Here is a 144,179-nt window from a genome sequence, read left to right as displayed (position 1 = left end):
CTGAATCCCTCACCTGAGGGAATCTACCAATTATTGATTATGTGGAATTGGGCAGGTTTCTGTTCCAAGCCCAGGCTTAGATCCACCAGGCTAAAAATGGGGAAAAGCAGTGAACTTTACATTTTCTGTGAAGATTATTTAAAGTAGTGGATGAAAATTACTGGCATCATTGCTCACCCAGTTTGCGTTCTGCAAACATAGATGTTTATTATTGTTGTTACTAATCTCAGTTTACTGCAGCTGATGAATAAAGGTGATTAGTAGACTGAGAGTTACAAAGAATATTGAGTACAATCCAGTTTAGCCCAACTCTATGCAAAGGAAATTTATACCCATGGAAGAAATGTGGTGAAAGGAATCTTTTGGAAGTTTAACAAGATTTAGAACACTACAAAAATCCTAGTCCTGGTAGACTGATTTATAATTGAATCACTTGGACATCTCAGTGAATGGAGGAAAGAAAGGCATGGGGATTTCTTGGAGACAGAGGGAGGGTCATGCTTTCTTTGCATCCTGAAACTGCAAAAAATCTCTGGGTGATGCATCCTAGGGTGGGAGTCATTTTTGAGTATGGCAGATCCTTAGGATAGAAAGATAGGTAGATAGATAGATTCTGAATTTTGTAGGGAAAAGTGTTGGTATTTGTGAACAGTGCTTAATATGAGAAAAACAGAATTTTATTTTGTGGCTAATGGCATCACTTTAGTCAGAATTTTTTTTGAACTTTCTTAATTTTGAGGAAATAGCATTATTTACATATACTTGTAACGGTTTATGGAATAGGATTATGGTTCAGCTGCCAGTTGAGTTCAATTCAGTCACTCATTCATGCATGACTCTTTGCGACCCCATGGACTGCAGTGTGTTAGGCCTCCCTGTCCATCACCAACTCCTAGAGTTTACTCAAACTCAGGTCTATTGAGCCAGTGATGCCGTCCAACCATCTCATCCTCTGTCATTCCCTTCTCCTCCAGCCTTCAATCTTTCCCAGCATCAGAGTCTTTTCAAATGAGTCATTTCTTTGCATCAGGTGGCCAAAGTATTGGAATTTCAGCTTCAGCATAAGTCCTTCCAATGAATATGCAGCACTGATTTCCTTTAGGATGGACTGGTTCGATCTCCTCTTCTCTAACACCACGGTTGAAAAGCATCAATTCTTCATCATTCAGCTTTCTTTATAGTCCAGCTCTCACATTCATACATGACTACTGGAAAAACCAAAGCTTTGACTAGATGGACCTTTGTTGACAAAGTAATGTCTCTGCTTTTTAATTTGCTGTCCAGATTGGTCATAACTTTTCTTCCAGGAAGCAAGTGTCTTTTAATTTCATGGCTAAAGTCACCATCTGCAGTGATTTTGGCTGTGCTGTCTTCATTGCTTCACTTGGGTTTTCTTTAATATCACCTAGCAGGGGCTACTCTTCATTGCAGTGCACAGGATTTTCACTGTGTTAGCCTCTCTTATTTCAGAACATAGGCTCTAGGTGCACAGGCTTTAGTAGCTGCAGGATGTGAGCTCAGTAGTTGTGGCACACTGGTTCAGTTGCTCTGCAGCAGGTGGAATCTTCCCAGACCAGGGATTGAACCATGTCCCCTGCACTGGCAGATGGATTCCCATCCACTGCACCACCAGGGAAGTCCCTAGTTAGTTCTTTACTGATTAACAGATTTAACACTTTGATTTTCTTCTCAGTGTAGTTCTCAACATTTTGATTTGTCCTTTGGATTATATCATTTTTAACCATCTTAACCAAGCAGATTCTCCTTTTGATTAAGACAGCTTACTGTTTGGAGCTTTATTTCTTGACATTTAAGATATGTAGTTTGTGCAACGGCATTTATTTTAGGGGTATGCCCTTCATCTTTCCCAGCTCAGTTAACTGTGGGAATTGATGAAAGTTGAGTTGCTCCTATTCAGTAGTTTTAGGGTCCTAAGAAAGTGTCTATAAGTTTCCATCAAAACGATTAGGGTCAATCTTCAGGCTAAGGGTACCCACTTCCCAGTTCATCAAAATAAAGCAAAGCAGTGAATGTAAATGAATGGGCAAGTGGTTGGGCTTCTTCCTCTTTGGTACTTAAGAGATGTTTACTCTGGTTCCCATAGAGGTAGCATTATGGGTTTGTGCCCATAGAGATTAGAGTACAATTCTGGTAAACTGGAAGTCCTCTGGGCTTCCTTGGTGGCTCAGATGGTAAAGAATCTGCCTGTAATGCTGGAGACCAGGGCTTGGGTTTTCCAGCCCTGTGGGAGGAGTGAATATAGCTATGAGTTGGCTCCTCTGAAGAGTGGGGAGACCGATGAAGGGGTGTTCATGTTTGCCTGAGAGATACGCCTTGTTCCCTGCAAGTTTCCACAGCATTCTTTTGGAGCAGAGTCAGGATGAGTGCCTGAAATCCACCCAGACTCCTGGACCTAGCAGCAATAAGCCTGCTGAGGGACAAGGCCTTGGCCATCACTGCTCTGGAGTTTCTGCCCATCGAGCTCTTCCCCCAACTCTTCATGGAAGCCTTCTATGGGAGTTGCAATGAGACACTGATAGCCATGGTGCAAGTATGGCCCTTTGTCCACCTGGCTCTGGAGGGACTGATGGAGATCCCTCATCTGTGAACCTTACAAGCAGTGCTGGATGGACCTGACGTCCTGCTTGTTCAGAAGGATCACCCCAGGTGAGTCTGATTCAGGTAGAGTGGTAGAGTTAGGGGAGTCTTTCAAGAGCCAGCCAGGGTCAGAGGCTTCTGATGATGCCAGTGAGGAAGTACAGAGACTTGGTCATTGCTGAGCTCCCTTTGGGGAAAGTTTTGAGGAAGTGTATGAATGCCTAATGTGCAAGAGAACCTGAAAGTACACTCTCTGCCTCCTTCTAGTGATGCTTATGGAAGATATTAGAAATGGAGAACAGGGAAGGATGGAAGGGGAAAAGGAGATGTAGGAAACTGAGGCAGAGAGGGATGAAGAGGGAAATGTTAAGAATGTGAATTAAAAGCCCAGGTGGGATGTCTCAGTGTTGCCTAAATTCTGAGGCTGTGGTTCATTTTAGTGGGTATTCAAATCATTGCTGCCAATCTGCTATTTCCCCACAGGAGGTGCAAACTGTGTGTGCTGGATTTAAGAAATACTGGCCAGGACTTCTGGAGAATGTGGTCTGGATCCAGTGTCCAGGTGTCCTCAAGCTCATTCATGGAAACAGTGGCTAAGAAGAGGCCAAGGATACAGTGGACCTTGGCTCCCTTGGAGGTGTTCATGGAACTTCACAGCAATGGAAGGACCATGGATGGTTTCCTCGCCTACCTCATGAGATGGGTGGAGAAGAAAAAAGCTTCCATACACCTGTGCTGTAAGAAACTAAAGATAGAGTCAATGCCCAGAGACAATATTATGAAGATCCTGTGTATTGTGCAACTGGACTGTGTTGAGGAGGTGCAAGTAAATTGTACCTGGCGGCTGTCCAGCCTGGCTGTGTTTGCTCCTCTCCTGGGCCAGATGAGCAATGTGCAGAGACTCCTTCTCTCTCACACGGACATGTCTGCACTTGAAGATCAGGAGGAGCAGCATGTTGTCCAAATTACTTCTCAGTTCCTCAGGCTGCACTACCTCCAGGATGTCTTTCTGGTATCTACCTTCTTCTTGGAAGGATGCCTGGACCAGATGCTCAGGTGACTGTGCACCACTGGCGAGGTAACAGTGAACACAACTCACCACCCTCCACCCCTCCAGGCATAGAACTTGGTTTCACTGGTATCTGAGTTGGGGAAGCTTGCCCTCTTAGAGCCTAGGGGCCAGGGCAGGGACAACAGAGGATGGGGTATGAAAGGAGAATTCCTCTAGAATTTTCATGTTGTTCAGTGAGTCATGTCCAACTCTTTGCAACCCCATGGACTGCAGCACTCCAGGCTTCCCAGTCCTTCACTATCTCCTGGAGTTTGCTCAAACTCATGTCTATTAGGTTGATGATGCCATTCAACCATCTCATCCTCTGTCATCCCTTTCTCCTCAGAATTTTTGTAGCCCTCCAAATTAGAGGTAGGCTATAACATACAAATGCACAGTATTTATCTACATCAGGAGAAAGGCTGGGGTAGGGGGACTTGCAAAGGTTGAGGCACAGTAGCTGGCAAAGTTGAGAAGCAAAAAGTGGAAGCTCCAGCTTGACATTTTGTGCCTAGCCTCTGGGGAAAGAGTTCAGACACCCAGGAAAGGGACAGTCAAACCCCTGTCACAGGAGCCTCAGATGAGCTAACTTGGGGAAGGTGCTGAAGGGTCCAGAACCCAGGCCATACCCAGATTATTAAAACAAACAAACAAACAAACAAACAACCCCCCCCCCCAAAAAAAAAAACCCAACCTTTTTTTGTTGGTAAAAAAAAACAAAACAGAAAACAAAACAAAAAAAAAAAAAAAACCCTCTAGAATGTCAATCAAACTGTCTGCTTTGTTGCTCTATCCTTAACTGTGGTATCACATAATCTCCCAAATCAAGGCAGGGGTCCAAACTGGATAGAGGCTCTGGAAAGGGACATCTTGTAGGTTGCTACAGACTAAGGGTTAGGGCCTAGTGGGGTGGGTATATGATTTCTTCTTTAGGAAGAAATATCGTAGTTTAGATGACTTGAAAATAAATGAGGGAAGGGGGAAATTGAAGATGGAAAACTCTATGTCTGAGCATTTCTAAACCAAAGCTCTGTGCTCAACACTTTTGTGACCATAATGAGTCTGTCTCAAATTCCCTGTCAGTAAAAGGCTTTTTGCTGCAGATAAGATAATTGATATACGGGAAATGCATGATTCTGGAGGTGATGGTAATAGAACAGGGGCAACGGGACCATAAAAACTAGTAGATGGTTTGCAGATAATGTAGAGATGTAAGTGAGCTCCTGCAAACTGCCATCTTCGAGGGATGTTGTGGGTACATGCCCAGGTTGGTCCTCTATGCATGTCACCCAGAAGCCTCACCTGGCTTTTGGGCATGAATGCCTGGGGTCCAAACATGGATGGAAGGAAGTCTGAGTAGGAAGCATTTTAAGTATGTCTCTTACTATTAACATTTGTGATGCCCATTGTTGACTGAGACAAGATGTCAGGCTCTGCTGTGAGCTTGTTCTAGTCCATTCTATTATCTTATTCATCCCCATAATGAAGTGGAATGTGTTTTACTCTGCCACATAGATGAAGAAAGAGAGATTTCCAGGTTCTGTGAACTTGACCTAGTCATACTGTGAAGGTTAGAGGACTCAGGCTTAAATGAGACTAGGAATTCTGGATAATGATCATTATCAGATTGTCAGACAAAACTTGGCCTTCAGCAAATCTCTTGTCTCTAATCTTTAGGTCACCTTTCACACCAGTTTCTAAGAGATAATAACTCTATTTTTCCCCAGGTTTCTGACAAACCCCTTGGACACCCTTGGAATTACTCTCTGCCTCTTACAATTTCAGACTTGACTCATCTTTCCCAGTGTCCTAATAGTCAGGTAAAAGGCCTGAATCTGAGTGGATTCACCCTGACCTATTCCATTCCTGAGCTCCTTCCAGGTCTACTGGAGAAAGTTGTAGCTACCCTCCAGAAACTGTACTTGGATCAGTGTGGATCATGGATTCACAACTCGAGGCCATCCTGCCTGCCCTAAACCACTGATTTCGGCTTAGTTTTTTCAGTGTGCTTGGGAACTTCCTCTCCATGGCCATCATGAAGAAGATGCTGTGACATACCTCCTGGTTGCCTAGTTTAAGTCAAGAACTCTACCCTGTCCCTCAGGAGAGTTTCATCTCTCTGGGAATCCTCCAAATGGGGAGACTTGCCCAGTGTTGGGTTGAACTGCTTGAGATTCTGAAGGACTTGGGATGTTCTAGGACCATCTGGATTAGTTCCAGTGTCTGTCCTCACTGGGGTGAGGACACATTCAATCATCCTGAGCCCATGGTATACGGCAGTAATGCCTCTGCCTAGTTGGATGCATCGATCAAAAGCTTTCTTCTGAGCACTTGGAAACTGAAATCTATGATACCGGTACATTGTGAAGGGAAAGCAGACCCATGGTTTCAGACATCTGCTCAATGTGTATGTGCAAAGGAAAAGTGATCCTGCAAGGGTGCAGGACTGCAGAGGGAAAAGCTGATGCTGAGCAGTAATGGAACTTTGTGTACATGTGTCCTACAGAGTAAGAATTATAAACCTGAATTTCTAAAGGTGGATACAGGCTTGAGATCCACATGTTGGAGTTATCCCTGGGTAGATGGTTGTAAAGAAATAATCAGAAATAAAGAGATGCTCAGTATAAACCAACTGCTGCCCTCCATGTATGAGCATTTCCCCCCCTCAGTTTACATTGCAGGAATCTCCAGATACAGATGAAAAAAAGTCAGAGTTTCTGAGTTTCTACCATTTCCACCCATTCTTTATTCTGTCTGAGGCAGCTCATTGTTGTTTTTCAGATGCAAATTTATGTCCTACTCCTTGGGACCTCATGGTTTGCAGCACTGCAAGCTTCCCTGTCCTTCAGTATCTCCCAGAGTTTGCTCAGATTCTTGTCCATTGTGTCAGTGATGCTATCTAGCCATCTCATCCTCTTCCATCCCCTCCCCTTTTCTCGTCAACACTTCCCAGCATCTGAGTCTTTTCCCAATAAGTCAAGTCTTCATATCAGGTCGCCAAAGTATTGGAGCTTCCACTTTAGCATCAGTCCTTCCAATGAATAGTCAGGGTTGATTTCCTTTAGCATTGACTTATTTGATCTCCTTGCAGTCTAAGGGACTTGGAACAGTCTTTTTCAGCACCACAGTTTGAAAGCATCAATTCACTGGCATTCAGCCTTCTGTAAGGTCCAATTCTCACATCCATACATAACTACTGGAAAAACCATAGCTTTGACTATGCAGACATTTGTCAGCAAAGTGATGTCTTTGATTTTTAATACACTAATTTGCCATGGCTTTTCTTCCAAAGAGAAGAGTCTTTTAATTTCATGGCTGCAGTCACTGTCCACAGTGATTTTGAAGCTCAAGAAAATAAAACCTGTTACTGCTTCCACTTTTCCCCCATCTATTTACCATGAAGTGATGGGCCTGGATGCCATTCCAACTAAACTATCTTAGTTTTTTGAATAGTAAGACTTAAGGGGCATCTCTTACCTCTTTACATATTCCTATGTCTATCTAATTGGTTAGTATACAGAAGGGTGAACATACTCAGTGTCCAGTGAGCCATTGGAGTGAAGAGTTCTTGGCAGGGCCCTCATTGCTGACTCAGGCCTTGATCTTGGACATGAGTAGTCCCCATATTTCTCTTGATAGGTCTATAAGTCTCAGTTCTCGGCCCTTCTGTGTGTTGGGAAAGGGCTTTTCTCCACTAGGCATCGTTCACAGTTCTGGAAGTGGTCATCTGCACTGTAGATAAGCTGAGCCTCTGTACCACACCAACCAATTACCCCAGTGAGTAATAGTCCTTGAATTATTCTAGTTGTACCAGTGAAGTTATACAAATTTCTCTGAACAAAAGACTAAAACTATACAGGCATGTAACATGGTTTTTGTATATCTCATTAAAAATTACATCTTTGGGGGCTAGATTATATTAAAGGAAGACTTAAATCCCATGAAACCTTCAGTATCTCCCCGTTAAGGAAGATGAGAATAGCATGTTTTGACCCCAGATATCAGTCAAAACACTGAAAGGATTGCTTCCTTGTCTGTGGTAAGACACTGTAGTTGTTAGGGTTCTTCTGAGTAACAAATACTGTACAACTGATTGTTAAACAATGTGTCAGTGAGGGGTGCTACCCATGCTCAGATGAAAATCTTCATATAATTTATTGTCTACCCTCCATTTCCTCATTTCCACATCCTTGAATTCCACTAACTATATTCTGTGTAATGACATTTACTCTTGATACATGGTTGTGTATAAGTCAATCTGAGCATTTCACACCAGTGTTTCCTAGGGTCACCTGTATATACAGATATATATATATAGGAAGACTTTTGTTATGCTAATGGACTTGCTTGGTTACACAGTCTGAAAAGTCCCACAATCCGCTATCTGTAACCTAGACAACCTGCAATGCCAGTGCTATAACTCAGACTGAGGATTAAGGCTCAAAATCAGGTAAACTGATCGTGTTACTCCAAATCTGAGACCAAAGACCTAAGAAGCAGGGAACCACTGCTTAAGTTTCACAGCATAGAGACTTGAGAGCCAGAAGCTTCAATGTTTGTGGGTAAGAAGAGAGAAAGGAGAGAATTTTCCATCCTCGTTTCATTTAGAACCCAAGGACTGCATGATGCCCATTCACATTGGTAAGGGCAGATCTCTTCATTCAGTTGTTTCCAATGTTAATTTCTTCCAGAAACATCTTCAACCAGAACTCATGTTTTATCAGCACTTTTTTTTTCAAACATAGGAACATTTACACAAGAAAATTAACCATCACATTGACCCTAAACAGAGGGCATTCACAGAAAAACAGTCTGCTGAGGTTTCATGGACTGGTGTTGCTGATTCAAGGAGGGAGGGGATTTAGGAAAGAAGGTGTTTCAGGCAAGAGCTCAGTTTTTCTGTTCTCTCTCTCTCTCTCTCTCTCTCTCTCTCTCTCTGTGTGTGTGTGTGTGTGTGAAGGAAGATGATGATACAAACCTAGGTTCTGGAATTTTCTAGGAATCAATGAGATGATGCACTTGAGAGTTTGGCACCCAACTTGGCATATAGCAAGACACTATTAAATGGGTCTTTGCCTACTTTTTCCCTCCTAGCAGAAATCCCAGGATACTTTATTCCTCTAGCTTACCCTGTATTCCTTACAATAGGAAGGAGAACAAACCCAGGACCTAAAGTGGGACTTACCTTTGACATATGGCCACCAATTCATGGGCACAGTCCATGGAATTCCCCAGGCCAGAATACTGGAGTGGGGAGCCTTTCCCTTCTCCAGGTGATCTCCCCAACCCAGGGATCGAACCCAGGCCTCCCACTTTACAGGCTGATTCTTTACCAGCTGAGCCACCAGGGAAGCCCAAGAATACTGGAGTGTGTAGCCCATCCCTTCTCCAGCAAATCTTCCCAAACCAGGAATTGAACTGGGGTCTCCTGCATTGTGGATGAATTCTTTACCAACGAAGCTATCAAGGAAGTTTTTTCCAAAATGTTATATAATTGGAATTGTCCAGTAGGCAGGCTTCTCAGTTAGTAATATACATGCAAGTTACTTCTGTGTCTTTTCCTGTTTCATGTTGAATTTTTTGAATGTACCAGACATTATTTATTCATTTATCTACTGAAAGACATCTTAGTTGCTTCCTTGGTTTGCCACTACAAACATCTGTATGCACGTTTTATGTGGACATGTTTTCAGTTCAGTTCAGTCGTGTCTGACTCTTTGTGACCCCATGAATCGCAGCACGCCAGGCCTCCCTGTCCATCACCAACTCCCGAGTTCACTCAGACTCACGTCCATTGAGTCAGTGATGCCATTAAATTCATTAAATATCAAGGAAAAAGATAACTGGATTATATGAAAAAGGTATGTATTGCAATTATTTTTCTCCCTTGACAATCTTACCTGATAGCGATTATCCCATAAAAGGCAGGGACTCTATCACCCTGTGGTCCCACAGATGAACAAGAAGCCTGATAAGCAGTAAAGGCATATAACATTCTGAAAACCTTTAAAGTCAGTTTATAACCAAACGTTATTTTGCACTGAAATGTAAATCTTGGGAAATTCAGCATTGGTTGGTTATCAATAGCACAAATAAGTTGGCTATGGAAGAAATAACACTTGTGTTCAATGTAGTGCACAATGTAAATTGTATATGAAAGTGTGACAAACAAGACCCTACGGGGCATTCCTGGAGCTGATCCTCCACCAAGTTCTCCTCCTCCCTCTTGTTTGTAGAGAACCTTTAGGCTTCTAGGCCTTCCTCAAGTTCCAAAGAACAAGTATAAACAGAAAATATGAGGAAACGGGGAAACAATCAAGCAACAGACAATAATAATAGTTTATCCATTAATCAAATTCGAGGATCTTTAAAACCACTTCAGGGGCTATAGATAATATTCTGAGCCATATCCTTGAGCCATTTGTATATACTGAAACTCCCACCATGTGGAAGAAGTTAACTGCATGCTGACCAGAAGCGAGTAGACCACAGAGCAGTTGGAAGAAGGCTGATGAAGTTGGCTTCTAATTACATCACCACCAACCAATCAGAAGAATGTTCAGGAGCTGCTCTCCACAACACTCTCCTTCACCTTGTCTTCAAAAGTCTTTTCCCGAAAGTCATCTGGAAATTTTGTCCTTTTCAGTAACTGGTTGTCCCTGTTCTTTGCTTAGTTCCTGTAGTAAATCCTGCACTTTTCTCTGCCATTCCCAGTTAGTATATTAGTTTCCCTGCTTTGTGGTAAGCAAGCAGGTTTGATTCAGTAATTAAAGAAAACTTCTTTTGTTTTCCATGCTTTCATTGGTTATGCCCAAGGAGTACAGGGCAATATTCTCATTGTCAAAATCCCAGTAATACAGACAGAATGAGCATTTCCACTTACTTCCTCCTCATCCAAGGCCCTTCTCCAGTTTGCATCTCCTGTGGAGAAATAGCAGATTGGGTGTGATGGTTTAAGATTCGCATAGAATGAAATCACAGTCTCAGAATTTTAGGCAACACTCAGACTTCCCAAGTGTGCTTTTACTTCACATTCCTAACATCACCTTCTGCCTTGCCCTCTTCTTCCTTCTCCACCTGACCTTTTTCCATCTCCTTTTCCCCTTCCATTTTCTCTAGCTTTCTACTGCTAGTACCCTTAAGGAGGCTGGGACATGTACTTTCAGGTTCCCTTGCATCTTAGGCACTCCTGCACTGCTGGAAAGCATTTCTCAAAGTGAACTGAGCAATAGCCAAAGCCTCTGAGCTTCTTCATCAGCCTCATCAGAAGCCTCTGGTCCATCCCTTGGCCATACACTCTTATGACACCAGCTGTCTCTTCAGGATGTCTAGGACCTTACCAAGATACTTAGATCAGACTTACTTGGGGTGATCCTTCTGGGCAAGCAGGTCATCAAGCCCATCCAACACTGCTTGTAGGTTCCCTCTGTGAAACAACTACATCAGACTACTCCCCAGAGGCAGGCAGACGTAGGGCCAGGCTTGCACCATGGCCTTCAGGGTCTCACTGTGTCTCCCAAAGGAGGCTGAAATAAACAGTGGTGGGAAGAGCTCGGTGGGCAGGTACGCAAAAGTGGAGATAGCTGAGGCCTTGCCCCTCCACAGGCTCATTGCTGCCAGGTCCAGGAGTCTGAGAGGGTTCGAGACACTCGTGCTGACTCTACTCCAAAAGGAATCCCATGAGTATTTTCAGGGAATAAATCATCCTTCTCAGGCTGAGCGTGACCTTCATGTGTCTCCTCACACTGCAGAAGAACCAAATCATGGCCATAGTTACTTCTCTGGCAGTAGTGGAAGAGCCTTAATTTACACAAATTATACTCTGGGCTCTGTTGACAAAATTGTTGCACGAAAGGGGACACCTTCCAGGGCCTAAAACTGGGCTCTTGTCTAACACTTGGAAATGAATTGTCAGAGGAGACACATATGCTGACAAAGCTAGAGATTTTAGTGGGAAAGGGCGCTCGGGAGGAGAGCAGTAGGGTAAGGGAACCCAGGAGAACTGCTCTGCCATGTGGCTCGTGGTCTCAGGTTTTATGGTGATGGGATTAATTTCCTGCTTGTCTTTAGCCAATCATTCTGACTCAGAGTCCTTCCTGGTGGTGCACGCCTGGTTCAGCCAAGGTGGATGCCAGAGAGAAGGATTCTGGGAAGTGGTCGGACATGTGGCATCTCCTTTTGACCTTTCCTGAACACTTCGGTTGGTGGTGGCTTATTAGTTCCACGTTCCTTACCAGGACCTCCTGTCATAAAACAACTCATGCAAATGGTTACTATGGTGCATGGCCAGAGTGAGCAGTTTCAATCAGTGTGCTTCCCCTAACAAAATGACATAGGTCTACCCTTTCTGGAACCACAAGTAGTGTCTCACAAGTACCATGGAGATGGAAACATCAGTCACTACCTTATCATTTTTTTCCACATCTTTGTTTAATCATGTCTTACTGGGAGGTGGGTACTATGAGCCTGAAACCTGATTACAATCTGTTTTTGGGGAACACTCTCAGACCATCACTTACAGCCCTAACCTATGGGAATAGGGGAGTCATGTGGGCCAAAAGAGCCTCCATCCTCAATTCCCACAGTAAACTGGCTGGGAAAGATTAAGGAGATACGGCTAAAATGAATGTTATTTGTGCACAAACTAAATATTTTAAATGTCAAGAAATAAAGTTCCAAATAGTTAGAGATTTTTCATTAAAAAGTAAATCTAGTTGGTGTAGGTATTTAAAAATGATATACATCAAATTGCAGATGAAAGTGTTTATCATTAAAGGTACAGTTACCCTTAGAGGCAAAACCAAAACCTGAAATCTATTCATTGAAAAGGAAGAAAGAGGAAAATCTCCCTGAAATCTCTAACTGTATGCCATCATTCAAGACCAGATTACCACAGGGGAGATCTGGGTGTCCTTAACTTAGACTGTTATTCTACCAGCTCTACTGTGACTGGCAGGGTATTCAGACTTCAATTCTGTGGAGAACCCAGGTAGTGACTACAGAGCAAGGAAATTCTGCATCTTTTCCTGGGTAACTAAGGCTTTGTAGACCTTTCTAATCACATCTTCTGTCTTTTCAACTACTACCTTCCAATCAAGAAGTTGTACCTAATTATATCCTATCAGATTGGGCTTCCCTGGAGACTCATATGGTAAAGAATCCACCTGCAGTGCGGGAGACCTGGGTTCAGTCTTTGGGTTGGGGAGATCCCCTGGAGGACATGGCAACCCACTCCAGTATTCTTGCCTGGAGAATCCCTATGGACAGAGGAGTCTGGAGTGCTACAGTCCATGGGCTGTAGCTCACAAAGAGTCAGACACAACTGAGAGACTAAGCACACACACAGCCCATCAGGTTAATCCTGACTATATATTTGTCTTTATTCAGATGAATTGATAGAACCACATATTCATTCAAAAAAAGAGAAAAATTGGGGGGTGGGGGCCCATGGCAATCAAGGAATCATTTCTGGATTTGGTACACAAACATTGATTGAGTTTTACTAATAGGTACCCTTGTAGTCCTAGGTGTGAAACAAAGAGAGTTTAATGTCTTCCTGAATGAGACTAATAATAAAAATATTAATAAACAATTACCAAAAGCAATAATCAAAATGTCCCAGAATTATAACTCTTCCTAAAGACAATGGTTCCTTAAGAATGGCAGCTGAGTGTATCTACAAGTGAACACTCCTGACAATGCAGGAGACATAAGAGATGTGGGTTCAATCACTGGAATCAGGAAGATCCTTTGGAAAAGGAAATGACAATCCACTCCAATATTCTTGCATGGAGAATCTCATGGGCAGAGGAGCCTGGCAGCATTGCAATGAGTTGGACATGACTGAAGTGACTTAGCAGGCACTCACATATCTAAAAGTACCCAGTGAATGACCCAAACAGTGTAAAATATTTTATTCCTATTTGGCAAGATCAAAATTAAATTTTTTTTCCCTCTGGATGGAGTCTAGAAATTTGAAGGGAGTAACTATGACGAGACAATGTTAATTTTGAGCTCTTTACTTGCCAGAAGGATGGGATCAACTCAGCAAATTTACTTAAAAACACTAACTATGAGAGTGTGAGTGGAGAGTGAGGCACCCAGTCCTGGGAACTCAGACATTTCCAAGCCTGAGAGCCACTGAGGATGGATAGTGTGGGCTCTTTGGGAACTTGGAGCCAGGGGAGACATAAACAAGAGTCAGTTGCAAATAGTCCTGTCCTCATCATGGCAGCTGTTACCATGACATATTTTCTTCTAGATTTTTCCTACAGAAGATGCTTTCTAATTGGCAGTTAGCAGCAGCCATTTTCCAGGGACCCTGGGAACCCAGCCATAATCCCATTGGCCCTTTCCAAGTAGATACATTTAAAAAATGTTTATTTATTTGACTGCATTGAGTCTTAGTGGTGGAATGTAGAATATTACATGTGAAGTCTTACATGTGCAGGCCTGTCATTTTGGCACACAGACTTAGTTGCCCCACAGCAGGTGGGATCTTAGTCCCTGACCAGGTATCGAACCTATGACCCCTGCATTAGAAGGTGGATTCTTAACCACTAGACAACCTGGGAATTCCCCCAGGTGTATTTTAATAATGACTGCTTCTTCACATTTAGCTAAGTTTAATGGAATTTCTGATTGAGGCAATGCCATTAAAGATAGAAATAAAATTCTGTTTTTTTCTTCATATTTAGCACTGCTCACAAATTTCACCACCTTTCCTTTAAGAATTCAGAAGCTATATTTGGTGTTTGTCTGCTATTTTCAGTGGTGACTGCCACACTTGGTTCCACACAGAGATCCTTTTGAAATTTCAAGACATAACGTGAGAGCCTCCCTCAACTCCAATGAATTCTCCATACCTTTCTTTCCCTCATTCAGAGTGATGCCCAAGTATTTCTGCACCACTGGCTGCCAAAGCTGAGATTCTCTTAAGAGAATCTTCTTAAGAAGATTCTCTTCTTAAGAACACTTCTCAGTGTTCTCCATCTTGGTATCCTTTGAAAAGATTTCATTCACTACATTTCTACCCTAGGAATCAAGGTCTTTGAATTAAAATGAGTTCAGCAGGATTGTACTAAATAGACCTTTTAATAACCAGTTCTTCAATTCTTTATTCATGAGGTACAGTAGAGTGAGATTAGCATCAATGATAATCATAAACATCTCTGTTGGTTGAACACCCACTGAATGGGCACTTATCACCCACTTCTTCAAAAAACCTTCACAGAAAATATAAATGCCACTGCCCTTTCCCCTCTTTTTAAGCTGGTAAACTCTGATCTGAGCCAGGGAGTAGAGACTGCCCTCTTCCATGAAGTGAGTGATTGATAGATTCCCTCAAGCAGGAGATTCGGAAGGATCCCCTCCACTGAGCTGTCGGACATCCTAATTGTTGGAAAGAACTGACTGACAGACCATCACGTGAATGTCAGTGGAAGTGGGGAAATTCATGAAGTCAGAAGGTACATCAGAGGTTGTCAGGACCTGAGACATTTGTGAGAAAATGGGGCATTGCTCTTAATGGGTATGGAGTTTCTTTGGGGGTGATGAAAATGTTCTAAGATTTTGGTGACAGCTATGCAGTTCTGTAAATGTATTGAAAAGCATTGAATTGCATACTTTAAGTGTATATTTTGTAAAATATATAAATTTTATCTCTGTGTGTGTTAGTCTTTATGTGACCAGCTTTACATGTCCAACTCTTTATAACCCCATGGACTGTAGCCCACCACACTCCTCTGTTCATGAAATTCTCCAGGCAAGAATACTGGAGTGGGTTCCCATTCCCTTATCCAGAGGATCTTTACAACTCAGGGATTGACCTGTGTATCTTGCATTGCAAGTGGACTCTTTACCATCTGAGCCACCAGGTAAGATTAACTGGATGTTTTATAAAATATGTAAATTATATCCCAATAAAATTGTTAGTTTTTTAGGTATGACTCTTTATATTATGCTCCTTTTTTTTTTTGTAAAACATAACCACTTTTGGTAAAAATGTGAAATACATTTGAACTGTTATCCCTAATTGAGTTAATAAATGAGTTTTCAGCATCCTTCCACTTTAACTAATATGGTTAATATTGATAGGCATAACCTACATACACAAAGCTCTTTAGGATCCTCAATACATTTTAAGAATATAAAGGAGTCTTGAGACCAAAACTTTGAATACTGCTAATCTAGGAAGAAAGTTTACCGAAAAGAAGAGGTTCAGTTCAATCGCTCAATCATGTCCGATTCTTTGTGACCCCATGAATCACAGCACGCCAGGCCTCCCTGTCCATCACCAACTCCCGGAGTTCACTCAAACTCACATCCATCGAGTCAGTGATGACATCCAGCCATCTCATCCTCGGTCGTCCCCTTCTCCTCCTGCCCCCAATCTCTCCCAGCATCAGAGTCTTTTCCAATGAGTCAACTCTTCACATGAGGTGGCCAAAGTACTGGAGTTTCAGCTTTAGCATCATTCCCTCCAAAGAAATCCCAGGGTTGATCTCCTTCCAGATGGACTGGTTGGATCTCCTTGCAGTCCAAGGGACTCTCAAGTCTTCTCCAACACCACAGTTCAAAAGCACCAATTCTCCGGCACTCAGCTTTCTTCACAGTCCAACTCTCACATCCATACTTGACCACTGGAAAAACCATAGCCTTGACAAGACAGACCTTTGTTGGCAAAGTAATGTCTCTGCTTTTCTATATTCTATCTAGGTTGGTCATAACTTTCCTTCCAAGGAGTAAGCGTCTTCTAATTTCCTGGCTGCCGTCACCATCTGCAGTGATTTTGGAGCCCCCAAAAATAAAGTCTGACACTATTTCCACTGTTTCCTCATCTATTTCCTATGAAGTGATGGGACAAGATGCCATGATCTTCATTTTCTGAATGTTGAGCTTGAAGCCAACTTTTTCACTCTCCTCTTTCACTTTCATCAAGAGGCTTTTTAGCTCCTCTTCACTTTCTGCCATAAGGGTGGTGTCATCTGCATATCTGAGCTTATTGATATTTCTCCCGACAATCTTGATTCCAGCTTGTGCTTCTTCCAGCCCAGCATTTCTCATGATGTCCTCTGCATATAAGTTAAATAAGCATGGTGACAACATACAGCCTTGATGTACTCCTTTTCCTATTTGGAACCAGTCTGTTGTTCCATGTCCAGTTCTTACTGTTACTACCTGACCTGCATATAAGTTTCTCAAGAGGCCGGTCAGGTGGTCTGGTATTCCCATCTCTTTCAGAATTTTCCACAGTTTATTGTAATCCACACGGTCAAAGGCTTTGGCATAGTCAATAAAGTAGAAATAGATGTTTTTCTGAAACTCTCTTGCTTTTTCCATGATCCAGCGGATGTTGGCAATTTGATCTCTGGTTCCTCTGCCTTTTCTAAAACCAGCTTGGACATCTGGAAGTTCATGGTTCACGTATTGCTGAAGCCTGGCTTGGAGAATTTTGAGCATTACTTTACTAGCATGTGAGATAAGTGCAATTGTGTGGTAGTTTGAGCATTCTTTGGCATTGACTTTCTTTGGGATTGGAATGAAAACTGAATTTTTCCAGTCCTGTGGCCACTGCTGAGTTTTCCAAATTTGCTGGCATATTGAGTGCAGCACTTTCACAGCATCACCTTTGAGGATTTGAAACAGCTCAACTAGAATTCCATCACCTCCACTAAATAAGAGGTAGCTTTCCCCTATTGATGAGAAATTTAGGTGACAGATCTTTCTTCCTTAAATTGGTATTTAACCATGTCCATGCCACACAGTCACACTTCGTTTTATCTGAGAGTTGAAGATTAGTACAGGATCATGCAGCAACACCTTCTCCGCTCCATCTCAGCTAGCAATTTCAGTTTATGCAGCTGAATCAATCAGAAGTACAAACATTTGTTACTGTTTTCATAGTAAAACCTTTGTCTCTTTTTTTCTATTTTCTCTTTTAGCATATTTTCTCAGATAACATTTTTTCCAGGTTTATCAAAATATAATTGACATATAGCATTGATTTGTTTTCTGTGTATATGTAAATAGTTTGGTATATATATATATATTTCAAAATGATCATCACGATAAATACTTAACAACCACCATGTCACATAGTTATAATTTTTTGTTGTGGTGAGAACTTTAGTGACCTACTCTTTAGGCAGTATTCAAATGCAAGATATAGTATTATTAATTTTTATCCTCACACTGTATATTACATCCTTATGACATTATTTTATAACTGGGAGCATGGAAAACACATGGAGATTTGTTTTACAGGTAATTCACATGGACATATATATTAATTGCTGTTCAGTTCAGTTCAGTCACTTAGTCGTGTCCGATTCTTTGCGACCCCATGAATTGCAGCATGCCAGGCTTCCCTGTCCATCACCAACTCCCGGAGTTCACTCAAACTCACATCCATCGAGTTGGTGATGCCATCCAGATATCTCATTCTCTGTTGTCCCCTTCTCCTCCTGCCCCCAATCCCTCCCAGCATCAGAGTCTTTTCCAATGAGACAGCTCTTCACATGAGGTGGCCAAAGTACTGGAGTTTCAGCTTTAACATCATTCCCTCCAAAGAGCACCCAGGACTGATCTTTAGAATGGACTGGTTGGATCTCCTTGCAGTCCCAGGGACTCTCAAGAGTCTTCTCCAACACCGCAGTTCAAAAGCATCAATTCTTCAGCATTCAGCTTTCTTCACAGTCCAATTCTCACATCCATACTTGACCACTGGAAAAACCATAGCCTTGACTAGACGGACCTTTGTTGGCAAAGTAATGTCTCTGCTTTTCAACATGCTGTCTAGGTTGGTCATAACTTTCCTTCCAAGGAGTAAATGTCTTTTAATTTCCTGGCTGCAATCACCATCTGCAGTGATTTTGGAGCCCCCCAGAATAAAATCTGACACTGTTTCCCCATCTATTTCCCATGAAGTGATGGGACCAGATGCCATGATCTTCGTTTTCTGAATGTTGAGCTTGAAGCCAACTTTTTCACTCTCCACTTTCACTTTCATCAAGAGGCTGTTTAGTTTCTCTTCACTTTCTGCCATAAGGGTGGTGTCATCTGCATATCTGAGGTTATTGATATTTCTCCCAGCAATCTTGATTCCAGCTTGTGCTTCTTCCAGCCCAGCATTTCTCATGATGTACTCAATATGCTACGGAGATCAGTGGAGAAATAACTCCAGAAAGAATGAAGGGATGGAGCCAAAGCAAAAACAATACCCAGATGTGGATGTGACTGGTGATAGAAGCAAAGTCCAATGCTGTAAGAGCAATATTGCATAAGAACCTGGAATGTTAGGTCCATGAATCAAGGCAAGTTAGAAGTGGTCAAACAGGAGATGGCAAGAGTGAACATCAACATTCTAGGAATCAGCGAACTAAAATGGACTGGAATGGGTGAATTTAACTCAGATGACCATTATATCTACTACTGCAGGCATGAATCCCTCAGAAGAAATGGAGTAGCCACCATGGTCAACAAAAGAGCCTGAAATACAGTACTTGGATGCAATCTCAAAAATGACAGAATGATCTCTGTTTGTTTCCAAGGCAAACCATTCAATATCACAGTAATCCAAGTCTATGCCCCAACCAGTAACGCTGAAGAAGCTGAAGTTGAACAGGTCTATGAAGGCCTACAAGACCTTTTAGAACTAACACCCCCAAAAAATGTCCTTTTCATGGAGGGGACTGGAATGCAAAAGTATGAAGTCAAGAAACACCTGGAGTAACAGGCAAATTTGGCTTTGGAATACGGAATGAAGCAGGGCAAAGGCTAATAGAGTTTTGCCAAGAGAACTGCAGTATTATTTCTTTTATATCTTACATATTTATATTCAGTTCAGTTCAGTCCCTCAGTCATGTCCAACTCATTGTGACCGCATGAACCGCGGCCCACCAGGCCTCCCTGTCCATCATCAACTCCCAGAGTTCACCCAAATTCCTGTCCAATGAGTTGGCGATGCCACCCAGCCATCTCATCCTTTGTTGTCCCCCTCTCCTCCTGCCCTCAATCCCTCCCAGCATCAGAGTCTTTTCCAATGAGTCAACTCTTCACATGAGGTGGCCAAAGTACTGGAGTTTCAGCTTTAATATCATTCCTTCCAATGAACACCCAGAACTGATCTCCTTTAGAAGGGACTGGCTGGATCCCCTTGCAGTCCAAGGGACTCTCAAGAGTCTTCTCCAACACCACAGTTCAAAAGCATCAATTCTTCGGCACTCAGCTTTCTTCACAGTCCAACTCTCACATCCATACTTGACCACTGGAAAAACCATAGCCTTGACTAGACGGACCTTTGTTGGCAAAGTAATGTCTCTGCTTTCCAATATGCTATCTAGGTTGGTCATAACTTTCCTTCCAAAGAGTAAATGTCTTTTAATTCCTGGCTGCAATCACCATCTGAAGTGATTTTGGAGCCTCCCAAAATAAAGTCTGACACTGTTTCCACTGTTTCCCCATCTATTTCCCATGAAGTGATGGGACAAGATGCCATGATCTTAGTTTTCTGAATGTTGAGCTTTAGGCCAACTTTTTCACTCTCCACTTTCACTTTCATCAAGAGGCTTTTTAGTTCCTCTTCACTTTCTGCCATAAGGGTGGTGTCATCTGCATATCTGAGGTTATTGATATTTGTCCCGACAATCTTGATTCCACCTTGTGTTTCTTCCACTCCAGCATTTCTCATGACGTACTCTGCATAGAAGTTAAATAAGCAGGGTGACAATATACAGCCTTGATGTACTCCTTTTCCTATTTGGAACCAGTCTGTTGTTCCATGTCCAGTTCTAATTGCTGCTTCCTGACCTGCATATAAGTTTCTCAAGAGGCAGGTCAGGTGATCTGGTATTCCCACCTCTCAGAATTTTCCACAGTTTATTGTGACCCACAGAGTCAAAGGCTGGCATTCAGTAATATGACATTGATTTTCTCCAAAGTGATTTTTCAATAAAAAATAACATTTGACCATATACTGATGATAAAGCTTTCCAGGGATTATGCAGTTGTAATTATTTACTACCTTAACAGCCTTGTGGTCTGATATAGATCATAGGGTGGTAGAGAAACTGTTCCTACTCTCCATGGACAGGTATCTGTCTAACAGGGGAGATTGTCAAGAAAAAAACAGTTTTAATACATACCTTTATCCTACAATCCAACAGTTTCACTCCTTGGTATTAGTCTATTCTGTCCATACAAAAAGCATACATATAGAAGCTTATAGCAGCTTTATTCATTGTTGCCAAAACTTGAAAGAAGCCAAGTTGTCTTTCAAAAGGTGAAAGAACTAGTGAACTGTGATACATTCAGGCAATGAAATGGTATCAAACCATGAAAAGACATGGAGAAACCCTCAATGTCTATTATTCAGTGAAAGAACCAATCTGAAAAGGCTACATAATTGAGTCCAACTACATGACAATTTGCAAAAGGCAAACTCTGAGAATGGTGACATAATCAGATTTTTCTAGGGGTTGAGGTGGAGGAGGGATAAATAGGTAGAGCAAATACTCTGTGTGATTCTACAATGTCATTATGTACTTGACAAAACTCAGAGAATGCACAAAACCAAGAATGAACCTCAATTTAAACTATATATGTAGGGGGATAATGATACATCAATGTAGGTTCATCATTGATAACAAATATACCAATCCAGTGGGGAATGTTGATGGCTCAGGAGGCTATGCATGTGCTGAGGGCAGGATTTACATAGAAAGTCTCTTACTTTCTGCTCAGTTTTAGTTAGAAGACAAAAATTCTCTCAAATATAAAACACATTTTTAAAAACACAACTGTAATTCTTCCAGCTCTGAAATTTTGCTATTCTAAATATTTTTTAAATTTATTGGAATCATGTGGCTCAGATTTTTATTTTTATTTATTTAATTAAAAAAACATTTATTTATTCATTTATTTATTTGGCTGCTCCAAGTCTGGTTGTGGCGTTCGGGACAGTCCATCCAACTCCATTGTGGCATGCAGGATCCGTCTTTAGTTGCAGCACAGGAAACCTTAGTTGCAGCATGTGAGATCTAATTGCCTGCCCAGGGATCCAATTGGGACCCCTTCATTGGGAACATGGAATCTTAGCCACTGGACCAACATGGAGGTCCTTATTCTAATTAGTTTTTAAAGAAGAAACTGTTCTTTTTGAATGATCATTAAAATTATTTATTTTTTTTGGTGGCTCCAAATGAACTTAAGCATTTAAATAAATTATCCACAGGCATTAGTCAGAGAACTACCTACTATTATACCTTATTTTTTAGAACAATTTTCTCACTTATTCCCTCATGTTAATCGCTCAGTCGTGTCCAACTCTATGGGACCCCAGAGGACCCACCAGGCTCCTCTGTCTGGGGCTTCCCTGGTACCTCAGGCAGTAAAGAATCTGCCTGCAGTGCAGGAGACCAGTGTTTGATCCCTGGGTGGGGAAGATCCCCTGAAGAAGGGAATGGCTACACACTCTAGTATTCTTGCATGGAGAATTCCATGGGCAGAGGAGCCTGGTAGATTACAATCCATGGGCCTTTCATGCATTTTTTTAAGTACTCAAACTTTTTTTATAATTTTGAAAGATAGATCTTCTTTATATAAATCACAGCACAAGTATTTGTACTAAATGAACATGTACATTACAGCAGATGTTTATAGCATGCTAAAACCTACAGTCCTGCTTGCCACATTAGTTCATGTCATCTGATCTCATGTACCAGCAGGTAACCTAGGAGTCTGGAGGCTCAGAATGTCTATCTCTAGAGAGAGGACCCTTTCCTTTGAGTTCTCCCTGCCCCTCCCTGTGCTGGCTGCTAAAGCAGCTTGCTGCTGCTGCTACTAAGTCACTTCAGTTGTGTCTGACTCTGTGCGACCCCAGAGAAGGCAGCCCACCAGGCTCCCCCATCCCTGGGATTCTCCAGGCAAGAACACTGGAGTGGGTTGTCATTGCCTTCACCAATGCATGAAAGTGAAAAGTGAAAGTAATTCGCTCAGTTGTGTCTGACTCCTAGTGACCCCATGGACTACAGCCTTCCAGGCTCTGCTGTCCATGGACTTGCCAGGCAAGAGTACTGGAGTGGGTTGCCATTGCCTTCTCCAGGTGAACTATAATTCATTGGTAGCTTTGTATAAATGCTGAATCCAAGACAGAATGGAGAACTAGTGGGAATAGTAAGGTTTCAGATCATGGATAATTTAGTGCATTTTCTTTCATCAGTAACTAAAGATCTTGAGGTGAAAACAGAGAAAATGGTTCTGTATCATGGAGGGCACCAGTCCATATATACTGAAGATTTCTTTATTTCTGACCATTTCTTTACAATCATGCACCCAAGGATAACATCAACATGTACATCACAAGTATATTCAGAAAATTACATTCAGTATTCTTATGCTATTTAACCCATGTCATTGAAAGTCCCATCATTTTCCAGAGTCTACATTTCCCCCTACAATCTTGAACTTCCACTGGATCATCTTTTCTTTGCCCATTCACATTGAGCTGATGTCTGAAACTGTAGATTTTCATGTTATGAAGTACACAGGTCCTAGATTTCTAAGTGCCCAGAAGAAAGCTTTTCATACAGGGAACCACCTAGGCAGGGGTACTATAGCTGTATATAATGGGCTCCACATGATGACATAAGTCATCACCATTGTGAGGACAGGGACTTAGGAAAATCCTGATGATCCTGGGCTGGCCTAAGTCTCTCAGAATCTCTAACAGCTGAGTCCGAAGGTGAGCAAGTCTGCCTTCCAGGGGGACACCCTGAGGGCTGTAACTCTCCTGAGGGGCAGGATACCACTCCTGACTTAAACAGGACAGCCCAGCGGTGTGTCGCAGCATCTTCTCCATGACAGCCATGGAGAGAAGATTCCCACATAGGCTGAAGGAACTGAGCTGGGAGCAGCGGCTCAGGGATGGCAGGATGGCCTCAAACTGGGAGTCCATGATCCCACACTGGTCTAAGTACAGTTCCTGGATGGTGGCTGAAACTTTCTCCAGCAGAACTTGGAGCAGTTCAGGACTAAAATCAGTCATGGTGACACCAATCATTTCCAGGCTTTTTAGCTGACAGATGTTCGGGTACTGGGACAAGTGGATCAAGTCTGATTCCGTAAGTTGGCATTTAGTTATTGAGAGGTTGTGCAAGGTGGTCTTCAGGCACCTAGGGAGACACCAAACAGTTAGTTCTTGGAAACTGGGTGCCAGGTGGCTACATGGTGGTGTGATATTCAGTTGCTAAGCTGAGTCTGACCCTTGGTGACACCATGGACTGTAGCCCACAAGGCTCTTCTGTCCATGGCATTTCCCAGGCAAGAATACTGGAGTGGGTTGCTGTTTCCTTCTCCAGGGTACCTTCCTGACCCAGGAATCCAATCCGAGTCTCTTGTGTCTCCTGCACTGGAAGGTGGGTTCTTTACTACTAGTGCCACCTGGGAAGCCCCATGGTGGCTATATGTGAGAGGCAAATGGTTTCTTCAGGGCAAGAGTTAAGTCCGACCATCTGATGGGGGTCAATACACTGATTGCCCAGTCTCAATCTAGGCTCAGTCCTGTCACCTGCACTATGTGACTGAGTCAATTCATAGAATCTTGAAAGTTCTCTCCCTCATCCATCAAGCAGAATACAACATACTCCACTTCCTTATGAGGATGAATGAGTATAATGGAATGCACTAGAACATGCTCAGAGGAGAGCCTGACACAGAGCCTCAATCAAAGGTGGTCGTCACTGAATTTTATTTCTAGGTGAATGAAATAAAAAATTATTTCACCTAGGGATTCCTTCAGTCCAACTTTGGGCTCCAGATGCCTATATCTTTGACCAGGTGTGGATCTAGAGAGAAATTCATAAAGAATAAACTTACCCAAGATTCTACAACATAAAATGTGATGCCAGGCTAATGGGCTGACTTACATTCTTGGATCATCTACAAATTTTCCATCACTTTTTATTATCTATTTTGCTTAGCTGGATTAACATAATCTCTAGAATCATAATTTTCCCTTATATTAATTACCTTGTCTGGAGCACAAAAAAAACAAGATATACAGACAGATAGTTTAAGACAAGCTCATTGTGGCCACAATCCTGGTGAGCATAGAGCTTCTCTTCAGAAATGCTCTGCTCTGATGTGATTCCCCCACAGAGTCCCCTTTATTTCCTCTATTTTGAAGTCATTTGAACATAAACACCTTTGCTGAACGAAGAAATTACAAACCCTCCAGGGCCAGATCCAAACATCCCAGTCAATAATCTGTACCTTCACAGCAAGGTGTCCCTTTCAAGAGCCACTATAACAGTTTAGCATGCAATCTTTATTTCCGTGGTCATGGGACACCACCCTTCAGGTGACAGTGACTTTGACATTCTAATGTTATGTTCAGTGTTACCCAGACAGTGGTGCACACTCACCTGAGCATCTGGTCCAGGCAGCCTTCAAGAAAGGAGGGAGAGTCCAGATGAAGATCCCGGAGGTGGCCCAGCCTCAGGAACTGGGAGGTAATTTGCACAATGTGATCCTGCTCGTGCTTCCTAAAGGCAGATACATGGATAGGGAAGAGAACGAGTCTTTGCAGATTACTCATGCGGCCCAGGAAAGGAGCAAATGTGGCCAGGGTGGACAGATGCCAGGTGCAATTCACCTGCACCTCCTGGATACAGTCCAGCTGCACCAAGCTCAGGACCTTCACAATATTTTCCATTGACATCGAAAAGATCTTCAGCTTCTTACAGCACAGATGTATGGAAGCTTTTCTCTGCTCCACCCACTGGAGAAGGTAGGTAAGGAAGTTATTCAGGGTCCTTTTTTTCAGGGAAAGTTCTGTGAAAACCCTCAATGGCGCCAAGTGCTGCTTTGTTATCGAGCTGGGTTCAATCACTGGTGCTCTTCCTGAGCTTGTGCCTCCACGATTGTTGGCTCCAGACCACATGCTCCAGAATTTATGATCAGTGTCCCGCAAATCTAGCACCCGCAGTTTGCACCTCCTATAGAGAAAAAGGAGATTGGTAGAGATGCATTAAAATCCACCCAGAAAGAAAAAATAGCCACAAAAATTAAGCTCACACTGCTCTCTTCTGCTGTAACTTCAGATTACTGATGTCACCTGCTGTCTTGCCCTCTTCACTTTCTGACTCACTTTCTTCCATCTTGCTTCATTTCTTGTCCTTTCTGAATCTTCACTTCTAGTAACTTTAAGGATCACTAGCAGAAGTACATGATATTTCAGGCTCCTGTTCATTACAAGCACCCTTATGCTTCCAGAGGAATTTCCTTTAGTGAGACAAGCCTTCTTCATTTCCATCTTCAGAACCCTCTGGTCCATCCCTTGCCACCCACATTCCCTCACCCCAGCTGTCTTCTCTGGGACACCCAGGATTTTACCAGGTTCCCCAAGTCAGGCTCACCTTGAGGGAACCTTCTGGGCAAGGAGGATGTCAAGTGCTTCCAGCACTGCTTGTAGGGGCCCCACATGAGGCAGGTCAATTAGGGCCCCCAGAGGCAGGCGGACAAAGGGCCAGGCTTGCACCATGGCCTTCAGGGTCTCAATGTGTCGCCTTTGGAATGCTTCCACGAAGAGGGATGGGAAGAGCTCCATGGGTAGAAACTCAAGAGCAGAAATGACTGAGTCCTTATCCCTGAGCAGGCTTGTTCTTGCAAGGTCCAGGAGTCTGGGTGGGGTTGGGACATTCATCCTGACTCTTCGCCAAAAGGAATCCTGTGGAAAATGCCAATCAACAAAGCACCCATTTCAGGGCAAATGTGAGCACACCATAGACTGTCTCCCAACCCTTTAGAAGAAGCTAGTCAGGTCCAAGATCTATGCACTGCCAAGGGTGGAAGCCTTTCAGTTGTTCCTTTTGATCCTGTGGGTTCATTGGGCACAAAGCTGTAGCTTTTTCCCTACTGATTTCAGTAACAAGCATCTCAACCACTAGCACATTCAGATACATCCACTTCTTTCATGTCTCACTGAGAAGTGGTTACCAAGGGCCTGAAAGTTGACTCCAAACTTTATTTGGGGAAGACTTCCAGATGATCATTTAGTCTAAGGGAAGAAGACTGTCATGTGGAGCAACACAGCCTCCATCTTGTTACTGCAGTTACAGCGAATAGTAAATTTGAAAAAATGCTCCTACATGAATGTCAGGTGTACACACAAAAAAGTATTTTGCATTTCAAAAAATAAATTTACAGATATTTTCATTAGAAATATCATCATGGTAAAGCTATCTGAAAATGGTATTGCTACAGCATGAATCAAAATATTTGGGATTCAGGGTAAATACAATTAGAGGCACAATGAAAACCTGAAATATTATCATCTAAAGAGAAATAATTTAAAAAAAAAAACATAAAACCTCTCTGTGTCATTTTGAGTTCCATGCCACCCTCAAGGTCAGCTAAAGATGTCAGAACAGTCCTGACAGTAACTTACCACTGTGATGTGGTTGGTGTGGTGCTCAGACCATAGGCCCTGGGAGGACTCAGCCAGTGACTCAGGAGTCAGAAGATTCTGCATCCTTTCTTGAGAGGCTGAGACTTTTACAGGTCTTTCTAATCTCATCATCCCTCTGTCCAACTACTAACAAAATCAGAAAAGGTGTGCCTGATTAGATTATAGAATGTCCATTGTATTGGTTTTGATTGGATCTTCATTTTTCTCCACATTAGGTGACTGAATCAGATATACATTCAGAAAACAGAATAATGATCAGAGAATCAAGAACTCACACATGGATTCACTCCACAAACATTGGTTGATATGCACCAATATGGACAGTTATATCCCTGGGTTTGGTCATGGAACAATTTATTGGTTCCTAACATTGAACAAGAAAGAAAATAACTTGAAACCAACTTTGTTGGGGGAACTATGGCCCAGTCAAAATTATCAGAATGTCCTAGAATTAACACAGCTTCATGAAAACAGTCCAGATATTCCCCAAAGATACAAAAATAATAAAAAAGTGTCCCTGTATCAGTTTGTCACTCAGGCGTTATGTAGGAAACATAGAAGATTGTGAGCCTTTACAGGCAAAAAAGGAAGAGCTTTGGGGAATATGTTTAGTTTTAGCCTTAAGCCAAGCCTTCTCTCAAGGTGCACAGGTCAAAATCTCAGTGAGATGTAAGAGTGGATCAGAAGAGTTTGGAACTGGGTATTCCTAAAGGGACCTTGTGAATGATCCCAATAGTGTAAAATACATGGCTTTTTCTCCTTTATTTTAAGAAAAAGGAAGATTTAAAGATGCTATTCTGGGTGATATTTTGAAATGAAAATATGGTGGTTCCCAGGAGACAGTGCCATCTTGGAGGGTGTTTCCTCCCAGAAATTTAGGATCAGTCCAGCAAACAACATTAAAAGATGTAATCTAATTACTTTATGATAAATTTAAATTAAAAAATAAAAAATAAAAGATGTACTCTAATATGTGAGAAGAGGGAGAGGTGGAGTCCTGGGATCAGACACTTCCAAGACTGACAGTTACTAATGGTGGGCACTGTGGACTCTTCGGGAGCATGGCACCAGAGGAAAATAAATGTGGGTCACTGGAAAATAACACTGTCACCCAGGGGCAGGTGCTATTAGAAGAGGTTAAGATTTTTTTTTCACTGAGGACAGCTTCCAGATGGCTAGCAGCTTGAACCATTTTCCAGCGGTCATGGAAGCCAAGCTATAATCTTATTGGCCCCCCTTTTTTAAAATTTAAATTTATTTATTTTAATTGGAGGCCAATTACTTTACAGTATTGTATTGGTTCTGCCACACATCAACATGAATCTGCACTTTTTATAAGTGTATTTAGACAGTTACTATTTCTTCAAACTTAGCTAAGTTCAATACAGATTCTGGTCAAGGTGACTCCATTAGGTACTGAAAGAAAATTGTGTTTATGTGCTCATTAAGATCAATACTTTTCTGGGAACTTCCCTGGTGGTCCCAAGGTCAAGAATCTGGTGTTTCAAGTTGTGCCACAATCAGGGATGACTCCCACCCAAGGCTGCATCACACAGAGTTTATTTTGAATATAACAGCACCCATAAAAGGAAAACCCAGCTTAAAAAATTTTCCTTGCCTCTCTCCCACCCCATTTATTTGATGCCCAAACTATTCTTGTACACCTCTGGCCACATTAGTGATGACTGTCTGAAAGTTGTTCACTCCTTCGGTCACTTTCCTGAAGAGTCCATTCACCATGTTTCTTCTATGGGTTTGAATGCCCTTTGCATAAAACATGGTTAAATTGGATTCTACTCAATAGACATATTAAATCCCAGGCCATCAATAAATACTTACAATCGAGTGAGATTACTAACAATGATAATCATAAACATCTCTGATTTTGAACACAAACTGGGGAGCAACCGTGTGGGCACTTTATATTCATCACTTAAGATAACCTTCAGAGAAAACCTAAACCTAACTCATATTTTCCCCATTTGTAGGCAGCTGAACCAAGGTCACTGTCAAGTAGGGGAATCTTCCCATCTCCCTGCAGAGAATACTTAGCTGACAGTATCAAAAGGACCACTGTCTCCTCCAGAGCTGACAGGAAACCTGAATGTTAGAAAGAACTGTCTGAGAGACTTCATGTAATGTTAGTAGAAATTTTGAAATTTCAAAGTCTAAGGTTGGGATGATTCTATGGGATCAAAGCTTCTATGAGATCTAAAAAGAACATTGTTTTAAAGGCTCACCTTTCATCCCCTTGCAGTCTAGCACCTTCAGTTCAATGATAGATAAAAGGGACTTTAAATCTAATTAATAAATGCCCGTGAGCCTCTGAAGAATAGGGAATTCTCTTATACTGTTGGTGGGAATGCAAATTGTGCAGCCACCAGGGAAAACAGTATGGAAGCTCCTCATAAAACTAAAAATGGAATTCTCATATGATCCATCAACCCCACTCCTGGGCATATACCCAGAAGAAAAAATTGTAATTCAAAAACATAGGTGCTCTCCTGTGTTCATATCAGCATCATTTAAAATATCCAAGACATAGAAACAACCTAAATGTCCATTGACAGAAGAATGGATAAGGAAGATGTGATATTACTGAGCCATTAAAAAGAATAAACTATTGCTGGTTGCAGTAATGAAGATGAACTTAGAGATTATCATACTAATGAAGTAAGTAAAAAAATGAAAGACAAATACCCTATGTTATCACATATATATGGAGTCAAAAATATGACACAAATGAACCCACCTATGAAAATGAAACAGAGTAAAATGCACAGAGAGCAGACTTGTGGTGGCCAGTGGGGACGGGTATGGGGAAGAGAAGGTTTGGATTGGCAGATTCAAACTGTCATATATAGTTGTTGTTGTTCAGTCACTCAGTTGTGTCCGAATCTTTGCAACCTCATGGACTGCAGCCCTCCAGGCCTCCCTGTCCTTCACCATCTCCCAGAGCTTGCTCAAACTCACGTCCATTGAGTCAGTAATGCTACCCAACCATCTCATCCTGTGTCGTCCCCTTCTCCTCCTGACTTCAATCTTTCTCAGCATCAGGCTCTTTATCAATGAGTCAGCTCTTCACATCAGGTGGCCAAAGTATTGGAGCTTTATCTTCAGCATCAGTTTTTCCAACGAATATTTAGGGCTGATTTCCTTTAGGATTGACTGATTTGATCTTCTTGCTGCCCAAGGGACTCTCAAGAGTCTTCCCCAGCACCACAGTTTGATGGCATCAGTTCTTCAGCACTCAACCTTTTTATGGTCCAACTCTCACATCCATACACGACTACTGAAAAAACCATAGCTTTGACTATACAGATCTTTGTAGGCAAAGTAATGTCTCTGCTTTTTAATATGCTATCTAGGTTTATCATAGATTCTTCCAAGGAACGTGGGTGCTAAGTTGCTACAGTTGTATCTGACTCTTTGCAACCCCATGAACTCTAGCCTGGCAGGCTCCTCTGTCAATGGGATTCTAAAGGCAAGAATACTGGAGTGGGTTGCCATGCCCTCCTCCTGGGCTTCCAAGGAACAAGCGTCTTTTAATTTAATGGCTGCAGTCACCACCTTCAGGATACATAAGCAACAAGATTCTACTGTGCAGCAAAAGAAAGTATATTCAGTATCCTGTTGTAAAGCATAATGGAAAAGAATATGCAAAATAATGTGTATATATATATATGTAAAACTGAGTCAGTTTGCTATACAGTAGAAATTAAACACAACACTGTAAATCAACTATATTTAAATTAAATCTTTAAAAAAGAAACTAATTATATAAAGAAGCATCTTGAGCTGATATAGAAATCTACAACAATGGACAAACTCCAAGTTGGTCATTCTCAGATATGTAGGAATCTCAGGGATATTTAGAAGAACCTTTGCTCTTGAGCAGTAAGCTGCTAGGAAATTTTGCCAAAAATGAAAATCAGTGATTGACACAGGTGTAAGTGGTAAAGGCAAATTTAATTCAGAACTATGACAATAGAGGAAAATATTTCTCATCGTGTAAATGGACTTCATCCACAATTCAGCAGATACAGGTAGCAATTTAAGCCAAGAAGCACTATGCTTGCTGCCTCATAAGTTGCTGAGAGGAAGCATTAAACCTGGGTGGTATTCTGGTTGTGAAAGTGAAAGTCACTTAGTCATGTCCTACTCTCTGAGACTACATGGACTATACAGTCCATGGAATTTTCTAGGCCAGAATACTGGAGTGGGTAGCCTATCCCTTCTCCAGTGGATCTTCCCAGCCCAGGAATCGAACCAGGGTCTCCCACATTGCACGCGAATTCTTTACCAACTGAGCTATGAGGGAAGCCCATTCTGGTTGTACCAGTCTAATAGATTTCTTATTGCAGACAGCTCAGCATGATCAGATACCAAGAGTGGGCAGTGAGGAATTTCGACCAGATTTTGTTTGTTTGTTTGTTTGTTTGTTTAGCAACACTGAGTCTTGGTTACTGCAAAGGCTTTTCTTTTAGCTGTGGTGAGTGGGGGCTACTATTCAGCTGCAGGACGCAGATTTCTGATTGCAGAGACTTTTCTTGTTAAGTTCGGGCTCTAGGGCATGCTGGCTTCAGTAGTTGCAGCATGAGGGCTTACTAATTGCCTCTCCTGGAAAAGGCTCAACAGTTGTCGCTTAGTTGCCCCATGGCATGGGGTACCTTTATGGACCAGGGATTAAACTCATGTTTCCTGCATTGCCAGACAGAGTCACCAAGGAAGCCTCTAGATCACATTTTTGAGGTGATCAGATATCAAGGGTAAATATTCTCCCTGAACTGCCTTAGAATTCTAGTTCAAACTTGATTTTAGAGCAAAGTTCACAGACACTTGTAGAGGAAGTTTCAGGAATCTGAATAAATTTTGGTGAAACAGAATATTTTCAGTTGAGGAGCCCATGCTAGGCGGATGATGCAAACACTAATGTAGTGAAGCGTGTGGCCAACTTGGGAATAGGTGAAGGTCACTGATGCTGGGCAGAGAAGGCACAGGCAGGTCACACGGGATGTGGAATGAAGAGAGGAGCCTTTGAAAGATTTCCATGATCTGATTAATGCTCTCTCACTCTCTGCAGTTGTAGCATGGAGATGATATTTTCTATGGACAAAGGAGCAGGAAAACAGAGAAGGAAGAGAATGCAACCTGCACCCTGGCTTGGAAAGAACAGTCTTATTGGGCACTCACAGAAGTGGACAGTCACAGGAGTCTCCATAGCAGTGGTAGTTTACAGGAGCCTTGGGTGTAGGTGTAGGGGAAACAAAGAGAAGAGGATGCTCATTGAAGTGTCGATTGGTCCTTTATGGTAATGGGTTGCTATGAACTAAATGTGTGTTCTCCATGTCCTACTTCCTATACATGCCCCTCCACACCCCACAAACTCATATCTGGAAGGCTTAACCCCAAAGGTAATGTATAATGGGATTTGGACATTGGCCTTTAGGCTGTAACTAGTTTTGAATTAGATGGTGAAGGTGAAGCCCTAAGATAGGTTTGGTGCCCTTCGAAGTAAATGAAGTGACCTGTGCCCCCCTTATTCTACCACCATGTGGCAAAACTAGGAACCTGGATCCCTCCACAACCAGACTGTGCTACCTCCTTGATCTTAGGCTTCCAGCCTCCAGAACTATAAGAAATAAACTTTCCTAATTGAAGCCACCCAGTCTATGATATTCTGTTTTGTTTTCATAGATTAAGTCAACTAAGGTGTAATGTATGGGGCAGAAACACTGTACAGAAGGCATAAAGTATTTGGAGACTCATGTTTTTGTGTGTGTTTTTTTGTTTGTTTTTGGACAACTCACAAAACACAATAAGAAGTGATGCTATCCATAGCAGCTCAAAGGAAAACACTTTATAATGTAATCTATTCTTGTAATCAATCTATGAATGACTTTATAATATAATCTATTCTTACATAAAATTTCCTATGAATAAAAGAATCATTCTTTCATTCATTATTTCAACTTATGTCTTACAAATTCTTCATTATATTCCAGAGGTTTCACTGGATCTATATGGGGTTTGGGAAGTGAAGATTACATGAGCTCCACTCTTGCTGAATTGAAATCTGTCTCATGGAGTTAATGGAAACTGGTAACTAACAGAAATCCTTGAGTTTGTTTCACAGAGAAGCAGAGAATGAAACAGCTTGGTTAAAGACTTCCGCTTTGTGCAAGAGCCAGTGACCAAAACCACCCCAAAGAAAAACAAATGCAAGAAGGAAAAGCAGTTGTCTGAGGAGGTTTGGCAGTTAGTTGAGGAAAGAAGAGAAGAAAAAGGCAAGGGAGAAAGGGAAAGGTATGCACAACTGAATGCAGAGTTCCAGAGAACAGAAAAGAGATAAGAAAGCCTTCTTAAAAGAAATATGCAAAGAAATAGAGGGAAACAATAGAATGGGAAAGACTAGAGCTCTCTTCAAGAAAATTGGAGGTGTCAAGGGAATATTTCATGCAAGGATGAGCATGATAAAAGACAGAATGGTAAGGACCTAACAGAAGCAGAAGAGATTAAGAAGAGATGGCAAGAATGCACACAAGAACTACGCAAAAAAAGGTCTTAATGACCCAGGTTACCACAAATGGTATGGTCACTTAGACCTGGAAATCCTGGAGTGTGAAGTCAAGTGGGCCATATGAAGAATAACAACAAACAATGCAGGTGGAGGTGATGGGAGTTACAGCTGAGCTATCTAAAGTCCTAAAAGGTTATGCTGTTAAAGGGCTGCACTCAATATGCCAGCAAATGTGGAAAACTCAGCAGAGGCCATAGGATGGGAAAAGGTCAGGTTTCATTCCAGTCCTAATGAAGGGCAATGCCAAAGAATGTTCAAACTACCTCATTAATACAATCACACTCTTTTCACATGCTAGCAAGGTAATGTTCAAAATCCTTCAAGTTATGCTTCAACAGTACTTGAACTTCCAGATGTATATATAAGCTGGATTTTGAAGAATCAGAGGAATCAGAGATCAAATTGCCAACATTCATTGGATCATGGAGAAAGCAAGAGAGTTTCAGGAAAAAAGTCTTCTGCTGGTTCCAAATTGGGAGACGAGTATATCAAGGCTGTTTATTGCCACCCTGCTTATTTAACTTATATACAGAATACATCATGTGAAATGCCAGGCTGGATGAAGCACAAGTTGGAATCAAGATTGCCAGGGGAAATATCAATAACCTCAAATATGCAGGTAACACCACTATTATGGCAGAAAGTGAAGAAGAACTATAGAGCCTCTTGATGAAAGTGAAAAGGGGAGAGTGAAAAAGATGGCTTAAAACTCAACATTCAAAAAACAAAGATCATGGCATCTGGTCCCATCCCTTCATGGCAAATAGATGGGTAAATAATGGAAACAGTGAGAGACTTTAATTTCTTGGGCTCCAAAATCATTGCAGATGGTGACTGCAGCCATGAAATTAAAAGATGCTTGCTCCTTGGAGGAAAAGCTATGACAAACATAGACAGCATATTAAAAAGCAGACACATTATTTTGCCAACAAAGGCCTGTCTAGTCAAAGCTATGGTTTTTCCAGTAGTAATGTATGGATGTGAGATTTGGACCATAAAGAAAGCTGAGTGCCAAAGAATTGGTGCTTTTGAACTGTGGTGTTGGAGAAGACTCTTGAGAGTCCCTTGGACTGCAAGGAGATAAAACTAGTCAATCCTAAAGGATATCAGTCCTGAATATTCATTTGAAGGACTGATGCTGAAGCTGAAACTCCAGTACTTTGGCCATCTGATTCAAAAAACTGACTCATTTGAAAATACCCTGATGTGGGAAAGATTGAAGACAGGAGAAGGTGACAACAGAGGATGAGATGGTTGGATGGCATCACTGACTCGATGGACATGAGTTTGAGCAAGCTCCGGGCATTGGTGATGGACAGGGAAGCCTGGTGTGCTGCAGTCCATGGGTTCACAAACAGTCAGACACTACTGAGTGACTGACTGAACCGAACTGAACTCTGCTTCATTGTCTGTACTAAAGCTTTTGATTGTGTGGATCACAACAAATTATGGAAAATTCTGAAAGAGATAGTACCAGACTACCTTACCTGTCTTCTGAGAAATCTGTATGTGGGTTTAGAACCAACAGCTAGAATCTAACATGGAAAAACTAACTGGTTGAAAATTGGGAAAGGAGCTTGGTAAGTCTGCATATTGTCACCCTGCCTATTTAACTGCTTTGATGAGTTTAATCATGTGAAACGTCAGGCTGGATGAGTCACAAGCTAGAATCAGGATTTCCAGGAGAAATATCAACAACCTCAGTTATACAGATGATACCACTCTAATAACAGAAATTGAGGAGGAAAAACAGATTCTCTTGATGAAGGTGAAAGAGGAGAGTGAAGAAACTGGCTTGAAACTCAACATTAAAAAACATAAGATTATTCCATCTTGTCCCATCACTTCATGGTGAATAGAAGAGCAAAAAGTGGAAGAGGTGACAGATTTTATTTTCTTGGACTTCAAAATCACTGTGGACATTGGCTGCAGCCATGAAGACATTTGCTCCTTAAAAGGAAAGCTATGACAAACCTAGACAGAGTATTAAAAAGCAAATATATCACTTTGCTGACAGTGATTCATACAAAGCTATGGTTGATCAGCCCAGTGATGTGACTCAGCAGCTTCTCCATGATGGCCATAGAGAGGACATTCCCACACAGACTGAAGGTCCTGAGCTGGGAATAGCAGCTCAGGACAGGCAGGATGGACTCAAGCTGGGACTCTGTGATCCCACACTGCTCTAAGTTCAGTTCCTGGAGGGTGGCTGCAACTTGCTCCAGAAGAATGCGGAGGATCTCAGGACTAAAGTCAGTCATGGTGACCCCACTCAGATCCAGGCCTTTGAGCTGACGGATGTTCAGGCACTGGGACAGGTGGGTCAGGTCTGATCCTGTAAGCTGGCAGTTAGTTATTGCCAGGTGATCCAAGAGGGTCCTCAGAAATCTGGGGGAAAAAAGAAGCAATTATGTCTGAGAAAGCAGGGTAGCAGCTGAGCTAAAGTTGTCAGATAGCTGATTTACACAAAGACAAGGTCCTACTAACTGCATCAGTACCCAGAATGACTATTCTCCTTTTAGCTGACGTTTCATCTCTGCATCACCAGCAAACCACCTGCAGCTTTGTATGATCTCTGGTCATGCTTCACTACCATCCTCTCAGAATCATGCCTATCTTAAATATTAACTAACTTAACTGGAGCAAAAGATAACATTTTAGGGACTAGTCATTTGAGACAAGCTCATTGTGTTCAGACCTCTTCTTTCTGTCTCTCTCCCTCACTTTCTTTTTTTCTGGCTGTACCACATATGCCACTTATGCAACCTTACTTCCCCTACCAGGGATCAAACCTGAGTATTCAACACTGAAAGAGCAGAGTCCTAACCACTGGACCATCAGGGAAATCCCAGACCATCTTTTTGAAACTGCTCAAGTCTGAGGTGGTTTTCCTTCCTTAATGCCCTCTTCACCTACCTATTTTAATAAGTTATCTGACATAGTTTTCCCTTTCTAAGGAGGAACACATGCCCACCCTCATTGGATCCAAACAACCATATCCATAGCTTTCTAGTGTGATGTCCCTGTTCCTTTACCTTGATTTCCGTGTTGATGATAGCGCAGCTCAGTATAGAGCAGCAAAGAACCCAGTGTGTTTGACTTGCCAATGTTGTGTTCACTGCTAACAGCCAGTGGTACACACTTACCTGAGCATCTGGTCCAGGCAGCCTTCAAGGAAGGAGGGAGAATCTAGATAGAGATCCTGGAGATGGTACAGCTTGAGAAACTGAGAGGTAAATTGGACAACTTGCTCCTGCTGCTCCTGCTTCTCAAGGGCAGACATGTGAATGCGGGAGAGAAGGAGTCTCTGCACATTGCTCATCTGACCCAGGAGAGGAGCAAATTTGGCCAGGGTGGACAGATGCCAAATCCAATTCACTTGCACCTCCTGGATGCAGTCCAGCTGCACCATATTCAGGACCTTCATGACATTTTCCACAGGCATTGCAAAGATGGTCAGCTTCTTACAGCAGAGGTGAATGGAAGCTTTTCTCTGATCCATCCACCTGAGGAGGTAGGTAAGGAAGTTATCCAGGGTCATTTTTTTCAGGCAAAGATCTATGTATATCTTCAGGGGAGCCAGGGGCTGATGGGTCTTTGAGCTCTGCTCAGCCACTGGTGCCATTCCGAAGCTTGAGAACCCATGGGTGCTGGCTCCAGACCACATATTCCAGAAGCTCTGGCCAGTATTCCGCAGATCTAGCACCTGTAGTTTGCACCTCCTATAAGGACAGGAGATTAACAGGGATGCATTAAAATCCACACAGAATGAAACCACAGTCTCAGAATTTCACATATGATTGCCCACCTATGCTTTTATTTCACATATCTCATCACCTGCTGCCTTGCCCTCTTCTGCCTCTCTTTCCTCCAACTCCCTTTCTCCTCTTCTCCTTTCTAATTCTCCACTTCTAGTGGGATTAAGCATCATAGGAAGGAGATGGGGCATGCTGTTTCAATCCCTCTTGCATTGTAGGCACATTTACACATCAGTAAAGTATTTTCCATAGTGAGCCAAGGCCTCTGAGCTTCTTCACTGCCATCCTCAGAACCCTCTGGCCCAGCCATTGGCCATCCACTTGGCCCACCGCAGATGTCTCTTCCAGGATGCCCAGAACCCTATCAAGCTACCTGGATCCGACTCACCTGGAACAATCCTTCTGGACAAGTAGGACATCAAGTGCTTCCAGGACTGCTTGTAGTGGCCCCACATGAGGCAGGTCAATGAGGCCCCCCAGAGGCAGGCAGACAAAGGGTCAGGCTTGCACCATGGCCTTTAGGGTCTTGATGTGTCTCCCATGGAAGGCGTCCATGAAGAGAGATGGGAAGAGCTCCGTGGGCAGAAACTCCAGAGCAGAACTGACCAAGGCATCTTCCCTGATCAGGTGCATTCCAGCCAGGTCTAGGAGTCTGGGTGGGGTCGGGACACTCATCCTGACTCTGCTTCAAAAGGAATCCTGTGGAAACTGCTAAGGAACAAAGAATCCATGTCAAGCCAAAGAGGAACACGTCTAAGACAATCTCCCAACCCTTCAGAGAAATCTACTTAGGACTGAGGTTCAGCTCTGGCAGGGGTGGGAGTGCCTCAATTAAACCATATAACATTCAGGCCTCAATGGGCACAAAGTTATGACTCTTTCCCTACTGGATTCAGAACAAGCCTCTCACAAGTATCAGTGAGGAGGAAAGGCAACCACTAGCCATTTCAGTTTCATCCACTGCTTTGCTTAATTCATGTCCCACCTGGATTTGAGTAGCAAGAAGTCTGCAAGCTCACGCCAATCTTTATGAGGGGAAACATCAGACCACCACTGGGAGCCCTCAGTCTATGAGAAGAGGAAGGTCATGGGGACCCACACAGCCTCCATCCTTAGTTTCCCCTGACATGAATGCCATTTGTGTAAAAAATGTGTATTTGAAATCTTATGAAACAAAACTCCAAACAGATATTTTAAATATCTGCGGGGTAAAGATGTTAAAAAATGATACCAGCTAAAACACTAATGAAAATGTTCCAGATTCAGGCAAAACTACGCTGAAAGGCAAAACTAACACCTGAAATGGGTTTATCATAAAGAAACAAATGTTTGAAAACTCTCCCTGCCATCCAAAACTACAAGTCACTCTTCAAGAGCAGCTAACTGTGGGGGAAGGAAAGGGTATTCTTTTACAACAGTGGTAACTTACTGGTCTGAAGTGGCTGGCCGGGTGCTCAGACCCCAGACTCTGTGGAGAACTCAGCTTGTGTCTCCAGAGCAGGAAGATTCTGCATCTCTTCTCTGGTGCTTCAGACTTTTATATACATTTCCCCCCCCCATAACCCCTCTATCCCATTTTTTTAATCCAATCATACAGGAACACCTGATTAGATTATAGAGGACCCATTGGATTTATCCTGATTAGATCATCATATTTCTCTGGAGTAGTTGATTGAAATAGATACACATTTAGGAAACAAAAAGAATGATGGTGTGGCTGGGTGATCCAGGACCTATTCACAGACTCACTTACCTAATACTGACTGAATTCTACCAATATGGACAGTTATATCCTTGGATGTCAGACAGGAAAGGGATTCTTGGTTCCCGACACTGAACAAGGAAAAAAGTTGACAGAAACATTGTTCAGGGATCTTTGGCCAAATCAAAATTAGCAATATGTTCATGATTAAAACCGTTGCATGAAAACAGTGGTATGTTATAAAAGAAAACAAAATACACTCATTCCTGTATCAGCTTTTCACTCAGGAGTTATGTGGGAAACCCAAGAGATTATGGGCCTATTCAGGCAGCCAGGGAAGAGCTTTGGGGATGTGATGGTTTTTCCAGCCTTAAGTCAAGCCTTCTCTGAAGATGGACAGGTCAAAAATCTCAGCAAGAATAAGAGGGGTTTGGACAGTTTGCAGCTGGTCATTCCTAAAGAGACAACGTGAGTGATAACAGCAATGTTTCTTTTTCAAAGTTTTCTTTTTTATTTCTTTTCTTTTTTTTGGAAACAGAGAAATTTAAAGACATTGCTCTAGATGGTGTTAAGATAGTAAAAGAGGGCTTCCCTGTGACTCATTGGTGAAGAATCTGACCACCAATGCAGGATACACAGGTTTGATCCTTGACTGGGGAAGATCTCATGACACAGGGCAGTTCAGTCCATGTGCCACAACTGTTGAGCCTGTGCTCCACAACAAGAGAAGCTATCGCAGTGAGAAGCTACTGCAATGAGAAGCCCATGCACAGCAACTAGAATGTAGACCCCTCTCAACACAAGTAGAGAAAAGCCCCCACTCATGATGACTCAGGGCAACAAAAATAAAATAAAATAAAGAAATATAGTAAAAGAGAATGGTTTAGAGGAGACACTGTCATCTTAGATGGCATTTTTTCCCAAAAAGTTGAGATCAGAATAACCAACTGCAAGAAAAGATGAAATCTAAGATGTGAGAAGAGGAAGGGGTGTGAATACTGGAATCAGATATTTCCAAGACTGAGAGGCACTAAAGGTGGGCACTGTGGGTTCTTTGGGAACTTGGAGCCAGAGCAGAAATAAGCGTTGTTCAGCTCCAGATAACCCTGTCATCCAGGGGCAAGTGCTACCAGCTGAGATTTGTTTATTTATGTATTTTTTTACTGAGGACAATTTTCAAATAGCAAATTTCCCAGCGATTTTTTAAGGGGTGTGTGTGTTTGCACGCTAAGTCACTTCAGTCATGTCCAACTCTTTAGGACCCCATGAACTGTAGCCCACCAGGCTCCTCTAGCCATGGGATTCTGCAGGCAAGAATACTGGAGTAGAAGCCAAACAAACCATAATTTCATTAGCCCCTTCCCTAGTGCATTTAGATCATTACAGTTTCCTCCTAACTAGCTATGTTCAATACAGATTCTGATCAAAGTGACACCATTGGGCACAGAAATAAGTTTCTGTTTTTCTCTTCATAAATACCAACCTTTTCTGCACTAATTATAGAAACACTTATTGGTGTTTAATGTTCTACCACATTCAGGTATGACTTCCACTTTCGGCTGCATCATACAAGGATTTCTTTGAAGTCTATGGCCACACGTAAAAGGGAGCCCGTTTGTCCACCTTTAATAATTTTCCATGCCTAACACCCACCCTGGACTTCCCTGGTGCCTCAGACGGTAAAGCGTCTGTCTACAATGCAGGAGACCCAGGTTCGAGCCCTGGGTTGGGAAGATCCCCTGGAGAAGGAAATGGCAATCCACTCCAGTACTACTGCCTGGAGAATCCCATGGACAGAGGAGCCTGGTAGGCTACAGTCTATGGGGTCGCAAAGAGTCGGACACGACTGAGCGACTTAAGTTTTAGTTTAAGTCAGTTTAACACCCACCCCAGTTATTTGATGCCCAAATTATTCTTAACATCAGAGGCCACCAAGATGAAGACACTCTGAGGAGTATTCTGTCTTGGTCACTTTCCGGGAAGATCAATTTCACCATATTTCTCTTATTTATATTAATGGCCTTTACATAAAATAGGTTTAAACTGGATTCCACTTGTGACATCAATCTTAGGCCATCAATACCTTTCATTAATGCCCTGCAATTAGATTGAGATTAGTAACAACAATAAGCATAGACATCTCTGTTATTGAACAGAGACTGGGTGAGCAACCACGTAGACACTTTTTATTCATTCCTTCAGATAACCTCAAGAGAAAACCTAAACTTCATTCATATTTTCCCTATGTGTAAGCTGTTGAACCAACATCACTGCCAAGTAGAGGAAACTGCCTATTTCTGTGCAGAGAATAATTAGCTGACAGGATTGGAAGGACTCCCCCAAGTTTCCAGGAAACCTAAATGTTGGAAACAATGGTCAGAGAGACTTAGTGTGATGTTAGTGGAAATTTGGAAAATTAGAAGTCTAAGTTAGGAATGTCTCTATGGGATCACAGCTTCTGTGAAATTCCAAAGAGGCACTTTTCTAAAGACTCACTTTTCATCCCATTGTAGTTAGCATCTCCAGTCAAGTAATGAATAAAAGGGAATTTTAAACTACTTAATAATGCTAGTGAGTGTGTGATGAAAAGGGAAGCCTCTTACACTGTGGGTGGGGATGTAAATTGGTGCAACCACTATGGAAAATAGTGTGGAGACACCTCCAAAAACTAAAAATAGAGTTGTTACATGGTCTAACAATCTCACTTCTGGGCAAATATCCATAAAAACCTATTATTCAAAAAGATACACTCATAGTTATATTCATAGTATTATTTACAATAGCCAAGAATGGAAACAGCCTAGACATTCATCAACGGAAAAGTGGAAAAAGAAGATGAGTTGTGGGTGAGTGTGTATAATGGAATATTATCCAGCCATTAAAAAGAACAAGAAAAGCCATCACAATGAGGAAAGCAAGCACTGCCGTAAATAGTTGCCCCCATTCACCACAACTAGAGAAAGCCCACGCAGCAACAAAGACTAGCACAGACAAAAGTTTTGTTTTTTTTTTTTTTAAATAGAAATAATTCTCTGAAGAAAACCCGCCAGCTGATAATGGAAGTCTACAACAGTGACCAGACTCCAAGTTTGTCATTCTTGAGTATGTGAGAATCTGGGGATATTGAGAAGAACTTTTCCTGTCTGAGCAGTCATCAGCTGAGGGAGTTGTGCCAAAGAAAATCAGAGACAGACATAAGTTTAAGTGTTGGAGATAAATTTTATTCGGGACTATGGCAACAGAGGACCAAATGGGGTTCTTTTGACATTCCAGATTTGATAGTTTTGCACATACTTAGGAAAAGCCAGCTTGATAAAATATATTTTCAGAATTCTAATCTTACAGAAACAAAAGAAAAACAAACAAACAAACAAAAAAACACAAATGCAAGTTACTTTGAGGAGTAACTTGCATTTATCATCCTGTTTCTTTGAGATATAATTGTTCTACCTAATCTTAGGTATTTTTTCCCCCTGAGTATTGATATCTTGGTTACTGCCTTTAGGAAGGTACACATATGTTGCACATCTGACAACCAGTCTAATAAACTGGGATTCTATGCCAACTTTCAGAGACCTTTGTTAACTTAACCTTTGTTTCATCAACTGTATAAAAGAGACTTTACTTTCTTAGTCTATTTATTGGGACTAACGTTTCTAGAGGTTATGAAAGCCACATCATTTGCACTATCATGTGTGGATGCCCCTTGCATCTCTATTGGTATAAATTGCTATTAAAATACTACTCCTCAGTAAATCCTTAAACTGGAGAAACTTCTCAATTGGAAAACTTTAGAGAACTCTTAAAATTCTTATTTAATTTTGAAAATAAAAATTTTATTTTTCTAAAAATAATACTGTGCTTCAAGACTCCATAAGTTGCAAAAGAATATGTTATCAACTTTTAAAAATTGAGTTTTAATTTGAAGGGTAATTTCTTTACAATGTTGTGTTGGTTTCTGCCACACGACAGCACGAATAAGCCATCAGCATACATTTATCCTCTCTCTTGAATTTTCCTCTCATCCCTAGAGAATTTTTATGAAGAGCTACTTTATTGGTATCTATTAAAAAAAAATCTCAAAAGTGGATAAAAATACAGACATATAATAACTAACCTAAGATGTCCCTTGGTTTAAAATGAATGAAACAAGCAAACAAAAATCGGTTTGGACATTTTATTTCTGGTCTCAACTTCAGCTCTATGGTTTTTGTACAGGTTTTAATATTAATCTTTGTTTTCCACAAAACCTTTCCTTTTACAATGACTTTCAAAGAGCTGATAATTTATACCCTTGTAAACAAAGATGAAGCATTTATCTTTTTTTTCTCTAACTGACTCCTCCAGAATTTGGCTTTTCCAGCTGGCTACCCTGGGAACCTGATGGATTACTGACATCAGATGATGATTAGTTCTACTAATCATTGCTTAATTTGTTCTCACTTGTTTTCAAATTATTTATGTCTTGTGCCTCTCTTTGTTTTATTGTGAATTTATAAACGTAACTACTTATATATCTTAGCTCTCATCTACTTCATAAAATCAGTGTCTCTTGCACTACCCAATGTGAACTCAGGCTTCTGACATAGTTAAGCATCTTGAGGCCATCAAGCATATCTATAACCCTACAGAGAATATTTGTAATAGTACAACTCTAGATATGAGAAGACAGAACAAGGGAAAATATTTTCTGCATCTTAATAAACTAGTAGACAGGAGATCCAGAGAATTATACTAAATACAGTGCATTAGGCTTTCAGTTCAATATGGCAGAGTAGAAGAACATGTGCTCCTCTCATCCTGCAAGAACACCAAAAGTGCAACCAGCTGTTAAACAACCATGGACAGGAGAATGCCGAAACCTGCTAAAAAAATGAAAGTAAAAAAAGTCAATACCCCACATCCAAAGACAAAGAAGCCCCACCAAGACTGTAGAAAGGGCATAATCATGAAAAATCAAATCCTGTACCTGGGTGTTTGGCCCACAAACTAGAGAACAATAACACCAAAGAAGTTCTTGAGCTCTTTTAAAGTTTCTGAACCCCACATCAGGCTTCCCAGCCTGGGAATCTGAAAAGTGACTGGGAATTCCCGGGGAATGTGCCATTGAAAGCCAATGGGAGTTGATTACAGGCCTTTCAGAGGACTGAGACAAACAGAGACTCCAGTCTTGGAGAGCACAAACAAAATTTTGCACACAGTAAGACCCAGAGGACAGGAGCAGCGACCCCACAGGAGCCTGAATCAAAGCTACCTGCCAGTGTTTGAGGGTCTCCTGTGGAGGGATGGGTCTGCAAGGGCTCACCACAGGGACCTATGCACTGGAAGGTCTCTATTGGCATAAACTCTCTTGGAGTTCACCATTAACCCTACCATAGAGCACATAGACCCTGGTTTGTGTTCCCTCAGGCCAAACAACTATCAGGGAGGGAATGCAACCCAAACCCTCAGCAGATAATTGGATTAAAGCTTTACTGAGCAAGGCCCTGCCCACTAGAGCAAGAGCCAGGTTTTCCCATTGCTATTCCCTCCCATCAAGAAGCTTGCACAAGCCTCTTAGCCTCATTCCCCAGGGGCCAGAGATAAGAAGCAAGAAGAAGCATAGTCTCACAGCAGCTGAAACAAACTATATTACAGAAAGTTAATCATGATGAAAAAAGCAGAAAGTCATGTCCCAGATGAAAGGACAAGATAAAATACCATAAAAATGGAACTGGAGGAATCAACCTTCCTGACTTCAGATTATACTACAAAGTTACAGTCATTAAGACAGTATGGTACTGGCACAAAGACAGAAATATAGATCAGTGGAACAAAATAGAAAGCGCAGAGATAAATCCACACACCTATGGACACCTTATCTTTGACAAAGAAGGCAAAAAGATACAATGGAGAAAAGACAATTCTTTAACAAGTGATGCTGCAAAACTGGTCAACCACCTGTAAAAGAATCAAACTAGAACACTCTCTGACACCATACATAAAAATAAACTCAAAATGGATTAAAGATCTAAAATGTAAGAGCAGAAACTATAAAACTCTTAGAGGAAAACATAGGCAGAACACTCTCTGACAATAAATCACAGCAAGATCTTCTATGACACACCTCACAGAATAATGGAAATAAAAGCAAACATAAACAAATAAGACCTAATTAATCTTAAAAGCTTTGACACAACGAAGGAAACTATAAACAAGGTGAAAAGACAGCCTTCAGAATGGGAGAAAATAATAGCAAATGAAGCAACTGACAAATAATTAATCTCCAAAATATACAAGCAGCTCATGCAGCTCAGTATCAGAAAAATAAATGACCCAATCAAAAAGTGGACCAAAGAACTAAATGCACATTTCTCCAAAGAAGACATACAGATGGCTAATAAACACATGAAAAGATGCTCAACATCACTCATTATCAGAGAAATGCAAATCAAAACCACTATGAGGTACCATCATACACTCATCAGAATGGCTGGCATCAAAAGGTCTACAAACAATAAATATTGGAAGGGCTGTGGAAAAAAAGGGAACCCTCTTACACTCTTGATGTGAATGCAAACTAGTACAGCACTACGGAGAACAGTGTGGAGATTCCTTGCAAAACTGGATATAGAACTACCATATGACTCAGCAATTGCACTGCTGGACATACATATGGAGGAAACCAGAACTGAAAGAGACACATGTACCTGAATGTTCACTGCATCACTATTTACAATAGCTAGGACATGGAAGCAACCTAGATGTCCACTGGCAGACAGATGGATAAGGAAGTTGTTGTGCATATACACAATGGAATATTACTCAGCTATGGAAAAGAATATAGGAGACCCTGGTGGCTCAGATGATAAAGAATCTGCCTGCAGTGTGGGAGACCCAGTTTGATCCCTGAGTCAGGAAGATAACCTGGAGAAAGAAATGGCAACACACTCTAGTATTCTTGCCTAGAGAATCCCATGGGCTGAGGAGCCTGGCAGGCTACAGTCCATGGGGTCACAAAGAGTTGGACATGACTGAGCGAGTTCATTTTCACTTTTGATGAAAAAGAATGCGTTTGAGTCAGTTCTAATGAGGTGGATGAAATTGGAGCTGATTATACAGGGTGAAGTAAGTCAGAAAGAGAAACACCAATACAGTATATTAATGCATATATATGGAGTTCAGAAAGATGGTAATGACAACCTTATATGCAAAACAGTAAAAGAGACACAGATGTAAAGAACAGACTTTTGGATGATTTGGGAGAAAGCAAGGGTGGGATGATTTGAGAGAATAGCCCTGAAACATGCATATTACCATATGTAAAACATACAACCAGTGCAAGTTTGATGCATGAAGCAAGACACTCAAAGTTGGTGCTCTGGAACAACCCAGAGGGATGGAGTGGGGATGGAGGTGGGAAAGGTTTCAGGATGGGCAGACACATGTACACCCAAGGCTGATTTGTGTCGATGTATGGCAAAAACCATCACAATATTGTAATTAGCCTCCAATCCTCAGATATGCAGATGACACCACCCTTATGGCAGAAGGTGAAGAGGAACTAAACAGCCTCTTGAAAGTGAAAGAGGAGAGTGAAAAAGTTGGCTTAAAGCTCAACATCCAGAAAACGAAGATCATGGCATCTGGTCCCATCACTTCATGGGAAATAGATGAGGAAACAGTGGAAACTGTCAGACTTTATTTTTTGGGGCTCCAAAATCACTGCAGATGGTGACTGCAGCCATGAAATTAGAAGACGCTTACTCCTCGGAAGAAAAGTTATGACCAACCTAGATAGCATATTCAAAAGAAGAGACATTACTTTGCCAACAAAGGCCTGTCTAGTCAAGGGTATGATTTTTCCACTGGTCATGTATGGATGTGAGTGTTGGACTCTGAAGAAAGCTGAGTGCCGGAGAATTGGTGCTTTTGAACTGTGGTGTTGGAGAAGACTCTTGAGAGTCCCTTGGACTCCAAGGAGATCCAACCAGTCCATTCTGAAGGAGATCAGCTCTGGGATTTCTTTGGAGGGAATGATGCTGAAGCTGAAAATCTAGTACTTTGGCCACCTCATGTGAAGAGTTGACTCACTGGAAAAGACTCTGATGCTGGGAGGGATTGGGGGCAGGAGGAGAAGGGGATGACAGAGGATGAAATGGCTGGATGGCATCACTGACTCGATGGCAGTGAGTCTGAGTGAACTCTGAGAGTTGGTGATGGACAGGGAGGCCTGGCGTGCTGTGATTCATGGAGTCGCAGAGTCAGACACGACTGAGTGACTGAACTGAACTGAACAGGCTGTACATTCATTTAGGCTGTGCTGTACAATATAGGCAGTGCTATATTGTAGGTTCTTGGTACTGCTAAGTCACTTCAGTCGTGTCCGACTCTGTGTGACCCCATAGATGGTAGCCCACCAGGCTCCCCCGTCCCTGGGATTCTCCAGGCAAGAACACTGGAGTGGGTTGCCATTTTCTTCTCCAATGCATGAAAGTGAAAAGTGAAAGTGAAGTTGCTCAGTCCTATCTGACTCTTAGCGACCCCACGGACTGCAGCCTACCAGGCTTCTCCATCCATGGGATATTCCAGGCAGGAGTACTGGAGTGGGGTGCCATTGCCTTCCCCGATATTGTAGGTTCTTATTAATTATCTATTTTATACATAGCAGTATGCATATATCAACCCAAGTCTCCCAATGTATCCCTCCCCTTTCCTTTCTTGATGTCCATATGTTTGTTTTCTATGTCTATGTCTCTATTTCTGCTTTAAAAGTAGATTCAGTTGTTCTATTTTTTTTTTTCCCTAGCATCCATGTATCTTTGCTCCTGGACAAATACCCAGAGAAAACCATAATTCCAAAAGATACATGTATCCCAATGTTCATTGCAGCACCCTTACTCTTTACAGTAGCCAGGACATGGAAGCAACATAAATGTCTATCAATAGAGGAGTGGTTAAAGACAATGTGACATATATACATAAGGGAATATTATTCAGCCTTAAAAAGGAACAAAATTATAGCACTCACATACACACGGATGAAAATTCAAGTTTTGTTTCACAATTTACTCCCAATATCCTTGGGAAAAACAGTAAAAGAAGCATGTAGCATCACTGATGCACATACCTAAAGGGCATCACTCAGCATTAACTCAGAAGCAGCTTCCCTGATGTGGGGTCCAGTGTCCTCCAGGTCTCCCTGGCCCCCACCTACAGTCCTTCACCCATCCCCCAACTTGGCCCTTTACAGTCTCACATAGGAAGATGCCAGACAGTTTGACCTGAGACTGGGGATTTGAGTGAATGAAACTGCTCTCCTTCAACTGCAGTGGACAGTGAATGAGAAGAGCCCCAGGTGGCAGTTGGGGGCTTGGGTTTCAGAAACCACCTGCAGCCAACCTTCTTCTCCAGTGACTGTGGGAGTCAGATTCCAGGATAAACATGACCCAGCAGGAAAGTCAGACTCAGAGGTAAGCCTGGGTACCTCAAATGTCACAGGAACATCAGAAACAATTTCTTTCTCAAACAAGGAACCTGAGATCCAGGGTGTGAAGTGAGCTGGGAGTAAGATAATGTCTGGCTCGAAACTGGGACCTTGGAATCAGTTCCACATTGTTTGTAGGGCAACAAGGCTTAGTCTTTCAATTTAAGCATCATTCCTCCTAGCATCTGTACATCTAAAAACACTAATAGGCCTCAGATGGTTGTCAAGAAAAAAACAAAACAAAACAAAACAAAACAGAAAGTCACTGGATGGAGAAATATGATTTGGATTTTCTTTCACATCTGCTCCCTGGATTAGTCCAATCAGAGAAACCCTGAACCTAAGCCTTATAGGTGTCTGCATGCTCAGTTGAGTCTGACTCTTTGCCACTTGAAGGACTGTAGCCCAACACACTCCTCTGTCCATGGAAATTCCCAGGCAAGAATACTGGAGTGAGTTGCTGTTTCATACTTCAGGAGGTGTTCACAACCCAGGGATCTAACCCCTACCTTTTGAGTCTCCTGTATTGCAGGCAGGTTCTTTACCACTAAGACACCTGGGAGCCTAAGCCATAGCCAACTATAAATAATTGTCTAGTGGGCTACCAGAGGACAGCCTTGTTCCAGCCAGCAGGCTGAATTTGGCTCCTAGGGTTTTCTCTTAAGTTACTGGCTTCCAGAATCAAAGGACCACAATTTGTAAGAGGGGATGGCTGACATGTGAGACTCTGCCTCAGGTTCTGTTTGTCACCATGGCTGTTTCACCCTGTGGTCTTTGAGTGTCAAGCAACAGCCCTGCCATTTATGGAAGATTTATTCTGCACTAAGCTCTGGACTCTATGTTTTTATCTGAGTTAGAGAGCATATAGTACCCATTCCATAGAAAGAGAGATAGATTCAGAGAGGAGCAGTAACTTCTTTGAAGGCACACAGCCTTCAAAGTCATGGAACCGGAAGTTCTGTTGGTTGATGTTCTTAAACACTGCTCTATGCCAGCTATGTTCAGCCCACTTTGAGCTTTGTAATTAAGTACTGGAGTCATTGGCTCTTCTCTTCCGGGAGGAAGTATGAAAGAGAATAAGATTAAGATTCTTCCACATTGCTTTCTATGAAGAATCTGCTATTTAAAAACTGCACTGATAAAATAAAAGTGGAGTGGCTCCATCTACTACAGTGGTTCCCAATGTCTGGTCCTCCAACTAGTAGCATCAGCATCACTTGAGAACTTATTTAAAATTTATCTTTAAAGATTTTATTTATTTTATCCATTTATTTCATTTTTGGCCATGGTGGGTCTTCACTGCTGCTCTCAGGCTTTCTCTGGCTGCAGAGAGAGAGGCCACACACTTTTCATGTGGTGGTTTCTCTTGTGGAGCACAGGCTCTAGACGATCTGGCTTCCATAGTTGTGGATTGCAGGCTCTAGAGTGCTGGCTCAGTAGTTGTGGTGCAGCGGCCCACAGCTCCTTGGCATGTGTGACTCTCACAGACCAGGGGTCAAATCAGTGTTCCCTGTATTGCAAGGAGGATTCTTAAGTACTGGATCATCAGAGAAACCCTGAGAACTTTTCAAAAAGTGACTTCCCAGCCCCACCCCAGCCCCACTGTCCAGAAATTCAAAGGGTGAGACCAACATCAGTGTTTTAACAAGCACCCCCCTCCAATACCTACCACATCTGCCAGAGATGCTAAGCCTCTTCACTTTGAGACACCAGGTGAAGAAGAAAGGAAGAATAAAGGTCCTGTCTGGCTCAATTCCACCCTCATTTCCACTCTTTTAGAGAGAGTTAGGGAAATCCTCCACCAACCACGTTAGTGCTTGCTATTGGTCAAGGAGCCCAATTATTAACCTATGTAGCAAAGTTTTTCACTTACATTGGAACCCTTTATAATCTGATTCAAGTACTTCTGGTCAATTCAGTGTTAAGAGACAATTTTAGACTCTCTCTCTCTCTCTCTCTTTCTCTCTCTCTCTGTGTATAAGGTCATGGAACACTAGGATTCATCAGTCCCAGTTCCACTCTCAACCTTTGTCCTCCACCTTCTCAATGCCCAGAAAGGACTACATAGATCGAGGGCTAAGTGATGGAACATGTACTGAGCCAGAGGACTCCTGCCTGCTTCCAGCATACAGATGAATCGTACCCTCCCCAATCAAAATATCCACATCCTCAGCCCTGGAATATGTGAATAAGATTGTTTATATTCAAAGAGGAATTTTGCAGTTGTGATGAAGGATTTTGAGATGTGCAGATGATGCTCCAAGTGATTCATACTGTGCTGTGGTGGTGTGGCAGTTTTCAGAAGTGTGGGACATCCAGGGAGCAAGAGATAAGGAGCAAGGAGCTCTAAATGTGGCCAGATTCCAAACGGGCCATTCCAGGATGTGGGAACATGGAGGATATTCAGGAGATCTTCCTTGCCTGAGCAGTAATCATCTGTAAAGTTGTGACAGAGCAAAATCAGAGACAGACAAAGGTGTCAGTGGTAAAGTCACATGTTATTCAAAACTATGCAATATAGGAAAATATACCCTATTATGAAAATGGACTTTATTTGCAATTTAACAGGCACAAGTATGGATTCAGTGCCAAGAAGCAGGATTTTGCCAGGTGTAAAATTTCTAAGAGGAGACATCAGATCTGGGAGGGATTCTGGATGAACCAATCTAGAAGATTTCTTGCTGAAGGGAACCCAACATTATCAGATAACAAGAATGGGTGGTGAGGAATTTTGATCAGATTTTGGAGGTGATCTGATGTCAAGAGTGTAGTTTCTTCCTGAACAGAGTTACAATTCTTATTCAAAATAAATTTTACATGAAAACCCACAGACCCTCTTGAGAGAAGTTCAGGAACCTAAATAATTGTTGATCAAACAAAGAATGCTTTTATTTATTTATTTATTTATTTAATTTATTTATTTTAATTGGAGGCTAATTACTTTACAATATTGTAGTGGTTTTTGCCATACATTGACATGAATCAGCCATGGGTTTATATATGTTCCCCATCCTGAAATACATTTGAATCAGTTCTAATGAGGTAGATGAAACTGGAGCCTATTCACTATAGAGTGAAGTAAGCCAGAAAGAAAAACACCAATACAGTATACTAACGCATATATATGGAATTTAGAAAGATGGTAACGATAACCCTATATGCGAAATAGCAAAAGAGACATAGATGTATAGAACAGTGTTTTGGACTCTGTGGGAGAAGGCAAGGGTGGGATGATCTGAGAGAATGGCATTGAAACATGTATATTATCATATGTGAAACAAATAATGCTTTAATTAAAGGGATTTTGTTGGGTCACTGGATGGACTGGTGTTAACTTGGGAAAAAGTGAAGGTCACTAATGCTGTGCAGGGAGGGTTCAGGCAGGTCATGGGGGGCTTGGAATAAACTGGAAATACTTTGTAAGATTTCCATGATCTGAGTAATATTCTCTCTCTCTCTCCAGTGGTTGCAGGGAAATGATTTTGCCAGCCAACAAAGGAGCAGGAATGGAGTGGGGAGAGAGCACAGCCTTCAACCTGGCTTGATCAGAGCAGTTGTATTGGACACACAGGAGGTACCACAGCCTTGGCTGTTTGCAGGCAGCTTGGCTATGGTTTTTCCAGTGGTCATGTATGGATGTGAGAGTTGGACTGTGAAGAAGGCTGAGCGCCGAAGAATTGATGCTTTTGAACTGTGGTGTTGGAGAAGACTCTTGAGAGTCCCTTGGACTGCAAGGAGATCCAACCAGTCCATTCTAAAGGAGATCAGCCCTGGGATTTCTTTGGAGGGAAGATGCTGAAGCTGAAACTCCAGTACTTTGGCCACCTCATGCGAAGAGTTGACTCATTGGAAAAGACTGATGCTGGGAGGGATTGGGGGCAGGAGAAGGGGACGACAGAGGATGAAATGGCTGGATGGCATCAATGACTCGATGGACAAGAGTTTGGATGAACTCTGGGAGTTGGTGATGGACAGGGAGGCCTGGCGTGCTGTGATTCATGGGGTTGCAAAGAGTCAGACACGACTGAGTGACTAAACTGAACTGAACTGAACTGGGTGTGGATATGGCAAAAACATAGAGGGAAGGATGACCACTGGAATATTGATGAGTTCACTGTAATCTCGCTTTCTCTTCATGGTGATGGGTTTCTATGAACTGAATGTTTGTTCCCCATCTCCTACCCCACCTCCCATACCCACCACACCCCACAAATTCATATCTTGAAGCCTTAGTCCCCAGGGTGATGGGATTTGGAGTTATGGCTCAGATGGTCAAGCATCTGTCTACAGTGCAAGAGACCCGGGTTTGAGCCCTCAGTAGGGAAGATCCCCTGGAGAAGGAAATGACAATCCACTCCAGGACTATTGCCTGGAAAATCCCATGGACAGAGGAGCCTGGTAGACTACAGTCCATGGGGTCGCAAAGAGTCGGACACGACTGAGTGACTTCACTTCCACTTTCTTAGGAGGTAACTAGGTTTGGCTGAGATCATGGAGCTGAAGATCCTTGAGCCATTTAGTGCCCTTAGGATCAAATGAAGAGACTTGAGCTCCCCTCCCCCGACGAAGTGAGGAAACTAGGAAGCTTGTTCCCTCCATAACCCAACCTCACTGCATCTCTGATCTCAGTCTTGCAGCCTCCAGAACTGGAAGATGTAAATTTTTGTTTGTTTGTTTAAGCCCCTCAGTCCATTGGATTGTTATAATGGCCTGAACTGCCTCAGACACACATGAATAAGATAGAAAGATTGTACAGGAAGGTGGAAGATATTTGTGGGCTCACAATTTTCTTTGTCTTGAAAAATCACACAGCACATAATAAGAAGTTGGTGCTTTCTATAGTAGGTTAAAGTAACATATTGGTGGGTATGATTGACTTTATAATGTAATCCACTCTTGCACAAAATTCCTTATGACTATAACAATCGTTCATTATTTTGGGTCATAGGCAATTCATGTGAAAATGTATACTGCCCGCAAGTGTTATTTGTTTTATATCCTACGCATTTATATTTGTTGTTCAGTCCCTCAGTTGTGTGTCCTACTCTTTGGACAGGTTTCCCTGTCATTGAAAGAATATAATTTTAATAGAAACACTAAAACCATGTTATATGCCTCTATGATTTGTGTGTTTTGCTAAAACATACATAATAACTTCCCTAGCCCAGCAGATTAATTAAGACAGGTCATTATCCACCTGGGTAATGAGTTGGCAAAGTCCAGAGGTTCAGCTTATCTGAAGTCCAGAAGTCCCCTTCTAGAATTGGTACCCATGCCTTTTGCAGTTAAACCCTTTCCTCCCACAAAAAAAGGTCAAAAACGGAAACTTATGGAGGGACCAAAAAATGATGAGGACTGCTCATGACCAGGGTCATGGCCTGAGTCAGCCATAAAGGTCCTGCCTAGGCTTTCACACAAGTGGCTCATTGGACACTAACTATGCTCCTCTCTGTGTGTATTAACCCACTGAACAGCCCCAGAAGTAAAAAATGGAGGTCAGAGATGCCCCCAAAGAATAAAGAACTGTTGGGAATGGTAAGGTTTTGAATCATAGACGACACAGTGCCTTTAAAAAAAAAAATCAGTTTCCAGAGATTCCTGTGGTACAAACTGAAAAATTAAGATAATACATCATGGATGACAGCAATCCATTTACAATGAGGGTCTCTTATTTCTGACCATTTCTTTACAACTATATACGCAAGGATAACTCCAACAGGTGAGTCTCAAGCTTGAATCCACCTAAAGAAATTTAGGTTCCTAGTTCTGATACTACAGGATGAACACATGTCCACAAGCATTCCTTTACCAGGGAGACTACATTTCCCCGTCCTGCTTCCCCTGCAGGATCACCTTTCCTTTCCACATTCACATTGAGCAGATGTCTGAAACCGGCTCTATTTTCCCTTCATGATGTATCTTGTCCTAGATCTCAGTTTCCAAGTGCTCAGAAGAAAGCTTTGATCGATGCACCAAACTAGGCACAGGTGTTACCACCGTATATGATGGGCTCAGGACGGTAGAATGTGTTATCTCCACAGTGTGGGCAGGGTGTCAAGCTAATCCAGATGGTCCGGGGATGTCTCAAGTGCTTCAGAATCTCAAGCAGTTCAGTCCGACACTGGGCAAGTCTCCCAGGTTGGAGGATCCTGTCAGAGCTGAAACCTTCCTGAGGGACAGGGTACAGCTCTTGACTTAAACTGGGCAGCCCAGAGGTGTGTTGCAGCAGCTTCTCCATGATGGCCATGGAAAGGAGGTTACCACAGAGACTGAAGCATGTGAGCTGGATGCAGTGGCTCAGGGCTGGCAGGATGGCTTCAAGGTGGGAGTCCCTGATTCCACATTGCTCTAAGTACAGTTCCTGGAGGGTAGATGCAATTTTCTCCAGCAGAGCTGGGAGGAGCTCTGTACTAGAGTAGGTCATGGTAACCCCACTCAGATCCAGGCCCCTTAGGTGACTGATATTCGGGCTCTGGGATAGATGGGTCAGGTCTGAATCTGTAAGCAGGCAGTGAGTTATCTCAAGGTTGTCCAACGGGGTCATCAGGCACCTGGGGAGAAAGAGAGGAACTAGGTATTGGAAACTGAGGTGGCAGTTGATCACAAGTTGAGAGACAAGTGATCTGCCCAAGCCCAAGTTTGGTCTGATCATCTAATAAGATTAATACTCAGAATGGCTAATCTCATTGTAGACAGACATTTCACCTTCTCTGTGGGACTGGGTCAAGTACACATGTTTTAAAAGCTCTTTCTCCTCAGTACTCAAGCAGAGAAAAATGTACTCTGCTTCCTTACAAAGAGGAATGAAGATAATGGAATGTACCAGGCAAACTTAGAGGAGAGCCTGACATCTTATCTCAATAAAGAGTGGACATCTCTGAATGTTAATAGTAAGATATCTACTTACTAGGCAGGCTACCTAGGCAGGCTACCTTCCGAACATGCTTGGGCCCCAGACATCCATCTCGGGCAGGTGAGGCTTCTGGGTGACATGCATAGAGGACCAACCTGGGCAAAATCCCACAGCATCCACAGAGGATGCCAGTCTGCAAGGGCTCATTTACATCCCTGCTTTATCTGCAAGTCATCTACCAATTTTTATGATCCCTTTGACACCTGCCCCATTACCATCATCTCCAGAATCATGCATTTCCCATATATTATTTACCATATCTGGAGCAAAAAACAATCTTTTACAGACAAGGAATTTGAGATAGGCTCATTGTAGTCACAAAACTGGAGAACACAGAGCATCAGTTCAGAAATGCTCAGGACTAGAGGAGTTCTCTGTGTTCAATGCCCCCTTTCCTTACCTATTTTCCTAAGTCATCTAGGAAAGATATCTCTTCCTAAGAAATCAAATACCCACCCCCCTAGATTCTAACCCCTAGTCTAGAGCTTCCTATCATAGTTCCCCTTTTAAGAGCCTCTCTCCCAGTTTGGACCCCTACCTTGATTTGTGTGGTTATGTGATACCACAGTTCACAATGGAGCAGCAAAGGGGACAGTACATTTGATATTCTCTTGTTGGGTTCACTGTTACCTGGTCAGTGGTGCACACTCACCTGAGCATCTGGTCCAGGCAGCCTTCGAGGTAGAAGGGAGATTCCAGATGGAGATTCCGGAGGCAGTGCAGCCTCAGGAACTGAGAAGTAATTTTGACAACGTGCTCTTCCTCCCGCTCCTCGGAATCAGGCATGTGGATGTGGGAGATGAGGAGTCTCTGCAAATTGGTCATCTGGCCCAGGAGAGGAGCAAACATGGCCAGGGTGGACAGATGCCAGGTGCGATCCACATATACCTCCTGGATACAGTCCAGCTGCACCATGCTCAGGACCTTCATAATATTATCCATGGAAAATGAAATAATCCTCAGCTTCTTACAACATAGGTGTATGGAAGCTTTCCTTTCTTCCACCCATCTCATAAGGTAGGTAAGGAATCCACCCATGCTCCTTTCCTTGAGGTGAAGTTCTATGAACACCTCGAAGGGAGCCAAGGGCTGCTGAGTCCTTAACGTGTCCTCAGCCCCTAGTGCCATTGAAGAGCTTGAGGACACATGGACACTGGATCCAGACCACATTCTCCAGAAGTCCTGGCCAGTATTCCTTAAATCCAGCACGCGAAGTTTGCACCTCCTGTGGGGAAGCAACAAATTGGCAGTGATGGTTCTAAGATCCACAGAAAATTTAGGCAACACTCTGACTTCCCACCTTAGCTTTTATTTCACATTCCCAATGTCACAAGCTGCCTTGCCCTCTTCTTCCCTCTTTGCCTCACCTTCCTCCATCTCCTTTTCCATTTCAATTTTCCCTAACATTCTACCCTAGTGCCCTTAAGCATCCCTGTGAGGAGGCTGGCACATGTACTTTCACGTTTCTTTGAATCTTAGGGGCTCCAACACTGCTAGAAGGCATTTTCCAGAGTGAGCTTAGCAATGGCCAAGTCTCAGTGTTTCTTCATTGGCATCACCAGAAGTGACTGATCCATACATGTGCCATCTACCCTCCTGATGTCAGCTGTTTCTTCTTGATTGCTCATAACCTATCAGATTACCTGCATCAGACTCACCTGGGCTGATCCTTCTGTGTGAGCAGGATATCAAGGCCATCCAGCACTGCTTGTAAGGTTTCCAGATGAGGTGTCTGCATCAGGCCCCCCAGAGGCAGGCGGACAAAGGGCCAGGCTTGCACCAAGGCCTTTAGGGTCTTTCTGCGTCTTCCACAGAATGCTTCCATGAAGAGTGGGGGGAAGAGCTCGATCGGCAGATGTTCCACAGCAGAAACGGACAAGGTCTCATCAGTTAGTAGGCTCTTTCCTGCCAGGTTCAGGAGTCTCAGGGGGTTCTGGACACTCATTCTGAATCTACTCCTAAAGGAATCCTGTGAGAACTTGCAGGAAAGAAAGCATCATTCTCAGGTAAGCATGAACACCCCTTCATCTCTTTCCCCATCCTTCAGAGGAACCATCTCTGAGCAAAAGTCTCTGCTCTGATAGTTGTGGAATAGCCTCAGTTTTGAACAATTTCACTCCAGTCCAGGCTAAGTGAGGGAAAAGTGATAGTTATGCCCCACAGACACCAAAACAAGCATTTCGCAAGGACTAAGCATCAGACTTTATTTTGGGGGGCTCCAAAATCACTGCAGATGGTGATTGCAGCCATGAAATTAAAAGACATTTACTCCTTGGAAGGAAAGTTATGACCAACCTAGATAGCATATTCAAAAGCAGAGATATTACTTTGCCAACAAATATTCATCTATTCAAGGCTATATTTTTTTCCAGTGGTCACGTATAGATGTGGGAGTTGGACTGGGAAGAAAGCTGAGCGCCGAAGAATTGATGCTTTTGAGCTGTGGTGTTGGAGAAGACTCTTGAGAACCCCTTGGACTGCAAGGAGATCCAACCAGTCCATTCGGAAGGAGATCGGCCCTGGGTGTTCATTGGAAGGACTGATTAGCTGAAACTCCAATGCTTTAGCCACCTCATGCGAAGAGTTGACTCATTGGAAAAGACTCTGATGCTGGGAGGGATTGGGGGCAGGAGGAGAAGGGGACAGCAGAGGATGAGATGGTTGGATGGCATCACCAACTCGATGGACATGAGTCTGAGTGAACTCTGGGAGTTGGTGATGGACAGGGAGGCCTGGCATGCTGCTATTCTTGGAGTCGCAAAGTGTTGGACATGACTGAGCGACTGAACTGAACTGAACTGAAGGAGGAAGAAACCCAACCCACTATTCCATTTATATACATTCACTGCTTTGCTTAATCAGGTTTCAGTGGGAAGTATGTACCATGAGCTGAAGTTAAGTTCCATCTTTTTTGGGGGAAAATATTTAAATCATCACTTAGAGCCTTAAAACTATGGGAATAAAAGCATCATGTAGCCCAACACAGCCTCCATCCTCAGTTCCCACAGTTACTGAACTGAGAAACATGAAACAGATACTCCTTAAATATCATTTGCACAAACTGGACATTTTTAATGTCAAGAAATAAAATGTCAAAAATTTAGATGTTTTCATTAAAAAATAAAATCTTATTGGTTAAGATATTTTAAAACAATATAAAGGAAAGCACATAACAAAATGTTTGGGATTAAGGCAAAATTACACTTAGAGGTCAAACCAAAATCTTACATGTATACATCTGAAAAGAAACCTCCCTGACATCCACTGCTGCATGCCAGCAGCAGAAACCCACTGACCATAGGAAGGAGGAGGGGTCCTTTGCTGAGATCTATAACTTACCTGCTCTGCTGGGGTTGACAGGGTGCTCAGAGGTCAGATCTGGTGGAGAAGCCAGGCAATGACTCAAGAAGTTTCTACACCTCTTCCTGATGCCTCAGGTTTTTATTGGCCTTTCTGATCACATCTTTCCTCTGTCCATCCAATCAGAAAGTGAAGCTTGATTAGATTTCCAAATGTCCATCAGGTAAATCCTGATTGGATATTTGCTTATAATCAGATGATTTTGACTGAATCAGATATTCATTCAGGAAGGAATACATGGCAGGAAGGGAGACAAGTATTCAACCACGGATTCACTCTATGAACGCTGAGTTCTACTAATAGGGTCACTTATGGGGGCTCCCCAGGTGGCTCAGTGGCAAAGAATCCACCTGCCAATCTTTTGATTTCCCTTTCAATTTCATCAGTAACCTGTTCATTATTTAGAAAAATACTGGTTAAGCTCCATGTATTTGTGCTTTTCAGAGGTTTTTTTTTTTTTTTTTTTTTTTGTAATTGATACCTAGTCTCATTGCACTGTGGTCAGAAAAGATGCTTGATAAGATTTCAATTTTCTTAAATTTACTGAGGTTTCCTGCATCGAACCTAGACTGGTGATTCGTTTTTTATGATATTATACATGTTTCAGTGCCATTCTCCCAAATCATCCCACCCTCTCCCACTCCCACAGAGTCTATGTTGATGTATGGCAAAACCAATACAATATTGTAAAGTTAAAATAATAATAATAAAATAAAATAAACACACACACACACAAACAGTTAATATCAAATGAAAAAAAAATTTACTCAGGTTTGGTTTGGGACCAAATCCTGGAGAATGTTCCATTCCATGTGCACCTGAGAAGAAGGTGTATTGTGCATTTGGATGGAATGTCCTGAAGATATCAATGAGAGCTATCTCGTGTAACGTATCACTTAAGACTTGTGTTTCCTTATTAATTTTCTGTTTTGATGATCTGTCCATTGGTGTAAATTGAGTGTTAAAATCTCCTACTATTATTATGTTACTGTCAAATTCTCCTTTTATGTCTGTTAGTATTTGTCTTATATATTGAGATGTTCCTATGTTGGGTACATAGATATTTACAATTGTTATGTCTTCCTGTTGGATTAATTCCTTGATCATTATGTAGTGTCCTTCCTTATCTCTTGCAATATTCTTTATTTTAAGGTCTTTTTTGTCTGATATGAGGATTGCTTCTCCAGCTTTCTTTTGCTTCCCATTTGCATGCAATATATTTTTCCATCCTCTCACTTTCGGTCTATATGCGTCTTTAGATCTGAAGTGGGTTTCTTGTAGACAGCGTAGATATGGGTCATGCTCTTTAATCCATTCAGCCAGTCTGTGTCTTTTGGTTGGAGTGTTTAGTCCATTTGCATTTAAAGTAATTATTGATGTATATCTATTTATTTACTCCTGGCAGAGTAGAAGGACATGTGCTCATCTTCTCTTTTGAGAGATTTCACATACTAGCAAAGTAATGCTCAAAATTCTCCAAGCCCTGCTTCAACAGTATGTGAACCATGAGCTTCCAGATGTTCAAGCTGGATTTTAAAAAAGCAGAGGAAACAGAGATCAAATTGCCAACATCTATTGGATCATAAAAAAAGGAAGAGAGTTCCAGAAAAACATCTACCTCTGCTTTATTGATTACACCAAAGCCTTTGACTGTGTGGATAAGAACAACTATGGAAAGTTCTTAAAGAGATGTGAGTACTAGATCACCTTACCTGCCTTCTGAGAAATCTGTATGCAGGTCAAGAAGCAACAGAATCGGACATAGAACAACAGACTAATTCCAGTTTGGGAAAGAAGTATGTCAAGGCTGTATATTGTTACCCTGCTTATTTAACTTATATGCAGAGTACATCATGAAAAATGCCAGGCTGGATGAAACACAAGCTGGAATCAAGATTGCCAGGAGAAATATCAATAACCTCCGATATGCAGATGACACCATCCTTATGGCAGAAAGCAAAGAAGAACTGGAGAGCCTCTTGATAAAAATGAAGAAGGAGAGTGAAAAAGTTGGCTCAACATTCAAAAAATGATCATGGCATCCCATCCCATCACTTCATGGCAAATAGATGGGGAAACAATGGAAGCAGTGACAGACTTTTATTTTTTGGGGGGCGGGGGGGGGTGTCCAAAATAACTGAAGATGGCGACTGCAGCCATGAAATTAAAAGACACTCTTTGGAAGAAAAGCTATGACCAACCTAGACAGCATGTACACCTGTGGTGGATTCATGTCAATGTATGGCAAAACCAATACAGTATTGTAAAGTAAAATAAAGTAAAATTAAATTAAAAAAAAAAAAAGCAGAGACATTACTTTGCCAACAAAGGTCCATCTAGTCAAAGCTATGGTTTTTCCAGTAGTCATGTTGGGATGTGAGAATTGGACTATAAAGAAAACTGAGCACTGAAGAATTCATGTTTTTGAACTGTGGTGTTATAGAAGACTCTTGAGAGTTCCTTGGACTGCAAGGAGATCCAACCAGTCAATCCTGAAGGAAATCAGTCCGGGATGTTCATTAGAAGGACTGATGCTGAAGCTAAAATTCCAATCCTTTGGCCACCTGATGTGAAGAACTGACTCACTGGAAAAGACCCTGATACTGGGAAAGATTGAAGGCAGAAGGAGAAGGGGACGACCAAGGAAGAGATGGTTGACTTCAGGAGTTGGTGGTGGACAGGGAAGCCTGGCATGCTACAGTCCATAGGGTTGCAAAGAGTCGGATACGACTGAGTGACTAAACTGACTGACTGTGTGAGATATATATATATATATATATATATATATATATATATATATATATCTGTGTTCCTATTGCCATTTTCTTAATTGTTTGGGGTTTGTTTTTGTAGATCTTTTTCCTCTCTTGTATTTCCTGACTATATAAGTCCCTTTAATACTTGTTGTAAAGCTGATTTGGTGGAACTGAATTCTATTAATTTTTGCTTCTCTGTAAAGCTTTTGGTTTCTCCATCAGTTATGAATGAGATCCTTGCCAGGTAGAGTTATCTTCATTGTACATTTTTCCCTTTCAGTACTTTATTTTTAAATTTTTAATATAAATTTATTTATCTTAATTGGAGGTTAGTTACCTTACAATATTGTATTGGTTTTGCCATGCATCAAATATATCCTGCCATTCCCTTCTGGCCTGCTGAGTTTCTGCTGAAAGATAAGCTGGTAAACATATGGGGTTTCCCTTGCTGCTTTTAATAGTCTTTTTTTGGTGTTTAATCTTTGTTAGTTTGATTAGTATTTGTCTTGGTGTGTTTCTCTTTGGGTTTATCCTGTATGGGACTCTTTTCACCTCTTAGACTTGATTGACTATTTCCTTTCCCATGTTGGGAAAATATTCAAGTATCAGTTCAGTTCAGTCACTCATTCATGTCCGACTCTTTGTGACCCAATGGACTGCAGCACACCAGGCTTCCCTGTCCATCACCAACTCCCAGAGTTACTCAAACTCAACTAACCTCTTCAAACATTCTCTCATATGCTTTCTTTTTCTCTTCTTCTTCTGGGACCCCTATAATTCGAATGTTGGTGCATTTAAGATTGTTTCAGAGATCTCTGAGACTATCCTCAGTTCTATTCATTCTTTTTACTTTATTCTGCTCTTCAGCAGTTATTTCCACACCATTTTATCTTCCAGCTCACTAATCCATTCTTCTGCTTCAGATATTCTGCTATTGATTCCTTCTAGTGTATTTTTAATTTCAGTAATTGTGTTGTTTGTTTCTGCATGTTTATCCTTTAATTCTTCTAGGTCTTTGTTAATTGATTCTTGCATTTTCTTCATTTTATTTTCAAGATTTTGGATCATTTTTCTATCATTATTCTGAATTCTCTCGAAGGTAGTTTGCCTATTTCATCTTCATTTATTTGGACTTGTGTGTTTCTACTTTGTTCCTTCATTCGTGCAGTATTTATTTGTCTCTTCAATTTTTTTTTAAACTTATTGTCTTTGAGGTCTCCTTTTCCCAGTTTTCAAGGCTGAACTCTTTCTTTCTTTTGGTTTATGCCCTCTTAAGATTGGTCCAATAGTTTGTGTAAGCTGCATGTAGGGTATAACTTTGTGCTTACATTCTAGTGGGAGGAGGTGAGTTTTATTTTTCCCTCTGATGGGCAGAGCTGAGTGAGCTGATAATCCTGTCTGCTGATGATTGGGTTTGTATTTTTGTCTTGTTTGTTGTTTGGATGAGGTGGCCTGTACAGGGTGCTGCTGGTAATTGGGTGATACTTGGTCTTATATACAAGTGTTTGCTTTTGTGGGAGTTCTCACTATTTGATACTACCTAGGGTTAGTGTTTCTCTGTTACTCTAGGGTCTTGGAGTCAGCACTCCCACACCAAAGGCTTGGGGCTTGATCTCTGGCCAGGAATGGAAATTTCACAGGTGGTCTGTTATGACATTAAGTGGGTTTAAAACAAATACCCCAAAATGAGAAACCAAAGGCAAATCAAAGACAAATAACAATTACAAAATCAGGCAAATAATAATTAAAATAATATACACAAAACATATATACCCATAAGCAAAATCAAATAGTCCAACAAATATAAAGTACAATAGATTGACCCAGTGAACAAAGAAAACCAAAAATGATATCCATCAATTAAGAACAAAGCTAACTAAAACACAAGCTGGAAAACAAAACTAAAGCAAGATACCAAATTGGAAATAAAAAAGCAATGAAAGCAAAATGAACAAATATGGTGAGAAAAAGAAAGAAAGAAAAGAATAGAAATGTAAAGTTAAACAGAGGTATGATTAACTGCAAGAGAAAAGAACAGTAGGAAAAGCAAACGAAAGAATAAATGTAGAAAAATAAAAGCTTAAAATTTTAAATTAAAAAAAGGAAAAAAGTACAAAAGGAAAACTTTATAGAACTACAAAAGGGCAGCATAGAGGCAGAAGTTTATAACAGAAACAAAAAGTGTGATTTAAAAAGTCTCAAAAGCTTAAATAGATTTCATAGTGCTAATAAAATCAACAACTACAACAGAGGGAGGAAAAAGGGGAAAAATTTCAGAAGAAACTAAAGTCAAAATATAAGATTAATAAATGTTTTTCTTGAGCTTTTGCTGTCAGTGTCCTGTCCCTCGCTGGGAGTCACAGTCCACCTTGCCTCCCTAGGATGCCCTGCAACACTGTGCTGGACTCTGAACATGCTGTGGGGCCAGCTCAGACTCTAATCTGGTCCTACTCCTGTGTGTTCATGCCCCCACTGTCCACAGCTGCCAGAACTAGTGTGTTTCCTTTTGTGGGAGCTCTCAATGTCCTTTTATATTTTCCATAGACAGAGTCTGCCTAGTTGATCGCGTGGATTTAACCTTGTACAGCTGGTGGGAAGGTTTTGGGTCCTCTTCCTTAGCCATACTGCCCCTGGGTTTCAACTGTGGTTTTATCTTCACCTCTGTATGTGGGTCGTCCACTGGGGTTTGCTCCTGGGGCTCTCCTGGAGGACTTGGGTCTGCCCCAGTGAGTGTTAAGTGTGGGAGTGGAGCAGGTGTTTGGGTCGCAGGGGCCCTGGCAGCACCAGGTACTCAGGGGAGGTGGTGGCTAGAGAAGCAGGAAAAATAGTGCTCTAGAAGGGTAAGGCAACCCACTCCAGTATTCTTGCCTGGAGAACCCCACTGACCAAGAAGCCTGGCAAGCCACATTCCACAGGATTGCGAAGAGTTGGACACGACTGAAGCAACCCCACATATATAGAAGCAAGGCTTTTCTTACTCATGGCAGCTCTGCCCCAGTGAGGGCTGAGCTTGAAGGTGGCAGAGCTGCTTGGGTCATGGGAACCCTGACAGCGCCAAGTGTGTAGGGACATGGACTGCCTCAGCTGCAGGATTTATGGCCCTAACAGAGTCTTTTGGAGCCTCTGGCAGCTGGCGATCAGGCCTCTTAGGCTAGTCTTTCTCTATTTCTCCACTGGTTCAGACACTTACAAGGTTCTCTTGCCTGGGGTCCTTCTCTGTTGTTCAGCACCTCAGGCACATAAAGTGGCCACCCTGGCTAGAGTCCTACTCTGTTGTTCCATGCATCAGGCGCTTGATGGGCAGCCTCTCTATTGTCCAGCTGCCAATGCTGACAGGTGGGGAGAGAGAGGCTTTGATGATGGCCCCACTCTCTATGCATGACTCAGCAGTATTTTCTTGTTTCCTTGGTTGCCTGGCTTTCCTCCACAGCCATTTCTCACCACAATCTCCTCCCTCACATCCCCTTGGTCAGTCTCCCAGCAGTCAACAGCAGCCCTTGCCCTGGGATTGTTCCACAATCCCTAAGCTCCAGCTCCTAGCTATTTCACCTTCTAGATGACCTGCATCCCTGTCTGGGGTAAATAGGGCTGTGGCAAGGATTATTTGATTCTCATTCCATTTAGGCTGTCAAAGATCAGCTTATTCACTCTTGGCCTCAAATGTTTCTCCTCTGATCAAGCCAATTGCCCCAGTGTGGGGATCAGACCCCTGCTTCAGTTCCCCCACCCATTGAAGGCAGGTCCAGTCCTACTAACACTCCAGTTTTTCACCCTAGTTCCTTCATCCTACTGAGTTTTGCGTGGTTCTATATATTCTTTTCCAGTGGTCAGGTACTCCTGCCTTCTCTCAGCTGGAGTTCTGCAAGCACTTCTGTGTCTGAAAGTGTATTTTTGATGTACCCATAGAGAGAGATGTACTCTACATCCATCTACTCCTCTGCCATCTTGTTCCCAACTGGGATGTGTTGTTGAGGACACTGAGTATGTTTCCTTTGTTGCTTGTATTAACCAATAAAAGAAAGTAAGAAAATCAAAAGGAAAAAAATAAGGGAATGATGGCGTTTCAGATCATAGTCTATGGAGTGCTTTTCACTCGCATCAGTAACTGGAGATGCCGGAGATGTAAACACAGAAAGCATGATGATATCATGGACAACATTTTTTCATTTACAATGAAGGTCTCTTTATTTCTGATCATTTGTACAATGGTGCATACAGAAATAACTCAAACTGAATCATCCAGAAGTTCAAGTTCATATTTGACTTTATAAATATGTCTCTAAAAGTCCCTAGCAACTACCCAAATCAACACATCCTTCTAGAATCATGCATACCTGCTGGATACATTTGCTTCTCTTAATCACACTGAGCAGATATCAGAAACCAGGGGTGCATTTTCCCTTCATAATGGACCTATGTTCTAGATTTCAGTTTCCAAGTATCCAGAAGAAAGTTTTTGATAGAAGGAACCACCTAGGTAGGGTATTTGGAGAAAGAAATAAATGGCCACACACTCCAGGTATTCTTTCCTGGAGAATCCCAGGGACAGAGGAGCCAGGTGAGCTGCTGTCTATGGGGTCACACAGAGTCAGACATGACTGAAGCGACAGCAGCAAAGCAGCAGGCAGGGTATTACAGTTTTATGCATTGGGACTCAGGTAATAACACATGTCCTCTCCACAGTGAGGACAGGGGCTGGGGCTAACCCAAATTTTCCTGGGACATCCTAAGTCTGTAAGGATCTCCCAAAGCTCAGCTTTTAGCTGGGCAAGTCTCTCCTGGTGAAGAATACCCAGAGAGCTGTAACTCTCCCGAGGGGCAGGATAAAGCTCTAGACTTAGAGCCGACAACCCATCAGTATGATGCAGGAGACTCTCCAGGACAGTCATGGAGATGAGGTTTCCACACAAGCTGAGGACCCTGAGCTGGGAGCAGCTGCTCAGGACAGGAAGGATGGCCATGAGGTGGAAGTCCATGATCCCACACAGGTTTAAGTCCAGCTCTTCAAGAGTGCCTGCAACTTTCTCCAGCAGAACTTGAAGGAGCTCGGCACGAAAGTTGGTCAAGGTAACACCATTTAGATTCAGGCCCTTTAGCTGACAGATGTTCCAACACTGGGACAGATGAGTCAAGTCTGATTCTGTAAGCAGGCAGTTGGTTATTGAGATGTTGTACAAGGAGGTCTTCAGGCATCTGGAGGGGAAAAAAAAGAAAAACAAGTAATGAGATCTGGAAAACCAGAGTGATAAGCGATCTCCACTTGAGAGATAAATGTTTGGCTTGAAGCCAAGCTTGTTATTACCATCTGATAAAACTCAATACCCAGAATGTCCAGTCTGATTTTACCTAAGTCCTGCCATTTTCATTTTGTGACTGGATCAAGCTCAAAAAACCTTGAAAACTCCTTTTCCTCATATGTCAAGCAGAATACAACATACTCCGCTTCCTTAGGAGCATGAATGAAGATAATGGAATGCACTAGAAATGCTCAAAGGAGAGCCTGGGACAGTCACCATCAAGTGTGAACACCACTGAATTTTAGTGCTGGGAGATGAGATAAATATGCTTTTAATTCAGATCCCTTCGGTCGATGCTTGGGCTCCAGATGCCTGTATCTCTGGCCAGGCCAAGCACTTGGAAGACATGTAGAAACAATAAAACCCCATACATTGCCCTGGGGCTGCCAAACTTCAGCAACTTCCAACTGGGCATCATCTACAAACCTTCTATCATTGTTCACTCTCCTTTTGCTTCTGCTTCATTACCATTAGCTTTAGAATCATGCACTTCCAGAATATTATCTTATGTGCAACACAAGACCACCTTTAAGGGCTGGGACTTTAAGACAAGCTCATTGTGATCACAGATTAGTGATGACAGAGTTTCTTTTTAGAAATGCTAAGGTCTGATGTGGTTTTTCCTTGTCAATGCCACCTTCACTAACCTGTTTGCTTAAGTCATCTGAACAGAGATAGCTTTTCCCAAAGAAGAAATCACATACATGTCTGCACTACATTTATGCCCCCCTTATTCGTAGATTCCTAACCTGATGTCCCTTTCCAGATGTCCCTTTGCTAACCTTTCTATCCTGGTTTTCTCACACCTTGATTGCTCTGCATATGTGTTACCACAGGTCACAGCAGAGCAGCAAATGAGACAATGCATTTGATATTTTACTATTTTGTTCACTGTTAGTCAACCAGTGCTGGTCCCCTACCTGAGTATCTGATTCAGGCGGCCTTCGAGGAAAGATGGACCTGCCATACGGAGATCCCGGAGGTACTGCAGCCTGAGGATCTGAGAGGTAAATTGCAGAAGAGCCTGATGGTCCTGTTCCTCAGTAACAGACCCATGAATCTGGGAGAGAAGGAGTCTCTGAACATTTCTCATCTTGCCCAGGAGAGAAGCAAACTTGGCCAGGGTGGACACCTTCTGGGTGAGACTCAATTCTACCTCCTGTACACAGTTCAGCTTCACCATACTGAGAATTTTCTTAATATTTTCCCTGGACCTTGAAATAATTTTTATCTTCTTACAGCACAGGTGCATGGAGGCTTTCCGTTGCTCCACCCACCTGAGGAGGTAGGTGAGGAATTTAATCGAGGTCTTTGTCTTGAGACAAAGTTCTATGTATATCACCAAGGGAGTCAATGGGTGCTTTGTCCTTGACATGTCCTCAGCCACTGGTGCCATCAGTGAGCTTGAGGGCACATGGTCCATGTCTCCAGACCACATGTTCCAGAAGTCCTGGCCAGTATTTCTCAAGTCCAGCACCCGCAGTTTGCATCTCCTGTGGGGAAACAGATTAGGTGGGACTCTTTAAAATACACACTGAATGAAACTGCAGCTTCAGAATTTAGGCAACATTCTAACCTCCCATCTGTGCTTTTACATCACATTCCTGATATCACCTTCTGTTTTTTCTCTTTCCTCTCTTGCTCACTTTCCTCCAGCTCCTTTTCCTCTTCCATCCTTCTCATTATACTTTTGTAAGGTATTTCCCAATGTGATCTCAGCAATACTCAAAGCTTCTGAGCATTTTCAGAAGTCTCTGGTCCACCTCTTGGTCATTCGCTCTCCCTGACACCAGCAGTGTCTTCCAGGACACCCAAGATCCTACCAAGCTACCTGGTTTGGACTCACCTGGGGTGAACTTTCTGGGCCAACAGGACATCAAGACCATCCAGCACTGCCTGTATGGTTCCTTGGTGAGGCTTCTGCATCAGGCCTCCTAGAGGCAGGCGGGCAAAGGGCCAGGCTTGCACCATGGCCTTCAGGGTCTCACTGTGTCTTCCAAAAAAGGCGGCCATGATTCAGTGGTGGGTAGAGCTCCATGGGCAGATACTCCAAAGAACAGGTGGCCAAGGCCTCATCTCTCACTAGGCTCATTGCTGCCAAATTCACAAGTCTGAGTGGGTCATAAGCACTCATCATGACTCTTCTTGGAATAGAATCCTGTGAAAATGCAAGGGAACAAAGCATTCTTCTCAGGTCAATCATACCCATAAGGGTGGTCTCTCTCCCCATCCTTCAGGAAAATCAAATCAGAGCCAAAGTCATTGCCTTGGAAATGATGAACCAGAATGGAAGAAACTCAGTTTGTCTGGCTTCCAGTCTGGATTTGATAGGCATTAAGGCATAGATCTGCCCCTTCTGGCACTTGAGCAAGAATCTCTCCAGTATGAAGAATGAAGAAAAGCAACCAGTAGCTCATTCATTTCTTTCCACTGCTTTGCTTAATGTATTTCTCTGTTGTGCACTTGTATCAGGAGATTGAACAAGCTGACTCCTTTTTTCAAAGGAGAAAACATGTAAAGTATCACATAGGGCCCAAATTATGGAGTTAGAAGTTCATGTGGAAGTTAAGCTCCCATCCTCAGTTCCCAAAGTTAACTTTGATTGGAAGGATTACAGAGATACCTTAAAAGAAATGCCATTTGTGCATAGATTAAAACTTTAAATGTCAAGAAATAGCATTTCAAACAATTAGGTGTCTTTTATTATCCAGAAAAACTGCTTGATAAGACATTTAAATGATATAAACCGAAGCCAAAATCAAATGTTTAGGATGAAGGCAAAGCTACACTTTGAGCCAAAAAGAAAGCCTAAAATTTGTTTAGCCAAAAGAAAAGAAAGAGGAAAACTCTTCCTGTCATGTCAGACTACATTCCATCTTTCATACATGCTGGCATTGGCAGACTTTCTCCCCTGAAGTTGGTAACTTACCAGATCTGATGTGGTTGCAGGCTGCTGAGACCAAACTTGGTGGAGAACACAGGCATTGACTCTAGAGTGAAAAGCTTCTGTGTCTCTTCTTTGGTCCTTCAGGCTTTTATAGAACTTTTTAACAACATCTGCCCTCCTTCTAACTGTTAACTTCCAATTTACAAGGCACTACCTGATTAGATTCCAGAGTGCCCATCAGGTTAATCCTGATTGGGTTACTGCCAATCTCCTGGTGAATTGATTGAGTAAGACTCCATTCTTGAAAAAGAAAGAATGGGGTTTAGTGGGGGGCAAGGAATCCAGGACTTATTCCTTGATTCACACCATACAATTGGATTGAATTTTGCTAAAATGGACAGTTGTGTTTCTGAGTAGGAGAAAGGTTATGAGTTTCTGACATCATACAAAAAACAAAACCAAAAGCAGTGTCCTGAATACATCATTGTTGGGAGATCTTTGGCCAAATAAATTAATTAAATATCAAAATTAAGAAGCTTCATAAAGGAAGGGGTGTCATTTCCAAAGGAAACGAAATTAACTCCTTTTGCTTCCAAGTTATCTTTTAGGGATTATATGGGAAAGACAGCAGATTGAGAGTGTAATCAGAGAGCAAGGAATGTGCAATTGGAGATGCAGTTGACTGTTCAGGCTTAAGTCCTGACTTTTCTAAAGGATATCTGGTCAAGATCCTAGTGAGAACTAAGGGTGCTTGCTGGGCAGTGTGGTAGTGGCCATCCCTAAAGGGACCCTGTGAATGACTCAAACAGCCTCATGGATTTTTTTTTATTTTTTTAATCTGAGGAATACAGACATTAAAGGATTTTCTTTGGGTAATATTTAGAAAATAAACAGGTGTGGCTGAGGAGACAGTCTTCTTTGAGGGTTTTCCTCCTTGCATGTTGAGATCAGGACAGCAAACTGACCTGCAAAGACTAAATCTGAAAATGTGAGCATAGGGAGATGTGACTAATTAGTTCTATGAAGGAGTACATTTTCACATCTGAGAGCCAGTGAATGTGGTCAGTGTTGACTCTTTGCAAACTTAGGGTGAGGAGTGAAATAAGCATGGATCAGTCCCATCTAACCTTGTCCCCAATGTAGCAGCTGCTACCGGTAAAGATTGTCTTTGCAGTTCTTCCCATAGAGGATGCACCTGAGATGGCAATTCACCCCAGGCATATTCTCTGGACTCTTGGAGCAGAACTATAACCACATTGGCCCCTTTTCTAAGTAATTATTGATATTACATTGATAATACTTGACTCACTTTGATACTTATTTTGTGAGTAAAGACATGACTTGCTGCCCATTTTCCAGTTCACCTGGTTGCTGCTGGACCATGTTGGGAGGGTTAACAAGGAAACAGAACACCAGCAGGAGACCCTTTGCTGCTCCAGGCAGGAGGTGAGGGACAGCACTTGAGTGGTCCTCGGGACAGCTATGAGAATGTTCTGGGGGCAGAATCAGAAGCACCTTGCTCTTACAAGGATGTTGTGGGTTCCTGAGACTGGGAAGGATGAGGCAGGAGCAGGTATGGGGAAATAAAATAAGTAATCTATTAGGTCACATTAGATTTGAAATAGTGACAGCCTTAAGTAAAAAGAAATATCAAGTACCGAATAGCACCTGAAACAAAATCCTATTCATATAAAATCATACACATACTCACTCAAGTGCTAATGTTAAATGTCTCTTATGAAATTTAAATTTTTTATTTGTTGTGGCAGAATCATGGGGGTGCAAAGGCAATTCCAGCCCCAGCAACATCCCAACCAAGCCCACAGACCAAGGGAGGTCTCAGGTCTAGAACAACAAAGACATGCATTTTCTCCTCTGATATTGTAAGGGTCATTGCGGGACAGGTTACAGTTTCAGGCTTTACAGTTTTCTCAAACCAGAGACTATAGGGGGGCCACATATATATCACACACAAGATTTTAAATAAAATTTGTGACCAGAGACTGAACACCATATTTTACACCACAGTTTACTCTCCAGTGTCCCTTGGGGGAAAAATATTTAAAGAAAAATGTAACAACACTGAACCCACCTTCCTGAAGACCTTCTCTCAGCATTCATTCAAAAGCAGTGCACTGAACATGTGTACAGCTGTGGCGGATTCATGTTGATGTATGGCAAAACCAATAAAATATTGTAAAGTAAAAAATAATAAATAAATAAAAATTTTTAAAAAGCAGCGCACTGATGTGAGGTCCCATGCACTCCAGGTCTCCCTACTCATCTGTCATCCTTCACTAACCCCCCCGCTAGCCCTGAAGGATGTGGGGCTCCTGTCTCCTGCAGGAAGATCCCAGACAATTGGATCTGAGACTGGGGATTTGCACCAGGGAGAGAAGAATTCTGTTCTCCCACAACTTTAGTGGGAAATGGGGGCTGGGGGTGATGCTGTTAACTCCCAGGTGGGAGTTGGAGTCCTAGGTCTCAGGAACCAAATATACCCAAGCTTTTTCTCCAGTGGCTATGGGAGTTCATATTAAGAATAAACAAATTCCAACATTAAAAGCCAGATTCTTGAGCAATCAGGGCACCTACAGTGTCACAAAACTCCCCCAAAAAACTATTTTTCAAAAAAAGAACTCACTCAAGGCCCAGAGCATGAAATGAGCTGCCAGAAATTTAATGGGACCTGGCAGTGAGCCTCAAAGTGTTTGCAGGTCAACAGGGCTTAGCCTTCCAATTCAGCCATGAATTCTCTGAGCATCCCTAAACCTACAATCACCAACAGGACTCAGAAGATTTCCAAGAATAAAGAGAAAGTCATCAGATGGGGAAATCTAATTTAGATTTTCTTTCACTCCTGCTCCCTGGAGTTAGTGCCAATCAGAAAAACCCTGATCCTGAAGCCAAAGCCAATGTTAAAGAATTGTCAAATTGGCCATCAGAGGACAGGCTTTTCCCAGCCAATAGATTGAACTCCAGGCAGAGACACCCGGGCTTGCTTTTAAAGTGTTGACATTCAGTTTCCGTGCTTGTGATGGGTCTGTTAAGATTTTCTATTTCTTCCTGGTTCAGTTTTGGAAAATTGTACTTTTCTAAGAATTTGTCCATTTCTTCCACGTTGTCCATTTTATTGGCATATAATTGCTGATAGTAGTGTTTTATGATCCTAACAAAGGAAAATATAGGCAAGGTGAAAAGACAGCCTTCTGAATGGGAGAAAATAATAGCAAATGAAACAACTGACAAACAACTAATCTCAAAAATATACAAGCAACTTATGCAGCTCAATTCCAGAAAAATAAACGACCCAATCAAAAAATGGGCCAAAGAACTAAATAGACGTTTCTCCAAAGAAGACATACGGATGGCTAACAAACACATGAAAAGATGCTCAACATCACTAATTATTAGAGAAATGCAAATCAAAACCACAATGAGGTACCACTTCACACCAGTCAGAATGGCTTCGATCCAAAAATCTGCAAGCAATAAATGCTGGAGAGGGTGTGGAGAAAAGGGAACCCTCTTACACTGTTGGTGGGAATGCAAACTAGTACAACCACTATGGAAAACAGTGTGGAGATTCCTCAAAAAATTGCAAATAGAACTGCCTTATGACCCAGCAATCCCACTTCTGGGCATACCCACCGAGGAAACCAGAATTGAAAGAGACACATGTACCCCAATGTTCATCGCAGCACTGTTTATAATAGCCAGGACATGGAAACAACCTAGATGTCCATCAGCAGATGAATGGATAAGAAAGCTGTGGTACATATACACAATGGAGTATTACTCAGCCATTAAAAAGAATACATTTGAATCAGTTCTGATGAGATGGATAAAACTGGAGCCTATTATACAGAGTGAAGTAAGCCAGAAAGAAAAACACCAATACAGTATACTAACACATATATATGGAATATAGAAAGATGTCAATAATGACCCTGTATGCAAGACAGCAAAAAAGACACAGATGTGTATAGCAGACTTTTGGACTCAGAGGGAGAGGGAGAGGGCAGGATTATTTGGGAGAATGGCATTGAAACATGTATACTATCATGTAAGAATCAAATCACCAGTCTATATTCAATGCAGGATACAGCATGCTTGGGGCTGGTGCACGGGGATGACCCAGAGGGATGTTATGGGGAGGGAGGTGGGAGGCGGGTTCATGTTTGGGATCACATGTACACACGTGATGGATTCATGTCAATGTATGGCCAAACCAATACAGTATTGTAAAGTAAAATAAAGTAAAAAAAAAAAAAAAAAAGAATCAAATGAAGAGACATGTGCTCCCCTTCCCACACCAAATGAGGAAACTAGGAAGCTTGCTCCCTTCACACCCAAACTTCACTGCCTCTCTGATATCAAACTTTCAACCTCCAGAATTGGGAAATGTAAATTTTCTTTCTTTAAGTCCCTCAATGCATATGGTTATAATGGCATGAATTGACTCAGACACACATAAATGGGATAGAAAGAGTGTACAGGAAGCTAGGAGATATTTTTGGGCACATAAATTTTTTTTTCTTGAGATATCACACAGCACACAACAAGAAGCTGGAAAAGGTGGAAATGAGGCAAAACAGCCCATATTACACTGTGGGCTCAGGGGTACAAAGCAGTACCTCTTTCCCTACTGGATTTGGCACAAGCATCTCACAAGCACTGATGAGGAAAAATGCAACCACTAGCCCACTGTGGTGTTAGAGAAGACTCTTGAGAGTCCCTTGAACTGCAAGGAGATCCAACCAGTCCATTCTAAAGGAGATCAGTCCTGGGTGTTCTTTGGAAGGAATGATGCTAAAGCTGAAACTCCAGCACTTTGGTCACCTCATGCAAAGAGTTGACTCATTGGAAAAGACTCTGATGCTGGGAGGGATTGGGGGCAAGAGGAAAAAGAGACAACAGAGGATGAGATGGCTGGATGGCATCACCGACTCGATGGACATGTGTCTGAGTAAACTCTGGGAGTTAGTGACGGACAGGGAGGCCTGGTGTGCTGCAATTCAGGGGGTCGCAAAGAGTCGGACATGACTGAATGACTGAACTGAACTAAACTGAGCCCATTCAGGTACTTTCACTGCTTTGCCTAATTCATGTCTCACCTGGAAGTCAGTACCAAGGAGCCTGAAAGCTCACTCCAATCTTTATTTGCAGAAAAATATTCCAACTATGATTTAGAGCCCTAAATCTATGGGAAGAGGAGGGTCATGTGTATCAACACAGCCTCCATCCTCAGTTACTCCCAATAAAGTGGTTGGTAAAAGGAAGGATATACACCTAGCTTGAATTATATTTGTGTATAAAAATCATTTTAAGTTTGAATAAATAAAATTCCAAACTGATGATTTTCATTTAAAATATTTAATTATCAAAAAACAAAGGGAGAAAAATCAAATCAATAAAATTAGAAATGAAAATGGAAAGATCACAACAGACAACCCAGAAATGCAAAGGTTCATAAGAGACTACTAAAAGCAATTATATGCCAAGAAAATGGACAACCTGGAACAAATTCTTAGAAAAGTACAACTTTCCAAAACTGAATCAGGAAGAAATAGAAAATCTTAACAGACCCATCATAAGCATGGAAATTGAAACTGTAATCAGAAATCTTCCAGCAAACAAAAGCCCAGGTCCAGATGGCATCACAGCTGAATTCTACCAAAAATTTAGAGAAGAGCTAACACCTATCCTACTCAAACTCTTCTAGAATATTGCAGAGGAAGGTAAACTTCCAAACTCATTCTATGAGGCCATACCAAAACCTGACAAAGATGTCAAAAAAAAAAAAAGAAAGAAAGAAAAGAAAAGAAAATTACAGGCCAATATCACTGATGAACATAGATGCAAAAATCCTTAACAAAACTCTAGCAATCAGAATCCAATAACATATTAAAAAGATCATACACCATGACCAAGTGGGCTTTATCACAGGAATGCAAGGATTCTTCAATATCTTCAAATCAATCAATGTAATACACCATATTAAATTGAAAAATAAAAGCCATATGATTATCTCAATACACGCAGAGAAAGACTTTGGCAAAATTCAACATCCATTTATGATAAAAAAAAAACTCTCCAGAAAGCAGGAATAGTATGACAAACCCACAGCAAACATTATCCTCAATGGTGAAAAATTAAAAGCATTTCCCCTAAAGTCAGGAACAAGACAAGGGTGCCCACTTTTACCAGTACTATTCAACATAGTTCTGGAAGTTTTGGCCACAACAATCAGAGCAGAAAAAGAAATAAAAGCAATCCAAATTGGAAGAGAAGTAAAGCTCTCACTGTTTGCAGATGACATGATTCTCTACATAGAAAACACTAAAGACTCCACCAGAAAATTACTAGAGCTAATCAATGAATATAGTAAATTTGCAGGATATAAAATCAACACACAGAAATCCCTTGCACTCCTATACACGAATAATGAGAAAACAGAAAGAAAAAGTAAGGAAACAATTCCATTCACCATTGCAGTGAAAAGAAAAAAAAATACTTAGGAATATATCTACCTAACAAACTAAAGACCTATATATTGAAAACTATAAAACACTGGTGAAAGAAATCAAAGAGGACACTAATAGATGGAGAAATATACCGTGTCCATGGATTGGAAGAATCAGTATAGTGAAAATGAGTATACTACCCAAAGCAATCTACAGATTCAATGCAATCCCTATCAAGCTACCAGCGATATTTTTCACAGAGCTAGAACAAATAATTTCACAATTTGTATGGAAATACAAAAAACCTCGAATAGCCAAAGCAATCTTGAGAAAGAAGAATGGAACTGGAGGAATCAACCTGCCTGACTTCAGGCTCTACTACAAAGCCACAGTCATCAAGACAGTATGTTACTACCACAAAGACAGAAATATAGATCAATGGAACAAAATAGAAAGTCCAGAGATAAATCCACACACCTATGGACACCTTATCTTTGACAAAGGAGGCAAGAATATACAATGGAGTAAAGACAATCTCTTTAACAAGCAGTGCTGGGAAAACTGGTCAACCACTTGTAAAAGAATTAAACTAGAACACTTTCTAACACCATACACAAAAATAAACTAAAAGTGGATTAAAGATCTAAACGTAAGGCCAGAAACTATAAAACTCCTAGAGGAGAACATAGGCAAAACACTCTCCAACATAAATCACAGCAGGATCCTCTATGACCCACCTCCCAGAATATTGGAAATAAAAGCAAAAATAAACAAATGCGACCTAGTTAAACTTAAAAGCTTCTGCACAACAAAGGAAACTATAAACAAGGTGAAAAGACAGCTTTCAGAATGGGAGAAAACAATAGCAAATGAAGCAACTGACAAACAACTAATCTCAAAAATATACAAGCAACTCCTGAAGCTCAATTCCAGAAAAATACCAAAAAAAATGGGCCAAGGAACTAAACAGACATTTCTCCAAAGAAGACATACAAATGGATAACAAACATATGAAAAGATGCTCAACATCACTCATTATCAGAGAAATGCAAATAAAAACCACAAAGAGGTACCATTTCATGCCAGTCAGAATGGCTGCTATCCAAAAGTCTACAAGCAATAAATGCTGGAGAAGGTGTGAAGAAAAGGGAACCCTCTTACTGTTGGTGGGAATGCAAACTAGTACAGCCACTATGGAGAACAGTGTGGAGATTCATTAAAACAACTGGAAATAGAACTGCCTTATGACCCAGCAATCCCACTGCTGGGCATACACACTGAGGAAACCAGAATTGAAAGAGACACGTGTAACCCAATGTTCATCGCATCACTATTTATAATAGCCAGGACATGGAAGCAACCTAGATGTCCATCAGCAGATGAGCGGATAAGAAAGCTGTGGTACATATACACAATGGAGTATTACTCAGCCATTAAAAAGAATACATTTGAATCAGTTCTAATGAGGTGGATGAAACTGGAGCCTATTATACAGAGTGAAGTAAGCCAGAAAGAAAAACACCAATACAGTATACTAACACATATATATGGAATTTAGAAAGATGGTAACTATAACCCTGTATGCAAGACAGCAAAAGAGACACAGATATATAGAACAGTCTTTTGGACTCTGTGGGAAAGGGAGAGGGTGGGATGATTTGGGAGGATGGCATTGAAACATGTATAATATCATATAAGAAATGAATCACTAGTCCAGGTTCGATGCAGGATACAGGATGCTTGAGGCTGGTGCACTGGGATGACCCACAGGGATGGTACGGGGAGGGAGGTGGGAGGGGGGTTCAGGATGGGGAACACGTGTACACCCATGCCGGATTCATGTTGATGTAAGGCAAAACCAATACAATATTGTAAAGTAATTAGCCTCCAATTAAAATAAATTTAAATTAAAAATAAAATAAAATATCTAATTAGTCAGGTCATTTAAAAACAGCATCAGCTTTTTCACAATGAAGGAAACTATAAGCAAGGTGAAAAGGCAGCCTTCAGAATGGGAGTAGATAATAGCAAATGAAACAACTGACAAAGAATTAATCTCAAAAATAAACAGGCAGCTCCTGCAGCTCAATTCCAGAAAAATAAACGACCCAATCAAAAAATGGGCCAAAGAACTAAATAGACATTTCTGCAAAGAAGACATACAGATGGCTAACAAACACATGAAAAGATGCTCAACATCACTCATTATCAGAGAAATGCAAATCAAAACCACACTGAGGTACCATTTCACATCAGTCAAAATGGCTGCGATCAAAAAGTCTACAAGCAATAGACACTGGAGAGGGTGTGAAGAAAAGGGAACCCTCTTACTGTTGGTGGGAATGCAAACTAGTACAGCCACTATGGAGAACAGTGTGGAGATTCCTTAAAAAACTGGAAATAGAACTGCCATAGGACACAGCAATCCCTCTGCTGTGCATACACACTGAGGAAACAAGAATTGAAAGAGCCATATTTACCGCAATGTTCATCGCAGCACTGTTTATAATAGCCAGGACATGGAAGCAACCTAGATGTCCATCAGTAGATGAATGGGTAAGAAAGCTGTTGTATATATACACAATGGAATATTACTCAACTATTAAAAAAAATACATTTGAATCAGTTCTAATGAGGTGGATGAAACTGGAAGCTACTATATAGACTGAAGTAAGCCAGAAAGAAAAATACCAATACAGTATACTAACACATATATATGGAATTTAGAAAGATGGTAATGATGACACTTTATGCAAGACAGAAAAAGACACAGATGTAAAGAGCAGATTTTTGGACTTTGTAGGAAAAGGTGAGGGTGGGATGATTTGAGAGAATAGCGTTGAAACATGTATATTACCATATGTGACATAGATTGCCAGTCCAGGTTCCATGCATGAGACAGGGCACTCAGGGTCAGTGCATTGGGATGACCCTAAGGGATGGGATGGTGGGGGAGGTGGGAGGGTGGTTCAGGATGGGGAAAACATTTACATCGATGGTTTATTCATGTAAATGTATGGCAAAAACCACTACAATATTGTAAAGAAATTAGCCTCCAGTTAAAGGAAATAAATTAACTGGAGGCTAATTAAAGGGCAGAGGACCTGGGTTCCATCCCTGGGTCAGGAATATCCCCTAGAGAGGGAAAGCCCAACACACTCCTGTACACATGACAGGAAAATCCCATGGAAAGAGGACCGTAGTAGGCTACAGTTCATGGGGGGCAAAGAGTCAGACGGAATCAGTGACTTCACATAATATAAAGTAAATAAATTAATTTAAACACACACAAACACACAAAAGGAGATGTTCCACACAGAATAAAGAAACTCTGAGAATAGACATATTTTGTACCATGGACAACATGGTGCCATGTTCTTCTTTTTTAATAAGTGATTTGAGATCATTGAGGCCTGAGCTGAACCCTGGATATTATGTCAGGGAGGACAGAGGAAGATTTTCCATGTTTCTTTCTTTTCTAGGCTGGCACAAACCATTGAGCAGAGCTCCATGAGCTATACGATAGGTGCCCGGTGGTTACGAACTCTAAATATACTGGTGTGTCCATGACTTCCCTCGAGGCCCAACCTTTCCTCCCACACACCCACGGCCCCCGGCCCCCCGCCCCCCCCCCCACAAACACACACACAAACCATGAGTTCATATTCTAAGTCGTGAGTCTTCCCGTTTCTGCAAGTAAGTTCATTTGTGTCATTTCCTTTAGGATTCCACAGACGAGGGATGTCTTACGATATTCCCTGACGATTTCTTTACCGCCCTCTCCGCAGGAGTAACTCGTCCACGTGGGTCTCCCACGTGGACGCACACAGCATCATATCAGATTCTAAAAGCACCTGTACATGAAAGTCCCATCCCCTCCCCTCCCAGAGTCTACCGCTGCAACCTGCAAGCTTGCACCACCACCACGACCCTCTGCCGCCCTCCTGCCCTGTTTCCTTTTCCCATTGGCGCTGAACAGATATCTGGAACGCTGGGTCTCTGTTCCCTTCATCATGTCCCCAAGTTCTAGATTCCAGTTGCAAGGTGCACACAAGAGAGCAAACCCCTAAGCAGGGGCAGGACAGCTGTATACAATGGGCTCCATGTGATGGCATACATCCTCACCACAGCGAGGACAGGGGCTGAGGCTTATCCAGATCATCCTGGGATGTCCCAAGTCTCTCAGAATCTCCAACAGCTGAGCCCGAAGCTGGGCGAGTCTCGCTTCCAGGAGAACACCCCGAGGTCTGTAACTCTCCTGAGGGGCAGGATAACGCTCTTGCCTTAAACAGGGCAGCACAGCGGTGTGTCGCAGCAGCTTCTCCATGCCGGCCATGGACAGGAGGTTCCCACACAGGCTGACAGACCTGAGCTGGGAGCAGCGGCTCAGGGCAGGCAGGCAGGCCTCCAGCTGGGAGTCCGTGATCCCACACACATCTAAGTCCAGGTCCTGGAGGGTGGCTGCGACTTTCTCCAGCAGAACTTGGAGGAGCTCAGGCCGAAAGTCAGTCATGGTGACACCGCTGAGATCCAGGCTCTTGAGCTGACTGATGTCCGGGCTCTGGGACAGGTGGGTCAAGTCTGAGTCTCTAAGCCAGCACTTGGTTATTGACAGGCTGTCCAAGGGCGACTTCAGGCACCTGGGGGAGAAACCGAGCAATTAGTTCTTGGGAACCGAGTGCCACGTTGCATACAGCTGATAGACCAAAGGTTTCTACAAAGGCTAATATTAGTCTGACCACCCACTGAGGGGCCACACGCTGACTTGCCCCGTCTCATTCTAGTCTGAGGGCTGTCAGCCTCACTGTGGCACCGAATCCCTTCAGAGTATCTCAAAGACACTCTCTCCTCATCTGTCAAGCGGAGTACAACGTACTCCACTTCCTTCTGAGGCTGAGTGAAGATCATGGGGTCGCAAGAACATGCTGTGAGGAGAGCCACAGAGCATCTCCATCGAGTGTGGACATCACTGAGTGTTAGCCTGGGGACGTGGGATCTAAACACGGTTTGGGGTAAGGCTTCCTTCCGGCCGAGGTGGAGCTCCAGATCCCACATGTCTGGCCAGGTGAGGCTCTAGGGAGACGTGCCTAAGGAACCAACTTTAGAGCACCACACAGTCTCTTACAGACAGGGGATTTACAACAGGCTTCACTGAGGGCACCGACCTGGGGAGCAGGGAGCTTCTCTTCAGGCAGGCTCTGCTCTGATGTCGTTTCCCCACTTCAGTGTCCTGTTCGCTTGCCTATTTCTACCTTGATAACATGGGCGCCTCCAGGTTAAGAGGAAATGACCAACTCTGGGATGTGAACACCCCAGATAATACTCTCTAGCTCCTCACAGGCGCCACTCGATCAGTTTCACCCCCTCCCTTGACTTGCGGGGTTGTGGGACACCTCACCTCAGGAGAGAGCAACGGGAGAGACGGTCCTTTGGACGTTCTGATGTTGTGTTTGGTGTTACCTAGCCAGTGGTCCACACTCACCTGAGCATCTGGTCCAGGCAGCCTTCAAGGAAGGAAGGAGACTCCAGATGGAGATCCCGGAGGTGGCCCAGCCTCCGGAACTGGGAGGTAATTTGCACCACGTGATCGTGCTCCTGCTTCTTGAAGGCAGACACGTGGACGTGGGAGAGACGGAGTCTCTGCAAGTTACTCATCTCACCCAGCAAAGGAGCAAACGTGGCCAGGGTGGACAGATTCCAGGTGCAACTCACTTGCACCTCCTGGATACAGTCCAGCTGCACCATGCTCAGGACCTTCACGATATTGTCCATTGGCATGGAGACGATCTTCAGCTTCTTGCAACATAGGTGCACGGAAGTCTTTCTCTGCTCCACCCACCTAAGGAAGTAGGTGAGGAAGTTGTCCAGGGTCCTTTTCTTCAGGCACAGGTCTATAAAGACCTTCAGTGGAGTCGAGGGCTGCTTTGTCGTTGACCTGGGCTCAGCCACTGCTGCCATTCGTGAGCCTGAGCACCCATAACTGCTGGCTCCAGACCACATGCTCCAGAAGCTCTGGCCAGTGTTTCGTAAGTCTAGCACCCGCAGTTTGCACCTCCTGGGAGAAGAAGGAGATTGACAAGGATGGGCTAACATCCACACAGTCCCAGGAAACAGAAAAACAAAACAAAAAAAGAAAAGAAAGGAAGGAAGCAAGCAAACAAACAAACAAAAAACCGGAAAACAACAGCCTCCCATTTGGAAAACAGACTCCCCACCTGTGCTGTAACTGCATCTTGCTGACGTCACCAGCTGCGCTGCCCTCTTCTTGTCTGCCTCACTGTCCTCCATCCCCCTTTGCCCTCTTCTCCTGTCTGATTGCCCACTCTACTAAGTCGAAGCATGATTGGGAAGAGGTGGGGAATATTCTACAAGGCTCCCCTTCGTTTAAGGCACCCCTACGCTACCAGAAGGTATTTCTCATAGCCAACCAAGGCTTCTTCATTGCTACCTTCAGAACCCTCTGATCCATCCCGTTCCATCTACCTTCTCTCTCCCCAGCTGTCTTCCTTGGGTCTCCCAGGATTTTCCCAGGCTCCCATGACAGACTCACCTGGATCGAACCTTCTGGGCAAGCAGAACATCAAGTGCTTCCAGCACGGCTTGCAGGGGCCCCACATGAGGCAGTTCAATCAGGGCCCCCAGAGGCAGGCGGACAAAGGGCCAGGTTTGCACCATGGCTTTGAGGGTCTCGGTCCGATATCCGGTAAAGGCTTCCAGGAAGAGGGGCGGGAAGAGCTCCGTGGGCAGACTCTCTAGAGTAGGAAAGTCCAAGTCATCGGCCCTCAGCAAGTGCCTTCCGGCCAGGTCAACGAGTCTGGGGGGCGTCTGGGCACTCATCCTTGACTCTCCTCCAAGACGACTCCTGTGGAAGCTGCCAGGGAGCAAGGGATGCACTTTAGACAATGCAGGAGCACACCTTACACCGTCTCCCGTCCCTTTCACGCAATGCACTCAAGGGCCAAGCTCACTGCACTAGCACGGCTGCAAGTGAGGCACGTAGCCATGCAACACTAGACAGGGCCCAGTGGGGGACAAAGGGCTATCTCTCTGCCTGCTTGCAACACGCATCTCACTCGTACTGAGGAGCCAACACACAAATGCCAATTGTGTGCTCAGTATGCATTTGAAATTTCATGAAAAGAACCACAATCCCAAACTGATGTAGTTCAGGAATAACATCTGCTCGGTGAAGACATTTAAAATTCCTCCCCGCTACATCACCGATGAAAAGGTGACGAGATTCAGGTAAAACTGCCTTGAGAGGCAAAATCAAACCCTGAAATGCGTTCCTGGGAAAGAAATGCTTGTTTTGAAAACTCTTCTTGCCATCCAGAGGCACACGCTACCCTTCAACATTAGCTTACCTTAAGTAAGGAAAGGACGTCCTTATCTGAGGGTAGTAACGTACAGCTCTGCTGTGGCTTGCAGGCCGCTCAGACGTAGACACTGCGGAGAACCCTTCTGGGACTCCAGCGCCAGAAAAGGACTTTCTATTCCCATCATCCCTCTGGCCCACTGCTTAGCCAATCAGAAACGGGCACCTGACTAGCCTATAGAGCTCTCATTGGATGGATCCCGCTTGGATCGTCATTTCTGTTAGTTGATTCCGGGAGCAGAGATTGATGGGGTGACCGGGTAAGCAAGGATCCTTTATCCACTCACCATTCACTTCGCAAACACTGACTGAATTCTGCCATTAGAACTGACATATAGACAGTCACGCTTGCCTTGTGGCTCAGCTGGTAAAGAACCTGCCTGCCATGCGGGAGACCTGGGTTCCTCACCTGGGTTGGGAAGATCCCCTGGACAAGGGAATGGCAACCCACTAAAGTGGCCTTGCCTGGGAAATTCCATGGACAGAGGAGCCTGGTGGGCTAGAGTCCTTGGGGTTCCAAAGCGTCGGACATGACTAAGTGACTAAGCCAGCACACGCCAACATGCCCTCACTTGACCTGGCCCATTCCCACAGACACACACACACACACACACACACACACACACACACGGGCATGCACCCACGCTCACACACGTGTGCCCTCGCAGACACACACACTTATACACACACACACACACAGACACACACACACACACACAGACACACAGAAAGGTGATGTTCTACACAGAATAAAGGAACTCTGAGAATAGTCATGTTTTGTACCGTGGACAACACGGTGCCATGTTCTTCTTTTTGAATAAGTGACTTGAGACCATTGAGGCCTGAACTGAACCCAGGATATTAAAGCAGGGAGGACAGCAGTAGACTTTCCACGAGTCTTTCTTTATTTCATTTAATTCCTTTTGATTGGTGTAGATTTGCTTTATAAGGTCCTATCATTTTCTGGCTCTACCACATAATCAGTAAGTGAAATCTGTGCATTTATCCACTCTCATTTCCGATTTCCTTCGTGTTGGGTTACCTGGAGGATCTCCTTATTCTTGACAAGTTCTCTGCTACAAAGATTGGTTTGTTTAAGACTGGAAGCATTCTGTGTTGGGATATAGCCACTTAAACGTGTTGCCATAGTTTCAAGTCAACAGGCAAGGGATTCAGTATAGATAACCCACGTAGCCATTCTCCCCAGATCAGCCCTCCAATCCAGTCTGGCACAAACCATTGAGCAGAGCTCCATGAGCTATACGATAGGTTCCCGGTGGTTGCCCACTCTAAACACACTGGTGTGTCCATGACTTCCCTCGAGGCCCCACCTTTCCTCCCACACACCCACGGCCCCCGGCCCCCCGCCCCCCACCCACAAACACACACACAAACCATGAGTTCATATTCTAAGTCGTGAGTCTTCCCGTTTCTGCAAGTAAGTTCATTTGTGTCATTTCCTTTAGGATTCCACAGACGAGGGATGTCTTACGATATTCCCTGACGATTTCTTTACCGCCCTCTCCGCAGGAGTAACTCGTCCACGTGGGTCTCCCACGTGGACGCACACAGGTTCATATCAGATTCTAAAAGCACCTGTACATGAAAGTCCCATCCCCTTCCCTCCCAGAGTCTATCGCTCCCCCCTGCAAGCTTGCACCACCACCACCACGACCCTCTGCCGCCCTCCTGCCCCGTTTCCTTTTCCCATTGGCGCTGAACAGATATCTGGAACGCTGGGTCTCTGTTCCCTTCATCATGTCCCCAAGTTCTAGATTCCAGTTGCAAGGTGCACACAAGAGAGCAAACCCCTAGGCAGGGGCAGGACAGCTGTATACAATGGGCTCCATGTGATGGCATACATCCTCACCACAGCGAGGACAGGGGCTGAGGCTTATCCAGATGATCCTGGGATGTCCCAAGTCTCTCAGAATCTCCAACAGCTGAGCCCGAAGCTGGGCGAGTCTCGCTTCCAGGAGAACACCCCGAGGTCTGTAACTCTCCTGAGGGGCAGGATAACGCTCTTGCCTTAAACAGGGCAGCACAGCGGTGTGTCGCAGCAGCTTCTCCATGCCGGCCGTGGACAGGAGGTTCCCACACAGGCTGACGGACCTGGGCTGGGAGCAGCGGCTCAGGGCAGGCAGGCAGGCCTCCAGCTGGGAGTCCGTGATCCCACACACATCTAAGTCCAGGTCCTGGAGGGTGGCTGCGACTTTCTCCAGCAGAACTTGGAGGAGCTCAGGCCGAAAGTCAGTCATGGTGACACCGCTGAGATCCAGGCTCTTGAGCTGACTGATGTCCGGGCTCTGGGACAGGTGGGTCAAGTCTGAGTCTCTAAGCCAGCACTTGGTTATTGACAGGCTGTCCAAGGGCGACTTCAGGCACCTGGGGGAGAAACCGAGCAATTAGTTCTTGGGAACCGAGTGCCACGTTGCATACAGCTGATAGACCAAAGGTTTCTACAAAGGCTAATATTAGTCTGACCACCCACTGAGGGGCCACACGCTGACTTGCCCCGTCTCATTCTAGTCTGAGGGCTGTCAGCCTCACTGTGGCACCGAATCCCTTCAGAGTATCTCAAAGACACTCTCTCCTCATCTGTCAAGCGGAGTACAACGTACTCCACTTCCTTCTGAGGCTGAGTGAAGATCATGGGGTCGCAAGAACATGCTGTGAGGAGAGCCACAGAGCATCTCCATCGAGTGTGGACATCACTGAGTGTTAGCCTGGGGACGTGGGATCTAAACACGGTTTGGGGTAAGGCTTCCTTCCGGCCGAGGTGGAGCTCCAGATCCCACATGTCTGGCCAGGTGAGGCTCTAGGGAGACGTGCCTAAGGAACCAACCTTAGAGCACCACACAGTCTCTTACAGACAGGGGATTTACCACAGGCTTCACTGAGGGCACCGACCTGGGGAGCAGGGAGCTTCTCTTCAGGCAGGCTCTGCTCTGATGTCGTTTCCCCACTTCAGTGTCCTGTTCGCTTGCCTATTTCTACCTTGATAACATGGGCGCCTCCAAGTTAAGAGGAAATGACCAATTCTGGGATGTGAACACCCCAGATAATACTCTCTAGCTCCTCACAGGCGCCACTCGATCAGTTTCACCCCCTCCCTTGACTTGCGGGGTTGTGGGACACCTCACCTCAGGAGAGAGCAACGGGAGAGACGGTCCTTTGGACGTTCTGATGTTGTGTTTGGTGTTACCTAGCCAGTGGTCCACACTCACCTGAGCATCTGGTCCAGGCAGCCTTCAAGGAAGGAAGGAGACTCCAGATGGAGATCCCGGAGGTGGCCCAGCCTCCGGAACTGGGAGGTAATTTGCACCACGTGATCGTGCTCCTGCTTCTTGAAGGCAGACACGTGGACGTGGGAGAGACGGAGTCTCTGCAAGTTACTCATCTCACCCAGCAAAGGAGCAAACGTGGCCAGGGTGGACAGATTCCAGGTGCAACTCACTTGCACCTCCTGGATACAGTCCAGCTGCACCATGCTCAGGACCTTCACGATATTGTCCATTGGCATGGAGACGATCTTCAGCTTCTTGCAACATAGGTGCACGGAAGTCTTTCTCTGCTCCACCCACCTAAGGAAGTAGGTGAGGAAGTTGTCCAGGGTCCTTTTCTTCAGGCACAGGTCTATAAAGACCTTCAGTGGAGTCGAGGGCTGCTTTGTCGTTGACCTGGGCTCAGCCACTGCTGCCATTCGTGAGCCTGAGCACCCATAACTGCTGGCTCCAGACCACATGCTCCAGAAGCTCTGGCCAGTGTTTCGTAAGTCTAGCACCCGCAGTTTGCACCTCCTGGGAGAAGAAGGAGATTGACAAGGATGGGCTAACATCCACACAGTCCCAGGAAACAGAAAAACAAAACAAAAAAAGAAAAGAAAGGAAGGAAGCAAGCAAACAAACAAACAAAAAACCGGAAAACAACAGCCTCCCATTTGGAAAACAGACTCCCCACCTGTGCTGTAACTGCATCTTGCTGACGTCACCAGCTGCGCTGCCCTCTTCTTGTCTGCCTCACTGTCCTCCATCCCCCTTTGCCCTCTTCTCCTGTCTGATTGCCCACTCTACTAAGTCGAAGCATGATTGGGAAGAGGTGGGGAATATTCTACAAGGCTCCCCTTCGTTTAAGGCACCCCTACGCTACCAGAAGGTATTTCTCATAGCCAACCAAGGCTTCTTCATTGCTACCTTCAGAACCCTCTGATCCATCCCGTTCCATCTACCTTCGCTCTCCCCAGCTGTCTTCCTTGGGTCTCCCAGGATTTTCCCAGGCTCCCATGACAGACTCACCTGGATCGAACCTTCTGGGCAAGCAGAACATCAAGTGCTTCCAGCACGGCTTGCAGGGGCCCCACATGAGGCAGTTCAATCAGGGCCCCCAGAGGCAGGCGGACAAAGGGCCAGGTTTGCACCATGGCTTTGAGGGTCTCGGTCCGATATCCGGTAAAGGCTTCCAGGAAGAGGGGCGGGAAGAGCTCCGTGGGCAGACTCTCTAGAGTAGGAAAGTCCAAGTCATCGGCCCTCAGCAAGTGCCTTCCGGCCAGGTCAACGAGTCTGGGGGGCGTCTGGGCACTCATCCTTGACTCTCCTCCAAGACGACTCCTGTGGAAGCTGCCAGGGAGCAAGGGATGCACTTTAGACAACGCAGGAGCACACCTTACACCGTCTCCCGTCCCTTTCACGCAATGCACTCAAGGGCCAAGCTCACTGCACTAGCACGGCTGCAAGTGAGGCACGTAGCCATGCAACACTAGACAGGGCCCAGTGGGGGACAAAGGGCTATCTCTCTGCCTGCTTGCAACACGCATCTCACTCGTACTGAGGAGCCAACACACAAATGCCAATTGTGTGCTCAGTATGCATTTGAAATTTCATGAAAAGAACCACAATCCCAAACTGATGTAGTTCAGGAATAACATCTGCTCGGTGAAGACATTTAAAATTCCTCCCCGCTACATCACCGATGAAAAGGTGACGAGATTCAGGTAAAACTGCCTTGAGAGGCAAAATCAAACCCTGAAATGCGTTCCTGGGAAAGAAATGCTTGTTTTGAAAACTCTTCTTGCCATCCAGAGGCACACGCTACCCTTCAACATTAGCTTACCTTAAGTAAGGAAAGGACGTCCTTATCTGAGGGTAGTAACGTACAGCTCTGCTGTGGCTTGCAGGCCGCTCAGACGTAGACACTGCGGAGAACCCTTCTGGGACTCCAGCGCCAGAAAAGGACTTTCTATTCCCATCATCCCTCTGGCCCACTGCTTAGCCAATCAGAAACGGGCACCTGACTAGCCTATAGAGCTCTCATTGGATGGATCCCGCTTGGATCGTCATTTCTGTTAGTTGATTCCGGGAGCAGAGATTGATGGGGTGACCGGGTAAGCAAGGATCCTTTATCCACTCACCATTCACTTCGCAAACACTGACTGAATTCTGCCATTAGAACTGACATATAGACAGTCACGCTTGCCTTGTGGCTCAGCTGGTAAAGAACCTGCCTGCCATGCGGGAGACCTGGGTTCCTCACCTGGGTTGGGAAGATCCCCTGGACAAGGGAATGGCAACCCACTAAAGTGGCCTTGCCTGGGAAATTCCATGGACAGAGGAGCCTGGTGGGCTAGAGTCCTTGGGGTTCCAAAGCGTCGGACATGACTAAGTGACTAAGCCAGCACACGCCAACATGCCCTCACTTGACCTGGCCCATTCCCACAGACACACACACACACACACACACACACACACACACAGACACACACAGCCGCGTGCGCGTGCACCCACCCACACACACGTGTGCCCTCCCAGACACACACACTTATACACACACACACACACAGACACACACACACACACAGACACACACAAAGGTGATGTTCTACACAGAATAAAGGAACTCTGAGAATAGTCATGTTTTGTACCGTGGACAACACGGTGCCATGGTCGTCTTCTTGAATAAGTGACTTGAGACCATTGAGGCCTGAACTGAACCCAGGATATTAAAGCAGGGAGGACAGCAGTAGACTTTCCACGAGTCTTTCTTTATTTCATTTAATTCCTTTTGATTGGTGTAGATTTGCTTTATAAGGTCCTATCATTTTCTGGCTCTACCACATAATCAGTAAGTGAAATCTGTGCATTTATCCACTCTCATTTCCGATTTCCTTCGTGTTGGGTTACCTGGAGGATCTCCTTATTCTTGACAAGTTCTCTGCTACAAAGATTGGTTTGTTTAAGACTGGAAGCATTCTGTGTTGGGATATAGCCACTTAACCGTGTTGCCATAGTTTCAAGTCAACAGCCAAGGGATTCAGTATAGATAACCCACGTAGCCATTCTCCCCAGATCAGCCCTCCAATCCAGTCTGGCACAAACCATTGAGCAGAGCTCCATGAGCTATACGATAGGTTCCCGGTGGTTGCCCACTCTAAACACACTGGTGTGTCCATGACTTCCCTCGAGGCCCAACCTTTCCTCCCACACACCCACGGCCCCCGGCCCCCCGCCCCCCACCCACAAACACACACACAAACCATGAGTTCATATTCTAAGTCGTGAGTCTTCCCGTTTCTGCAAGTAAGTTCATTTGTGTCATTTCCTTTAGGATTCCACAGACGAGGGATGTCTTACGATATTCCCTGACGATTTCTTTACCGCCCTCTTCACAGGAGTAACTCGTCCACGTGGGTCTCCCACGTGGATGCACACAGCTTCATATCAGATTCTAAAAGCACCTGTACATAAAAGTCCCATCCCCTCCCCTCCCAGAGTCTATCGCTCCCCCCTGCAAGCTTGCACCACCACCACGACCCTCTGCCGCCCTCCTGCCCCGTTTCCTTTTCCCATTGGCGCTGAACAGATATCTGGAACGCTGGGTCTCTGTTCCCTTCATCATGTCCCAAGTTCTAGATTCCAGTTGCAAGGTGCACACAAGAGAGTAAACCCCTAGGCAGGGGCAGGACAGCTGTATACAATGGGCTCCATGTGATGGCATACATCCTCACCACAGCGAGGACAGGGGCTGAGGCTTATCCAGATGATCCTGGGATGTCCCAAGTCTCTCAGAATCTCCAACAGCTGAGCCCGAAGCTGGGCGAGTCTCGCTTCCAGGAGAACACCCCGAGGTCTGTAACTCTCCTGAGGGGCAGGATAACGCTCTTGCCTTAAACAGGGCAGCACAGCGGTGTGTCGCAGCAGCTTCTCCATGCCGGCCGTGGACAGGAGGTTCCCACACAGGCTGACGGACCTGAGCTGGGAGCAGCGGCTCAGGGCAGGCAGGCAGGCCTCCAGCTGGGAGTCCGTGATCCCACACACATCTAAGTCCAGGTCCTGGAGGGTGGCTGCGACTTTCTCCAGCAGAACTTGGAGGAGCTCAGGCCGAAAGTCGGTCATGGTGACACCGCTGAGATCCAGGCTCTTGAGCTGACTGATGTCCGGGCTCTGGGACAGGTGGGTCAAGTCTGAGTCTCTAAGCCAGCACTTGGTTATTGACAGGCTGTCCAAGGGCGACTTCAGGCACCTGGGGGAGAAACCGAGCAATTAGTTCTTGGGAACCGAGTGCCACGTTGCATACAGCTGATAGACCAAAGGTTTCTACAAAGGCTAATATTAGTCTGACCACCCACTGAGGGGCCACACGCTGACTTGCCCCGTCTCATTCTAGTCTGAGGGCTGTCAGCCTCACTGTGGCACCGAATCCCTTCAGAGTATCTCAAAGACACTCTCTCCTCATCTGTCAAGCGGAGTACAACGTACTCCACTTCCTTCTGAGGCTGAGTGAAGATCATGGGGTCGCAAGAACATGCTGTGAGGAGAGCCACAGAGCATCTCCATCGAGTGTGGACATCACTGAGTGTTAGCCTGGGGACGTGGGATCTAAACACGGTTTGGGGTAAGGCTTCCTTCCGCCCGAGGTGGAGCTCCAGATCCCACATGTCTGGCCAGGTGAGGCTCTAGGGAGACGTGCCTAAGGAACCAACTTTAGAGCACCACACAATCTCTTACAGACAGGGGATTTACCACAGGCTTCACTGAGGGCACCGACCTGGGGAGCAGGGAGCTTCTCTTCAGGCAGGCTCTGCTCTGATGTCGTTTCCCCACTTCAGTGTCCTGTTCGCTTGCCTATTTCTACCTTGATAACATGGGCGCCTCCAAGTTAAGAGGAAATGACCAACTCTGGGATGTGAACACCCCAGATAATACTCTCTAGCTCCTCACAGGCGCCACTCGATCAGTTTCACCCCCTCCCTTGACTTGCGGGGTTGTGGGACACCTCACCTCAGGAGAGAGCAACGGGAGAGACGGTCCTTTGGACGTTCTGATGTTGTGTTTGGTGTTACCTAGCCAGTGGTCCACACTCACCTGAGCATCTGGTCCAGGCAGCCTTCAAGGAAGGAAGGAGACTCCAGATGGAGATCCCGGAGGTGGCCCAGCCTCCGGAACTGGGAGGTAATTTGCACCACGTGATCGTGCTCCTGCTTCTTGAAGGCAGACACGTGGACGTGGGAGAGACGGAGTCTCTGCAAGTTACTCATCTCACCCAGCAAAGGAGCAAACGTGGCCAGGGTGGACAGATTCCAGGTGCAACTCACTTGCACCTCCTGGATACAGTCCAGCTGCACCATGCTCAGGACCTTCACGATATTGTCCATTGGCATGGAGACGATCTTCAGCTTCTTGCAACATAGGTGCACGGAAGTCTTTCTCTGCTCCACCCACCTAAGGAAGTAGGTGAGGAAGTTGTCCAGGGTCCTTTTCTTCAGGCACAGGTCTATAAAGACCTTCAGTGGAGTCGAGGGCTGCTTTGTCGTTGACCTGGGCTCAGCCACTGCTGCCATTCGTGAGCCTGAGCACCCATAACTGCTGGCTCCAGACCACATGCTCCAGAAGCTCTGGCCAGTGTTTCGTAAGTCTAGCACCCGCAGTTTGCACCTCCTGGGAGAAGAAGGAGATTGACAAGGATGGGCTAACATCCACACAGTCCCAGGAAACAGAAAAACAAAACAAAAAAAGAAAAGAAAGGAAGGAAGCAAGCAAACAAACAAACAAAAAACCGGAAAACAACAGCCTCCCATTTGGAAAACAGACTCCCCACCTGTGCTGTAACTGCATCTTGCTGACGTCACCAGCTGCGCTGCCCTCTTCTTGTCTGCCTCACTGTCCTCCATCCCCCTTTGCCCTCTTCTCCTGTCTGATTGCCCACTCTACTAAGTCGAAGCATGATTGGGAAGAGGTGGGGAATATTCTACAAGGCTCCCCTTCGTTTAAGGCACCCCTACGCTACCAGAAGGTATTTCTCATAGCCAACCAAGGCTTCTTCATTGCTACCTTCAGAACCCTCTGATCCATCCCGTTCCATCTACCTTCGCTCTCCCCAGCTGTCTTCCTTGGGTCTCCCAGGATTTTCCCAGGCTCCCATGACAGACTCACCTGGATCGAACCTTCTGGGCAAGCAGAACATCAAGTGCTTCCAGCATGGCTTGCAGGGGCCCCACATGAGGCAGTTCAATCAGGGCCCCCAGAGGCAGGCGGACAAAGGGCCAGGTTTGCACCATGGCTTTGAGGGTCTCGGTCCGATATCCGGTAAAGGCTTCCAGGAAGAGGGGCGGGAAGAGCTCCGTGGGCAGACTCTCTAGAGTAGGAAAGTCCAAGTCATCGGCCCTCAGCAAGTGCCTTCCGGCCAGGTCAACGAGTCTGGGGGGCGTCTGGGCACTCATCCTTGACTCTCCTCCAAGACGACTCCTGTGGAAGCTGCCAGGGAGCAAGGGATGCACTTTAGACAACGCAGGAGCACACCTTACACCGTCTCCCGTCCCTTTCACGCAATGCACTCAAGGGCCAAGCTCACTGCACTAGCACGGCTGCAAGTGAGGCACGTAGCCATGCAACACTAGACAGGGCCCAGTGGGGGACAAAGGGCTATCTCTCTGCCTGCTTGCAACACGCATCTCACTCGTACTGAGGAGCCAACACACAAATGCCAATTGTGTGCTCAGTATGCATTTGAAATTTCATGAAAAGAACCACAATCCCAAACTGATGTAGTTCAGGAATAACATCTGCTCGGTGAAGACATTTAAAATTCCTCCCCGCTACATCACCGATGAAAAGGTGACGAGATTCAGGTAAAACTGCCTTGAGAGGCAAAATCAAACCCTGAAATGCGTTCCTGGGAAAGAAATGCTTGTTTTGAAAACTCTTCTTGCCATCCAGAGGCACACGCTACCCTTCAACATTAGCTTACCTTAAGTAAGGAAAGGACGTCCTTATCTGAGGGTAGTAACGTACAGCTCTGCTGTGGCTTGCAGGCCGCTCAGACGTAGACACTGCGGAGAACCCTTCTGGGACTCCAGCGCCAGAAAAGGACTTTCTATTCCCATCATCCCTCTGGCCCACTGCTTAGCCAATCAGAAACGGGCACCTGACTAGCCTATAGAGCTCTCATTGGATGGATCCCGCTTGGATCGTCATTTCTGTTAGTTGATTCCGGGAGCAGAGATTGATGGGGTGACCGGGTAAGCAAGGATCCTTTATCCACTCACCATTCACTTCGCAAACACTGACTGAATTCTGCCATTAGAACTGACATATAGACAGTCACGCTTGCCTTGTGGCTCAGCTGGTAAAGAACCTGCCTGCCATGCGGGAGACCTGGGTTCCTCACCTGGGTTGGGAAGATCCCCGGGACAAGGGAATGGCAACCCACTAAAGTGGCCTTGCCTGGGAAATTCCATGGACAGAGGAGCCTGGTGGGCTAGAGTCCGTGGGGTTCCAAAGCGTCGGACATGACTAAGTGACTAAGCCAGCACACGCCAACATGCCCTCACTTGACCTGGCCCATTCCCACAGACACACACACACACACACACAGACACGCGCGCATGCACCCACGCTCACACACGTGTGCCCTCGCAGACACACACTTATACACACACACACACACACAGACACACACACACACACACACACACAGACACACAGAAAGGTGATGTTCTACACAGAATAAAGGAACTCTGAGAATAGTCATGTTTTGTACCGTGGACAACACGGTGCCATGTTCTTCTTTTTGAATAAGTGACTTGAGACCATTGAGGCCTGAACTGAACCCAGGATATTAAAGCAGGGAGGACAGCAGTAGACTTTCCACGAGTCTTTCTTTATTTCATTTAATTCCTTTTGATTGGTGTAGATTTGCTTTATAAGGTCCTATCATTTTCTGGCTCTACCACATAATCAGTAAGTGAAATCTGTGCATTTATCCACTCTCATTTCCGATTTCCTTCGTGTTGGGTTACCTGGAGGATCTCCTTATTCTTGACAAGTTCTCTGCTACAAAGATTGGTTTGTTTAAGACTGGAAGCATTCTGTGTTGGGATATAGCCACTTAACCGTGTTGCCATAGTTTCAAGTCAACAGCCAAGGGACTCAGTATAGATAACCCACGTAGCCATTCTCCCCAGATCAGCCCTCCAATCCAGTCTGGCACAAACCATTGAGCAGAGCTCCATGAGCTATACGATAGGTTCCCGGTGGTTGCCCACTCTAAACACACTGGTGTGTCCATGACTTCCCTCGAGGCCCAACCTTTCCTCCCACACACCCACGGCCCCCGGCCCCCCGCCCCCCACCCACAAACACACACACAAACCATGAGTTCATATTCTAAGTCGTGAGTCTTCCCATTTCTGCAAGTAAGTTCATTTGTGTCATTTCCTGTAGGATTCCACAGACGAGGGGTGTCTTACGATATTCCCTGACGATTTCTTTAACGCCCTCTCCGAAGGAGTAACTCGTCCACGTGGGTCTCCCACGTGGACGCACACAGCTTCATATCAGATTCTAAAAGCACCTGTACATGAAAGTCCCATCCCCTACCCTCCCAGAGTCTATCGCTCCCCCCTGAAAGCTTGCACCACCACCACCACGACCCTCTGCCGCCCTCCTGCCCCGTTTCCTTTTCCCATTGGCGCTGAACAGATATCTGGAACGCTGGGTCTCTGTTCCCTTCATCATGTCCCCAAGTTCTAGATTCCAGTTGCAAGGTGAACACAAGAGAGCAAACCCCTAGGCAGGGGCAGGACAGCTGTATACAATGGGCTCCATGTGATGGCATACATCCTCACCACAGCGAGGACAGGGGCTGAGGCTTATCCAGATGATCCTGGGATGTCCCAAGTCTCTCAGAATCTCCAACAGCTGAGCCCGAAGCTGGGCGAGTCTCGCTTCCAGGAGAACACTCCGAGGTCTGTAACTCTCCTGAGGGGCAGGATAACGCTCTTGCCTTAAACAGGGCAGCACAGCGGTGTGTCGCAGCAGCTTCTCCATGCCGGCCGTGGACAGGAGGTTCCCACACAGGCTGACGGACCTGAGCTGGGAGCAGCGGCTCAGGGCAGGCACGCAGGCCTCCAGCTGGGAGTCCATGATCCCACACACATCTAAGTCCAGGTCCTGGAGGGTGGCTGCGACTTTCTCCAGCAGAACTTGGAGGAGCTCAGGCCGAAAGTCAGTCATGGTGACACCGCTGAGATCCAGGCTCTTGAGCTGACTGTTGTCCGGGCTCTGGGACAGGTGGGTCAAGTCTGAGTCTCTAAGCCAGCACTTGGTTATTGACAGGCTGTCCAAGGGCGACTTCAGGCACCTGGGGGAGAAACCGAGCAATTAGTTCTTGGGAACCGAGTGCCACGTTGCATACAGCTGATAGACCAAAGGTTTCTACAAAGGCTAATATTAGTCTGACCACCCACTGAGGGGCCACACGCTGACTTGCCCCGTCTCATTCTAGTCTGAGGGCTGTCAGCCTCACTGTGGCACCGAATCCCTTCAGAGTATCTCAAAGACACTCTCTCCTCATCTGTCAAGCGGAGTACAACGTACTCCACTTCCTTCTGAGGCTGAGTGAAGATCATGGGGTCGCAAGAACATGCTGTGAGGAGAGCCACAGAGCATCTCCATCGAGTGTGGACATCACTGAGTGTTAGCCTGGGGACGTGGGATCTAAACACGGTTTGGGGTAAGGCTTCCTTCCGGCCGAGGTGGAGCTCCAGATCCCACATGTCTGGCCAGGTGAGGCTCTAGGGAGACGTGCCTAAGGAACCAACCTTAGAGCACCACACAATCTCTTACAGACAGGGGATTTACCACAGGCTTCACTGAGGGCACCGACCTGGGGAGCAGGGAGCTTCTCTTCAGGCAGGCTCTGCTCTGATGTCGTTTCCCCACTTCAGTGTCCTGTTCGCTTGCCTATTTCTACCTTGATAACATGGGCGCCTCCAAGTTAAGAGGAAATGACCAATTCTGGGATGTGAACACCCCAGATAATACTCTCTAGCTCCTCACAGGCGCCACTCGATCAGTTTCACCCCCTCCCTTGACTTGCGGGGTTGTGGGACACCTCACCTCAGGAGAGAGCAACGGGAGAGACGGTCCTTTGGACGTTCTGATGTTGTGTTTGGTGTTACCTAGCCAGTGGTCCACACTCACCTGAGCATCTGGTCCAGGCAGCCTTCAAGGAAGGAAGGAGACTCCAGATGGAGATCCCGGAGGTGGCCCAGCCTCCGGAACTGGGAGGTAATTTGCACCACGTGATCGTGCTCCTGCTTCTTGAAGGCAGACACGTGGACGTGGGAGAGACGGAGTCTCTGCAAGTTACTCATCTCACCCAGCAAAGGAGCAAACGTGGCCAGGGTGGACAGATTCCAGGTGCAACTCACTTGCACCTCCTGGATACAGTCCAGCTGCACCATGCTCAGGACCTTCACGATATTGTCCATTGGCATGGAGACGATCTTCAGCTTCTTGCAACATAGGTGCACGGAAGTCTTTCTCTGCTCCACCCACCTAAGGAAGTAGGTGAGGAAGTTGTCCAGGGTCCTTTTCTTCAGGCACAGGTCTATAAAGACCTTCAGTGGAGTCGAGGGCTGCTTTGTCGTTGACCTGGGCTCAGCCACTGCTGCCATTCGTGAGCCTGAGCACCCATAACTGCTGGCTCCAGACCACATGCTCCAGAAGCTCTGGCCAGTGTTTCGTAAGTCTAGCACCCGCAGTTTGCACCTCCTGGGAGAAGAAGGAGATTGACAAGGATGGGCTAACATCCACACAGTCCCAGGAAACAGAAAAACAAAACAAAAAAAGAAAAGAAAGGAAGGAAGCAAGCAAACAAACAAACAAAAAACCGGAAAACAACAGCCTCCCATTTGGAAAACAGACTCCCCACCTGTGCTGTAACTGCATCTTGCTGACGTCACCAGCTGCGCTGCCCTCTTCTTGTCTGCCTCACTGTCCTCCATCCCCCTTTGCCCTCTTCTCCTGTCTGATTGCCCACTCTACTAAGTCGAAGCATGATTGGGAAGAGGTGGGGAATATTCTACAAGGCTCCCCTTCGTTTAAGGCACCCCTACGCTACCAGAAGGTATTTCTCATAGCCAACCAAGGCTTCTTCATTGCTACCTTCAGAACCCTCTGATCCATCCCGTTCCATCTACCTTCTCTCTCCCCAGCTGTCTTCCTTGGGTCTCCCAGGATTTTCCCAGGCTCCCATGACAGACTCACCTGGATCGAACCTTCTGGGCAAGCAGAACATCAAGTGCTTCCAGCACGGCTTGCAGGGGCCCCACATGAGGCAGTTCAATCAGGGCCCCCAGAGGCAGGCGGACAAAGGGCCAGGTTTGCACCATGGCTTTGAGGGTCTCGGTCCGATATCCGGTAAAGGCTTCCAGGAAGAGGGGCGGGAAGAGCTCCGTGGGCAGACTCTCTAGAGTAGGAAAGTCCAAGTCATCGGCCCTCAGCAAGTGCCTTCCGGCCAGGTCAACGAGTCTGGGGGGCGTCTGGGCACTCATCCTTGACTCTCCTCCAAGACGACTCCTGTGGAAGCTGCCAGGGAGCAAGGGATGCACTTTAGACAATGCAGGAGCACACCTTACACCGTCTCCCGTCCCTTTCACGCAATGCACTCAAGGGCCAAGCTCACTGCACTAGCAGGGCTGCAAGTGAGGCACGTAGCCATGCAACACTAGACAGGGCCCAGTGGGGGACAAAGGGCTATCTCTCTGCCTGCTTGCAACACGCATCTCACTCGTACTGAGGAGCCAACACACAAATGCCAATTGTGTGCTCAGTATGCATTTGAAATTTCATGAAAAGAACCACAATCCCAAACTGATGTAGTTCAGGAATAACATCTGCTCGGTGAAGACATTTAAAATTCCTCCCCGCTACATCACCGATGAAAAGGTGACGAGATTCAGGTAAAACTGCCTTGAGAGGCAAAATCAAACCCTGAAATGCGTTCCTGGGAAAGAAATGCTTGTTTTGAAAACTCTTCTTGCCATCCAGAGGCACACGCTACCCTTCAACATTAGCTTACCTTAAGTAAGGAAAGGACGTCCTTATCTGAGGGTAGTAACGTACAGCTCTGCTGTGGCTTGCAGGCCGCTCAGACGTAGACACTGCGGAGAACCCTTCTGGGACTCCAGCGCCAGAAAAGGACTTTCTATTCCCATCATCCCTCTGGCCCACTGCTTAGCCAATCAGAAACGGGCACCTGACTAGCCTATAGAGCTCTCATTGGATGGATCCCGCTTGGATCGTCATTTCTGTTAGTTGATTCCGGGAGCAGAGATTGATGGGGTGACCGGGTAAGCAAGGATCCTTTATCCACTCACCATTCACTTCGCAAACACTGACTGAATTCTGCCATTAGAACTGACATATAGACAGTCACGCTTGCCTTGTGGCTCAGCTGGTAAAGAACCTGCCTGCCATGCGGGAGACCTGGGTTCCTCACCTGGGTTGGGAAGATCCCCTGGACAAGGGAATGGCAACCCACTAAAGTGGCCTTGCCTGGGAAATTCCATGGACAGAGGAGCCTGGTGGGCTAGAGTCCGTGGGGTTCCAAAGCGTCGGACATGACTAAGTGACTAAGCCAGCACACGCCAACATGCCCTCACTTGACCTGGCCCATTCCCACAGACACACACACACACACACACACACAGACACACACAGCCGCGTGCGCGTGCACCCACCCACACACACGTGTGCCCTCCCAGACACACACACTTATACACACACACACACACAGACACACACACACACAGACACACACAAAGGTGATGTTCTACACAGAATAAAGGAACTCTGAGAATAGTCATGTTTTGTACCGTGGACAACACGGTGCCATGGTCTTCTTCTTGAATAAGTGACTTGAGACCATTGAGGCCTGAACTGAACCCAGGATATTAAAGCAGGGAGGACAGCAGTAGACTTTCCACGAGTCTTTCTTTATTTCATTTAATTCCTTTTGATTGGTGTAGATTTGCTTTATAAGGTCCTATCATTTTCTGGCTCTACCACATAATCAGTAAGTGAAATCTGTGCATTTATCCACTCTCATTTCCGATTTCCTTCGTGTTGGGTTACCTGGAGGATCTCCTTATTCTTGACAAGTTCTCTGCTACAAAGATTGGTTTGTTTAAGACTGGAAGCATTCTGTGTTGGGATATAGCCACTTAACCGTGTTGCCATAGTTTCAAGTCAACAGCCAAGGGATTCAGTATAGATAACCCACGTAGCCATTCTCCCCAGATCAGCCCTCCAATCCAGTCTGGCACAAACCATTGAGCAGAGCTCCATGAGCTATACGATAGGTTCCCGGTGGTTGCCCACTCTAAACACACTGGTGTGTCCATGACTTCCCTCGAGGCCCAACCTTTCCTCCCACACACCCACGGCCCCCGGCCCCCCGCCCCCCACCCACAAACACACACACAAACCATGAGTTCATATTCTAAGTCGTGAGTCTTCCCGTTTCTGCAAGTAAGTTCATTTGTGTCATTTCCTTTAGGATTCCACAGACGAGGGATGTCTTACGATATTCCCTGACGATTTCTTTACCGCCCTCTTCACAGGAGTAACTCGTCCACGTGGGTCTCCCACGTGGATGCACACAGCTTCATATCAGATTCTAAAAGCACCTGTACATAAAAGTCCCATCCCCTCCCCTCCCAGAGTCTATCGCTCCCCCCTGCAAGCTTGCACCACCACCACGACCCTCTGCCGCCCTCCTGCCCCGTTTCCTTTTCCCATTGGCGCTGAACAGATATCTGGAACGCTGGGTCTCTGTTCCCTTCATCATGTCCCCAAGTTCTAGATTCCAGTTGCAAGGTGCACACAAGAGAGTAAACCCCTAAGCAGGGGCAGGACAGCTGTATACAATGGGCTCCATGTGATGGCATACATCCTCACCACAGCGAGGACAGGGGCTGAGGCTTATCCAGATGATCCTGGGATGTCCCAAGTCTCTCAGAATCTCCAACAGCTGAGCCCGAAGCTGGGCGAGTCTCGCTTCCAGGAGAACACCCCGAGGTCTGTAACTCTCCTGAGGGGCAGGATAACGCTCTTGCCTTAAACAGGGCAGCACAGCGGTGTGTCGCAGCAGCTTCTCCATGCCGGCCGTGGACAGGAGGTTCCCACACAGGCTGACGGACCTGAGCTGGGAGCAGCGGCTCAGGGCAGGAAGGCAGGCCTCCAGCTGGGAGTCCGTGATCCCACACACATCTAAGTCCAGGTCCTGGAGGGTGGCTGCGACTTTCTCCAGCAGAACTTGGAGGAGCTCAGGCCGAAAGTCGGTCATGGTGACACCGCTGAGATCCAGGCTCTTGAGCTGACTGATGTCCGGGCTCTGGGACAGGTGGGTCAAGTCTGAGTCTCTAAGCCAGCACTTGGTTATTGACAGGCTGTCCAAGGGCGACTTCAGGCACCTGGGGGAGAAACCGAGCAATTAGTTCTTGGGAACCGAGTGCCACGTTGCATACAGCTGATAGACCAAAGGTTTCTACAAAGGCTAATATTAGTCTGACCACCCACTGAGGGGCCACACGCTGACTTGCCCCGTCTCATTCTAGTCTGAAGGCTGTCAGCCTCACTGTGGCACCGAATCCCTTCAGAGTATCTCAAAGACACTCTCTCCTCATCTGTCAAGCGGAGTACAACGTACTCCACTTCCTTCTGAGGCTGAGTGAAGATCATGGGGTCGCAAGAACATGCTGTGAGGAGAGCCACAGAGCATCTCCATCGAGTGTGGACATCACTGAGTGTTAGCCTGGGGACGTGGGATCTAAACACGGTTTGGGGTAAGGCTTCCTTCCGGCCGAGGTGGAGCTCCAGATCCCACATGTCTGGCCAGGTGAGGCTCTAGGGAGACGTGCCTAAGGAACCAACTTTAGAGCACCACACAATCTCTTACAGACAGGGGATTTACCACAGGCTTCACTGAGGGCACCGACCTGGGGAGCAGGGAGCTTCTCTTCAGGCAGGCTCTGCTCTGATGTCGTTTCCCCACTTCAGTGTCCTGTTCGCTTGCCTATTTCTACCTTGATAACATGGGCGCCTCCAAGTTAAGAGGAAATGACCAACTCTGGGATGTGAACACCCCAGATAATACTCTCTAGCTCCTCACAGGCGCCACTCGATCAGTTTCACCCCCTCCCTTGACTTGCGGGGTTGTGGGACACCTCACCTCAGGAGAGAGCAACGGGAGAGACGGTCCTTTGGACGTTCTGATGTTGTGTTTGGTGTTACCTAGCCAGTGGTCCACACTCACCTGAGCATCTGGTCCAGGCAGCCTTCAAGGAAGGAAGGAGACTCCAGATGGAGATCCCGGAGGTGGCCCAGCCTCCGGAACTGGGAGGTAATTTGCACCACGTGATCGTGCTCCTGCTTCTTGAAGGCAGACACGTGGACGTGGGAGAGACGGAGTCTCTGCAAGTTACTCATCTCACCCAGCAAAGGAGCAAACGTGGCCAGGGTGGACAGATTCCAGGTGCAACTCACTTGCACCTCCTGGATACAGTCCAGCTGCACCATGCTCAGGACCTTCACGATATTGTCCATTGGCATGGAGACGATCTTCAGCTTCTTGCAACATAGGTGCACGGAAGTCTTTCTCTGCTCCACCCACCTAAGGAAGTAGGTGAGGAAGTTGTCCAGGGTCCTTTTCTTCAGGCACAGGTCTATAAAGACCTTCAGTGGAGTCGAGGGCTGCTTTGTCGTTGACCTGGGCTCAGCCACTGCTGCCATTCGTGAGCCTGAGCACCCATAACTGCTGGCTCCAGACCACATGCTCCAGAAGCTCTGGCCAGTGTTTCGTAAGTCTAGCACCCGCAGTTTGCACCTCCTGGGAGAAGAAGGAGATTGACAAGGATGGGCTAACATCCACACAGTCCCAGGAAACAGAAAAACAAAACAAAAAAAGAAAAGAAAGGAAGGAAGCAAGCAAACAAACAAACAAAAAACCGGAAAACAACAGCCTCCCATTTGGAAAACAGACTCCCCACCTGTGCTGTAACTGCATCTTGCTGACGTCACCAGCTGCGCTGCCCTCTTCTTGTCTGCCTCACTGTCCTCCATCCCCCTTTGCCCTCTTCTCCTGTCTGATTGCCCACTCTACTAAGTCGAAGCATGATTGGGAAGAGGTGGGGAATATTCTACAAGGCTCCCCTTCGTTTAAGGCACCCCTACGCTACCAGAAGGTATTTCTCATAGCCAACCAAGGCTTCTTCATTGCTACCTTCAGAACCCTCTGATCCATCCCGTTCCATCTACCTTCTCTCTCCCCAGCTGTCTTCCTTGGGTCTCCCAGGATTTTCCCAGGCTCCCATGACAGACTCACCTGGATCGAACCTTCTGGGCAAGCAGAACATCAAGTGCTTCCAGCACGGCTTGCAGGGGCCCCACATGAGGCAGTTCAATCAGGGCCCCCAGAGGCAGGCGGACAAAGGGCCAGGTTTGCACCATGGCTTTGAGGGTCTCGGTCCGATATCCGGTAAAGGCTTCCAGGAAGAGGGGCGGGAAGAGCTCCGTGGGCAGACTCTCTAGAGTAGGAAAGTCCAAGTCATCGGCCCTCAGCAAGTGCCTTCCGGCCAGGTCAACGAGTCTGGGGGGCGTCTGGGCACTCATCCTTGACTCTCCTCCAAGACGACTCCTGTGGAAGCTGCCAGGGAGCAAGGGATGCACTTTAGACAATGCAGGAGCACACCTTACACCGTCTCCCGTCCCTTTCACGCAATGCACTCAAGGGCCAAGCTCACTGCACTAGCAGGGCTGCAAGTGAGGCACGTAGCCATGCAACACTAGACAGGGCCCAGTGGGGGACAAAGGGCTATCTCTCTGCCTGCTTGCAACACGCATCTCACTCGTACTGAGGAGCCAACACACAAATGCCAATTGTGTGCTCAGTATGCATTTGAAATTTCATGAAAAGAACCACAATCCCAAACTGATGTAGTTCAGGAATAACATCTGCTCGGTGAAGACATTTAAAATTCCTCCCCGCTACATCACCGATGAAAAGGTGACGAGATTCAGGTAAAACTGCCTTGAGAGGCAAAATCAAACCCTGAAATGCGTTCCTGGGAAAGAAATGCTTGTTTTGAAAACTCTTCTTGCCATCCAGAGGCACACGCTACCCTTCAACATTAGCTTACCTTAAGTAAGGAAAGGACGTCCTTATCTGAGGGTAGTAACGTACAGCTCTGCTGTGGCTTGCAGGCCGCTCAGACGTAGACACTGCGGAGAACCCTTCTGGGACTCCAGCGCCAGAAAAGGACTTTCTATTCCCATCATCCCTCTGGCCCACTGCTTAGCCAATCAGAAACGGGCACCTGACTAGCCTATAGAGCTCTCATTGGATGGATCCCGCTTGGATCGTCATTTCTGTTAGTTGATTCCGGGAGCAGAGATTGATGGGGTGACCGGGTAAGCAAGGATCCTTTATCCACTCACCATTCACTTCGCAAACACTGACTGAATTCTGCCATTAGAACTGACATATAGACAGTCACGCTTGCCTTGTGGCTCAGCTGGTAAAGAACCTGCCTGCCACGCGGGAGACCTGGGTTCCTCACCTGGGTTGGGAAGATCCCCTGGACAAGGGAATGGCAACCCACTAAAGTGGCCTTGCCTGGGAAATTCCATGGACAGAGGAGCCTGGTGGGCTAGAGTCCGTGGGGTTCCAAAGCGTCGGACATGACTAAGTGACTAAGCCAGCACACGCCAACATGCCCTCACTTGACCTGGCCCATTCCCACAGACACACACACACACACACACACACAGACACGCGCGCATGCACCCACGCTCACACACGTGTGCCCTCGCAGACACACACACTTATACACACACACACACACAGACACACACACACACACACACACAGACACACAGAAAGGTGATGTTCTACACAGAATAAAGGAACTCTGAGAATAGTCATGTTTTGTACCGTGGACAACACGGTGCCATGTTCTTCTTTTTGAATAAGTGACTTGAGACCATTGAGGCCTGAACTGAACCCAGGATATTAAAGCAGGGAGGACAGCAGTAGACTTTCCACGAGTCTTTCTTTATTTCATTTAATTCCTTTTGATTGGTGTAGATTTGCTTTATAAGGTCCTATCATTTTCTGGCTCTACCACATAATCAGTAAGTGAAATCTGTGCATTTATCCACTCTCATTTCCGATTTCCTTCGTGTTGGGTTACCTGGAGGATCTCCTTATTCTTGACAAGTTCTCTGCTACAAAGATTGGTTTGTTTAAGACTGGAAGCATTCTGTGTTGGGATATAGCCACTTAACCGTGTTGCCATAGTTTCAAGTCAACAGCCAAGGGACTCAGTATAGATAACCCACGTAGCCATTCTCCCCAGATCAGCCCTCCAATCCAGTCTGGCACAAACCATTGAGCAGAGCTCCATGAGCTATACGATAGGTTCCCGGTGGTTGCCCACTCTAAACACACTGGTGTGTCCATGACTTCCCTCGAGGCCCAACCTTTCCTCCCACACACCCACGGCCCCCGGCCCCCCGCCCCCCACCCACAAACACACACACAAACCATGAGTTCATATTCTAAGTCGTGAGTCTTCCCATTTCTGCAAGTAAGTTCATTTGTGTCATTTCCTGTAGGATTCCACAGACGAGGGGTGTCTTACGATATTCCCTGACGATTTCTTTAACGCCCTCTCCGAAGGAGTAACTCGTCCACGTGGGTCTCCCACGTGGACGCACACAGCTTCATATCAGATTCTAAAAGCACCTGTACATGAAAGTCCCATCCCCTACCCTCCCAGAGTCTATCGCTCCCCCCTGAAAGCTTGCACCACCACCACCACGACCCTCTGCCGCCCTCCTGCCCCGTTTCCTTTTCCCATTGGCGCTGAACAGATATCTGGAACGCTGGGTCTCTGTTCCCTTCATCATGTCCCCAAGTTCTAGATTCCAGTTGCAAGGTGAACACAAGAGAGCAAACCCCTAGGCAGGGGCAGGACAGCTGTATACAATGGGCTCCATGTGATGGCATACATCCTCACCACAGCGAGGACAGGGGCTGAGGCTTATCCAGATGATCCTGGGATGTCCCAAGTCTCTCAGAATCTCCAACAGCTGAGCCCGAAGCTGGGCGAGTCTCGCTTCCAGGAGAACACTCCGAGGTCTGTAACTCTCCTGAGGGGCAGGATAACGCTCTTGCCTTAAACAGGGCAGCACAGCGGTGTGTCGCAGCAGCTTCTCCATGCCGGCCGTGGACAGGAGGTTCCCACACAGGCTGACGGACCTGAGCTGGGAGCAGCGGCTCAGGGCAGGAAGGCAGGCCTCCAGCTGGGAGTCCATGATCCCACACACATCTAAGTCCAGGTCCTGGAGGGTGGCTGCGACTTTCTCCAGCAGAACTTGGAGGAGCTCAGGCCGAAAGTCAGTCATGGTGACACCGCTGAGATCCAGGCTCTTGAGCTGACTGTTGTCCGGGCTCTGGGACAGGTGGGTCAAGTCTGAGTCTCTAAGCCAGCACTTGGTTATTGACAGGCTGTCCAAGGGCGACTTCAGGCACCTGGGGGAGAAACCGAGCAATTAGTTCTTGGGAACCGAGTGCCACGTTGCATACAGCTGATAGACCAAAGGTTTCTACAAAGGCTAATATTAGTCTGACCACCCACTGAGGGGCCACACGCTGACTTGCCCCGTCTCATTCTAGTCTGAGGGCTGTCAGCCTCACTGTGGCACCGAATCCCTTCAGAGTATCTCAAAGACACTCTCTCCTCATCTGTCAAGCGGAGTACAACGTACTCCACTTCCTTCTGAGGCTGAGTGAAGATCATGGGGTCGCAAGAACATGCTGTGAGGAGAGCCACAGAGCATCTCCATCGAGTGTGGACATCACTGAGTGTTAGCCTGGGGACGTGGGATCTAAACACGGTTTGGGGTAAGGCTTCCTTCCGGCCGAGGTGGAGCTCCAGATCCCACATGTCTGGCCAGGTGAGGCTCTAGGGAGACGTGCCTAAGGAACCAACCTTAGAGCACCACACAATCTCTTACAGACAGGGGATTTACCACAGGCTTCACTGAGGGCACCGACCTGGGGAGCAGGGAGCTTCTCTTCAGGCAGGCTCTGCTCTGATGTCGTTTCCCCACTTCAGTGTCCTGTTCGCTTGCCTATTTCTACCTTGATAACATGGGCGCCTCCAAGTTAAGAGGAAATGACCAACTCTGGGATGTGAACACCCCAGATAATACTCTCTAGCTCCTCACAGGCGCCACTCGATCAGTTTCACCCCCTCCCTTGACTTGCGGGGTTGTGGGACACCTCACCTCAGGAGAGAGCAACGGGAGAGACGGTCCTTTGGACGTTCTGATGTTGTGTTTGGTGTTACCTAGCCAGTGGTCCACACTCACCTGAGCATCTGGTCCAGGCAGCCTTCAAGGAAGGAAGGAGACTCCAGATGGAGATCCCGGAGGTGGCCCAGCCTCCGGAACTGGGAGGTAATTTGCACCACGTGATCGTGCTCCTGCTTCTTGAAGGCAGACACGTGGACGTGGGAGAGACGGAGTCTCTGCAAGTTACTCATCTCACCCAGCAAAGGAGCAAACGTGGCCAGGGTGGACAGATTCCAGGTGCAACTCACTTGCACCTCCTGGATACAGTCCAGCTGCACCATGCTCAGGACCTTCACGATATTGTCCATTGGCATGGAGACGATCTTCAGCTTCTTGCAACATAGGTGCACGGAAGTCTTTCTCTGCTCCACCCACCTAAGGAAGTAGGTGAGGAAGTTGTCCAGGGTCCTTTTCTTCAGGCACAGGTCTATAAAGACCTTCAGTGGAGTCGAGGGCTGCTTTGTCGTTGACCTGGGCTCAGCCACTGCTGCCATTCGTGAGCCTGAGCACCCATAACTGCTGGCTCCAGACCACATGCTCCAGAAGCTCTGGCCAGTGTTTCGTAAGTCTAGCACCCGCAGTTTGCACCTCCTGGGAGAAGAAGGAGATTGACAAGGATGGGCTAACATCCACACAGTCCCAGGAAACAGAAAAACAAAACAAAAAAAGAAAAGAAAGGAAGGAAGCAAGCAAACAAACAAACAAAAAACCGGAAAACAACAGCCTCCCATTTGGAAAACAGACTCCCCACCTGTGCTGTAACTGCATCTTGCTGACGTCACCAGCTGCGCTGCCCTCTTCTTGTCTGCCTCACTGTCCTCCATCCCCCTTTGCCCTCTTCTCCTGTCTGATTGCCCACTCTACTAAGTCGAAGCATGATTGGGAAGAGGTGGGGAATATTCTACAAGGCTCCCCTTCGTTTAAGGCACCCCTACGCTACCAGAAGGTATTTCTCATAGCCAACCAAGGCTTCTTCATTGCTACCTTCAGAACCCTCTGATCCATCCCGTTCCATCTACCTTCTCTCTCCCCAGCTGTCTTCCTTGGGTCTCCCAGGATTTTCCCAGGCTCCCATGACAGACTCACCTGGATCGAACCTTCTGGGCAAGCAGAACATCAAGTGCTTCCAGCACGGCTTGCAGGGGCCCCACATGAGGCAGTTCAATCAGGGCCCCCAGAGGCAGGCGGACAAAGGGCCAGGTTTGCACCATGGCTTTGAGGGTCTCGGTCCGATATCCGGTAAAGGCTTCCAGGAAGAGGGGCGGGAAGAGCTCCGTGGGCAGACTCTCTAGAGTAGGAAAGTCCAAGTCATCGGCCCTCAGCAAGTGCCTTCCGGCCAGGTCAACGAGTCTGGGGGGCGTCTGGGCACTCATCCTTGACTCTCCTCCAAGACGACTCCTGTGGAAGCTGCCAGGGAGCAAGGGATGCACTTTAGACAATGCAGGAGCACACCTTACACCGTCTCCCGTCCCTTTCACGCAATGCACTCAAGGGCCAAGCTCACTGCACTAGCACGGCTGCAAGTGAGGCACGTAGCCATGCAACACTAGACAGGGCCCAGTGGGGGACAAAGGGCTATCTCTCTGCCTGCTTGCAACACGCATCTCACTCGTACTGAGGAGCCAACACACAAATGCCAATTGTGTGCTCAGTATGCATTTGAAATTTCATGAAAAGAACCACAATCCCAAACTGATGTAGTTCAGGAATAACATCTGCTCGGTGAAGACATTTAAAATTCCTCCCCGCTACATCACCGATGAAAAGGTGACGAGATTCAGGTAAAACTGCCTTGAGAGGCAAAATCAAACCCTGAAATGCGTTCCTGGGAAAGAAATGCTTGTTTTGAAAACTCTTCTTGCCATCCAGAGGCACACGCTACCCTTCAACATTAGCTTACCTTAAGTAAGGAAAGGACGTCCTTATCTGAGGGTAGTAACGTACAGCTCTGCTGTGGCTTGCAGGCCGCTCAGACGTAGACACTGCGGAGAACCCTTCTGGGACTCCAGCGCCAGAAAAGGACTTTCTATTCCCATCATCCCTCTGGCCCACTGCTTAGCCAATCAGAAACGGGCACCTGACTAGCCTATAGAGCTCTCATTGGATGGATCCCGCTTGGATCGTCATTTCTGTTAGTTGATTCCGGGAGCAGAGATTGATGGGGTGACCGGGTAAGCAAGGATCCTTTATCCACTCACCATTCACTTCGCAAACACTGACTGAATTCTGCCATTAGAACTGACATATAGACAGTCACGCTTGCCTTGTGGCTCAGCTGGTAAAGAACCTGCCTGCCATGCGGGAGACCTGGGTTCCTCACCTGGGTTGGGAAGATCCCCTGGACAAGGGAATGGCAACCCACTAAAGTGGCCTTGCCTGGGAAATTCCATGGACAGAGGAGCCTGGTGGGCTAGAGTCCGTGGGGTTCCAAAGCGTCGGACATGACTAAGTGACTAAGCCAGCACACGCCAACATGCCCTCACTTGACCTGGCCCATTCCCACAGACACACACACACACACACACACACAGACACACACAGCCGCGTGCGCGTGCACCCACCCACACACACGTGTGCCCTCCCAGACACACACACTTATACACACACACACACACAGACACACACACACACACAGACACACACAAAGGTGATGTTCTACACAGAATAAAGGAACTCTGAGAATAGTCATGTTTTGTACCGTGGACAACACGGTGCCATGGTCTTCTTCTTGAATAAGTGACTTGAGACCATTGAGGCCTGAACTGAACCCAGGATATTAAAGCAGGGAGGACAGCAGTAGACTTTCCACGAGTCTTTCTTTATTTCATTTAATTCCTTTTGATTGGTGTAGATTTGCTTTATAAGGTCCTATCATTTTCTGGCTCTACCACATAATCAGTAAGTGAAATCTGTGCATTTATCCACTCTCATTTCCGATTTCCTTCGTGTTGGGTTACCTGGAGGATCTCCTTATTCTTGACAAGTTCTCTGCTACAAAGATTGGTTTGTTTAAGACTGGAAGCATTCTGTGTTGGGATATAGCCACTTAACCGTGTTGCCATAGTTTCAAGTCAACAGGCAAGGGATTCAGTATAGATAACCCACGTAGCCATTCTCCCCAGATCAGCCCTCCAATCCAGTCTGGCACAAACCATTGAGCAGAGCTCCATGAGCTATACGATAGGTTCCCGGTGGTTGCCCACTCTAAACACACTGGTGTGTCCATGACTTCCCTCGAGGCCCAACCTTTCCTCCCACACACCCACGGCCCCCGGCCCCCCGCCCCCCACCCACAAACACACACACAAACCATGAGTTCATATTCTAAGTCGTGAGTCTTCCCGTTTCTGCAGGTAAGTTCATTTGTGTCATTTCCTTTAGGATTCCACAGACGAGGGATGTCTTACGATATTCCCTGACGATTTCTTTACCGCCCTCTTCACAGGAGTAACTCGTCCACGTGGGTCTCCCACGTGGATGCACACAGCTTCATATCAGATTCTAAAAGCACCTGTACATAAAAGTCCCATCCCCTCCCCTCCCAGAGTCTATCGCTCCCCCCTGCAAGCTTGCACCACCACCACGACCCTCTGCCGCCCTCCTGCCCCGTTTCCTTTTCCCTTTGGCGCTGAACAGATATCTGGAACGCTGGGTCTCTGTTCCCTTCATCATGTCCCCAAGTTCTAGATTCCAGTTGCAAGGTGCACACAAGAGAGTAAACCCCTAAGCAGGGGCAGGACAGCTGTATACAATGGGCTCCATGTGATGGCATACATCCTCACCACAGCGAGGACAGGGGCTGAGGCTTATCCAGATGATCCTGGGATGTCCCAAGTCTCTCAGAATCTCCAACAGCTGAGCCCGAAGCTGGGCGAGTCTCGCTTCCAGGGGAACACCCCGAGGTCTGTAACTCTCCTGAGGGGCAGGATAACGCTCTTGCCTTAAACAGGGCAGCACAGCGGTGTGTCGCAGCAGCTTCTCCATGCCGGCCGTGGACAGGAGGTTCCCACACAGGCTGACGGACCTGAGCTGGGAGCAGCGGCTCAGGGCAGGAAGGCAGGCCTCCAGCTGGGAGTCCGTGATCCCACACACATCTAAGTCCAGGTCCTGGAGGGTGGCTGCGACTTTCTCCAGCAGAACTTGGAGGAGCTCAGGCCGAAAGTCGGTCATGGTGACACCGCTGAGATCCAGGCTCTTGAGCTGACTGATGTCCGGGCTCTGGGACAGGTGGGTCAAGTCTGAGTCTCTAAGCCAGCACTTGGTTATTGACAGGCTGTCCAAGGGCGACTTCAGGCACCTGGGGGAGAAACCGAGCAATTAGTTCTTGGGAACCGAGTGCCACGTTGCATACAGCTGATAGACCAAAGGTTTCTACAAAGGCTAATATTAGTCTGACCACCCACTGAGGGGCCACACGCTGACTTGCCCCGTCTCATTCTAGTCTGAGGGCTGTCAGCCTCACTGTGGCACCGAATCCCTTCAGAGTATCTCAAAGACACTCTCTCCTCATCTGTCAAGCGGAGTACAACGTACTCCACTTCCTTCTGAGGCTGAGTGAAGATCATGGGGTCGCAAGAACATGCTGTGAGGAGAGCCACAGAGCATCTCCATCGAGTGTGGACATCACTGAGTGTTAGCCTGGGGACGTGGGATCTAAACACGGTTTGGGGTAAGGCTTCCTTCCGGCCGAGGTGGAGCTCCAGATCCCACATGTCTGGCCAGGTGAGGCTCTAGGGAGACGTGCCTAAGGAACCAACCTTAGAGCACCACACAATCTCTTACAGACAGGGGATTTACCACAGGCTTCACTGAGGGCACCGACCTGGGGAGCAGGGAGCTTCTCTTCAGGCAGGCTCTGCTCTGATGTCGTTTCCCCACTTCAGTGTCCTGTTCGCTTGCCTATTTCTACCTTGATAACATGGGCGCCTCCAAGTTAAGAGGAAATGACCAACTCTGGGATGTGAACACCCCAGATAATACTCTCTAGCTCCTCACAGGCGCCACTCGATCAGTTTCACCCCCTCCCTTGACTTGCGGGGTTGTGGGACACCTCACCTCAGGAGAGAGCAACGGGAGAGACGGTCCTTTGGACGTTCTGATGTTGTGTTTGGTGTTACCTAGCCAGTGGTCCACACTCACCTGAGCATCTGGTCCAGGCAGCCTTCAAGGAAGGAAGGAGACTCCAGATGGAGATCCCGGAGGTGGCCCAGCCTCCGGAACTGGGAGGTAATTTGCACCACGTGATCGTGCTCCTGCTTCTTGAAGGCAGACACGTGGACGTGGGAGAGACGGAGTCTCTGCAAGTTACTCATCTCACCCAGCAAAGGAGCAAACGTGGCCAGGGTGGACAGATTCCAGGTGCAACTCACTTGCACCTCCTGGATACAGTCCAGCTGCACCATGCTCAGGACCTTCACGATATTGTCCATTGGCATGGAGACGATCTTCAGCTTCTTGCAACATAGGTGCACGGAAGTCTTTCTCTGCTCCACCCACCTAAGGAAGTAGGTGAGGAAGTTGTCCAGGGTCCTTTTCTTCAGGCACAGGTCTATAAAGACCTTCAGTGGAGTCGAGGGCTGCTTTGTCGTTGACCTGGGCTCAGCCACTGCTGCCATTCGTGAGCCTGAGCACCCATAACTGCTGGCTCCAGACCACATGCTCCAGAAGCTCTGGCCAGTGTTTCGTAAGTCTAGCACCCGCAGTTTGCACCTCCTGGGAGAAGAAGGAGATTGACAAGGATGGGCTAACATCCACACAGTCCCAGGAAACAGAAAAACAAAACAAAAAAAGAAAAGAAAGGAAGGAAGCAAGCAAACAAACAAACAAAAAACCGGAAAACAACAGCCTCCCATTTGGAAAACAGACTCCCCACCTGTGCTGTAACTGCATCTTGCTGACGTCACCAGCTGCGCTGCCCTCTTCTTGTCTGCCTCACTGTCCTCCATCCCCCTTTGCCCTCTTCTCCTGTCTGATTGCCCACTCTACTAAGTCGAAGCATGATTGGGAAGAGGTGGGGAATATTCTACAAGGCTCCCCTTCGTTTAAGGCACCCCTACGCTACCAGAAGGTATTTCTCATAGCCAACCAAGGCTTCTTCATTGCTACCTTCAGAACCCTCTGATCCATCCCGTTCCATCTACCTTCTCTCTCCCCAGCTGTCTTCCTTGGGTCTCCCAGGATTTTCCCAGGCTCCCATGACAGACTCACCTGGATCGAACCTTCTGGGCAAGCAGAACATCAAGTGCTTCCAGCACGGCTTGCAGGGGCCCCACATGAGGCAGTTCAATCAGGGCCCCCAGAGGCAGGCGGACAAAGGGCCAGGTTTGCACCATGGCTTTGAGGGTCTCGGTCCGATATCCGGTAAAGGCTTCCAGGAAGAGGGGCGGGAAGAGCTCCGTGGGCAGACTCTCTAGAGTAGGAAAGTCCAAGTCATCGGCCCTCAGCAAGTGCCTTCCGGCCAGGTCAACGAGTCTGGGGGGCGTCTGGGCACTCATCCTTGACTCTCCTCCAAGACGACTCCTGTGGAAGCTGCCAGGGAGCAAGGGATGCACTTTAGACAATGCAGGAGCACACCTTACACCGTCTCCCGTCCCTTTCACGCAATGCACTCAAGGGCCAAGCTCACTGCACTAGCAGGGCTGCAAGTGAGGCACGTAGCCATGCAACACTAGACAGGGCCCAGTGGGGGACAAAGGGCTATCTCTCTGCCTGCTTGCAACACGCATCTCACTCGTACTGAGGAGCCAACACACAAATGCCAATTGTGTGCTCAGTATGCATTTGAAATTTCATGAAAAGAACCACAATCCCAAACTGATGTAGTTCAGGAATAACATCTGCTCGGTGAAGACATTTAAAATTCCTCCCCGCTACATCACCGATGAAAAGGTGACGAGATTCAGGTAAAACTGCCTTGAGAGGCAAAATCAAACCCTGAAATGCGTTCCTGGGAAAGAAATGCTTGTTTTGAAAACTCTTCTTGCCATCCAGAGGCACACGCTACCCTTCAACATTAGCTTACCTTAAGTAAGGAAAGGACGTCCTTATCTGAGGGTAGTAACGTACAGCTCTGCTGTGGCTTGCAGGCCGCTCAGACGTAGACACTGCGGAGAACCCTTCTGGGACTCCAGCGCCAGAAAAGGACTTTCTATTCCCATCATCCCTCTGGCCCACTGCTTAGCCAATCAGAAACGGGCACCTGACTAGCCTATAGAGCTCTCATTGGATGGATCCCGCTTGGATCGTCATTTCTGTTAGTTGATTCCGGGAGCAGAGATTGATGGGGTGACCGGGTAAGCAAGGATCCTTTATCCACTCACCATTCACTTCGCAAACACTGACTGAATTCTGCCATTAGAACTGACATATAGACAGTCACGCTTGCCTTGTGGCTCAGCTGGTAAAGAACCTGCCTGCCATGCGGGAGACCTGGGTTCCTCACCTGGGTTGGGAAGATCCCCTGGACAAGGGAATGGCAACCCACTAAAGTGGCCTTGCCTGGGAAATTCCATGGACAGAGGAGCCTGGTGGGCTAGAGTCCGTGGGGTTCCAAAGCGTCGGACATGACTAAGTGACTAAGCCAGCACACGCCAACATGCCCTCACTTGACCTGGCCCATTCCCACAGACACACACACACACACACACACACACAGACACGCGCGCATGCACCCACGCTCACACACGTGTGCCCTCGCAGACACACACACTTATACACACACACACACACAGACACACACACACACACACACACACAGACACACAGAAAGGTGATGTTCTACACAGAATAAAGGAACTCTGAGAATAGTCATGTTTTGTACCGTGGACAACACGGTGCCATGTTCTTCTTTTTGAATAAGTGACTTGAGACCATTGAGGCCTGAACTGAACCCAGGATATTAAAGCAGGGAGGACAGCAGTAGACTTTCCACGAGTCTTTCTTTATTTCATTTAATTCCTTTTGATTGGTGTAGATTTGCTTTATAAGGTCCTATCATTTTCTGGCTCTACCACATAATCAGTAAGTGAAATCTGTGCATTTATCCACTCTCATTTCCGATTTCCTTCGTGTTGGGTTACCTGGAGGATCTCCTTATTCTTGACAAGTTCTCTGCTACAAAGATTGGTTTGTTTAAGACTGTAAGCATTCTGTGTTGGGATATAGCCACTTAACCGTGTTGCCATAGTTTTAAGTCAACAGCCAAGGGACTCAGTATAGATAACCCACGTAGCCATTCTCCCCAGATCAGCCCTCCAATCCAGTCTGGCACAAACCATTGAGCAGAGCTCCATGAGCTATACGATAGGTTCCCGGTGGTTGCCCACTCTAAACACACTGGTGTGTCCATGACTTCCCTCGAGGCCCAACCTTTCCTCCCACACACCCACGGCCCCCGGCCCCCCGCCCCCCACCCACAAACACACACACAAACCATGAGTTCATATTCTAAGTCGTGAGTCTTCCCATTTCTGCAAGTAAGTTCATTTGTGTCATTTCCTGTAGGATTCCACAGACGAGGGGTGTCTTACGATATTCCCTGACGATTTCTTTAACGCCCTCTCCGAAGGAGTAACTCGTCCACGTGGGTCTCCCACGTGGACGCACACAGCTTCATATCAGATTCTAAAAGCACCTGTACATGAAAGTCCCATCCCCTCCCCTCCCAGAGTCTATCGCTCCCCCCTGAAAGCTTGCACCACCACCACCACGACCCTCTGCCGCCCTCCTGCCCCGTTTCCTTTTCCCATTGGCGCTGAACAGATATCTGGAACGCTGGGTCTCTGTTCCCTTCATCATGTCCCCAAGTTCTAGATTCCAGTTGCAAGGTGCACACAAGAGAGCAAACCCCTAAGCAGGGGCAGGACAGCTGTATACAATGGGCTCCATGTGATGGCATACATCCTCACCACAGCGAGGACAGGGGCTGAGGCTTATCCAGATGATCCTGGGATGTCCCAAGTCTCTCAGAATCTCCAACAGCTGAGCCCGAAGCTGGGCGAGTCTCGCTTCCAGGAGAACACTCCGAGGTCTGTAACTCTCCTGAGGGGCAGGATAACGCTCTTGCCTTAAACAGGGCAGCACAGCGGTGTGTCGCAGCAGCTTCTCCATGCCGGCCGTGGACAGGAGGTTCCCACACAGCCTGACGGACCTGAGCTGGGAGCAGCGGCTCAGGGCAGGCACGCAGGCCTCCAGCTGGGAGTCCATGATCCCACACACATCTAAGTCCAGGTCCTGGAGGGTGGCTGCGACTTTCTCCAGCAGAACTTGGAGGAGCTCAGGCCGAAAGTCAGTCATGGTGACACCGCTGAGATCCAGGCTCTTGAGCTGACTGTTGTCCGGGCTCTGGGACAGGTGGGTCAAGTCTGAGTCTCTAAGCCAGCACTTGGTTATTGACAGGCTGTCCAAGGGCGACTTCAGGCACCTGGGGGAGAAACCGAGCAATTAGTTCTTGGGAACCGAGTGCCACGTTGCATACAGCTGATAGACCAAAGGTTTCTACAAAGGCTAATATTAGTCTGACCACCCACTGAGGGGCCACACGCTGACTTGCCCCGTCTCATTCTAGTCTGAGGGCTGTCAGCCTCACTGTGGCACCGAATCCCTTCAGAGTATCTCAAAGACACTCTCTCCTCATCTGTCAAGCGGAGTACAACGTACTCCACTTCCTTCTGAGGCTGAGTGAAGATCATGGGGTCGCAAGAACATGCTGTGAGGAGAGCCACAGAGCATCTCCATCGAGTGTGGACATCACTGAGTGTTAGCCTGGGGACGTGGGATCTAAACACGGTTTGGGGTAAGGCTTCCTTCCGGCCGAGGTGGAGCTCCAGATCCCACATGTCTGGCCAGGTGAGGCTCTAGGGAGACGTGCCTAAGGAACCAACCTTAGAGCACCACACAATCTCTTACAGACAGGGGATTTACCACAGGCTTCACTGAGGGCACCGACCTGGGGAGCAGGGAGCTTCTCTTCAGGCAGGCTCTGCTCTGATGTCGTTTCCCCACTTCAGTGTCCTGTTCGCTTGCCTATTTCTACCTTGATAACATGGGCGCCTCCAAGTTAAGAGGAAATGACCAATTCTGGGATGTGAACACCCCAGATAATACTCTCTAGCTCCTCACAGGCGCCACTCGATCAGTTTCACCCCCTCCCTTGACTTGCGGGGTTGTGGGACACCTCACCTCAGGAGAGAGCAACGGGAGAGACGGTCCTTTGGACGTTCTGATGTTGTGTTTGGTGTTACCTAGCCAGTGGTCCACACTCACCTGAGCATCTGGTCCAGGCAGCCTTCAAGGAAGGAAGGAGACTCCAGATGGAGATCCCGGAGGTGGCCCAGCCTCCGGAACTGGGAGGTAATTTGCACCACGTGATCGTGCTCCTGCTTCTTGAAGGCAGACACGTGGACGTGGGAGAGACGGAGTCTCTGCAAGTTACTCATCTCACCCAGCAAAGGAGCAAACGTGGCCAGGGTGGACAGATTCCAGGTGCAACTCACTTGCACCTCCTGGATACAGTCCAGCTGCACCATGCTCAGGACCTTCACGATATTGTCCATTGGCATGGAGACGATCTTCAGCTTCTTGCAACATAGGTGCACGGAAGTCTTTCTCTGCTCCACCCACCTAAGGAAGTAGGTGAGGAAGTTGTCCAGGGTCCTTTTCTTCAGGCACAGGTCTATAAAGACCTTCAGTGGAGTCGAGGGCTGCTTTGTCGTTGACCTGGGCTCAGCCACTGCTGCCATTCGTGAGCCTGAGCACCCATAACTGCTGGCTCCAGACCACATGCTCCAGAAGCTCTGGCCAGTGTTTCGTAAGTCTAGCACCCGCAGTTTGCACCTCCTGGGAGAAGAAGGAGATTGACAAGGATGGGCTAACATCCACACAGTCCCAGGAAACAGAAAAACAAAACAAAAAAAGAAAAGAAAGGAAGGAAGCAAGCAAACAAACAAACAAAAAACCGGAAAACAACAGCCTCCCATTTGGAAAACAGACTCCCCACCTGTGCTGTAACTGCATCTTGCTGACGTCACCAGCTGTGCTGCCCTCTTCTTGTCTGCCTCACTGTCCTCCATCCCCCTTTGCCCTCTTCTCCTGTCTGATTGCCCACTCTACTAAGTCGAAGCATGATTGGGAAGAGGTGGGGAATATTCTACAAGGCTCCCCTTCGTTTAAGGCACCCCTACGCTACCAGAAGGTATTTCTCATAGCCAACCAAGGCTTCTTCATTGCTACCTTCAGAACCCTCTGATCCATCCCGTTCCATCTACCTTCGCTCTCCCCAGCTGTCTTCCTTGGGTCTCCCAGGATTTTCCCAGGCTCCCATGACAGACTCACCTGGATCGAACCTTCTGGGCAAGCAGAACATCAAGTGCTTCCAGCACGGCTTGCAGGGGCCCCACATGAGGCAGTTCAATCAGGGCCCCCAGAGGCAGGCGGACAAAGGGCCAGGTTTGCACCATGGCTTTGAGGGTCTCGGTCTGATATCCGGTAAAGTCTTCCAGGAAGAGGGGCGGGAAGAGCTCCGTGGGCAGACTCTCTAGAGTAGGAAAGTCCAAGTCATCGGCCCTCAGCAAGTGCCTTCCGGCCAGGTCAACGAGTCTGGGGGGCGTCTGGGCACTCATCCTTGACTCTCCTCCAAGACGACTCCTGTGGAAGCTGCCAGGGAGCAAGGGATGCACTTTAGACAACGCAGGAGCACACCTTACACCGTCTCCCGTCCCTTTCACGCAATGCACTCAAGGGCCAAGCTCACTGCACTAGCACGGCTGCAAGTGAGGCACGTAGCCATGCAACACTAGACAGGGCCCAGTGGGGGACAAAGGGCTATCTCTCTGCCTGCTTGCAACACGCATCTCACTCGTACTGAGGAGCCAACACACAAATGCCAATTGTGTGCTCAGTATGCATTTGAAATTTCATGAAAAGAACCACAATCCCAAACTGATGTAGTTCAGGAATAACATCTGCTCGGTGAAGACATTTAAAATTCCTCCCCGCTACATCACCGATGAAAAGGTGACGAGATTCAGGTAAAACTGCCTTGAGAGGCAAAATCAAACCCTGAAATGCGTTCCTGGGAAAGAAATGCTTGTTTTGAAAACTCTTCTTGCCATCCAGAGGCACACGCTACCCTTCAACATTAGCTTACCTTAAGTAAGGAAAGGACGTCCTTATCTGAGGGTAGTAACGTACAGCTCTGCTGTGGCTTGCAGGCCGCTCAGACGTAGACACTGCGGAGAACCCTTCTGGGACTCCAGCGCCAGAAAAGGACTTTCTATTCCCATCATCCCTCTGGCCCACTGCTTAGCCAATCAGAAACGGGCACCTGACTAGCCTATAGAGCTCTCATTGGATGGATCCCGCTTGGATCGTCATTTCTGTTAGTTGATTCCGGGAGCAGAGATTGATGGGGTGACCGGGTAAGCAAGGAGCCTTTATCCACTCACCATTCACTTCGCAAACACTGACTGAATTCTGCCATTAGAACTGACATATAGACAGTCACGCTTGCCTTGTGGCTCAGCTGGTAAAGAACCTGCCTGCCATGCGGGAGACCTGGGTTCCTCACCTGGGTTGGGAAGATCCCCTGGACAAGGGAATGGCAACCCACTAAAGTGGCCTTGCCTGGGAAATTCCATGGACAGAGGAGCCTGGTGGGCTAGAGTCCGTGGGGTTCCAAAGCGTCGGACATGACTAAGTGACTAAGCCAGCACACGCCAACATGCCCTCACTTGACCTGGCCCATTCCCACAGACACACACACACACACACACACACAGAAACGCGCGCATGCACCCATGCTCACACACGTGTGCCCTCGCAGACACACACTTATACACACACACACACACACAGACACACACACACACACACACACAGACACACAGAAAGGTGATGTTCTACACAGAATAAAGGAACTCTGAGAATAGTCATGTTTTGTACCGTGGACAACACGGTGCCATGTTCTTCTTTTTGAATAAGTGACTTGAGACCATTGAGGCCTGAACTGAACCCAGGATATTAAAGCAGGGAGGACAGCAGTAGACTTTCCACGAGTCTTTCTTTATTTCATTTAATTCCTTTTGATTGGTGTAGATTTGCTTTATAAGGTCCTATCATTTTCTGGCTCTACCACATAATCAGTAAGTGAAATCTGTGCATTTATCCACTCTCATTTCCGATTTCCTTCGTGTTGGGTTACCTGGAGGATCTCCTTATTCTTGACAAGTTCTCTGCTACAAAGATTGGTTTGTTTAAGACTGGAAGCATTCTGTGTTGGGATATAGCCACTTAACCATGTTGCCATAGTTTCAAGTCAACAGCCAAGGGACTCAGTATAGATAACCCACGTAGCCATTCTCCCCAGATCAGCCCTCCAATCCAGTCTGGCACAAACCATTGAGCAGAGCTCCATGAGCTATACGATAGGTTCCCGGTGGTTGCCCACTCTAAACACACTGGTGTGTCCATGACTTCCCTCGAGGCCCAACCTTTCCTCCCACACACCCACGGCCCCCGGCCCCCCGCCCCCCACCCACAAACACACACACAAACCATGAGTTCATATTCTAAGTCGTGAGTCTTCCCATTTCTGCAAGTAAGTTCATTTGTGTCATTTCCTGTAGGATTCCACAGACGAGGGGTGTCTTACGATATTCCCTGACGATTTCTTTAACGCCCTCTCCGAAGGAGTAACTCGTCCACGTGGGTCTCCCACGTGGACGCACACAGCTTCATATCAGATTCTAAAAGCACCTGTACATGAAAGTCCCATCCCCTCCCCTCCCAGAGTCTATCGCTCCCCCCTGAAAGCTTGCACCACCACCACCACGACCCTCTGCCGCCCTCCTGCCCCGTTTCCTTTTCCCATTGGCGCTGAACAGATATCTGGAACGCTGGGTCTCTGTTCCCTTCATCATGTCCCCAAGTTCTAGATTCCAGTTGCAAGGGGCACACAAGAGAGCAAACCCCTAGGCAGGGGCAGGACAGCTGTATACAATGGGCTCCATGTGATGGCATACATCCTCACCACAGCGAGGACAGGGGCTGAGGCTTATCCAGATGATCCTGGGATGTCCCAAGTCTCTCAGAATCTCCAACAGCTGAGCCCGAAGCTGGGCGAGTCTCGCTTCCAGGAGAACACTCCGAGGTCTGTAAGTCTCCTGAGGGGCAGGATAACGCTCTTGCCTTAAACAGGGCAGCACAGCGGTGTGTCGCAGCAGCTTCTCCATGCCGGCCGTGGACAGGAGGTTCCCACACAGGCTGACGGACATGAGCTGGGAGCAGCGGCTCAGGGCAGGCACGCAGGCCTCCAGCTGGGAGTCCATGATCCCACACACATCTAAGTCCAGGTCCTGGAGGGTGGCTGCGACTTTCTCCAGCAGAACTTGGAGGAGCTCAGGCCGAAAGTCAGTCATGGTGACACCGCTGAGATCCAGGCTCTTGAGCTGACTGTTGTCCGGGCTCTGGGACAGGTGGGTCAAGTCTGAGTCTCTAAGCCAGCACTTGGTTATTGACAGGCTGTCCAAGGGCGACTTCAGGCACCTGGGGGAGAAACCGAGCAATTAGTTCTTGGGAACCGAGTGCCACGTTGCATACAGCTGATAGACCAAAGGTTTCTACAAAGGCTAATATTAGTCTGACCACCCACTGAGGGGCCACACGCTGACTTGCCCCGTCTCATTCTAGTCTGAGGGCTGTCAGCCTCACTGTGGCACCGAATCCCTTCAGAGTATCTCAAAGACACTCTCTCCTCATCTGTCAAGCGGAGTACAATGTACTCCACTTCCTTCTGAGGCTGAGTGAAGATCATGGGGTCGCAAGAACATGCTGTGAGGAGAGCCACAGAGCATCTCCATCGAGTGTGGACATCACTGAGTGTTAGCCTGGGGACGTGGGATCTAAACACGGTTTGGGGTAAGGCTTCCTTCCGCCCGAGGTGGAGCTCCAGATCCCACATGTCTGGCCAGGTGAGGCTCTAGGGAGACGTGCCTAAGGAACCAACCTTAGAGCACCACACAATCTCTTACAGACAGGGGATTTACCACAGGCTTCACTGAGGGCACCGACCTGGGGAGCAGGGAGCTTCTCTTCAGGCAGGCTCTGCTCTGATGTCGTTTCCCCACTTCAGTGTCCTGTTCGCTTTCCTATTTCTACCTTGATAACATGGGCGCCTCCAAGTTAAGAGGAAATGACCAACTCTGGGATGTGAACACCCCAGATAATACTCTCTAGCTCCTCACAGGCGCCACTCGATCAGTTTCACCCCCTCCCTTGACTTGCGGGGTTGTGGGACACCTCACCTCAGGAGAGAGCAACGGGAGAGACGGTCCTTTGGACGTTCTGATGTTGTGTTTGGTGTTACCTAGCCAGTGGTCCACACTCACCTGAGCATCTGGTCCAGGCAGCCTTCAAGGAAGGAAGGAGACTCCAGATGGAGATCCCGGAGGTGGCCCAGCCTCCGGAACTGGGAGGTAATTTGCACCACGTGATCGTGCTCCTGCTTCTTGAAGGCAGACACGTGGACGTGGGAGAGACGGAGTCTCTGCAAGTTACTCATCTCACCCAGCAAAGGAGCAAACGTGGCCAGGGTGGACAGATTCCAGGTGCAACTCACTTGCACCTCCTGGATACAGTCCAGCTGCACCATGCTCAGGACCTTCACGATATTGTCCATTGGCATGGAGACGATCTTCAGCTTCTTGCAACATAGGTGCACGGAAGTCTTTCTCTGCTCCACCCATCTAAGGAAGTAGGTGAGGAAGTTGTCCAGGGTCCTTTTCTTCAGGCACAGGTCTATAAAGACCTTCAGTGGAGTCGAGGGCTGCTTTGTCGTTGACCTGGGCTCAGCCACTGCTGCCATTCGTGAGCCTGAGCACCCATAACTGCTGGCTCCAGACCACATGCTCCAGAAGCTCTGGCCAGTGTTTCGTAAGTCTAGCACCCGCAGTTTGCACCTCCTGGGAGAAGAAGGAGATTGACAAGGATGGGCTAACATCCACACAGTCCCAGGAAACAGAAAAACAAAACAAAAAAAGAAAAGAAAGGAAGGAAGCAAGCAAACAAACAAACAAAAAACCGGAAAACAACAGCCTCCCATTTGGAAAACAGACTCCCCACCTGTGCTGTAACTGCATCTTGCTGACGTCACCAGCTGCGCTGCCCTCTTCTTGTCTGCCTCACTGTCCTCCATCCCCCTTTGCCCTCTTCTCCTGTCTGATTGCCCACTCTACTAAGTCGAAGCATGATTGGGAAGAGGTGGGGAATATTCTACAAGGCTCCCCTTCGTTTAAGGCACCCCTACGCTACCAGAAGGTATTTCTCATAGCCAACCAAGGCTTCTTCATTGCTACCTTCAGAACCCTCTGATCCATCCCGTTCCATCTACCTTCTCTCTCCCCAGCTGTCTTCCTTGGGTCTCCCAGGATTTTCCCAGGCTCCCATGACAGACTCACCTGGATCGAACCTTCTGGGCAAGCAGAACATCAAGTGCTTCCAGCACGGCTTGCAGGGGACCCACATGAGGCAGTTCAATCAGGGCCCCCAGAGGCAGGCGGACAAAGGGCCAGGTTTGCACCATGGCTTTGAGGGTCTCGGTCCGATATCCGGTAAAGGCTTCCAGGAAGAGGGGCGGGAAGAGCTCCGTGGGCAGACTCTCTAGAGTAGGAAAGTCCAAGTCATCGGCCCTCAGCAAGTGCCTTCCGGCCAGGTCAACGAGTCTGGGGGGCGTCTGGGCACTCATCCTTGACTCTCCTCCAAGACGACTCCTGTGGAAGCTGCCAGGGAGCAAGGGATGCACTTTAGACAACGCAGGAGCACACCTTACACCGTCTCCCGTCCCTTTCACGCAATGCACTCAAGGGCCAAGCTCACTGCACTAGCAGGGCTGCAAGTGAGGCACGTAGCCATGCAACACTAGACAGGGCCCAGTGGGGGACAAAGGGCTATCTCTCTGCCTGCTTGCAACACGCATCTCACTCGTACTGAGGAGCCAACACACAAATGCCAATTGTGTGCTCGGTATGCATTTGAAATTTCATGAAAAGAACCACAATCCCAAACTGATGTAGTTCAGGAATAACATCTGCTCGGTGAAGACATTTAAAATTCCTCCCCGCTACATCACCGATGAAAAGGTGACGAGATTCAGGTAAAACTGCCTTGAGAGGCAAAATCAAACCCTGAAATGCGTTCCTGGGAAAGAAATGCTTGTTTTGAAAACTCTTCTTGCCATCCAGAGGCACACGCTACCCTTCAACATTAGCTTACCTTAAGTAAGGAAAGGACGTCCTTATCTGAGGGTAGTAACGTACAGCTCTGCTATGGCTTGCAGGCCGCTCAGACGTAGACACTGCGGAGAACCCTTCTGGGACTCCAGCGCCAGAAAAGGACTTTCTATTCCCATCATCCCTCTGGCCCACTGCTTAGCCAATCAGAAACGGGCACCTGACTAGCCTATAGAGCTCTCATTGGATGGATCCCGCTTGCATCGTCATTTCTGTTAGTTGATTCCGGGAGCAGAGATTGATGGGGTGACCGGGTAAGCAAGGATCCTTTATCCACTCACCATTCACTTCGCAAACACTGACTGAATTCTGCCATTAGAACTGACATATAGACAGTCACGCTTGCCTTGTGGCTCAGCTGGTAAAGAACCTGCCTGCCATGCGGGAGACCTGGGTTCCTCACCTGGGTTGGGAAGATCCCCTGGACAAGGGAATGGCAACCCACTAAAGTGGCCTTGCCTGGGAAATTCCATGGACAGAGGAGCCTGGTGGGCTAGAGTCCGTGGGGTTCCAAAGCGTCGGACATGACTAAGTGACTAAGCCAGCACACGCCAACATGCCCTCACTTGACCTGGCCCATTCCCACAGACACACACACACACACACACACACACACACACACAGACACACACAGCCGCGTGCGCGAGCACCCACCCACACACACGTGTGCCCTCGCAGACACACACACTTATACACACACACACACACAGACACACACACACACACAGACACACACAAAGGTGATGTTCTACACAGAATAAAGGAACTCTGAGAATAGTCATGTTTTGTACGGTGGACAACATGGTGCCATGGTCTTCTTTTTGAATAAGTGACTTGAGACCATTGAGGCCTGAACTGAACCCAGGATATTAAAGCAGGGAGGACAGCAGTAGACTTTCCACGAGTCTTTCTTTATTTCATTTAATTCCTTTTGATTGGTGTAGATTTGCTTTATAAGGTCCTATCATTTTCTGGCTCTACCACATAATCAGTAAGTGAAATCTGTGCATTTATCCACTCTCATTTCCGATTTCCTTCGTGTTGGGTTACCTGGAGGATCTCCTTATTCTTGACAAGTTCTCTGCTACAAAGATTGGTTTGTTTAAGACTGTAAGCATTCTGTGTTGGGATATAGCCACTTAACCGTGTTGCCATAGTTTCAAGTCAACAGCCAAGGGATTCAGTATAGATAACCCACGTAGCCATTCTCCCCAGATCAGCCCTCCAATCCAGTCTGGCACAAACCATTGAGCAGAGCTCCATGAGCTATACGATAGGTTCCCGGTGGTTGCCCACTCTAAACACACTGGTGTGTCCATGACTTCCCTCGAGGCCCAACCTTTCCTCCCACACACCCACGGCCCCCGGCCCCCCGCCCCCCACCCACAAACACACACACAAACCATGAGTTCATATTCTAAGTCGTGAGTCTTCCCGTTTCTGCAAGTAAGTTCATTTGTGTCATTTCCTTTAGGATTCCACAGACGAGGGATGTCTTACGATATTCCCTGACGATTTCTTTACCGCCCTCTCCGCAGGAGTAACTCGTCCACGTGGGTCTCCCACGTGGACGCACACAGCTTCATATCAGATTCTAAAAGCACCTGTACATGAAAGTCCCATCCCCTCCCCTCCCAGAGTCTATCGCTCCCCCCTGCAAGCTTGCACCACCACCACCACGACCCTCTGCCGCCCTCCTGCCCCGTTTCCTTTTCCCATTGGCGCTGAACAGATATCTGGAACGCTGGGTCTCTGTTCCCTTCATCATGTCCCCAAGTTCTAGATTCCAGTTGCAAGGTGCACACAAGAGAGCAAACCCCTAGGCAGGGGCAGGACAGCTGTATACAATGGGCTCCATGTGATGGCATACATCCTCACCACAGCGAGGACAGGGGCTGAGGCTTATCCAGATGATCCTGGGATGTCCCAAGTCTCTCAGAATCTCCAACAGCTGAGCCCGAAGCTGGGCGAGTCTCGCTTCCAGGAGAACACCCCGAGGTCTGTAACTCTCCTGAGGGGCAGGATAACGCTCTTGTCTTAAACAGGGCAGCACAGCGGTGTGTCGCAGCAGCTTCTCCATGCCGGCCGTGGACAGGAGGTTCCCACACAGGCTGACGGACCTGAGCTGGGAGCAGCGGCTCAGGGCAGGCAGGCAGGCCTCCAGCTGGGAGTCCGTGATCCCACGCACATCTAAGTCCAGGTCCTGGAGGGTGGCTGCGACTTTCTCCAGCAGAACTTGGAGGAGCTCAGGCCGAAAGTCAGTCATGGTGACACCGCTGAGATCCAGGCTCTTGAGCTGACTGATGTCTGGGCTCTGGGACAGGTGGGTCAAGTCTGAGTCTCTAAGCCAGCACTTGGTTATTGACAGGCTGTCCAAGGGCGACTTCAGGCACCTGGGGGAGAAACCGAGCAATTAGTTCTTGGGAACCGAGTGCCACGTTGCATACAGCTGATAGACCAAAGGTTTCTACAAAGGCTAATATTAGTCTGACCACCCACTGAGGGGCCACACGCTGACTTGCCCCGTCTCATTCTAGTCTGAGGGCTGTCAGCCTCACTGTGGCACCGAATCCCTTCAGAGTATCTCAAAGACACTCTCTCCTCATCTGTCAAGCGGAGTACAACGTACTCCACTTCCTTCTGAGGCTGAGTGAAGATCATGGGGTCGCAAGAACATGCTGTGAGGAGAGCCACAGAGCATCTCCATCGAGTGTGGACATCACTGAGTGTTAGCCTGGGGACGTGGGATCTAAACACGGTTTGGGGTAAGGCTTCCTTCCGGCCGAGGTGGAGCTCCAGATCCCACATGTCTGGCCAGGTGAGGCTCTAGGGAGACGTGCCTAAGGAACCAACCTTAGAGCACCACACAATCTCTTACAGACAGGGGATTTACCACAGGCTTCACTGAGGGCACCGACCTGGGGAGCAGGGAGCTTCTCTTCAGGCAGGCTCTGCTCTGATGTCGTTTCCCCACTTCAGTGTCCTGTTCGCTTGCCTATTTCTACCTTGATAACATGGGCGCCTCCAAGTTAAGAGGAAATGACCAACTCTGGGATGTGAACACCCCAGATAATACTCTCTAGCTCCTCACAGGCGCCACTCGATCAGTTTCACCCCCTCCCTTGACTTGCGGGGTTGTGGGACACCTCACCTCAGGAGAGAGCAACGGGAGAGACGGTCCTTTGGACGTTCTGATGTTGTGTTTGGTGTTACCTAGCCAGTGGTCCACACTCACCTGAGCATCTGGTCCAGGCAGCCTTCAAGGAAGGAAGGAGACTCCAGATGGAGATCCCGGAGGTGGCCCAGCCTCCGGAACTGGGAGGTAATTTGCACCACGTGATCGTGCTCCTGCTTCTTGAAGGCAGACACGTGGACGTGGGAGAGACGGAGTCTCTGCAAGTTACTCATCTCACCCAGCAAAGGAGCAAACGTGGCCAGGGTGGACAGATTCCAGGTGCAACTCACTTGCACCTCCTGGATACAGTCCAGCTGCACCATGCTCAGGACCTTCACGATATTGTCCATTGGCATGGAGACGATCTTCAGCTTCTTGCAACATAGGTGCACGGAAGTCTTTCTCTGCTCCACCCACCTAAGGAAGTAGGTGAGGAAGTTGTCCAGGGTCCTTTTCTTCAGGCACAGGTCTATAAAGACCTTCAGTGGAGTCGAGGGCTGCTTTGTCGTTGACCTGGGCTCAGCCACTGCTGCCATTCGTGAGCCTGAGCACCCATAACTGCTGGCTCCAGACCACATGCTCCAGAAGCTCTGGCCAGTGTTTCGTAAGTCTAGCACCCGCAGTTTGCACCTCCTGGGAGAAGAAGGAGATTGACAAGGATGGGCTAACATCCACACAGTCCCAGGAAACAGAAAAACAAAACAAAAAAAGAAAAGAAAGGAAGGAAGCAAGCAAACAAACAAACAAAAAACCGGAAAACAACAGCCTCCCATTTGGAAAACAGACTCCCCACCTGTGCTGTAACTGCATCTTGCTGACGTCACCAGCTGCGCTGCCCTCTTCTTGTCTGCCTCACTGTCCTCCATCCCCCTTTGCCCTCTTCTCCTGTCTGATTGCCCACTCTACTAAGTCGAAGCATGATTGGGAAGAGGTGGGGAATATTCTACAAGGCTCCCCTTCGTTTAAGGCACCCCTACGCTACCAGAAGGTATTTCTCATAGCCAACCAAGGCTTCTTCATTGCTACCTTCAGAACCCTCTGATCCATCCCGTTCCATCTACCTTCTCTCTCCCCAGCTGTCTTCCTTGGGTCTCCCAGGATTTTCCCAGGCTCCCATGACAGACTCACCTGGATCGAACCTTCTGGGCAAGCAGAACATCAAGTGCTTCCAGCACGGCTTGCAGGGGCCCCACATGAGGCAGTTCAATCAGGGCCCCCAGAGGCAGGCGGACAAAGGGCCAGGTTTGCACCATGGCTTTGAGGGTCTCGGTCCGATATCCGGTAAAGGCTTCCAGGAAGAGGGGCGGGAAGAGCTCCGTGGGCAGACTCTCTAGAGTAGGAAAGTCCAAGTCATCGGCCCTCAGCAAGTGCCTTCCGGCCAGGTCAACGAGTCTGGGGGGCGTCTGGGCACTCATCCTTGACTCTCCTCCAAGACGACTCCTGTGGAAGCTGCCAGGGAGCAAGGGATGCACTTTAGACAATGCAGGAGCACACCTTACACCGTCTCCCGTCCCTTTCACGCAATGCACTCAAGGGCCAAGCTCACTGCACTAGCAGGGCTGCAAGTGAGGCACGTAGCCATGCAACACTAGACAGGGCCCAGTGGGGGACAAAGGGCTATCTCTCTGCCTGCTTGCAACACGCATCTCACTCGTACTGAGGAGCCAACACACAAATGCCAATTGTGTGCTCAGTATGCATTTGAAATTTCATGAAAAGAACCACAATCCCAAACTGATGTAGTTCAGGAATAACATCTGCTCGGTGAAGACATTTAAAATTCCTCCCCGCTACATCACCGATGAAAAGGTGACGAGATTCAGGTAAAACTGCCTTGAGAGGCAAAATCAAACCCTGAAATGCGTTCCTGGGAAAGAAATGCTTGTTTTGAAAACTCTTCTTGCCATCCAGAGGCACACGCTACCCTTCAACATTAGCTTACCTTAAGTAAGGAAAGGACGTCCTTATCTGAGGGTAGTAACGTACAGCTCTGCTGTGGCTTGCAGGCCGCTCAGACGTAGACACTGCGGAGAACCCTTCTGGGACTCCAGCGCCAGAAAAGGACTTTCTATTCCCATCATCCCTCTGGCCCACTGCTTAGCCAATCAGAAACGGGCACCTGACTAGCCTATAGAGCTCTCATTGGATGGATCCCGCTTGGATCGTCATTTCTGTTAGTTGATTCCGGGAGCAGAGATTGATGGGGTGACCGGGTAAGCAAGGAGCCTTTATCCACTCACCATTCACTTCGCAAACACTGACTGAATTCTGCCATTAGAACTGACATATAGACAGTCACGCTTGCCTTGTGGCTCAGCTGGTAAAGAACCTGCCTGCCATGCGGGAGACCTGGGTTCCTCACCTGGGTTGGGAAGATCCCCTGGACAAGGGAATGGCAACCCACTAAAGTGGCCTTGCCTTGGAAATTCCATCGACAGAGGAGCCTGGTGGGCTAGAGTCCTTGGGGTTCCAAAGCGTCGGACATGACTAAGTGACTAAGCCAGCACACGCCAACATGCCCTCACTTGACCTGGCCCATTCCCACAGACACACACACACACACACACACACACACACACGCGCATGCACCCACGCTCACACACGTGTGCCCTCGCAGACACACACACTTATACACACACACACACACAGACACACACACACACACACAGACACACAGAAAGGTGATGTTCTACACAGAATAAAGGAACTCTGAGAATAGTCATGTTTTGTACCGTGGACAACACGGTGCCATGTTCTTCTTTTTGAATAAGTGACTTGAGACCATTGAGGCCTGAACTGAACCCAGGATATTAAAGCAGGGAGGACAGCAGTAGACTTTCCACGAGTCTTTCTTTATTTCATTTAATTCCTTTTGATTGGTGTAGATTTGCTTTATAAGGTCCTATCATTTTCTGGCTCTACCACATAATCAGTAAGTGAAATCTGTGCATTTATCCACTCTCATTTCCGATTTCCTTCGTGTTGGGTTACCTGGAGGATCTCCTTATTCTTGACAAGTTCTCTGCTACAAAGATTGGTTTGTTTAAGACTGGAAGCATTCTGTATTGGGATATAGCCACTTAACCGTGTTGCCATAGTTTCAAGTCAACAGCCAAGGGATTCAGTATAGATAACCCACGTAGCCATTCTCCCCAGATCAGCCCTCCAATCCAGTCTGGCACAAACCATTGAGCAGAGCTCCATGAGCTATACGATAGGTTCCCGGTGGTTGCCCACTCTAAACACACTGGTGTGTCCATGACTTCCCTCGAGGCCCAACCTTTCCTCCCACACACCCACGGCCCCCGGCCCCCCGCCCCCCACCCACAAACACACACACAAACCATGAGATCATATTCTAAGTCGTGAGTCTTCCCGTTTCTGCAAGTAAGTTCATTTGTGTCATTTCCTTTAGGATTCCACAGACGAGGGATGTCTTACGATATTCCCTGACGATTTCTTTACCGCCCTCTCCGCAGGAGTAACTCGTCCACGTGGGTCTCCCACGTGGACGCACACAGCTTCATATCAGATTCTAAAAGCACCTGTACATGAAAGTCCCATCCCCTCCCCTCCCAGAGTCTATCGCTCCCCCCTGCAAGCTTGCACCACCACCACCACGACCCTCTGCCGCCCTCCTGCCCCGTTTCCTTTTCCCATTGGCGCTGAACAGATATCTGGAACGCTGGGTCTCTGTTCCCTTCATCATGTCCCCAAGTTCTAGATTCCAGTTGCAAGGTGCACACAAGAGAGCAAACCCCTAGGCAGGGGCAGGACAGCTGTATACAATGGGCTCCATGTGATGGCATACATCCTCACCACAGCGAGGACAGGGGCTGAGGCTTATCCAGATCATCCTGGGATGTCCCAAGTCTCTCAGAATCTTCAACAGCTGAGCCCGAAGCTGGGCGAGTCTCGCTTCCAGGAGAACACTCCGAGGTCTGTAACTCTCCTGAGGGGCAGGATAACGCTCTTGCCTTAAACAGGGCAGCACAGCGGTGTGTCGCAGCAGCTTCTCCATGCCGGCCGTGGACAGGAGGTTCCCACACAGGCTGACGGACCTGAGCTGGGAGCAGCGGCTCAGGGCAGGCAGGCAGGCCTCCAGCTGGGAGTCCGTGATCCCACACACATCTAAGTCCAGGTCCTGGAGGGTGGCTGCGACTTTCTCCAGCAGAACTTGGAGGAGCTCAGGCCGAAAGTCAGTCATGGTGACACCGCTGAGATCCAGGCTCTTGAGCTGACTGATGTCTGGGCTCTGGGACAGGTGGGTCAAGTCTGAGTCTCTAAGCCAGCACTTGGTTATTGACAGGCTGTCCAAGGGCGACTTCAGGCACCTGGGGGAGAAACCGAGCAATTAGTTCTTGGGAACCGAGTGCCACGTTGCATACAGCTGATAGACCAAAGGTTTCTACAAAGGCTAATATTAGTCTGACCACCCACTGAGGGGCCACACGCTGACTTGCCCCGTCTCATTCTAGTCTGAGGGCTGTCAGCCTCACTGTGGCACCGAATCCCTTCAGAGTATCTCAAAGACACTCTCTCCTCATCTGTCAAGCGGAGTACAATGTACTCCACTTCCTTCTGAGGCTGAGTGAAGATCATGGGGTCGCAAGAACATGCTGTGAGGAGAGCCACAGAGCATCTCCATCGAGTGTGGACATCACTGAGTGTTAGCCTGGGGACGTGGGATCTAAACACGGTTTGGGGTAAGGCTTCCTTCCGGCCGAGGTGGAGCTCCAGATCCCACATGTCTGGCCAGGTGAGGCTCTAGGGAGACGTGCCTAAGGAACCAACCTTAGAGCACCACACAATCTCTTACAGACAGGGGATTTACCACAGGCTTCACTGAGGGCACCGACCTGGGGAGCAGGGAGCTTCTCTTCAGGCAGGCTCTGCTCTGATGTCGTTTCCCCACTTCAGTGTCCTGTTCGCTTGCCTATTTCTACCTTGATAACATGGGCGCCTCCAAGTTAAGAGGAAATGACCAACTCTGGGATGTGAACACCCCAGATAATACTCTCTAGCTCCTCACAGGCGCCACTCGATCAGTTTCACCCCCTCCCTTGACTTGCGGGGTTGTGGGACACCTCACCTCAGGAGAGAGCAACGGGAGAGACGGTCCTTTGGACGTTCTGATGTTGTGTTTGGTGTTACCTAGCCAGTGGTCCACACTCACCTGAGCATCTGGTCCAGGCAGCCTTCAAGGAAGGAAGGAGACTCCAGATGGAGATCCCGGAGGTGGCCCAGCCTCCGGAACTGGGAGGTAATTTGCACCACGTGATCGTGCTCCTGCTTCTTGAAGGCAGACACGTGGACGTGGGAGAGACGGAGTCTCTGCAAGTTACTCATCTCACCCAGCAAAGGAGCAAACGTGGCCAGGGTGGACAGATTCCAGGTGCAACTCACTTGCACCTCCTGGATACAGTCCAGCTGCACCATGCTCAGGACCTTCACGATATTGTCCATTGGCATGGAGACGATCTTCAGCTTCTTGCAACATAGGTGCACGGAAGTCTTTCTCTGCTCCACCCACCTAAGGAAGTAGGTGAGGAAGTTGTCCAGGGTCCTTTTCTTCAGGCACAGGTCTATAAAGACCTTCAGTGGAGTCGAGGGCTGCTTTGTCGTTGACCTGGGCTCAGCCACTGCTGCCATTCGTGAGCCTGAGCACCCATAACTGCTGGCTCCAGACCACATGCTCCAGAAGCTCTGGCCAGTGTTTCGTAAGTCTAGCACCCGCAGTTTGCACCTCCTGGGAGAAGAAGGAGATTGACAAGGATGGGCTAACATCCACACAGTCCCAGGAAACAGAAAAACAAAACAAAAAAAGAAAAGAAAGGAAGGAAGCAAGCAAACAAACAAACAAAAAACCGGAAAACAACAGCCTCCCATTTGGAAAACAGACTCCCCACCTGTGCTGTAACTGCATCTTGCTGACGTCACCAGCTGCGCTGCCCTCTTCTTGTCTGCCTCACTGTCCTCCATCCCCCTTTGCCCTCTTCTCCTGTCTGATTGCCCACTCTACTAAGTCGAAGCATGTTTGGGAAGAGGTGGGGAATATTCTACAAGGCTCCCCTTCGTTTAAGGCACCCCTACGCTACCAGAAGGTATTTCTCATAGCCAACCAAGGCTTCTTCATTGCTACCTTCAGAACCCTCTGATCCATCCCGTTCCATCTACCTTCTCTCTCCCCAGCTGTCTTCCTTGGGTCTCCCAGGATTTTCCCAGGCTCCCATGACAGACTCACCTGGATCGAACCTTCTGGGCAAGCAGAACATCAAGTGCTTCCAGCACGGCTTGCAGGGGCCCCACATGAGGCAGTTCAATCAGGGCCCCCAGAGGCAGGCGGACAAAGGGCCAGGTTTGCACCATGGCTTTGAGGGTCTCGGTCCGATATCCGGTAAAGGCTTCCAGGAAGAGGGGCGGGAAGAGCTCCGTGGGCAGACTCTCTAGAGTAGGAAAGTCCAAGTCATCGGCCCTCAGCAAGTGCCTTCCGGCCAGGTCAACGAGTCTGGGGGGCGTCTGGGCACTCATCCTTGACTCTCCTCCAAGACGACTCCTGTGGAAGCTGCCAGGGAGCAAGGGATGCACTTTAGACAATGCAGGAGCACACCTTACACCGTCTCCCGTCCCTTTCACGCAATGCACTCAAGGGCCAAGCTCACTGCACTAGCAGGGCTGCAAGTGAGGCACGTAGCCATGCAACACTAGACAGGGCCCAGTGGGGGACAAAGGGCTATCTCTCTGCCTGCTTGCAACACGCATCTCACTCGTACTGAGGAGCCAACACACAAATGCCAATTGTGTGCTCAGTATGCATTTGAAATTTCATGAAAAGAACCACAATCCCAAACTGATGTAGTTCAGGAATAACTTCTGCTCGGTGAAGACATTTAAAATTCCTCCCCGCTACATCACCGATGAAAAGGTGATGAGATTCAGGTAAAACTGCCTTGAGAGGCAAAATCAAACCCTGAAATGCATTCCTGGGAAAGAAATGCTTGTTTTGAAAACTCTTCTTGCCATCCAGAGGCACACGCTACCCTTCAACATTAGCTTACCTTAAGTAAGGAAAGGACGTCCTTATCTGAGGGTAGTAACGTACAGCTCTGCTGTGGCTTGCAGGCCGCTCAGACGTAGACACTGCGGAGAACCCTTCTGGGACTCCAGCGCCAGAAAAGGACTTTCTATTCCCATCATCCCTCTGGCCCACTGCTTAGCCAATCAGAAACGGGCACCTGACTAGCCTATAGAGCTCTCATTGGATGGATCCCGCTTGGATCGTCATTTCTGTTAGTTGATTCCGGGAGCAGAGATTGATGGGGTGACCGGGTAAGCAAGGATCCTTTATCCACTCACCATTCACTTCGCAAACACTGACTGAATTCTGCCATTAGAACTGACATATAGACAGTCACGCTTGCCTTGTGGCTCAGCTGGTAAAGAACCTGCCTGCCATGCGGGAGACCTGGGTTCCTCACCTGGGTTGGGAAGATCCCCTGGACAAGGGAATGGCAACCCACTAAAGTGGCCTTGCCTGGGAAATTCCATGGACAGAGGAGCCTGGTGGGCTAGAGTCCGTGGGGTTCCAAAGCGTCGGACATGACTAAGTGACTAAGCCAGCACACGCCAACATGCCCTCACTTGACCTGGCCCATTCCCACAGACACACACACACACACACACACACACACACACACGCGCATGCACCCACGCTCACACACGTGTGCCCTCGCAGACACACACACTTATACACACACACACACACAGACACACACACACACACACAGACACACAGAAAGGTGATGTTCTACACAGAATAAAGGAACTCTGAGAATAGTCATGTTTTGTACCGTGGACAACACGGTGCCATGTTCTTCTTTTTGAATAAGTGACTTGAGACCATTGAGGCCTGAACTGAACCCAGGATATTAAAGCAGGGAGGACAGCAGTAGACTTTCCACGAGTCTTTCTTTATTTCATTTAATTCCTTTTGATTGGTGTAGATTTGCTTTATAAGGTCCTATCATTTTCTGGCTCTACCACATAATCAGTAAGTGAAATCTGTGCATTTATCCACTCTCATTTCCGATTTCCTTCGTGTTGGGTTACCTGGAGGATCTCCTTATTCTTGACAAGTTCTCTGCTACAAAGATTGGTTTGTTTAAGACTGGAAGCATTCTGTGTTGGGATATAGCCACTTAACCGTGTTGCCATAGTTTCAAGTCAACAGCCAAGGGATTCAGTATAGATAACCCACGTAGCCATTCTCCCCAGATCAGCCCTCCAATCCAGTCTGGCACAAACCATTGAGCAGAGCTCCATGAGCTATACGATAGGTTCCCGGTGGTTGCCCACTCTAAACACACTGGTGTGTCCATGACTTCCCTCGAGGCCCAACCTTTCCTCCCACACACCCACGGCCCCCGGCCCCCCGCCCCCCACCCACAAACACACACACAAACCATGAGTTCATATTCTAAGTCGTGAGTCTTCCCGTTTCTGCAAGTAAGTTCATTTGTGTCATTTCCTTTAGGATTCCACAGACGAGGGATGTCTTACGATATTCCCTGACGATTTCTTTACCGCCCTCTCCGCAGGAGTAACTCGTCCACGTGGGTCTCCCACGTGGACGCACACAGCTTCATATCAGATTCTAAAAGCACCTGTACATGAAAGTCCCATCCCCTCCCCTCCCAGAGTCTATCGCTCCCCCCTGCAAGCTTGCACCACCACCACCACGACCCTCTGCCGCCCTCCTGCCCCGTTTCCTTTTCCCATTGGCGCTGAACAGATATCTGGAACGCTGGGTCTCTGTTCCCTTCATCATGTCCCCAAGTTCTAGATTCCAGTTGCAAGGTGCACACAAGAGAGCAAACCCCTAGGCAGGGGCAGGACAGCTGTATACAATGGGCTCCATGTGATGGCATACATCCTCACCACAGCGAGGACAGGGGCTGAGGCTTATCCAGATGATCCTGGGATGTCCCAAGTCTCTCAGAATCTCCAACAGCTGAGCCCGAAGCTGGGCGAGTCTCGCTTCCAGGAGAACACCCCGAGGTCTGTAACTCTCCTGAGGGGCAGGATAACGCTCTTGCCTTAAACAGGGCAGCACAGCGGTGTGTCGCAGCAGCTTCTCCATGCCGGCCGTGGACAGGAGGTTCCCACACAGGCTGACGGACCTGAGCTGGGAGCAGCGGCTCAGGGCAGGCAGGCAGGCCTCCAGCTGGGAGTCCGTGATCCCACACACATCTAAGTCCAGGTCCTGGAGGGTGGCTGCGACTTTCTCCAGCAGAACTTGGAGGAGCTCAGGCCGAAAGTCAGTCATGGTGACACCGCTGAGATCCAGGCTCTTGAGCTGACTGATGTCTGGGCTCTGGGACAGGTGGGTCAAGTCTGAGTCTCTAAGCCAGCACTTGGTTATTGACAGGCTGTCCAAGGGCGACTTCAGGCACCTGGGGGAGAAACCGAGCAATTAGTTCTTGGGAACCGAGTGCCACGTTGCATACAGCTGATAGACCAAAGGTTTCTACAAAGGCTAATATTAGTCTGACCACCCACTGAGGGGCCACACGCTGACTTGCCCCGTCTCATTCTAGTCTGAGGGCTGTCAGCCTCACTGTGGCACCGAATCCCTTCAGAGTATCTCAAAGACACTCTCTCCTCATCTGTCAAGCGGAGTACAATGTACTCCACTTCCTTCTGAGGCTGAGTGAAGATCATGGGGTCGCAAGAACATGCTGTGAGGAGAGCCACAGAGCATCTCCATCGAGTGTGGACATCACTGAGTGTTAGCCTGGGGACGTGGGATCTAAACACGGTTTGGGGTAAGGCTTCCTTCCGCCCGAGGTGGAGCTCCAGATCCCACATGTCTGGCCAGGTGAGGCTCTAGGGAGACGTGCCTAAGGAACCAACCTTAGAGCACCACACAATCTCTTACAGACAGGGGATTTACAACAGGCTTCACTGAGGGCACCGACCTGGGGAGCAGGGAGCTTCTCTTCAGGCAGGCTCTGCTCTGATGTCGTTTCCCCACTTCAGTGTCCTGTTCGCTTGCCTATTTCTACCTTGATAACATGGGCTCCTGCAGGTTAAGAGGAAATGACCAACTCTGGGATGTGAACACCCCAGATAATACTCTCTAGCTCCTCACAGGCGCCACTCGATCAGTTTCACCCCCTCCCTTGACTTGCGGGGTTGTGGGACACCTCACCTCAGGAGAGAGCAATGGGAGAGACGGTCCTTTGGACGTTCTGATGTTGTGTTTGGTGTTACCTAGCCAGTGGTCCACACTCACCTGAGCATCTGGTCCAGGCAGCCTTCAAGGAAGGAAGGAGACTCCAGATGGAGATCCCGGAGGTGGCCCAGCCTCCGGAACTGGGAGGTAATTTGCACCACGTGATCGTGCTCCTGCTTCTTGAAGGCAGACACGTGGACGTGGGAGAGACGGAGTCTCTGCAAGTTACTCATCTCACCCAGCAAAGGAGCAAACGTGGCCAGGGTGGACAGATTCCAGGTGCAACTCACTTGCACCTCCTGGATACAGTCCAGCTGCACCATGCTCAGGACCTTCACGATATTGTCCATTGGCATGGAGACGATCTTCAGCTTCTTGCAACATAGGTGCACGGAAGTCTTTCTCTGCTCCACCCACCTAAGGAAGTAGGTGAGGAAGTTGTCCAGGGTCCTTTTCTTCAGGCACAGGTCTATAAAGACCTTCAGTGGAGTCGAGGGCTGCTTTGTCGTTGACCTGGGCTCAGCCACTGCTGCCATTCGTGAGCCTGAGCACCCATAACTGCTGGCTCCAGACCACATGCTCCAGAAGCTCTGGCCAGTGTTTCGTAAGTCTAGCACCCGCAGTTTGCACCTCCTGGGAGAAGAAGGAGATTGACAAGGATGGGCTAACATCCACACAGTCCCAGGAAACAGAAAAACAAAACAAAAAAAGAAAAGAAAGGAAGGAAGCAAGCAAACAAACAAACAAAAAACCGGAAAACAACAGCCTCCCATTTGGAAAACAGACTCCCCACCTGTGCTGTAACTGCATCTTGCTGACGTCACCAGCTGCGCTGCCCTCTTCTTGTCTGCCTCACTGTCCTCCATCCCCCTTTGCCCTCTTCTCCTGTCTGATTGCCCACTCTACTAAGTCGAAGCATGATTGGGAAGAGGTGGGGAATATTCTACAAGGCTCCCCTTCGTTTAAGGCACCCCTACGCTACCAGAAGGTATTTCTCATAGCCAACCAAGGCTTCTTCATTGCTACCTTCAGAACCCTCTGATCCATCCCGTTCCATCTACCTTCTCTCTCCCCAGCTGTCTTCCTTGGGTCTCCCAGGATTTTCCCAGGCTCCCATGACAGACTCACCTGGATCGAACCTTCTGGGCAAGCAGAACATCAAGTGCTTCCAGCACGGCTTGCAGGGGCCCCACATGAGGCAGTTCAATCAGGGCCCCCAGAGGCAGGCGGACAAAGGGCCAGGTTTGCACCATGGCTTTGAGGGTCTCGGTCCGATATCCGGTAAAGGCTTCCAGGAAGAGGGGCGGGAAGAGCTCCGTGGGCAGACTCTCTAGAGTAGGAAAGTCCAAGTCATCGGCCCTCAGCAAGTGCCTTCCGGCCAGGTCAACGAGTCTGGGGGGCGTCTGGGCACTCATCCTTGACTCTCCTCCAAGACGACTCCTGTGGAAGCTGCCAGGGAGCAAGGGATGCACTTTAGACAATGCAGGAGCACACCTTACACCGTCTCCCGTCCCTTTCACGCAATGCACTCAAGGGCCAAGCTCACTGCACTAGCAGGGCTGCAAGTGAGGCACGTAGCCATGCAACACTAGACAGGGCCCAGTGGGGGACAAAGGGCTATCTCTCTGCCTGCTTGCAACACGCATCTCACTCGTACTGAGGAGCCAACACACAAATGCCAATTGTGTGCTCAGTATGCATTTGAAATTTCATGAAAAGAACCACAATCCCAAACTGATGTAGTTCAGGAATAACATCTGCTCGGTGAAGACATTTAAAATTCCTCCCCGCTACATCACCGATGAAAAGGTGACGAGATTCAGGTAAAACTGCCTTGAGAGGCAAAATCAAACCCTGAAATGCGTTCCTGGGAAAGAAATGCTTGTTTTGAAAACTCTTCTTGCCATCCAGAGGCACACGCTACCCTTCAACATTAGCTTACCTTAAGTAAGGAAAGGACGTCCTTATCTGAGGGTAGTAACGTACAGCTCTGCTGTGGCTTGCAGGCCGCTCAGACGTAGACACTGCGGAGAACCCTTCTGGGACTCCAGCGCCAGAAAAGGACTTTCTATTCCCATCATCCCTCTGGCCCACTGCTTAGCCAATCAGAAACGGGCACCTGACTAGCCTATAGAGCTCTCATTGGATGGATCCCGCTTGGATCGTCATTTCTGTTAGTTGATTCCGGGAGCAGAGATTGATGGGGTGACCGGGTAAGCAAGGATCCTTTATCCACTCACCATTCACTTCGCAAACACTGACTGAATTCTGCCATTAGAACTGACATATAGACAGTCACGCTTGCCTTGTGGCTCAGCTGGTAAAGAACCTGCCTGCCATGCGGGAGACCTGGGTTCCTCACCTGGGTTGGGAAGATCCCCTGGACAAGGGAATGGCAACCCACTAAAGTGGCCTTGCCTGGGAAATTCCATGGACAGAGGAGCCTGGTGGGCTAGAGTCCGTGGGGTTCCAAAGCGTCGGACATGACTAAGTGACTAAGCCAGCACACGCCAACATGCCCTCACTTGACCTGGCCCATTCCCACAGACACACACACACACACACACACACACAGACACGCGCGCATGCACCCATGTTCACACACGTGTGCCCTCGCAGACACACACACTTATACACACACACACACACACACACAGACACACACACACACAGACACACAGAAAGGTGATGTTCTACACAGAATAAAGGAACTCTGAGAATAGTCATGTTTTGTACCGTGGACAACATGGTGCCATGTTCTTCTTTTTGAATAAGTGACTTGAGACCATTGAGGCCTGAACTGAACCCAGGATATTAAAGCAGGGAGGACAGCAGTAGACTTTCCACGAGTCTTTCTTTATTTCATTTAATTCCTTTTGATTGGTGTAGATTTGCTTTATAAGGTCCTATCATTTTCTGGCTCTACCACATAATCAGTAAGTGAAATCTGTGCATTTATCCACTCTCATTTCCGATTTCCTTCGTGTTGGGTTACCTGGAGGATCTCCTTATTCTTGACAAGTTCTCTGCTACAAAGATTGGTTTGTTTAAGACTGGAAGCATTCTGTGTTGGGATATAGCCACTTAACCGTGTTGCCATAGTTTCAAGTCAACAGCCAAGGGATTCAGTATAGATAACCCACGTAGCCATTCTCCCCAGATCAGCCCTCCAATCCAGTCTGGCACAAACCATTGAGCAGAGCTCCATGAGCTATACGATAGGTTCCCGGTGGTTGCCCACTCTAAACACACTGGTGTGTCCATGACTTCCCTCGAGGCCCAACCTTTCCTCCCACACACCCACGGCCCCCGGCCCCCCGCCCCCCACCCACAAACACACACACAAACCATGAGTTCATATTCTAAGTGGTGAGTCTTCCCGTTTCTGCAAGTAAGTTCATTTGTGTCATTTCCTTTAGGATTCCACAGACGAGGGATGTCTTACGATATTCCCTGACGATTTCTTTACCGCCCTCTCCGCAGGAGTAACTCGTCCACGTGGGTCTCCCACGTGGACGCACACAGCTTCATATCAGATTCTAAAAGCACCTGTACATGAAAGTCCCATCCCCTCCCCTCCCAGAGTCTATCGCTCCCCCCTGCAAGCTTGCACCACCACCACCACGACCCTCTGCCGCCCTCCTGCCCCGTTTCCTTTTCCCATTGGCGCTGAACAGATATCTGGAACGCTGGGTCTCTGTTCCCTTCATCATGTCCCCAAGTTCTAGATTCCAGTTGCAAGGTGCACACAAGAGAGCAAACCCCTAGGCAGGGGCAGGACAGCTGTATACAATGGGCTCCATGTGATGGCATACATCCTCACCACAGCGAGGACAGGGGCTGAGGCTTATCCAGATGATCCTGGGATGTCCCAAGTCTCTCAGAATCTCCAACAGCTGAGCCCGAAGCTGGGCGAGTCTCGCTTCCAGGAGAACACCCCGAGGTCTGTAACTCTCCTGAGGGGCAGGATAACGCTCTTGCCTTAAACAGGGCAGCACAGCGGTGTGTCGCAGCAGCTTCTCCATGCCGGCCGTGGACAGGAGGTTCCCACACAGGCTGACGGACCTGAGCTGGGAGCAGCGGCTCAGGGCAGGCAGGCAGGCCTCCAGCTGGGAGTCCGTGATCCCACACACATCTAAGTCCAGGTCCTGGAGGGTGGCTGCGACTTTCTCCAGCAGAACTTGGAGGAGCTCAGGCCGAAAGTCAGTCATGGTGACACCGCTGAGATCCAGGCTCTTGAGCTGACTGATGTCTGGGCTCTGGGACAGGTGGGTCAAGTCTGAGTCTCTAAGCCAGCACTTGGTTATTGACAGGCTGTCCAAGGGCGACTTCAGGCACCTGGGGGAGAAACCGAGCAATTAGTTCTTGGGAACCGAGTGCCACGTTGCATACAGCTGATAGACCAAAGGTTTCTACAAAGGCTAATATTAGTCTGACCACCCACTGAGGGGCCACACGCTGACTTGCCCCGTCTCATTCTAGTCTGAGGGCTGTCAGCCTCACTGTGGCACCGAATCCCTTCAGAGTATCTCAAAGACACTCTCTCCTCATCTGTCAAGCGGAGTACAACGTACTCCACTTCCTTCTGAGGCTGAGTGAAGATCATGGGGTCGCAAGAACATGCTGTGAGGAGAGCCACAGAGCATCTCCATCGAGTGTGGACATCACTGAGTGTTAGCCTGGGGACGTGGGATCTAAACACGGTTTGGGGTAAGGCTTCCTTCCGCCCGAGGTGGAGCTCCAGATCCCACATGTCTGGCCAGGTGAGGCTCTAGGGAGACGTGCCTAAGGAACCAACCTTAGAGCACCACACAATCTCTTACAGACAGGGGATTTACCACAGGCTTCACTGAGGGCACCGACCTGGGGAGCAGGGAGCTTCTCTTCAGGCAGGCTCTGCTCTGATGTCGTTTCCCCACTTCAGTGTCCTGTTCGCTTGCCTATTTCTACCTTGATAACATGGGCGCCTCCAAGTTAAGAGGAAATGACCAACTCTGGGATGTGAACACCCCAGATAATACTCTCTAGCTCCTCACAGGCGCCACTCGATCAGTTTCACCCCCTCCCTTGACTTGCGGGGTTGTGGGACACCTCACCTCAGGAGAGAGCAACGGGAGAGACGGTCCTTTGGATGTTCTGATGTTGTGTTTGGTGTTACCTAGCCAGTGGTCCACACTCACCTGAGCATCTGGTCCAGGCAGCCTTCAAGGAAGGAAGGAGACTCCAGATGGAGATCCCGGAGGTGGCCCAGCCTCCGGAACTGGGAGGTAATTTGCACCACGTGATCGTGCTCCTGCTTCTTGAAGGCAGACACGTGGACGTGGGAGAGACGGAGTCTCTGCAAGTTACTCATCTCACCCAGCAAAGGAGCAAACGTGGCCAGGGTGGACAGATTCCAGGTGCAACTCACTTGCACCTCCTGGATACAGTCCAGCTGCACCATGCTCAGGACCTTCACGATATTGTCCATTGGCATGGAGACGATCTTCAGCTTCTTGCAACATAGGTGCACGGAAGTCTTTCTCTGCTCCACCCACCTAAGGAAGTAGGTGAGGAAGTTGTCCAGGGTCCTTTTCTTCAGGCACAGGTCTATAAAGACCTTCAGTGGAGTCGAGGGCTGCTTTGTCGTTGACCTGGGCTCAGCCACTGCTGCCATTCGTGAGCCTGAGCACCCATAACTGCTGGCTCCAGACCACATGCTCCAGAAGCTCTGGCCAGTGTTTCGTAAGTCTAGCACCCGCAGTTTGCACCTCCTGGGAGAAGAAGGAGATTGACAAGGATGGGCTAACATCCACACAGTCCCAGGAAACAGAAAAACAAAACAAAAAAAGAAAAGAAAGGAAGGAAGCAAGCAAACAAACAAACAAAAAACCGGAAAACAACAGCCTCCCATTTGGAAAACAGACTCCCCACCTGTGCTGTAACTGCATCTTGCTGACGTCACCAGCTGCGCTGCCCTCTTCTTGTCTGCCTCACTGTCCTCCATCCCCCTTTGCCCTCTTCTCCTGTCTGATTGCCCACTCTACTAAGTCGAAGCATGATTGGGAAGAGGTGGGGAATATTCTACAAGGCTCCCCTTCGTTTAAGGCACCCCTACGCTACCAGAAGGTATTTC

General features: G+C 46.7%; 1 protein-coding gene across 1 annotated transcript; it reads right to left on the bottom strand.

Annotated features, from left to right (window-relative positions):
- Positions 1-23,246: 23,246 nt before the first annotated feature.
- On the bottom strand, positions 23,247-26,255 carry LOC138415844 (PRAME family member 8-like). The gene is made up of 3 exons (XM_069544388.1): positions 26,065-26,255; positions 25,072-25,644; positions 23,247-23,820 (listed from the first exon to the last, which is right to left on the bottom strand). Exons 1-3 carry the CDS (start codon positions 26,253-26,255, stop codon positions 23,247-23,249), a joined length of 1,338 nt encoding a protein of 445 aa, XP_069400489.1.
- Between the last annotated feature and the right edge of the window lie 117,924 nt (positions 26,256-144,179).

Source organism: Ovis canadensis, chromosome 12, assembly GCF_042477335.2.
Source record: "Ovis canadensis isolate MfBH-ARS-UI-01 breed Bighorn chromosome 12, ARS-UI_OviCan_v2, whole genome shotgun sequence".
In the NCBI taxonomy this organism is placed as follows: Eukaryota; Metazoa; Chordata; class Mammalia; order Artiodactyla; family Bovidae; genus Ovis; species Ovis canadensis.
This window is presented reverse-complemented; position numbering and strand designations above follow the sequence as displayed.

Excerpts from the sequence above, each read along its gene's own strand:
- LOC138415844 (XM_069544388.1), bottom strand. The coding sequence starts at position 26,255 with ATGGAGCTCTTCCCATCCCTCTTCGTGGAAGCATTCCAAAGGCGACAC. Across the intron at positions 25,645-26,064 it reads GCCCAGAAGGTTCCCTCAAG|GAGGTGCAAACTGCGGGTGC; the intron begins GTGAGCCTGACT and ends TTTTCTCTATAG. Across the intron at positions 23,821-25,071 it reads TGCCTGGACCAGATGCTCAG|GTGCCTGAAGACCACCTTGC; the intron begins GTGAGTGTGCAC and ends GTGTCTCCCTAG.